Raw genomic sequence first — 130,000 nt, 5'->3', positions numbered from 1 at the left:
TTTGTTAATTGTCGCACTATTACCCCGGAAATCCCTGGTGCGTGTGTGCGAACTTTGAGTGTGTGTTTGTGTGTGTGTGTGTGTGTGTGTGTGTGTGTGTGTGTGTGTGTGTGTGTGTGTGTGTTTGCGAGCATGCGTGCGTTCGTGCGTGTCAGTGTGTGTGTGTGCATGTCAGTTTGTGCGTACGTGCGTTGTACGTGCGTGCGTGTCTGCGTGTGTGTGTGTGTATGTGTGTGAACGCGCGCGCGCGCGCGTGTGTGTGTGTGTGTGTGTAAACGTGCGTGCGTGTGCGCGCGTGCGTACGAGCATGCATACGTGCGGGTGTGTGTATGTATGTGTGTGTGTGTGTGTGCTGTGTGCTGTGTGTGTGTGTGTGTGTGTGTGTGTGTGTGTGTGTGTGTGTGTGTGTGTGTGTGTGCGCGCGCGCACACGTGCGTGCATGCGAGTGTGATTATACTAGGTTCATACCTTTTTCCCGACAGTGAATTAGACTGCAGAAAATACAGGTCACGTGCATGCAAATTAATAATTATGATACTGACCGCTCTAAGTATGATTTGTTTGATGTGGATATACAAAACCGACTCAAGAAAGTGTGTCAAGTAGGCTACTTACAAAACTTTCTTCTTTTTTTTCTTTTTTGTTTACCTCAAAAAAGCAAACTTTACCTTTCCCAATCCCTATCCTCTTTGGGGTTTTTCCCGTCTTCGGCCGCTCGTGTCCGTCATTTAGAATAAACCTAGGCCTACTTTAAGCACTAACCACACAGAGCAACGTGGGTTTTCGCGTCTACCTCCTTTTCATCCGGTTCATGGACACGTGTTCGACGCCAGAGTGGTATAGAAGAGTCAGGATACGTAAACACAGACTGATAGACAATCAGACAGAGAGAGACGGTTGGACGAACAGACGGAGAGAGAGAAATATATTTAGAGACATATAAACAGACAGACACGCACACAGACTGCAAGATACGCTGGCGCACGTACGGATAGACACATGGACGAACAAACAGACAAATGGCCAATCGGCCGCTAGACAGAGAGAAGGCAGACAGACAGAAACACACTCACACACACACACACACACACACACACACACGCGCGCGCACGTAAGCCTACGACCGCACGCACGCACGCACGCACGCTTGGATGCACACGTAACCGGCACACGGTACACCCTACCCCCCACACACACGGAATATCCCCACCATCCCCAATCCCCACCCCTTCCACACACAAGAACAAAAACCTCCTCATAGGCCTACACCTGCTTACCCCGGCCAGTACACAAGACCCACCAATGTGGAAGGTAAAAGCTCCAGAAATCATATCAAAGTTTATCTCCTCGATGTGTTACCTACAACTGTTTTGGGTGCATGCCTAGCCCTCATGTGCAGGTTGTTCAAAATAGTCGTCAGAAATGCAAACCGGCTGTTGTTGTTCCATGTCATTATGCCACATCCTTTACACCAACACACAATGGGCACACAAGTAGGCTAACACACACTCACTGGTGAACTGAACCTACCCACGGACACTCGCAGAGACGCGTGTATAGTACAATTAAACACACGCATGCCTGCGTTGCAACCACACACACACACACACACATACACACACACATACATAAATACATACACACACACACACACATACACACACACAAACAGACAGATCTCTCTCTCTCTCTCTCTCTCTCTCTCTCTCTCTCTCTCTCCCCCCCCCTCTCCGATTTTCAGCCTTCTTGCAAAGTCTACAAAAATGCAAAATATGGCCGCACGGCTTGTCTGCCGTATCAATGTTGTGCTCCAGTTAAAAACCACACACTAAACAACGATATAATTATACACAAAACAACAAACAAGCATAGCATTCATTTGTTCGTTCACATGGTAAACGCTGCTGCTGCTTTTGCTTTTGCTTTTGCTGCTGGTGCTGGTGGTGAACATGATAATGATCTTAATGATTTTTGTTTGTTTGTTTGTTTGTTTGCTTAACGCCCAGCCGACCACGAAGGGCCATATCAGGGCGGTGCTGCTTTGACATTTAACGTGCGCCACACACAAGACAGAAGTCGCAGCACAGGCTTCATGTCTCACCCAGTCACATTATTCTGACACCGGACCAACCAGTCCTAGCACTAACCCCAATTTTAAGCCACAAAGCTGAAATGCAATACCGAAGTCCGGCCTTCGTCGAAGATTGCTTTACAAAAATTTCAATCAATTTGATTGAAAAATGAGGGTGTGACAGTGCCGCCTCAACTTTTACAAAAAAAGCCGGATATGACGTCATCAAAAGTATTTATCGAAAAAAAGAAAAAAAACGTCCGGGGATATCATTCCCAGGAACTCTCATGTCAAATTTCATAAAGATCGGTCCAGTAGTTTGGTCTGAATCGCTCTACACACACACACACACACGCACAGACACACACACACACACACACACACACACACACACACACACACACACACACACACACACACACACACACACATATACACCACGACCCTCGTCTCGATTCCCCCTCTATGTTAAAACATTTAGTCAAAACTTGACTAAATGTAAAAAGGAGAACATCAGTTCAATCATACGAAAAGTTCTTCAAATACTTACCCTGGCTCGCTGATGAATTTTACAAAATCCGTATCTGATTTTTTCCTCTCGCGGAAGATGATACAAGTTCGTTGTGATATGTGCTTGAAGGCGCGGAGTACTACACGTCGCGCCTGCGCACCTGCAAAAAAACAGTGCGTTTCAGGTTTAGACGGAGCATTCGTTGTCCACGGAGGAGAGTGATATAAATGATGATGCTGTAACGTTTGTATTCTGCCTTGATTTGACAAGGGTAGATAATAAATACTTTTACGTTTGACGACTGTTATTCTTTTGCTTATACTGTTTGTAAAAGATATTGTGAACAATTATCATTTCATTCTTATGTTGGCAAAAGAACAAAGCACTGCTTATAATCATCTCAAAATGTCATCGAAAGTCTATTGTTCGTTCACAAATTCTCCTTTTCTCTCAACATTTACTATTCTCACCAACGAAGATGCCTCAGATTGGATTACTTAAGTGCTTTGACCTAACTTAACTTGTCTAGAGATAGCAAATTAAACATGATCCAAGCAGAAGAAATAAACGAGAACATAAAAATCCAAAAACAAATTGACTACCAACGTTCCAAGTTTCAGAATCAAAAAACAAGAAAGGTAAGTTGTTGGAACGTTTAATTTGACCCCAAAAAATAAAACGTTCACAAATATATCGACCCAACGGTCTTTTAAGTGCACAGACAAACAATAAGTAGAAAAAAACTTAGCTTGACGAAATGTGCGGCCGCTTGCTAGGAAGTCACAAGTGAATGAATCTTATAAATCTTATAAAATCGTATAAAATTTAATGAAACGAGCACATACTTAAACTTCCGCTGAGGACGTATGGGACTTCCCCATCCTTCCACAGCCGGTTGCGCAGGCGAACGGTGGCGCGTCTGTAACGTGTGTGGTTGACCTGGGGGAAGATGTAGCGGTCCAACTCTTTGTCCAGGACCACGTCCCCTTGGTAAAACACGCTGCCCCCTGTGCGATTGGAGACAAGGCATGTAATTATGCAGTTCGACGGAACGAAAAGTTTAAGCTGGCCATAAATGAACGACTCGCCTCGGGGAAGTTTTAACGATCCAATATTTTGTCTTGCTAAAATTCCCTGCCCCCTGTGTAAGCCTAATAGTAGATCCTAGTTATACATTAAGATTGATAAGTACAAGAAGGAGCATACTATTCACGGACATTTAAAAAAAGTTATGAAGATACGTAATACAGGTGGGTTTTTTTTCGATTGCTTTAAATATTTTCTCTTTTTTCTGCAGAACTGAAGAAAAGAAAGACATTACTGATCGTGCAACATATGCTTGATAAAGTTATTGAGAAACTTCAGAAATATTGTTTGTGTTGTTTTTCCTCGAATGCTTTAACTTTTTTTTCTCTTTTTCTGCAAAAAGGAAGAAAAGTAAGAAGACACATTAAAGATCGTTCATCTTCATGCTTGATTCACTCCTGATCAATTGAGTGTGACACCAGTTGAACTTGCCATCCACCATCAGTTACCACCAATGAGAAAGACGTACCTGTACCACGTGGTCTAGGCGCGGGCATGAGACTGTCCTCACTTGATGCTCCACACAATGATGGCGGACATACATCTGTAAAGAAAGACAAGAATCCATACAGGCTTTCAAACACAACTTTTGGGGCCTTTTTATTCAAGTGAAGGCAAAGTGAATTTAAATGTGGGCACATGCAGAGACGAAGGACGGGCAGATAGACATGTAAACACACACATGCACGCACTTTCCCAGTGTTTTCCTCTGTCGTTCCATCGAACACAGAAACAGACGAACAAACAGACTTATGGAGACATATATACTGTCAGACAGGCTCACACACGCACACGTGCCACACGCACACACACACACACACATACACACAGTGACACACACACACACACAGGACACACACACACACGGACACACACACACACACACACACACACACACACACACACACACACACGCGTATACACAAGACCTTACGTGTATTACCAAAAGTTTGCGACTGATTTGTTTGCAGCTGTTTTCTGTTTTAAATCCCATTGTGATGAGGCTTCAAAATGTTTTCTATAAACTGATTATATCTGTGAGGCTTCCTCCAAGCATTTGTGAAGCTCAAAGGTATTACATCACATGCTTATGTGTTCTCAATAAACTCAACCTGGAAGGGCAGCCAGAGAGAAAGATTTTCCAACGTCTTTGATATATGATACTGTATATATATAAATAACATAACATTTTGTTTTCACAGCACTTGAGCGAATCTGCGATTGAGTAAGACACACGCGCAGAGCTCAGTGATGTTGAAAATCAACGTCTGTTCTCCAAATAATAGAAAGAGAATAAGCTTCGTAAATGCATGTTACTTGTGTTTGTTGTTTGAATCCAACGCATGAACGTAGCGTTTTCATGTCCAAAAGAACACGTTTACACATTTTTCATTTGTTGTGTTCCTTTTTAAGAAAACAGTAATTCTTGGCATTGTTAAACCTGTATATACTTAGTGTACTCTACATAGACGGTCCTTTACGATCACTGACACTGTACTGAGTGAATATCGCGTGGTTGTCTGCCTGAAGGTTGTATCGCTCACTATCCTTCGTAATGTGGGTATAGTAGCGCCGTTTGCTTGATGATTTCTAAAGAAAAGAAGCTCAAATGAGTGTCTCGTTTGTTTGTCTGTCAGAAGGTTGTAACATTTCTTTGAAGTTTGAGGTAGCGCAGAGAATCCTTGAACTAAACTGAAGTGAGTGCCATGGCCTTGTGTATATTTCAGGCATATATTTGCCACTACTGACATTTTGACCTAAATAGTTAAAGAATGCGGTAATCAGAGATTTGTTGGAGTGGAATTTGACCATTAAAGTTATCGGACGGTACTTTCCATTGATACCAAGGAAGTATGATGTTATGAGAGTAAATAAAGGGACGGAAAGGTAATGTCAAGTACTCAGAGTGCAATGGTCGTTATGAAATAAATAGATCACACAGGAACTGGTATGATATCTTAATGTTGAAGTGTGTGTGTGAGTGTGTGTGTGTGTGTGTGTTTGTGTGTGTGTGTGTGTGTTTGTGTGTTTGTGTGTGTGTGTTGTGTGTGTGTGTGTGTGTGTGTTTGTGTGTGTGTGTGTGTGTGTGTGTGTCCGTCCGTCTGTCTGCTGATCTGTTTGTCAGTACAGAGTTTTGTGTATGTTTTAAAGGCTGCCATATTCGTAGCGTTCATTAATTAATTTATATTGTTTACATGTGCCAATAATGTTATAAAACTGTACCTAAGGGGATATAATAACGATTGGCTGTACCTTTCGAACACAGAAAAAATTATTTCAGTATTGCAAAGTGGTGTTGATAGTGTCGAATGTAAACAGAACAGTCTCAAACGCCATCTTTGGTTTACGAAACGTTACGAAGTGACGTCAACGGTCTAAAAATAGCCCAAGTCCTGGAGAACTGTTGCATGCAATAAAGAATTAATTATTTCTTGTAATTGGTAAGGACTTCAAACGTAAAACTTTGCAGGAAGCTTAATTTATACATCCCCGCAACGATGGGAAAAGCCCTGGAAGTAATTAAACTAATTAGATAGGACTATGTCAGCCTTTAAGGAAGTAGGAATGAGAGAACAAGCACAACGACGCAATCAAAGGACACAAGCAGACAAACACCCGCCCCCCCCCCCCCCCCCCCCCCGCCGCCGCCCCGACAGAAGCAAGATATTTGCAGACAGACTAGCACCACAAATAACTAACACAGACGGCAGAAGCAAGATATTTGCTGAAAGACAAGCACCACAAATAACTAACACAGACGGCAGAAGCAAGATATTTGCAGACAGACTAGCACCACAAATAACTAACACAGACGGCAGAAGCAAGATATTTGCAGAAAGACAAGCACCACAAATAACTAACACAGACGGCAGAAGCAAGATATTTGCAGAAAGACAAGCACCACAAATAACTAACACAGACGGCAGAAGCAAGATATTTGCTGAAAGACAAGCACCACAAATAACTAACACAGACGGCAGAAGCAAGATATTTGCAGACAGACTAGCACCACAAATAACTAACACCGACGGCAGAACTAGATATTTGCAGACAGACAAGCACCACAAATAACTAACACAGACGGCAGAAGCAAGATATTTGCAGACAGACTAGCACCACAAATAACTAACACAGACGGCAGAAGCAAGATATTTGCAGACAGACTAGCACCACAAATAACTAACACAGACGGCAGAAGCAATACAATTGCTCAAAGACCAGCCCAGGTAAAGTGTCACTCTTCAAACAAGTGGTAATGACTATTCCTCTGTGTGATCAACTCGTATACTTAAGTTCTGTGGCGCCAGAAGATACACAATTCAACACCCTGTATTCAACGCTATGTATGTCCAGGGGTTCACGACAGAATCGAGACTTCTTTCTACTTCTGATCGTTAGAGATACCTCCCTGCACGCATGGGATAGGAGTTTCCATCCACTTAACCGCATTCTAACAGTCAACAGTCTGACTGTTACCTTCTCTGCAGAGAATGTCTTTTTAAAACTGAAGTATTTTCGCAAATTGAAATATGCAGATTTTACTCAAAATATTACTTCAGAACTAACCCCCCCCCCTCCTCCCAAACACACACACCGCGGCACACACACACACACCGCGGCACAAACACACACACACACACACACGCACACGCACGCACACACATACACACACACACACACACACACGCACACACACACACACACACATGAATAGAAATCAGTGCAAAATCTTCATGAAGTAAGTACTAGACGTTCCAAAGTCGACTTTGCCTAATTGATACATGTATCAGGCTGTAATGGTACTGAACTCCTGCTGACCTTCAGATTGGCAATTGTCCAAGTGGAAGGATCCCGTGTGCTCATGCAGTGTATTATGTACACCTTCTAGTCTCTTTGATGTCCCGGCGGTCAAACTTTTGAAGGAGTTTGGGTACGCAGGTCATAAACGGTGTGTGTGTGTGTGTGTGTGTGTGTGTGTGTGTGCGTGTGTGTGTGTGCTTCCATGTTCCAAGGTGTGTGTAAGTTGGTGAGTGTGTTTGTGTGTGTGTATGTGTGTGTGTGTGTGCGTGTGTGTATGTGTGTGTGCGTGTGTATGTGTGTGTGTGTTTGTGTGTGTGTGTGTGTGTGTGCGTGTGTGTGCGTGTGTGTGGGAGCGAGCGTGTGTGCGTGCACGCGTCCGTGTGTGTGTGTGTGTGTGTATTGTGTGCGTGTGTGTTTGCAAGCGTGCGTGTGTGTAAATGTAATGTATTAAAAATACGAAGGACACATCTCTTCCCTAAAGTTTTGGCGTCTTTTTACATTTAGTCAAGTTTTGACTAAATGTTTTAACATAGAGGGGGAATCGAGACGAGGGTCGTGGTGTATGTGTGTGTGTGCATGTGTCTGTCTGTCTGTGTGTGTGTGTGTGTAGAGCGATTCAGAGTAAACTACTGGACCGATCTTTATGAAATTTGACATGAGAGTTCCTGAGAATGATATCCCCGGATGATTTTTTCTTTTTTTCGATAAATACCTTTGATGACGTCATATCCGGCTTTTTGTAAAAGTTGAGGCGGCACTGTCACACCCTCATTTTTCAATCAAATTGATTGAAATTTTGGCCAAGCAATCTTTGACAAAGGCCGGACTTCGGTATTGTAGTTCAGCTTGGTGGCTTAAAAATTAATTAATGACTTTGGTCATTAAAAATCTGAAAATTGTAAAAAAAAAATTTTTTATAAAACGATCCAAATTTACGTTCATCTTATTCTTCATCATTTTCTGATTCCAAAAACATATAAATATGTTATATTTGGATTAAAAACAAGCTCTGAAAATTAAAAATATAAAAATTATGATCCAAATTGAATTTTCGAAATCAATTTAAAAACACTTTCATCTTATTCCTTGTCGGTTCCTGATTCCAAAAACATATAGATATGATATGTTTGGATTAAAAACACGCTCAGAAAGTTAAAACGAAGAGAGGTACAGAAAAGCGTGCTATCCTTCTCAGCGCAACAACTACCCCGCTCTTCTTGTCAATTTCACCGCCTTTGCCACGAGCGATGGACTGACGATGCTACGAGTATACGGTCTTGCTGAAAAATTGCAGTGCGTTCAGTTTCATTCTGTGAGTTTGACAGCTTGACTAAATGTTGTATTTTCGCCTTACGCGACTTGTTCTTTACTTCTTAAGATTTCTCCCAAAGAGAAGACTGAATGCCATGGAATGTCTTTCTGATTTCTCCTGTGCCTGTTCGACACATGGCTTCTGTTTGCACTGCTAAATGGCTCTGACTAAACATTAGAAGCACGATTCACAATTTGCTGATCAGCATGTTGTACAAGGCCAAGGGTTCCTGTCAGGTGCGTCAATACCAATTACACATGAACACGTTTTCTTGCACACCTCTCTTGTGTAATTGCTAGTCTATGTTGTGTATTACTTTGCCACTCCCGAGTTTAGCTTGGAGAAGAGTGTACGAAGACACTGAGAAGGATCGTCAGGGCACAAACACTCAGACGCACACTCAAACACACAGACACACAGATAGACAGACAGATAGACAGACAGGCAGACTAGCAAACAGACAGACACACGCTTCCCCCTCTTTTTCTCTCAGACAGACAAACAGACAGACAGACAGTTAGACAAACAGACACACGAACACATTCTCTCTCTCTTTCTTTGTCTTTCAAGAATTCAGGAAGTTACGGCATGCCACGAATCTCTTCCAGTAGCAGGCTACAACAATTTCAAGTAACACCCAAAGCGCTATATTACCCACACAAAAAACTCAACAACACAACGCCCACAAACTTTTGCAAGAGTTTCGATTCCCCCACTCCCCCCTATTTTTCTCTCTGTCTCTCTCTGTCATTTCCACTCAAGAATGCACAGCCTGCACATGTATTGAGCAAGGCTCTTTCAGGCTATACAAATGACCAATCACACCCGCAGCGTTATAAAGCCAAAGAAAACCTCCACAAAAACTCCCACAGAAGTGTTGATCAATAAACACTTGAACACAACGGTTTCTGGTCCCAGTCGCTCTTAAGGTGCCATAATAGTACAGCTTTTAAAGCCCCCGTGCCTTTCACAAACTCGTGTGCTGACGTCATTGTTGCTGAGCTCAATTTCTCCGGTTAATTTTTGTGGTTGACGAGTCTCTTTGTTATGAATGGTAGCAAGGAACTAGTTTTTAATTGCTGGTATGCTGCTCACAAAAACACGGGATGTATAACTGTTCACGAGGTACAAAGTATTCAGTCTTTAGGCATGGCCGACCCTAATTTTCACGACCTTTGGTTATTTTTATCACGTTTATTTCCTGCTTGAATATTTCACCGAGGACACATATTTTCCTTTGAAAGTTTTGTTATTCAAAATTCAGTTTTTTTCTCCTTGCTTCAGATATTTGGTTCTTTGCCCAGTACAATTAGTAGTCCATTTCTCTCGATCCCTTTTTCCCTTTCTGTCTGTGTATAACCAATATATTTTTTACTATCGTTTCACTTTATTGTGTATGTGCTGCAGAATATTCAAATTAACTTAACTGAAATGTGACATTTACTTATTAAGTCGTATTCATTACCTCAGTTCTGTCCGTTCATCTGTTTGCCTATCTGTCTTTGGATTTGTGGTTTGTTTGCTTGTGTTAACTGATTTATTTTATTGATACATGTAACAGCCAATGGTACACTTTTGTTTCTGAGCTCTCGATCGCTATCCGTCTGTCTGTCTGCCTGCCTGTGTGTGTCTCACTCTCTCTCGACTTGCTCTCTCTCTCTCTCGAACATTCGCACACACAATTTTCTCTTTATGTGCTGATAGTCCTTCGTAACTTTTGATGCGTGCATTTCTTTTTCATGCAAACACGAAAGGAAATACAGAATACAGAACACACAGCGTTCCTCATCAGTGGTCAACCAGTGAATTGAAAAGCCACTGCCACTCAGCGGTTTCCATGATTTGCATTGATAGTTTGTGCCCAGCTAACTGAAGCGAGCGAGAGACTTTAAAAACGCGACTAAGAGCAATCCAGATAAAGACCTGTATTGTCAACGGGGGGAAATGCTAAATAAATAAATGTAGCCACAGCAAAATAAAAATCATAAGTGTCTAGGTGCTTCTCAAGACGGCTCCTAGATCGCAGATTTGAATGTCCCTGTTAAAGGAATTTTCAACAACAAGCCTAAACAAATCCAGATAATCTGAACAATAGAAGTAACAAACAAACGAGTGAGGAACAAACAAAAAATCAACATTTTGCTCCGTTTCTGACGTGTACATTAATTTTTGGGACTTTGGAAAAAGCAACGTAATGGTCAAAACTCTGTTGAAAATAATAAACGCTAAGCTGTTAATATTCTCCGATGAGGTTTTTTTTCACATGAGGCTGGGGGAAAAAAGAGAAAAGAACAAGAAAAGCTTTCTGTCTTTCAACTTGATCCCAGTCAATACATAGGCTACATATAATTTTGAGGTAATTAGCTCGTATAATTCATCGAGGAAAAAGCGACTGCACGCGTGTGATGGAGGCCAACACATGTTCAGTTCCCACAACAAGAGGCTTTCTCAATGTCACATTTTGTTGGCACAGAAAAACAAACATCGAATGTGATTTATACCCAGAAAAGGCAGTTATCATAAAATAAACGGTCATTGACGTAGCATGGAACAAACACAAGATTACGAAGGGCTAAAAATGACGACAGGAATCAATAATCCACACTAAATCAAAACTCCTTCGTCAGTTATCCAGAAGATTGTTCACATGATTCAACAAGCCAAAAAGTTGTGTTTTCGCCAAAGTTGAAGTACAAAATAGTGTTCTAATGAATCAAAGAATATACAGAAGTTACGTTTTCTTCTTCTTCTTCTGCGTTCGTGGGCTGAAACTCCCACGTACACTCGTGTTTTTGCACGAGTGGAATTTTACGTGTATGACCGTTTTTACCCCGCCATTTAGGCAGCCATACGCCGCTTTCGGAGGAAGCATGCTGGGTATTTTCGTGTTTCTATAACCCACCGAACTCTGACATGGATTACAGGATCTTTTTCGTGCGCACTTGGTCTTGTGCTTGCGGGCGCTGTGGCGTGGTGGTAAGACGTCGGCCTCCAAAGTGGAAGGTCGAGGGTTCGAATCCCGGCCGCGGCCGCCTGGTGGGTTAAGTGTGGAGATTTTTCCGATCTCCCAGGTCAACTCATGTGCAGACCTGCTAGTGGCTTAACCCCCTTCGTGTGTTACGTTTTCAACGTGCAACAAACTGCAACTACGAAAACTCATGATTGGAGCATGTTTAAAAACAATCCAGAAGATTGCATGAAATGGTTTAACGAACGGAAAGTTTCGTTTATTACAACGATTTAACTACAACTACGACACATCGTTCAAAGGATTAAACGAACATACAAGTTACGTTCACAACGAACAACAAACTACAGCTACGAAAACTATTGATTCAAGCTTCAGATTCTTGTCATATTCGTTTCCCTTGCTACATTGGATCCAAAGTTTCAGAGTGGCTGAAGTTTGTGCAGAATAATAATGTGCAGAAACGTTGACACAGTTTTTACATAGTTGTAGTTAACATAGACGGGGAATCGACACGAGGGTCATGGTGTATGTGTGTGTGTGTGTGTGTGTGTGTGTGTGTGTGTGTGTGTGTGTGTGTGTGTGTGTGTGTGTGTGTGTGTGTGTGTGTGTGTGTGTGTGTCTGTCTGTGCGTGTGTGTGTGTAGAGCGATTCAGACTAAACTACTGGACCGATCTTTATGAAATTTTACATGAGAGTTCCTGAGAATGATATCCCTGGACATTTTTTTCTTTTTTTCGATAAATACTTTTGATGACGTCATATCCGGCTTTTTGTAAAAGTTGAGGCGGCACTGTCACACCCTCATTTTTCAATCAAATTGATTGAAATTTTTGTAAAGCAATCTTCGACAAAGGCCGGACTTCGGTATTGCATTTCAGCTTGGTGGCTTAAAAATTAATTAATGACTTTGGTCATTAAAAATCTGAAAATTGTAATTAAAATGGTTTTTTTATAAAACGATCCAAATTTACGTTAATCTTATTCTTCATCATTTTCTGATTCCAAAAACAAATAAATATGTTATATTTGGATTAAAAACAAGCTCTGAAAATTAAAAATATAAACATTATGATCAAAATCAAATTTCCGAAACCGATTTAAAAACAATTTCAGCTTATTCCTTGTCGGTTCGTGGTTCCAAAAACATATAGATATGATATGTTTGGATTACAAACACGCTCAGAAAGTTAAAACGAAGAGAGGTACAAAAAAGCGTGCTATGCAGCACAGCGAAACCACTACCGCGCTGAACAGGCTCGTCAGTTTCACTCCGTTTTGCACAAGGGCGGACAACGGTCATTGTGAAAAAATGCAGTGCGTTCAGTTTCATTCTGTGAGTTCCACAGCTTGACTAAATGTAGTAATTTCGCCTCACGCGACTTGTTCTCTCTTCGATACATTTGTGGAAATGGCCACAAACGTTTCAACAAATTTGCAGAAATGGCCACAAATGTTTTTGCATATTTTGACAGTTTTCTTTAACGCAACCTTCCCCTTACCAAAACATCACACAAACGGTATATCATGCACAGATTTTTTTTAACTTATTTTTTTCAACGCTCCGCTTATCTCTAGGTTTACAGTGCAGGTGGAAATATTGATGTTAGTGCATCGGTACTCATTGAGATGCATCCGTGGTATTTCTGACTAGAAGGAAAACTGGTGACACTCTAAGATGAGTCAAGATAGCCTTTGTGTGAGAAAATCACTATTAATCATGCTGTCCAAAGAGTGTGACAGGGAGTGGGACACTGCAAGAAATCCCAGGACAGACAAGGCGCACGTGCTCGATTGCTCACCGTGTCCTTCACGGCAGTATTGATCTCGGTTGGTCATGGGAAAAACCGATTTCACACACACGCACACACGACTTTGCACTCAACAACAATAAACCGATTTTGAAAAACAGAAAACAGGGCCGATGATTAGAATGAAACCTTGAAAAGTAAAACCTAACAATGAATCACTCGATCGATCGCGCACTCAGTCAAACAGCCAAACGATCAGTAAACCTTGAACAAATGCTACATGAATTGAGAAATAAGAAATATGAAACAAAAAGAAGCAATGATACACAGCACACATACACACCTACGCATGAGTGTTATTACAATGCATGACTTGGAGATATCACATTATGATAATGTTTTCTTCCAGCTTTTATACCCTTGGACTATTTGAGGCAAATGCTTGACATTCCTTCCTCAGTAAATAAAAGTCACGGTGCTAAACACCGAGTGTATTTGAATACAGTGCGTGTGACGTGGCCTTGTAAACAGGAAAGGATTTCCAAGGATTAACTTTCCCCCATGCGTATTTGTGACAACAAGTGGCGGAGTCACACCTGATGGGTATCATTCTCGCACCCCCTGAAAAAAATACATGACACTGAAAGGTCTTCCCGCAAAGATTACCTTTCCCTCGTACTTGTGACTGAGTGGTACTTGTGACGAAATCTTATCTAGCAGTTATGTCATTGGCTAGCTCACTAAAAAAAAAACTAAAAATATATAAAACAAAAACAAATCAAAACAACAACAACACGAACCTCATATCAAAAGGGTTTCCAGGGATTGACTTCCACCATTACAATTGTGACTAATTTTTTTTCAATCTGTGACGGAATCTGATCTTAAAGGTGTATCATTCTCGCGCCTACGGTAACTTGACATACATGATTGTCTGACGCATGAAATAGGTCATAAAAGTCACTCCTGCTGCGTTTGCAAACAGGTAAAACATCACCGGAAGCATTTCACACCTCCTCAAAAGATAAACATGACGGATAGAGTGCTTCCCTATCAGATAAGCTATCTGTCGCAGGACACACGGGATTTGGTCACGGATTTACTATAAAGTACTGTCAGTGGAAAGAGAGAAACGAGAAACAAAAATTAAGACACACAATTACAGGTTCAGTCGAAAATGCTCCTTGGGTACAACAATTAATTAATCAAACCATTAATTACCTGACAAGTCAATTCAATTATAGGCAAGTATAATTGTCTTCGCAAATAACCCATTTTCATTGGTGGAAATGTTTGTACTTCAACATCATACAATGGCGTCCAAGACAGTGTCTGTATTTAAAACACTTTCTTGGTGGAAATGACCCAACGTTTTGGCAAAGAAAACATTCCCATGAGTCGAGCAAATCACTACAACGACAGTCGTCACATTCGCTGCGGTGACAGTGTGTAATTAATTAGCCCTAGCCTGTTAAAATGCATTCCTTAACGTCATATTACCCCCTGCGGGTGACACCAGGGTGAAACAAGAAGGGCAAAGCCCATACGACTCACATGCTTGACCTTGACCTTTCATGACATCATACACTAAGAACTGCTTTACACATTTTTCCTACCAAAATGCATGTGACCTTGACCCAAGGTCAAGGTCATCCAAGGTCATGCAACACAAAGCTGTTAATTCAAGACATAGGAAGTACAATGGTGCTTATTGGCTCTTTCTACCATGAGATATGGTCACTTTTAGTGGTTCACTACCTTATTTTGGTCACATTTCATAAGGGTCAAAGTGACCTTGACCTTGATCATATGTGACAAAATGTGTCTCATGATGAAAGCATAACATGTGCCCCACATAATTTTTAAGTTTGAAACAGTTATCTTCCATAGTTCAGGGTCAAGGTCACTTCAAAATATGTATACAATCCAACTTTGAAGAGCTCCTGTGACCTTGACCTTGAAGCAAGGTAAACCAAACTGGTATCAAAAGATGGGGCTTACTTTGCCCTATATATCATATATAGGTGAGGTATTCAATCTCAAAAACTTCAGAGAAAATGTGAAAAATGTGAAAAATAGTTGTTTTTTAGACAACATTTATGGCCCCTGCGACCTTGACCTTGAAGCAAGGTCAAGATGCTATGTATGTTAGTGGTTCACCCAGAACAAGCTCCTCGACCCCCATCAGTCCGCGTATAGGGCTGGCCACTCAACAGAAACCGCTCTCATCAAAGTTGCAAATGACCTTCTCTTAGCTCTCGATCAAAAGCATGTGTCTGTCCTTTCTCTATTAGATCTCTCGGCAGCATTTGACACTATTGACCACTCCGTTCTCCTGACAAGACTTCACAATTCTTTTGGTATTTGCCACACTGCCTTAGCTTGGTTTAAGTCCTACCTCACAGACCGCTCTCAGATAGTCTCCATTGACGGCTTCCAATCTGCTCCATCCCCGTTGACTTTCGGTGTCCCCCAAGGATCTGTACTTGGCCCGGTGCTATTCATCATGTACACGAAACCAATATCTAATGTCATCTCTCGCCACTCTGTTTCCTATGAAAGCTTTGCTGATGACACTCAGTTACAAAAATCTGGCCCTATTACTGACCTCCCCAACACAATCGAGACAACTAAGAACTGCATCTCTGACTTGAAATTGTGGATGACCGAAAATAAATTGAAACTTAATGACGACAAGACCGAGATCATGCTAGTTGTACCCCCTTCTCTTAAAAAAGAACCATCCCTTCCTGCCCAAATCTCTATAGCTGGAACTGATATTCAGTTGGCTTCTCAAGTACGAAACCTCGGTGTCATCTTCGACGAAACTCTCTGCTTCAAACAACAAGTCTCCACTGTCTGTAGAAATGCCTACTATGAACTGAGAAAAATTAGCTCCATACGCCACTGCCTTTCTTCCGATGCTACAAAAACCCTCATTTGCTCTCTCGTTCTTTCAAGGCTAGATTACGGAAATGCCCTTCTTTCTGGTTCATTTGACTATCTCATTGAAAAACTGCAGAAAGTACAGAACAACTCCGCTAGATTAATCACAAAGACCCCTAAAAGACACCACATCACACCTGTTTTGAGATCCCTTCACTGGCTGCCTGTAAGAAGTCGTATTCAATACAAAATTGCATGCATTTGTTTCTCTTTCTTTCATGGTACAGGACCTGCTTATCTCTCTGAGATGTTATCAAAATATTCAAACCTCTCCTCTCTTCGCTCTGCAACAGATACCAATGTACTTAGTAAACCAAAAAGAAACAGAAAATCAACTAACTATGGATTTGAGAGATCCTTCAAGTACCAGGGACCTCTTGTCTGGGAGAAAATCCCCCGGAGCATTAGGGATTCCCAGTCACCATCTGCCTTTAGAACAGCCCTCAAAACACACATGTTTAAGTTAGACCTCTGAAGGAGATCCCATGATCGGTGAGTCATCGGCGCTGCCACGTGTATTATATACTAAAGTGTGGCGTTCATGAGGATGTGTATGTGCCTGTGTGTGTTGTACTAGAATAACGTATGCGTACATGGAATGACATTGCGGGTTACCTGAACATTGACAATGACGAAAGAAAGATTGTGTGTGAGTGTGTGCGCGCGCGTGTGTGTGTGTGTGTGTGCATGTGTGTGTGCGTGCGTGTGTGGGTGTGTGTGACCATGTTTGAATTTATTCGGATTTAGTTCTCTTTCCTTGTTTGTATTATGATTGTGTAAGTGTAAAGCGCTCTGGGCTCGTCACCACGAGGTTTACGCGCTATATAAGTAATCGTTATTATTATTATTATTATTATGTTTTTTGGGGCCTTGTCATCATACACCATCTTGCCAAATTTGGTACTGATAGACTGAATAGTGTCCAAGAAATATCCAACGTTAAAGTTTTCCGGACGGCCGGACGGACGGACGTCCGGACGGACGTCCGGACGGACGGACGGACGGACGGACGGACGACTCGGGTGAGTACATAGACTCACTTTTGCTTCGCATGTGAGTCAAAAAGGTCACGTCACGTATATGTGTTTGGGGACATTGTTTTGACGACTGCAATGTCGTCGGAGATGGTAATTTTATTATGTGGGGGGAAAAGCGGAACGAGTGCATATAGCTACGCAATGTGAATCATGTTTGGGTTAACATGCACAGTTGCTGTCTGACTTTTCCCCCCAGAGAATGCAAAATCAGACAGACAGAGAGACAGACAGACAAAATGCTCGTCTTTATTTCTTTCTCTATCTCTCCTCTCTCTCTTAAAGGACAGACACACACGGTCCCCCGCCAGGAACATCATTGTACTCTGCTCCTGATTTATTCGAGCCCTGGAGCGAGCGTTTCTTTTGGTCTATGTTTGACATCTTCCGCTTATTTGGAACGGATGAACGGTCCTGAAATCACAGTTCATTTAACACTAGTACTCTATCCCCTTCTTGGGTCTTAGCCAAAGACGCGGCATTCAAAAACGCAACAAAGCAAAAGAAAATGAAAGAAAATAAGAGAAAAAAGAACAAGAAAAAAAACACACAATAGAAAACAAAGCAAAGTAAAGCAAAACAAATACGGTAAATATAGAAGAAGGCAGACGACTGCTTCAGGACGCCAAAAAGCACCGAACAAGAATACTTAGAATCCAATATCTGCACAATGTTTACTAAAGCTCAATGAAAGTAAAGTTAGACCGCTGAAAAGAAACCGAAGACTATAGAGTGCTCCTTGCTATGTCAGTGCAAAATGTACAAGTCGTCCTGAAGGAAAACATGAAAAAAGTTTTTACCAATGAAGCTCAAGTGTATGGCACTTTCCGTTTAAAGAAAAGCATCAAGTTGCACCACTTTTCAGCCTTGCTGATTTTCGTCGACAAGAAAGACAGACCAAATGTTTTTGTTCTCAGTTTTTTTTCACGTTGATCAGCACCCTTTGTGACCTTGAAATCTCATTTCGTGCAAAAAGTTGCAATATGACGGGTTTTTTCTTTCAGGCGGAACGTCAATCATGCCAGGGTTTACTACGGGGAGTGTTCACAGGTGGCCGGAAGGTGTTAATGCGCCAACATGTGTCTGGTGGAATGAAAGAGGGCATGTTCACACACCAAAAGTGACCATTACAACATAACACATGGCGTTTGACCTTCTGATATCAACAGCATGTGCGCCGAAAGTCTGATGCAAAATGCCAAGCCATTGGCAGAGAACGTCCTATATTATGTTGCACGCTTTGCTAACAGCATCCTGCTTTCCGGAACAGACGGAAGAACCCCCGAGTAGTGGCAGAAGGTTCCGTGACTGAAGACTTTGGCAGATTTTACCATACTTTTTGCTTCCTATACTGCGAAACGAAATGGCTCTACCAAAGCACTGGTGTCTATGTCAAGCCACTACCTAGGGTACTATAGTTAATTTCTAAAGAAGCTTCTGCGCGTTAAAGCAAATGTGCCTCCTGTTTGAGAGGTTTGCCCTATTTTCCAGATATATTTTAGGGACATGGGCAGAATGCCTTAAAGTATTTTCTTGTGATGACAGGATTTGTTCTGTTATTAGTTCTTCGCGCCCTCCCCCAACTCCCAACTTTTTATTTATTTTTTATATTGGCAAAGTTCCAGCTGCTTTACGCTTGAAACAATTAACCAGCATAATTATATCGGTTACTTACTTCGAATAGAGTTGTCCAGCCTATCCTATCATTATTCACGCCGTAGACGGTGGCACGCCTAGTTTTTTCCACCGCAGGAACAACACCCAATTCGTTCCCCCGCAAGACGAACAACATGGTAGGTGTCTCCAAATCAATGCCTTAAAATAGTAGATAACCAGACTTTCTAGTATTGAAGTTTATATCATACTGTTCTGTACTTTATTTTGCATTGGATCAGCTAGTTGTCTTACCATTTACACTCTCGTGTACTACATAAGAGAAGAAATGTCATCAAGACAAGTCAGAAATACTGTCTCCCACGTTAAAAATGTTGAAATAACACAAAGCACGGTCAACAGAAGGGCTTAAATCTTTTTGCTGGTCAAAGTCAAACTACTTGTGGATACTGCTCTTCATTTTTAAGTTTAAGCTTAACTTAGTTTAGACTCACGATCGGTTCAAAGATCAACAGTGAAATTTGACGGGGTAAGATCCCCCGCAGCTTGGTCGATTTGCCTACTACGCCCCACCGCAACACTAGGGTAAGATCCCCCGCCGTTATGTTTATCAGAAAAAATGACATACAGCTATAATTTTTGTGTAAATCCACTAAGTATGGATTTGATTGGACTCTGACATCTTCAGATGTACTCCAACATTTGGCACGAGCAATAAGTCACCGATTAACCATTGGTTTAGTGTGTGTGCGTGTGCGTGTGTGTGTGTGTGTGTGTGTGTGTGTGTGTGTGTGCGCGTGTGCGTGCGTGTATGTGTGTGTGCGTGCGTGCATATGTGTGTGTGTGTGTGTGTGTGTGTGTGAAAGAATTGCACATAAATATGTCCACTTCACACAGGAAGCTGTGAGGTTGTTACTTTTTGCTTTGAGTCCAGAGATATACTTTGACAGGCATGCAAGACTTCATATGATGAGGAGAATCGTTTGTACTTGAAGGATTGTGCTTTTTAACAAAGCAGAATTATAAAACTAAAACAAAAAGCACTCAACTCTCTGTCTCTTTATATTTAGTCAAGTTTTGACTAAATATTTTAACATCGAGGGGGAATCGAAACGAGGGTCGTGGTGTATGTGCGTGTGTCTGTGTGTGTGTCTGTGTGTCTGTGTGTGTGTGTAGAGCGATTCAGACTAAACTACTGGACCGATCTTTATGAAATTTGACATGAGAGTTCCTGGGTATGAAATCCCCGAACGTTTTTTTCATTTTTTTGATAAATGTCTTTGATGACGTCATATCCGGCTTTTCGTGAAAGTTGAGGCGGCACTGTCACGCCCTCATTTTTCAACCAAATTGGTTGAAATTTTGGTCAAGTAATCTTCGACGAAGCCCGGGGTTCGGTATTGCATTTCAGCTTGGTGGCTTAAAAATTAATTTATGACTTTAGTCATTAAAAATCGGAAAATTGTAAAAAAAATTAAAAATTTATAAAACGATCCAAATTTACGTTTATCTTATTCTCCATCATTTGCTGATTCCAAAAACATATAAATATGTTATATTCGGATTAAAAACAAGCTCTGAAAATTAAATATATAAAAATTATTATCAAAATTAAATTGTCCAAATCAATTTAAAAACACTTTCATCTTATTCCTTGTCGGTTCCTGATTCCAAAAACATATAGATATGATATGTTTGGATTAAAAACACGCTCAGAAAGTTAAAACAAAGAGAGGTACAGAAAAGCGTGCTATCCTTCTTAGCGCAACTACTACCCCGCTCTTCTTGTCAATTTCACTGCCTTTGCCATGAGCGGTGGACTGACGATGCTACGAGTATACGGTCTTGCTGACAAAGGGCAGCTACTTGACTAAATATTGTATTTTCGCCTTACGCGACTTGTTTCTTTTTTTGTGGTCATAAACAAAACAAACCTGATTAACTGCGTGTCATATAAAACTGTCGAGCACACTTATTCTTGAATGTTATGGAAATTAAAAGAAGTTGTTCCTCTGCAAGTGTGTGAATGTAGGCATTATAGTAGCCTATATGTGTTATATGCAGTTTCCATCTTGTTGAGCCCGACGCCTATGCCTGGCAAGACCAGAGCGATGCTTATACCGCTTCATGCACGCATTGCATAAATAAGCGTAGCCAGTAGAGTGGGTGATTTGGGGGGCCCGGGTAGCTCAGGTGGTAGAGCACTGGACTTGTGATCGAGAGGTCGCTGGTTCGAATCCGGGCCGGGACGGACACGGGTCAACTTTATGTGCAGACCCAGAGACGGTATCCATCTCCCACCCCCGTGTCACCACAATGGCACGTTAAAGATCTTGGTCATTCTACCATAAGTGCAGATGGCTGATACCACCTAAACCAGCAAACATCAAAAAGCCGTGAGGGCGTAAAACTCGAATCGTATAAACCAATTCATGTCCAATATAGGCAATTAAGACCTGACGGACAATAAGCCCCTTAAAATTTACCTACCTTTTTTTTTAGTGGGTGATTTGGTGGTCACGAAGATACTTTCTTCTCATGAACGACTTTTGACAGGTTTGGCACTAAAACCCCGGCTTTTCACCCAGACATATATGCTTGTCCAGACTGCGTTTGCCGTGTGCGTACGATTTTTTGCAAACACCACACTGGAAAGGTTTGGTGCCTGCATGCTTGTTCATATGAGACTGGTAATCTACCTGTCGACCAAACCTCTTGTCACAAACTATGCATACAAAACGAGATTCGTTGCCATGTTTCTCACGTTTGTGATTGTCCAATGTTCGCTTGTGTTTGTATGCTGATCCGCTTTCGTCACACAAATGGAGGAGACCAACCTTCTTCGGTGTAGAAGTCTGTAAAGGGACTGTCTCACCTATAGTCACCTCACTACTGATGTCTAGGTAGCTGTCGATTACTTCCCCAGACACCTCCCCGGCAGATAGCGTGTGGTCGCTGGTCTCCATCTGTCAAATAAAAACGCTTCAAACGGGTCAGTTTTGCTGTGCATGATGTGCTTTTTCAGCGCGCATGTGCGGGGGGGCGTAGTAGGCACTCAGGCAAAAATGCGGGGGACCTTATCTGGTGTCTGCGGGGGACCTTACCCACTGAGAATCGAGTACCACAAAATAACGCTAGATTAGAGCAGCTTATCCACGATGCTGGTGCCCAAAAACGCGCATACAAGGCTGCAAGGTATCGAAGATTAAACTGTGAGTATTAAAATAGTGTTTTAAATGGTAGTTCTAGGTTAATTTGTACGAAATTGAGACCTCTCTGTATAATTTTCACGGACTTCGGCAGAAAATCGAACGATACTGTTCACGAGTACACAACAAGACCAAAGTAACATATTATACATATAGCCTAGGCAATTCTGCTTCAGAATATCTATACTTGATAATGTGATTTGCCACAACGTACCTTCACAGGGCAATTCCTTTGCGAGATAACAATTTTGCTTCCGCGTGCGGGGGAACGAATTGGGTGTTGTTCCTGCGGTGGAAAAAACTAGGCGTGCCACCGTCTACGGCGTGTTATTGCAACCCGATGACCCGTCATCGCCCGCCTAAAAAACCCAGCAGTGCTCAGTTTTAATTGGCGGAGCGCAGGCCTATCTCTTAAAACATTTAAGTGCGTGCGTTCGTTCACAATACGTGCGGAAGTGCGTACTTCTGTGGTTGTGTTTAGTTGTGTGCACGCTCAGTAGAGCGAGAGTACTAACAGATCTAAACACACACACACACACACACACACACACACACACACACACACACATACACACACAGGAAGGTCAACAAACAACCGAATTCGCCATCAGGGCCGGACTACCGGGGGGGTTATGGGGGTTGCGCAACCCCCCCCCCCCCCCCCCCTAGCCTAAACATGTACCTTACTTATTTAATTTTTTTTGTATTATTGCTTATTTTATGCCGTTTCATGCAAGGAGCAACCATTTTCCTATCTCAGAATATGACCTACCCGTCAGCTTCAGGGGGCTTCGCCCCCTGACCCCCACAACGAGGGGGGGGGGGGGGGGGGTGGGTTCTAGGGTTTCCGGACCCCCCCTCCCCAGCCAAAAATAAAAATATTGAATGAGGTATGCATTTCTTTATTTTACATTGAGTTTCAATTTTTGGGGTATTAATCAGTGACAAAATCTGCTGCCTGAAACTGGTAATGATCATCCTCAGAATGCACCAGATTGCACCATTTTGCATCCTTTTTTTCAAAATTTTCCGGGGGGGCATGCCCCCGGACCCCCCTAGCAAGCTAGGCGCTTCGCGCCGTCGGCTCGGCGCTTCGCGCCTTCACACCCATATCTTCACAATATACTTTTGAAAAAAACCAGTCATAAAATGAACTGATCCGCCCCTGCCGCCAGGGGGGACATCCCCCTGGGCCACCACTGGCAACCCCCCCCCCCCCCTCCTCTTCGCCTAGTCCGGCCCTGGCCATGTAAGTATACGGCCTGCATGTGAGAATTCTTTCGAGTAGGAGGTCAACATTCTCGACCTATTTATGACTTTCCTACTTCATTCTGTCAGCACAGTGACACACTAATCTACAGATAACCCCATGACAAATAACGAAATGGTGAATTATGGATGTATAAGCCTACCACAATACTGTCTTAACCTGTGTGAAGAGGAAGCTCTCATACTAGATCTGCTCCGTAACACCACGTGGGATTAATCTAAGTCTGTTATATAATTTGTGTGTTATCTGCATATTTTATTTACTTTTAGTATTATGTGTTAGCCTTCATACATGTACTCGATTTTGATCGACGAGTCTGAAGCGGAAACATCTTTTCATTAATACTTTGCTAAAATGATCTATGTAGAACACCTTGTTCCCAATAAAGTCTTTACAACAACAACAACAACAACATGATGATGATAATTTAAAAAAAATTATATATATATATTTAAAAATAAAAAATAAATTTAAAATAATAATAATAATAATAATAATAATAATAATAATAATATATACTTACTGCTGTTGATCTGCCAGTAGTCCCAGTGAGGTGCGCGTCTTTTCCGCACGTGCACAACGATACGAGCTGTCGGGACTTCTGGGATGACGTAACACTTCACTGTGTCCAACACAACCACCACTAATAAACACCACACTTTCAAAACACTGCACAGTGAATTCGAAGGTTTATGTGTTCTGTTGAATTCCATGACTAAAGTTTGATAGTTATGTGACTACAACTGAATTGGCGATGACGATGTTCTGCTGGTTTGACAGTGGTGGTACGGATTGTTGAGTTTTAGTGTTGTTGTTGCCGTTTTATTGTTGGTTGTGGTATTAATGTTTAGATATTTGATGATGGTCACTGATCTACTTGGTTGAGATCACAATGTGAAGGCTATATGCATTTTTCAGTTGATGCACAAATTGAGGATCTTTTTAAAAATTATTATTCAGGATGTCTAGATGTCGATGCTAAACGATCAGCCCTGAAGAGAAAAGGTGAGATAAGTATGAATAGTCAACTATGGGAAAGAACATAAACACCAGCATTTTGATACAGAAAAAAGGCAACTTTCATTTGTTCATAAAATGTTGCTCTCGAAAGTTACAGAATAACGAGCGAAATTATAAATCAATGTCTATAACAACAGTTGAAACTTGGCCTTCAGTATAATGTACAAGGCAATGTCCATTCTTTTCAGTCGTAAAACGCACGTTCAGTGACTGATGGTTTTCAAATAAAGCCGAAACTATTACTGTTGCAATGCACATTTCCATCAAAATGCCATTGATGCTGGAGCAAGAGATAAAATTGCCCTAAAAATAAAAACAGCAAGTGAAGAAAATGTATAAGTACTCAGTTTGATAACATCTGTGTCAGGTAGTGACCTAACATTACTGGAATGTAGTGTGGTGACGATAATATCAACCTTTTATGTTCTCTCCCCCCCCCCCCCCCAACCGGCAAAACTGATAACACACAGAAAATCTTAATTTCGATGTTTCCAACAATTTCATCAGTAGTCCAAATACGTAAAACTCCTTAATCACTTCATCTAAATTCTGCATGGGTTAATTCACCTGGAATTTGTTATTCGTCGAAAAAAATAAAACTCATCAGTTCCCAGATATAAATCATGAATCCCTTCGACTGAATTGTGAATTTGTAAAAGAAAAAAAAGAGTTAATTTTGCTCCGTAAACAGACTTGCTTCGAAAAAGAAATTCTCGACTGAAATTGACTTGCACAACATTGCAATCACATAAGCTGAGAAGATAACCATAACACCGAGGCAACTTTAACATACTCCAGAATTAAAGTTGGACAATTCAGTCTTGCCTCTCACAGATTAACTCCTTCACACTCCACAATTCCGCTTACTCCTGAACATATGCGCCACACCAAACGAAACAAAACGTTTGTCGAACATGATGCCTGTTTGAACTTTTCCAGCAAAACACAAGCTCACATTCTGGAGGCAACGCACACCTTCGCGGTACGTTTAAAACTGCAGCCACCCAGAAGCTCGCGGGGTACAAAAGCAGCTGAGTAACCAAGACCGTGGAAATTCTACACACACTTCCACACTGTCTGCGGCAAAAACCTGGCACACAGGCTTGAGAAACGGCGACAAGTTGACTTGGCCAACTATCGGGGATCCAGAATATCTTGTGACACCTTCTTTATTTGGTGTTTAACGTCGTTTTCAACCACGAAGGTTATATCGCGACGGGTAAAGGGGGGAGAGGGGATAGAGCCACTTGTCAATTGTTTCTTGTTCACAAAAGCACTAATCAAAAATTTGCTCCAGGGGCATGCAACGTAGTACAATATATTACCTTACTGGGAGAATGCAAGTTTCCAGTACAAAGGACTTAACATTTCTTACATACTGCTTGACTAAAATCCTTACAAAAATTGACTATATTTTATACAAGAAACACTTAACAAGGGTAAAAGGAGAAACAGAATCCGTTAGTCGCCTCTTACGACATGCTGGGGAGCATCGGGTAAATTCTTCCCCCTAACCCGCGGGGGGTTTGTGACACCTCACTTAGTACGCACTATCGGGGATCCAAAATGTTCTGTAACTTGTGTCGAGCAGTATAATTTTACTGGTCTGCTATAACATACTCAGTTCTCATCAGACCCCATAAAATCTGTATTATTTTATGCTGTCGGCCTCCACTGAGTATATTTGACTGTCACATACTCCGCGTTCAGAAGACTCTATGGAACCTGTATGATTGTGTGCCGCTCTGCTGTTTATGTGAATGTTACTGTTAATAAGACTGTGAGGCCTGCATTATTGTATGTGACTTACATTTAATCAACGCTCATAAAATCTTGAAACCAGAGTGATCTTATGCTCCGCTGTAACAATTATCAGTACTCAAAAGAGCAAAATGATATGGCCCTAATGTGACAGGGGAGGCTACCGCTCCTTTCACAGCAGACTCTGCACCCGAGTTGTTGGCCTTTAAGTCAACACCGGTTGATTGTGGAATTCTGTTTGTGATGGGGTCTGGTGGTTTCCAATTGTCTGTATGTTCATGGAAACCTTCGGGTTTGCATAACTGTTTTTATAGGGCTAAGAAATTGGCCCTAACATTTTCAATCCTGTTTGATTGCACTTCGCCTCCCGAGGTGATCGTAGTGTTTCGGCACTCACGGTTACATCTGGCGCTTGCGAGCAGGGATGGGACTCTGCATGATATGTTCAGGTAATGGCATAATATGACCACTGAACATTTTCGTGCTGTTCCCATTCTGCGAACTTGGGATGTACAGTGGTCCCCCGGTTCGGAACTTCGGGACGAAGTTCATTCAAACGGGGGCGATTGTGACAGGGGAGGCTACCGCTCCTTTCACAGCAGACTCTGCACCCGAGTTGTTGGCCTTTAAGTCAACACCGGTTGATTGTGGAATTCTGTTTGTGATGGGGTCTGGTGGTTTCCGATTGTCTGTATGTTCATGGAAACCTTCGGGTTTGCATAACAGTTTTTATAGGGATTTTCAATCCTGTTTGATTGCACTTCGCCTCCCGAGGTGATCTTAGTGTTTCGGCACTCGGTTACATTAACAAAACACAAGAGTTATACTGCAGTCAGACATTTATGTTGCTAGTCTGCAGATCTTTACAACACAAGGTGTATGTAGTCTTAGTGTTGCGCAATTACGTAATTTGAAACTCTTTTTTATTTAACTCGTGCTCCCCTGTTCCCCTGTTTCAACAGAACACACACACAACAACAAACAAGTCGCGTAAGGCGAAAATACAATATTTAGTCAAGTAGCTGCCATTTTTCAGCAAGACCGTATACTCGTAGCATCGTCAGTCCACCGCTCATGGCAAAGGTAGTGAAATTGACAAGAAGAGCGGGGTAGTAGTTGCGCTAAGAAGGATAGCACGCTTTTCTGTACCTCTCTTTGTTTTAACTTTCTGAGCGTGTTTTTAATCCAAACATATCATATCTATATGTTTTTGGAATCAGGAACCGACAAGGAATAAGATGAAAGTGTTTTTAAATTGATTTGGACAATTTAATTTTGATAATAATTTTTATATATTTAATTTTCAGAGCTTGTTTTTAATCCGAATATAACATATTTATATTTTTTTGGAATCAGCAAATGATGGAGAATAAGATAAACGTAAATTTGGATCGTTTTATAAATTTTTATTTTTTTTACAATTTTCAGATTTTTAATGACCAAAGTCATTAATTAATTTTTAAGCCACCAAGCTGAAATGCAATACCGAAGTCCGGGCTTCGTCGAAGATTACTTGACCAAAATTTCAACCAATTTGGTTGAAAAATGAGGGCGTGACAGTGCCGCCTCAACTTTCACGAAAAGCCGGATATGACGTCATCAAAGACATTTATCAAAAAAATGAAAAAAACGTATGGGGATTTCATACCCAGGAACTCTCATGTCAAATTTCATAAAGATCGGTCCAGTAGTTTAGTCTGAATCGCTCTACACACACACACACACACACACACACACGCACACACGCACATACACCACGACCCTCGTTTCGATTCCCCCTCGATGTTAAAATATTTAGTCAAAACTTGACTAAATATAAAAACAACACGTTTTCCTCTTCTACGAGTAGTTTTGTTTTATTTTCTCTAGCTTTCAGTTTCTGTTTCTTTTACTTTATGAGCCAATAAAGTACTCTGTCTGTCTGTCTGTCTGTCTGTCTGTCTGGAGTCATACACGCTCACTCACAAAAGCACGCGCGCAACAATATACACTGCTGTTTTGTCGTATCTTCTAAGACTGACTATTTTTGTACCTCCGATAAACACCCCCCCCCCCCCCCACCCACGGCCCCCCAACACATACACACAGTTTTTATCTAATTTATTTACTTTACCAAAAGATCAGTCCAGGCATTGACAAAAACTTCCTTACTTCAAAGTAACCAACGAGAGCAATCCAGAGTGATTGCTGCCAAATCCAGCACAAGAAAACACCAGTGGGACCCTTGACACGTCAAGTTTACCTTTTATATTAAACATGACTCTTCACGCCTACCTGTGCGGGGAGTTCCTTTACCTGTACACTGAGGTGCTAACATAAATTTTAACGTTGATCAACACAGCCGCCATACATCAGTAGTGTTCTCGATCAGCCGCGCCCTCAGGCCCCTGTTGCAACAAGGCTGAGGCTAGGTGTCCGATCCACAGGCCTATGATGAAGAAATAAAAGAAAGCATACCACGTGAAACAATGTTTTGCTGTGTGAGAGGGATGGTGGATAGGTTGGGCAAACGAGTTGGGGATTTGTGGGTGGGGGAGAGATTGTTTTCTCTGGCTGGGTGTGTGCGTACGTGTGTACGCGGGGTGTGTGTGTGTGTGTGTGTGTGTGTGTGTGTGTGTGTGTGTGTGAGTGTGTGTGGGTGTGTGTGTGTTTGTGTGTGTGAGTGTGTGTGTGTGTATGTGTGTGTCCGTGTGTGTGTGTGGGGGGAGAGATTGTTATCTCTGGCTGGGTGTGTGCGTACGTGTGTACGCGGGGTGTGTGTGTGTGTGTGTGTGTGTGTGTTTGTGTGTGTGTGAGTGTGTGTGGGTGTGTGTGTGTGTGAGTGTGTGTGTGTGTGTGTGTGTGTATGTGTATGTCCGTGTGTGTGTGTCAGTGTCATGTGTTGGGGGGGGGGGGGGTGTCTGTGTATCTGTGTTCTTGTTTGTGCAGAGAGCTGTATGATTGCTAATCTCTCTTAGATTCTTCCACTGATCTGCATGTCTGTCTGTTTTTCTGCCTGTGTTTCTGCCTGCTTGTCTGTCTGTTTGTCTGTCTGTCTGTCTGTCTGTCGGGAAGATTAAAATAAGAACGAGCTCTGACCACTAACGGTGTCTTTTTCAACAAACCTCACAAACATAATACGAAGCTGTTTCAAGCATTTTGGTAAACTTTAAAATTTGACTGTACTTTTGTTTTGCTTCGTGTGCCTGTGGCAGTCCAAGAATGAAGCGTCCGCTCTTTCGTCTGAGGAAGGATGATAATCAGTGACCGGAAGAAATCCTCAACGCAAGTCACCCGCGCCTGGTACATATATTTGTACTACACTGCAGCTGATGTCACGTCACGTATTGACATCGCTAAAATGACTATCAGTTTTTTTCAAATACGAGAGCACTTGTAGGGGAAAGGCCCCTAATATGGACCACCTTTTGTTTATTGCTGATAACTAGCTTGTTTTCTTGCGAAGAAGTTTCATTTTGTGGCTGGTAGTCATTCTCTCTTAGTTTGACCGTTAGGCCTAATTAGAGTGAAATAGCTTTGATAGACCTTCAGCAAAAATTAACTTTGTACAGAAAAAATCACAAATGGTCCATATTAGGAGCCTGGGCGCCCAATATGGACCAGTGAAGCGGCCTTCACGAATCACTGTAAAAAGCCCCCTATACTTCAAAATAACATGATACAACTTAGTGTGCAAGTCAAACTAATTCAAATATGCTTTTGATTTAGCTGTTTCGGGTTGATGAGAGTAGTATTTGAAGCACACCAGGAAACTGAAGAAGCTTATCAAAAACAGAGGGAAAATAAGTGAAATTATCAACTTTCACCAAAAAAAGACTATTTGTTATATTTTTTTGAAATCTTGAGGGCTAGTTATTGATTATTTTCAGCAAGCTTCTTAATGAATTAATTAAAATTGCTTTATTTTTTTTATTTTTTTCGATTTGTTGAAGGTGGTCCATATTAGGGGACTCACACATACTTTGAGGTTTTGCTATTATATTTTGTTTGCAGTAGAAACTCGGGGTACACACTGTTAAAATGTGACTAATACTGTCTTAGCTGTCATTTATAGCCATTTTTGTGTTATGAAAGCTTTGGCTGTGGACAGAAACGAGTCCGTTTTAGGCGGCAAATTTAGAGTGAACGCTGCCAAAAGTCCGGGTCTGGGAACAAGTCGCGTAAGGCGAAATTACTACATTTAGTCAAGCTGTCCATAGATCTATACAGACTATAAGGGTGAGGGATGACAATGAGGGTGAGGGATGAGAATGAGGGATGAGAATGAGGGTGAGGGATGAGAATGAGGGTGAGGGATGAGAATGAGGGATGAGAATGAGGGTGAGGGATGAGAATGAGGGTGAGGGATGAGAATGAGGGATGAGAATGAGGGCGAGGGATGAGAATGAGGGTGAGGGATGAGAATGAGGGTGAGGGATGAGAATGAGGGATGATAATGAGGGGGAGGGATGAGAATGAGGGTGAGGGATGAGAATGAGGGATGAGAATGAGGGTGAGGGATGAGAATGAGGGTGAGGGATGACAATGAGGGTGAGGGATGACAATGAGGGTGAGGGATGAGAATGAGGGATGAGAATGAGGGTGAGGGATGAGAATGAGGGTGAGGGATGAGAATGAGGGTGAGGGATGAGAATGAGAGTGAGGGATGAGAATGAGGGATGAGAATGAGGGTGAGGGATGAGAATGAGGGTGAGGGATGGGAATGAGGGTGAGGGATGAGGGTGAGGGATAAGAATGAGGGTGAGGGATGAGAATGAGGGTGAGGGATGAGAATGAGGGTGAGGGATGAGAATGAGGGATGAGAATGAGGGTGAGGGATGAGAATGAGGGTGAGGGATGAGAATGAGGGTGAGGGATGAGGGTGAGGGATGAGAATGAGGGTGAGGGATGAGAATGAGGGTGAGGGATGAGAATGAGGGTGAGGGATGAGGGTGAGGGATGAGAATGAGGGATGAGAATGAGGGATGAGAATGAGGGTGAGGGATGAGAATGAGAGTGAGGGATGACAATGAGGGTGAGGGGTGAGAATGAGGGAGAGGGATGACAATGAGGGTGAGGGATGACAATGAGGGTGAGGGATAAGAATGAGGGTGATGGATGAGAATGAGGGTGAGGGATAAGAATGAGGGTGAGGGATGAGAATGAGGGTGAGGGATGACAATGAGGGTGAGGGATGAGAATGAGGGTGAGAATGAGGGTGAGGGATGAGAATGAGGGTGAGGGATGAGAATGAGGGTGAGGGATGAGAATGAGGGTGAGGGATGACAATGAGGGTGAGGGATGACAATGAGGGTGAGGGATGAGAATGAGGGTGAGGGATGAGAATGAAGGTGAGGGATGAGAATGAGGGTGAGGGATGAGAATGAGGGTGAGGGATGAGAATGAGGGAGAGGGATGAGAATGAGGGTGAGGGATTAGAATGAGGGTGAGGGATGAGAATGAGGGATGAGAATGAAGGTGAGGGATGAGAATGAGGGATGAGAATGAGGATGAGGGATGAGAATGAGGGTGAGGGATGAGAATGAGGGTGAGGGATTAGAATGAGGGTGATGGATAAGAATGAGGGTGAGGGATGAGAATGAGAGTGAGGGATGAGAATGAGGGTGAGGGATGAGAATGAGGGGTGAGAGATGAGAATGAGGGGTGAGGGATGAGAATGAGGGATGAGGGTGAGGGATAAGAATGAGGGTGAGGGATGAGAACGAGGGTGAGGGATTAGAATGAGGGTGAGGGATGAGAATGAGGGTGAGGGATGAGAATGAGGGTGAGGGATGAGAATGAGGGTGAGGGATGACAATGAGGGTGAGGGATGAGAATGAGGGTGAGAATGAGGGTGAGGGATGAGAATGAGGGTGAGGGATGAGAATGCGGGTGAGGGATGAGAATGAGGGTGAGGGATGAGAATGAGGGATGAGAATGAGGGATGAGAATGAGGGTGAGGGATGAGAATGAGGGTGAGGGATGAGAATGAGGGATGAGAATGAGGGTGAGGGATGAGAATGAGGGTGAGAATGAGGCATGAGAGTGATGGTGTGGGATGAGAATGAGGGTGAGGGATAAGAATGAGGGTGAGGGATAAGAATGAAGGATGAGAGTGAGGGTGAGGGATGAGGGTGAGGGATAAGAATGAGGGTGAGGGATGAGAATGAGGGTGAGGGATGAGAATGAGGGTGAGGGATAAGAATGAGGGTGAGGGATAAGAATGAGGGTGAGGGATGAGAATGACTGAGGGTGAGGGAGGAGAATGAGGGATGAGAATGAGGGTGAGGGATGAGAATGAGGGTGAGGGATGAGAATGAGGGTGAGGGATGAGAATGAGGGTGAGGGATGAGAATGAGGGTGAGGGATGAGAATGAGGGTGAGGGATGAGAATGAGGGTGAGGGATGACAATGAGGGTGAGGGATGAGAATGAAGGTGAGGGATGAGAATGAGGGTGAGGGATGAGAATGAGGGTGAGAGATGAGAATGAGGGTGAGGGATGAGAATGAAGGTGAGGGATGAGAATGAGGGTGAGGGGTGAGGGATGACAATGAGGGTGAGGGATGAGAATGAGGGTGAGGGATTAGAATGAGGGTGAGGGATGAGAATGATGGTGAGAATGAGGGTGAGGGATGAGAATGAGGGTGAGGGATGAGAATGAGGGGTGAGGGATGAGAATGAGGGATGAGGGTGAGGGATAAGAATGAGGGTGAGGGATGAGAATGAGGGATGAGAATGAGGGTGAGGGATGAGAGTGAGGGTGAGAGTGAGGGTGAGGGATGAGAATGAGGGCGAGGGATAAGAATGAGGGTGAGGGATGAGAATGAGGGTGATGGAAGAGAATGAGGGTGAGGGATGAGAATGAGGGTGAGGGATTAGAATGAGGGTGAGGGATGAGAATGAGGGTGAGGGATGAGAATGAGGGTGAGGGATGAGAATGAGGGTGAGGGATGAGAATGAAGGTGAGGGATGAGAATGAGGGTGAGGGAAGAGAATGAGGGTGAGGGATGAGAGTGAAGGTGAGGGATGAGAATGACTGAGGGTGAGGGATGAGAATGAGGGTGAGGGATGATAGCGCCGTTAGTTTGTCAGAACAGGAGACGGTCCATATTAGGAGCCGGTCCATATTAGGAGCCTTTCCCCTACTTTATGCCCACGACAAATCTATATAGATTTAATTTTTCACATTTTTACATTTTTTTTATTTTGAAGAAAATAAGAAGAAGAAGAAAAGGAAAGGGATGTTTCTTATAATACGAATTTTTACTGGTAATTAAATTCTACAATCAAGAACACAAAATATAGATAACCAAGCGGCAAGCGGAGGCAAATCTCAGACTATCAGGTGACTGATTTTTACGAAAATGACATCGCCTGCAGTGTAGCAGACGACGCGAGTGAAGTAAAGATGAATGATGTTGTAAATGGTGTTTTTGTTTGAGACATCACAGATCTTCCAGGGCTCAACATGCCTTTCACTTTGGCATATACTAAAAATATGCAGCTAAAGTGTTTTGTTGATGTTAAATTTTATATTTATTTATTTATCTTCTAGTATGATACGGCCCGAAAACTGAGATTAAGTCGAGAAAAAGATAGAAACATAAATAACGGTTGCAAAATGAATAAGAAAAAACGAGAAAGAAATGATTAGGTCAAAATAAAGATAAAACTCCAACACTATTCACAGCATAAAGTACAATTGGAAAATAAATAAAATTTGTCTTGCTGTTATTTATTTCACTCGCATCGTCTGCTACGCCGCAGGGAGTTATTCCCTCTTGGTTATCTAAATTTTGTCCTCGCTTTGATTTACATCACACATACAAATTATGTAGAGAAAGCATTCAACTGTTTTAAACATAAGAAAAAAAGATTCTTTCTATTTTTTGTCAAACTGTCACGAGCATTGATTTTGGTGCATGCAGTGAAAACCATATTTTCCGATCCATAGTATTACTTCCCGCCGCGACCAAAACGAAAAGTTTCAATGAAAAGCTGCCAACGAAACGGGGAAAGTTTGCATGATGAAAACTCCAACATGCCCTCGTTGTCATACTTTGTATTCAGTGAAGTTCAAAGGTCTGTAATCATTTACAAGAATGCAAACGCTCAGGCCTTGCATTTAGTGTAAGCAATGACAATAGATAGACGAATAAGGGAGACGCTTTCTTCCTCAAAACATTCAAACGTGTGTGATGGATGGCCGTGCCTGCATCAGTCGCAGCATCTCGTAGACTAGTCGTACGAAGTGCACTTTTGAACGTGGGAGTAAAAGCTGTTTCTGATATCAGTAAGCGAGCTTTTAATAGTTTCGGAAGGACGAATTGTGCAAAACAACTCCAGTGTTGTTGCCAGCCTAAGAAGACAATAGGTCATTTGGACCTCCCTAAAAAAAAACAATAGGTCCAAATGTCCTGGCTTTAAAAAAAACAATAGGTCCAAATTGTACCGCCATACCTTTGATACATGCAATGCAAAATAACTTACAGTCCGGAGTTAAATCTATCTTTTTACGCAAAAAGTTTGCTTTGATGTCGCTTCCTAGTTTTAATTGTTCATAAACTTTGCGAGGAGAAAGAGCCTGACATTCCTGGCCTACCCTTTCCAATACAGTGCCCGGTGTGCGAATGTAGGGATCCTGCCTGATCTTTGCATTACCATGCATGCCGTAGTATTATATTGATGAACTTTCCGCTGTTTGCGCCGTTTTCGTTAAATTCCCCCCGCGGGTTAGGGGGAAGAATTTACCCGATGCTCCCCAGCATGTCGTAAGAGGCGACTTTCGGATTCTGTTTTTCCTTTTACCCTTGTTAAGTGTTTCTTGTATAGAATATAGTCAATTTTTGTAAAGATTTTAGTCAAGCAGTATGTAAGAAATGTTAAGTTCTTTGTACTGGAAACTTGCATTCTCCCAGTAAGGTAATATATTGTACTACGTTGCAAGCCCCTGGAGCAAATTTTTGATTAGTGCTTTTGTGAACAAGAAACAATTGACAAGTGGCTCTATCACATCTCCCCCTTTCCCCGTCGCGATATAACCTTCGTGGTTGAAAACGACGTTAAACAACAAATAAAGAAAGAAAGAAAGTTTTCGGTAAATAGGTACACTGGCTGGATCGGGTATTTCCAAAAACGCAGCCTCGAGTGTCAATGACGACAAACACGGACTCGGCACCAAGTGCATTTTCACTCGTAGCGAACATGAGCATTTCGATCGGGGTTTGTTTTTCTACTTTGCAACTCCCATTCTATTCATTGCAGACCTTGTCCGTCTTGTACGAATATGTATCGGTCAGTTGACCACCAAAACGTAAAAACTATCGGTCCATCGACCGGACAAGACTAGGTCCAATGCGTCAAATCAGAAAGGAATGCGTCAGAGACCGAAGACCGAGGCCTGGCAACAACACTGCCACTCCTTGTGGCTGTCCTTCAGACGCAGTGAAACATAAACAAATCCAATAGAAGTACTGCACAGTCACTTATACTTGGAACTAGTAGTAGAAGTGTGCAGTCTGTTTAAATGCATGTGTCACATTCAAGAGGATTATTATTGGTACATGTGAAGGAGTAAAGTCCAGAATATATAGCAAAGATGTATTACTTACTTAGAATACACTTTGACGGGCGCAGTGGCGTGGTGGTAAGACGTCGGCCTCCTAATCGGGAGGTCATGAGTTCGAATCCCGGTCGCTGCCGCCTGGTGGGTTAAGGGTGGAGATCCTTCCGATCTCCCAGGTCAACTTGTGTACAGACCTGCTAGTGACATAACCCCCTTCGTGTGAACACGCAAGCACAAGACCAAGTGGGCACGGAAAAGATCCTGTAATCCATGTCAGAGTTCGGTGGGTTATAGAAACACGAAAATACCCAGCATGCCTCCCCCGAAATCGGCGTATGCTGCCTGAATGGCGGGGTAAAAACGGTCATACACGTAAAAATCCACTCGTGCTAAAAACATGAGTGAATGTGGGAGTCTAAGCCCATGAACGAAGAAGAAGAAGAAGAATACACTTTTTAGAGTGCTTTACAATGTATTCAATCGAATTTGATCAAAGAAAACATGTGATGCGTTCAGTACAATTCTCAAATTAAGTCATTTGTCAGTTTACTGGTTTTGATGACTGGGTGATATGTTTTTGAATTAGATCTGCAACAGTAAGTTACAACAGATTGATAAAAGAAATGTTTGGTGGCAATAGACGGGCACTGTGGCGGGTGGTAAGACGTCGGCCTCTTAATCGGAAGGTCGAGGGTTTGAATCGCGGCCGCCTGGTGGGTTAAGTGTGGAGATTTTTCCGATCTCCCAGGTCAACTTATGTGCAGACCTGCTAATGGCTTATCCCCCTTCGTGTGTACACGCAAGCACAAGACCAAGTGCGCACGGAAAAGATCCTGTAATCCATGTCAGAGTTCGGTGGGTTATAGAAACACGAAAATATCCAGCATGCTTCCTCCGAAAGCGGCGTATGGCTGCCTAAATGGCGGGGTAAAAACGGTCATACACGTAAAATTCCACTTGTGCAAAAACACGAGTGTACGTGGGAGTCTAAGCCCATGAACGAAGAAGAAGAGGAAGAAGAGGTGGCAATGGCATACTCTATAATGGAAGCTATAGTGACATCACATACTGAAAGAAGAGTGAAAACTTTGATATTTATTTAATGTGATGACGAAGCTCACATGGGGTTATATCTGGATATTGTCATGGCAATTAATGGTGTATGTTGTTAAGGCCTAAAAAAAATAGGTGTGGTTACGGTAACCCGACCTACCCTATTTTTTTGGGCCGACCCCATAACTTTATTACATTTGTCACAAAAATACCAAAAACAACAAGTAAACGAGTGCAGAAATCGCAATGAAAGCGAAAGCGCCCGAGTCGCACACTTATTTCCCTGTCAAGTAGGTTTAATTTGTACACATTAGGAAAAAAAAGTTTTAAAAAAAAAGTGATTGCCCACCTTCCTACCCTATTTTTTTTTTGGCTATGTTACCGTAACCACACCTATTTTTTGTTGGGCCTTATTAATTATTCCTCTATAACGACAAATAAAAATTGTTGAAAGCCTCGGCATGAAAATCTCTGAACTGGAGCTTTTTTGTTTCAGTAGAGCATGCTGGGAAACCTGGAAAGCATCCAATGCTACTGCGTTGTGGACACACTTTCTGCGAGGCCTGTATTCAGAAGTGCACACGCAAGGATCATGCCATTGATTGCCCAACATGTCAGGTAAAGAGAGTGCATAATTGCACAAATTCTTGCGTTAAAGTTTAACAGTTTGATTAAATAAAAAACATACGTATGTATTTCACAATTTAAAAAATTATTATTAATAATTTATAAACCTCATTTTTTTCCAAATACATGAATTTCCTGACTAGCTACAAGAAGAAAGTGTGACAAAAGGTGGACATGAATTCTTCTAGCTTATGATTGCACATGTATATATCATGTTCAATCTCACTTATTTCAGTTTAAAAAAAATGGTTTTATGGACAAATTTAACTGTTAATTTATACTGCATTTATGTGGATCCTGATATGGTGTTAAAGATAAACATTTATAAATAATTAGTATGAGGGTTGTAAGATTGACCTGAACATTCAATTTTATTTATAAATGCATTCTTTAGGTGGCCACCGTAGTTGGAGTTGATACAGACCTGCACAAAGTTCTGAACCCAGACCTTTTCACAGTGGGCATGATATGGACACGCAGAATGGACCTAGAGCTGTGAGTAGCACAAGATACATATCCAGAGGAAACTGCATTTGTGCACACAAACACAAATACTTATGTACACACACACACACGCATGCATGCTCACACAGTTCAAACTTACACAGTTTTAATCAGAAGATACACATCCAGAGGCATCTGCATAGGTATGCACACAAACACACATATGTGCACACACAGTTCAAACATACAAAAGATTTCGTTCAAAAGACTGCTCAATTGTCATTTGTAATCAGTTCAAACCCCAAAAAGCGGACGTGATAACCTTGTGGATAACATGCCAGCCTGAGCCTCCCATGTGGAAGATCAAGTGTTTGAATCCCGGCCGAAAAGTGGTTGGATAAGGTTACAGATATTTGTTATTCTCACGGGTCATCTTGTGCAGGCTTGTACACACAAGAACAAGACCAAGTATACATAGAAGAGATCCTGTTTTTTGACTCACATGCGAAGCAAAAGTGAGTCTATGTACTCACCCGAGTCGTCCGGACGTCCGTCCGGAAAACTTTAACGTTGGATATTTCTTGGACACTATTCAGTCTATCAGTACCAAATTTGGCAAGATGGTGTATGATGACAAGGCCCCAAAAAACATACATAGCATCTTGACCTTGCTTCAAGTTCAAGGTCGCAGGGGCCATAAATGTTGTCTAAAAAACAGCTATTTTTCACATTTTTCCCATTTTCTCTGAAGTTTTTGAGATTCAATACCTCACCTATATATGATATATAGGGCAAAGTAAGCCCCATCTTTTGATACCAGTTTGGTTTACCTTGCTTCAAGGTCAAGGTCACAGGAGCTCTTCAAAGTTGGATTGTATACATATTTTGAAGTGACCTTGACCCTGAACTATGGAAGATAACTGTTTCAAACTTAAAATTTATGTGGGGCACATGTTATGCTTTCATCATGAGACACATTTGGTCACATATGATCAAGGTCAAGGTCACTTTGACCCTTATGAAATGTGACCAAAATAAGGTAGTGAACCACTAAAAGTGACCATATCTCATGGTAGAAAGAGCCAGTCAATATAACACTTACCTCGACAGTACTATTCTTGCACATTATCTATTATAGGCCGAAAAAATTGGACAAAACGCTGAGTGGGTACAATTATCTCCCATAACCATGCGCCACCGTGGATCCCAAGCACTGTCCGAGTGCTTCCCCCTTACAGGATGTAGGTGGCGCGTCCTCTTTCTTTTTTCGCGCGTGTCAGACCGGCTGTGTTTCTGCTACGCTCCCGGATTATTTTGGACTAAGAGGCTCCTTTTCTGTGTGGACTATCACCTGTTGGATTATTGTGTGTTATTCCACTTCTGGCTTGAGGCTACGTTGTGTTTCCTTCAACTTGTGCCTCCGTTTTTGTGTGGCGGACTCGGCGTGCCTCCCGTCCTACTTCGTGGTGACCGGTCGTCTGCTTCTCGTTTCGCCGCATTCACTTGAGTATTGACCTAAATTTTCTTTGAATTTTGTTAATTCTCGGTCTTTAAGGGTACGTACAGGGCGAGGTAGGATGTCTCGTCCTGTTTTGGGCTCTGGTTCTACGGAACCAGAGTCTGCCGGGGGCAACCCTTCTCCGGGCGCCCAGCGTCATGTTTTACGCACGGAGAAGGGGATCTTTCGGCGCTCCGACTCTCCCTCCCCAAACGCTTTGCGTTTGCGGCGAGGGAGGGCGGAGAAAGCCTGTTTGAGCAAGCTCAATGCGAGCTTGCTCAAACAGGCTGGGCTTGAGCCTGGGACTTCGGGCGGGGCTGCGCCGTCGAAGGTTCGGGGAAGGTCGAGGGGAAAGAAAAAGCTTCTTTCTCCTTCTCCTTCAGTGGAACAGGCTTCCCCCCCTTCGACGCCGTTGTCCGGCCCTCAGTCTCAGGCTTCAGCTCCTCCCGGTTTCAAGCCTGGGGGGAAGGTTTCCTTCTCCCCCCTGGCTCGAATCCGGGGGCAGGTCGATTCCCAACCCTCTTTGGGGGTTGGTGAATCCGATCTAGGGGCTACTGGAGAGACTCAGGTTTTGACAGCCAACGGCCATACCACGTTGAAAACACCGGTTCTCGTCCGACCACCGAAGTTAAGCAACGTCGGGCCCGGTTAGTACTTGGATGGGTGACCGCCTGGGAACACCGGGTGCAGTTGGCATTAAAATCTTTCTTTTTCCGGTGCCTCTCCTGTGCCCTCCTCGGTTTCCACCGCTGTGGAAGCCAGGAGGGACACGGGTCCTCCTCTGAACTCCCTCGCTGGGTCGTCTGCTGCTGTTTTGACAGTAGTTTCGGCCTCCTGGGGGGGGAGATCGGAGGAGATGACGGGGTCTCTGAATTCCCTCCCCGCTGGGGTTGGGATGCGAATTGACCCCGTTCAGGGCGGTCCTGTGGGGGCAGGGGTTTCAGGCTTCGTGCCTACGACCACTGCTACTACGGTTCCCTCTGACGTCCGTGTGACTGGTGGCTGTCCCTCTTGAAACGCTCCGGCCGACTAGTTACTGGACGTGGAGGTGTTCGACAGAACGTGGTACTTCTGTCGAATGGTCAGGGCGACGGGAACATTGTTTCTGTTGCTCAGACCGACACCTCCGACCGGACCGTCTTGACCCCACGCCATTCCTTAGCGTCTGGTGTTCGGGTGACGGATGGTCCGGACCAAGGGTCCGGAACGTTCCAGGCTTACGGGTCGGGATCGAACCGGACCCACGGGTCCCGACTGGACTTGACCTCCGGGTTTGGTCCGGACGGGACCCATGGTACGGGACCGTACGTGCGGGACAGTACCTCTGGCCCTTGCCGGACCCCCCGGACCTACGGGTCCGGATGGTACGGTACGGGACCAGTGTTTCGGTCGGGACCGGACCACCCGACCACCTCTGTTGGTCTGGGTGGTCTGGCACCGAACCGGAACACACCGGACCTACGGGTCCGGAGGGTACGGTACCGGACCAGTGGTCCGGTCGGGACCGGACCACTCAACCAACTCTGTTGGTCCGGGTGGTCTGGCACCGAACCGGACCATGCCGGACCTACGGGTCCGGATGGTACGGTATGTCCACGTCCGGACCGAGCCACCCGAACACTTCTGTGGGTACGGATGGTTCGGTACCGAACGGGAACGGGACCTCCGGATGGTACGGGACCGGACCGAATCTACGGGTTCGGATGGTCCGGTACCGGACCACCCGACCACCTCTGTTGGTCCGGATGGTCTGTCACCGAACCGGACCATACCGGACCTACGGGTCCGGATGGTACGGTAGGTCCACGTCCGGACCGAACACTTCAGTGGGTACGGATGGTTCGGTGCCGTACGGGACCTCCGGATGGTATGGGACCGGACCACAGGACCGGAACACCGGACCACCCTACCGGATCGGTCCGGACCACCCGACCACCTCTGTTGGTCCGGATGGTCTGGCACCGAACCGGACCTACGGGTCCGGATGGTACGGTATGTCCACGTCCGGACCGAGCCACCCGAACACTTCTGTGGGTACGGGTGGTTCGGTGCCGAACGGGACCTCCGGATGGTGCGGGACCGGACCGGACCTACGGGTCCGGATGGTCCGGTGCTGGACCGGAACACCAGACCGGAACACCGGACCACCCTACCGGACCGGTCCGGACCACCCGACCACCTCTGTTGGTCCGGATGGTCTGGCACCGAACCGGACCTACGGGTCCGGATGGTGCGGTACGTCCACGCCCGGACCGAACCACCCGAACACTTCTGTGCGTAGGATGGTTCGGTGCCGAACAGGACCTCCGGATGGTACCGGACCTACGGGTCCGGACCTACGGGTCCGGATGGTCCGGTGCGGGACCACCCGACCACTTCTGTTGGTCTGGATGGTCTGGCACCGAACCGGACCATACCGGACCACCGGACCTACGGGTCCGGATGGTACGGTGTGTCCACGTCCGGACCTAACCACCCGAACACTTCTGTGGGTACGATGGTTCGGTGCTGAACGGGACCTCCGGATGGTACGGCACCGGACCGGACCACCCTACCGGACCGGATCGGCACCCCCGACCGGACCGGACCATTTCTTTTCTGATCAGACCCGATGGGTTCCTGTTCAGTCTATAAATGGCGGGGGTTCGTTGGCTGGGCTGACCCAACAGTCGCAGGGTTGTTGTTTTTCTCCCCCTTCGGCTGCTGGAGACGTTTCGTCTTTGGGGCAGGGGTCTTCGCGGCCTCTTGCTTCTGTGGGCGTTTCTTCACAGCCTGCTTCATCGCTTTCGGCTCTTCCCCCTCAAGCTCCCTACACTCCTGCTTTTGAGGAGTTGTCGGGAAGTGAAGAGGAGAGTGAGTCGGAGGACGATAGGGAGGAGGATCAGGGTCGCCCTGAGGTTAACACTGAACCTCTACCCTTGCCGGTTTCTGATGGAACTTCCGAAGCTATGCTTCGTACTTTCCAACAGTACATGACAGACATCACGCGGCGTCTTGACGTCACGGATGCCTCTCTTAAGCGTCTGTCGTCTAGTGTTGACACACAGGACGTGGACCCGGGGTCTGAGGACGAGAGGCAGGAGGCTCGTCCTCGCACAGCTAGAAGGACGTTTGAACAGTTTCAGGACGTCCTTCCCTGAGACGCCCTCTCGTCCTTTGAGTCCGCTTCGGCCCGGGCGCGGGAGGCTCACGCCGCGTCTGCCGGCGGCTCGTTTTATGAACGATCCGGCCGCCGGCAATTCGCGTTCCACCCTAGTCTAAGTGCCACGGTGGAAGCGGCAGCACATCGCCTGAGGAGTACAGATTCACGTGCAAACGCGACCTATGTTCCTCGGGAGGACGCGGGTTCAGTGCCATGCTTTCCTTCGGGAGGCGCACCTCCACTGTTTCCTCGTGTCCAATCTGTTTCGTCCCTCCCTTTTCCCTTTGACTCTCGAACTCTCCCTTTCCAGACTTCGAGTGTTTAGGGTGGGGCTGACGGTGATGTGTTCGTTGGGGAGGTGCCTTCGGTCAAGAAGGTGGAACTGAGCTCTGCTTCGTTCCACAATCTTGAGGCCACCGTTTCTTCCACAGTCGAGGCCCAATCACAGGCCTTGACATGGATGAGCACGCTGTCCACACTGTTGGACCCTCCCAATCGGGCAGAGTCCGATTCCACTCGGGTCCTTGACACGGTTCGAGTGGATCGGGCTTTGCATGCCGTGCGATCGTGCGTGACGTCTGCGGCAGAATTGGCCATTGGAACACGGGTCCACTTTATTGGCCCTGTTCCGTGATCATTTTCTGCCTACTTCTATAGTGCCTCCGGATATGAGGAAGAGTCTGAGGAACACGTTTCCTCAGCCTTCTTCCCTCTTTCATCCGGACACTGTTCGTTCTGTGGTGGAGTCCACACGCCAGAGGAACACTGATTCTCTGATGGTTGGCCTCGCTGCTTCGGCGACGGCGGCGGGGAGTAAGAGAAGTGCTACAGTCACCTCCAGCTCCCAGCCTCAGAAGAAGAAGAAGAAGCCAGTTTCACTGCCTCCTTCTTCCTCCTCTTAGACGCCTGTTGCGTTCCCAAGCAAGACGAAGGGTGCTCAGACAGGTAAGGGGAAGCAGCACCACCAGGGGGGGTGGTCGCAAGCCTGCGCCTGCCCGCCAGCAGAATTTTCAGTGAGTCCCGGCCCTACGTTGACGCCCCCTCAAGTTGCCCCTCTTTCGTCCGGCGGTTCCCTTTTTTCGGGCCCGCGGCATGTGGGGCAGACTGGTCTCCAACCAGTTTTTCTTGAGGGTGGTGTGGTCGGGGTTTTCTCTACCGCTGTCGTCACAACCTCCATTGTCCGCTCTACCTTGGACGTTCCCCCCTCCTCGAGAGCCTGCCAGATGGCAGGCTCTTCAGGACGAGGTGAACTCGTTGGTCGAGAAGAAGGCGGTCTACCCCCTTTCTCAGCCTTCTCTGGGGTTCTGCTCCCGCCTGTTCACCGTCCCAAAAAAGGACGGCCGGTTCAGGCCGGTGTTGGACCTCTCCACCTTGAACTTGTACCTTCACAGGTGCAAGTTCAAGATGGAAACCCCTTCGTCGGTCCGGTTGGCCATCCGGCCAAACGATTGGGCCATGTCTGGGACCTCCAGGATGCTTACTTCCACATCCTGGTGGCCCCGGGGTACCGACATCTGCTCCGGTTCGTTTGGGAGGGCACGGTGTTCGAGTTTCGGGCCCTCCCATTCGGCCTGTCCTTGGCCCCTCTGATTTTCAACGGGGACAACAACACCACATGCTTAGCTTACCTTCGCCACCAGGGGGGCACCAATTCTCGGTCCCTCTCCCTGTTGGCGGAGGAGATTCTGCTCTGGTGCCAGACCAATCAGGTCCGGATGTCAGTCCAGTTCGTTCCGGGGAAACTGAACGCCCTGGCCGACATTCTCAGTCGGGGCGATCAGGTTCTCTCCACAGAATGGACCATCGCTCACAACGTTCTACAGCGTCTGTGGGCAAGGTGGGACCGTCCTCTGATCGATCTGTTCGTAACTCGATTCAGCGCTCGGCTTCCCAGGTACGTCAGCCCCTTTCGAGACATGAATGCGTTCCACTTGGACGCATTCACTCTCTTGTGGAGGCTCCTCGATGCTTACGCCTATCCCCCGACATCTCTGATTCCGAGGGTGCTGGCAAAATATCTGCAGGAACGACCAAGACTGATTTTGGTCGCGCCTTACTGGCCAACAGCTCCGTGGTTTCCAGATCTTCGCGGTCTCACCCACGTAGACCCTCTACCTCTGGATCTGGACGGGGGAGGTCTGCTCCAGCCTCGATCATGCCTCCCTCATCCACGTCCAGAGAGTCTGTGCTTGACCGCATGGCTCTTGTGCGCTCCAAACTGCTTGCACTAGGATTGCACAAGAGTTCAGTAGAGTTTTCCTTGAACGCTAAGAGGCGATCAACTAATCAGCTCTACGACTTACGCTGGAGAGCTTGGGCCACCTTCGCCTTGTCCAAGGGGATAAAGCCGCTTTATCCCTCAACACAGGACTTGGCCAACTTCCTGGTGGAAGTGTATCAAAAGAAGAGTCTTTCTTCTAAGACTCTTCTTGGATACAGATCTGCCATCGCTTCCACGATTGCGGCCGCTACTGGTCGCAGAACTGAACACTTGATCAGGTCCTCCCTCATCGCTAATGTCCTTTCGGGTATTAGCAATGCAGCGGTGTCTAAACCTCGGGTTTCATTTCCCAAGGGGGATGTCTTTCTGGTCCTCAAACTCCTGCGTAGCAATGAGTTTGAACCCCTGGCAGGCATCAGTATCAAGTTGCTGATTTTTAAGACTAATTGTTCCTCATCGCTTTAGCCACTTGCCGTAGACTCAGTGGTATTCAAGCTTTGAGTGGCCTGGACTTTGACATTGAGTTCACCACACAGCAGTGGTTGCTAGCATGGTCACGTCAGTCTAAGGTATGTTTCTTGGGTATATTTTCTTTTACGGTAGTACTGTTCGAAAATTGCCTGGGTATCTTAATCCTTGGATTTAAGTGATTTTGATTAAGGAGTTTAATACTCTACATATCACCCTCACACCACTCTGGTATTCTGTGCAAGAATAGTACTGTCGAGGTAAGTGTTATATTGACTGTAAGGCTTCTTTTTAAGCCTACTGTCTATATGATACTTACCGAGACAGTACTATTAGAGTTTCCCTCCCGCCTCCCCTCTTGATATGTTATGGGCTTTTTGAGGGTCTGCAGCTCATAAAGAAAGAGGACGCGCCACCTACATCCTGTAAGGGGGAAGCACTCGGACAGTGCTTGGGATCCACGGTGGCGCATGGTTATGGGAGATAATTGTACCCACTCAGCGTTTTGTCCAATTTTTTCGGCCTATAATAGATAATGTGCAAGAATAGTACTGTCTCGGTAAGTATCATATAGACAGTAGGCTTAAAAAGAAGCCTTACAATAAGCACCATTGTACTTCCTATGTCTTGAATTAACAGCTTTGTGTTGCATGACCTTGGTAGGAAAAATGTGTAAAGCAGTTCTTAGTGTATGATGTCATTGCTAGGTTTAGTTATTTGACCTTGACCCTGAAGGTCAAGGTCATGTAAAGGTCAAGGTCAAGCATGTGAGTCGTATGGGCTTTGCCCTTCTTGTTTTCAAATGAACGCATCTGGTAAACAGTCACTGGCATGTACCAGATACTGCATGTGTGCAGGTGCTAAAGCTCTAGGGGTAAGGGCTTTATGATGAGGAAGTGGACATTCCACCTGTCTCTGTGTAATTTATCATGTTAAATCCACATATTTTTTTTCTTCTCCAGTCAAAGCCAGAAGATCATGGGTGGTGAAATGGCCCGACAAAAAAAGAGAGACAAAAGAGGAACCCCTGCTGCCAGATCAGGTTGGAATGCTTTTTATGTGTCTAAGTTAATGTTTATTCATACTGAAAATCACTGGTTGGTGGAACAATTTCTTTGAACCTTTTCTTTCACAAGCAATTTTAGATATCTGTGCATTTATCATATTACATGAGAACCCCTCCATTTAAATAATACAGGGCCTTTACTGTGTGTTTTGCCGTTCTCATCTACTGAATTGTGCGTTTCTGACAGTTCAGCTTATTTGTAGCATATTTCAGTCTTACATTTGACCAAAGTTCAGTTTAATTGTAGTATGTTTACTATAGTCATAGTAAACAACAACAAAAGCAGTAGACCTGTCCATTCATGTGGCTCGCAGTCTTATTTAGTTCCACCCTGCTAGGCAGTAAGCCATGAGTCTCTTCACATTTTGCTCAACTTTATATCTGGTGTGGGATATATTTACACACACAATGCAAATCCAGCAACAGATCAGTTATATATATGTGCTACAGCAGTCCCTGCAATGTACGGCCCCCGGCGTGAGCGGCCACCTGACATGTAAGGACACATTTGCTCGGCACGGAGTGTTTTCCTTCTATACCGAGAGGCATAAATTCCGCAAACTGAACTTTAAAAAATCAAAAAAAATCAACTCGGTGGTGAATGTTTTCAATGTTTGAATATTTTATTTATTGGCCATTTTAGTGTTTATAAACCTTCGCTTTATTGATTTTGAATAGAACATCATGAAATGACAATTTAAAAAAAAAAGTGACTGAGTCTAAGCGCAATGATTTCGGAAAACGTTCAGTGTTCATCACGTTCAATGCTTTGGCCAGCTCTAAGCATCCCAATCGCTTGCTGAGTCTCTCTCCTTCATCAAGTCGTGGCATGATTGCGATATCTGATACAGCCAAACAGCCAGTTGCATTTCATAGGGCCATACACTATCTTTTTTACGTTATTGTCTCCCGTTCAGCCCATGGTCTTTATTAGCACAGTGAGCTGTGGCTGGATCAGCAATACTGCAAAGCGCACGCTGACAGCATGAAACATTTGCTCCGACACTCAAGATGTCAACTACAAATTACAGGTTCAATCTGATTTTCGTTTGAGAGCAAAATCGTTCAATGCACTATTTGCAGAATTTATGCCTTTCAGTATATATTTGCCCCCCCTTAAACGGACACCTGCAAAACGTGGACACGGACACTAATTTTCGGTCCCAACAGCAGGTCATACCTGCAAAGTACGGACAGACCATCGTCAAATTTTCACCACACCAAAATCGATAACAGAGCAGTCCGGCTCTTGGTACAAAGGTCACAGCCGCAAAGGCGTGATGACAGTCTCTGTTAACTTGGGTGCACGTGTACCCATCAGGAGGGGGTTAATTTGGGTCAGGAGTGGAGTACACGCACTTTCTTGCTTTCAAATGCGAAGATGCCAACATGAAACTGCACTATGCTCTTTATTCTTGTCTGTTGGACGTAAGCAACAGAAGCCACAGTCGATGAAGGCCCTCCGAGAAAGAGAGTGAAAAATCGGCCACCGTTCTCAGCATCGCGTGTCTGTGTGTAACCTCTTTCATTGACAAGATACTCTTGTTTCCCCGCAGCCTTGACCAGTGAGTCGGTTACCTAATCTGTGAACCCTTGTGTTGCTTTGTCAAAAGTTAGACACAGGCAACTGGTTTTGCTCTGAGTGAACAGTGCAGCTGGCAGCTTATTAGCCGGTGACACCTCTTTGGCCACAGCACCAAACAGTACATGGCCGGGGGGGAGGGAGAGAGGGGGGGGGGGGTGGGTAGCTGGCTAAACTCAGTGGGGTGTCTGGTGTCACTGCATGTCAGCAGGAAGAGCATTGGAGAGAAATAGAGAGGTGTACTCTTCCAAACAATTTCCAAGGATCAGTTGTCAGGGCTTAGGGTAGTCAGTGAGGGAGAGGGAGAACGGTGTTGTGTACAGTGTATTTCCAACTGAAGAGTGAAAAGTCACTGCCACAAGATCGGCATGCAGTCAATAAAGCCAGACAAGAAGAATGATTATGACATGCGGCTCTATCTGCTGGTTTTTATTCAAACTGGTTTTCAACGCTTATTCTCACAAAGCATCTGCACACCTGCCTCTGTGCTGTGTTTGTGTGGCTGCTTTCGTATGATGTCAGTGCATGGTGAGTGCGTTCACTGCCTTGAGGATTTATTTTATCTCTTCTTTTCAACACCATTCATACAAATCATTTTTTGCAGAACGTTTAACAAAATATTAGGAGTTGGATGTTATCGTTTAGTAGCCACAAGAAGTGGTTAGCATAGACTCAAACATGTTGTGTGTGTGTCTCTGTGTGAGTGTATGGGGGAGGGGGTGGTGTGGTCACCCCTCCCGTGACCGGCCACCTGCAATGTACGGACAGGTTTGCTATGGCCCAAGGTTGTCCGTTCATGAGAGGGACTGCTGTTTTTCTACTCTTGTTAACTGTTTGTGGCAGGCATCTCTTGCAGCGAATGCCACATCAACACAGCCACCTGCCAGTGCATCAAGTGTGACTGCTTGATGTGCAGGCCATGCTTTGATAAGGTGAGGAGTGTTTCCTTTGTTTACTGTCTTCACCCATATTTCAGTTAGTGGCTGTACAGTGAGAAATTGTATATTTATCTTCACTGGATTTTCTCAGTTTTGATTTTGTGTATTCATAGAGTTGGCCATATACTATTGATTGACAAGTGTTGAAGTTTTTGGACATTTCAAGCCATAAGTATACACAATTGATCTGTGTGTGCAATCCTGTTCGTATACACACACTTAAGTACTTCTTGCATTCCTTAATGTGACTGAGAAAAAGACAAAGCCATCATGTGACCAAAAGATGGGTTTGGTATTTGCTAACATACTTTGGTGTGTCAAGGACTTTTATTTTCTTTGAACAGGTTTCAGTGTGTGGCTGGGTAATCTGTCACAAGTAAATAAGAGTAAGGAAATGCAAACTCTATTGTCATTGTCCAGTATAGTCTTTGTGTGTAAATTATGTGGCTGTATGATAGATTTGTGTTTTGTGTCACTTGTTTGTCTATTTTTTAAACTAAATCATGTGTGGACGCACCTGTGTCCATCCAAGAACATCTGTAGGTCATAAACGCAATTAGTAGTCTGTCTACTTTAGGTTAGTCTTTGATACTTTGTAAGTCAAGTCGCCATGCAACTTTCTAGCAGGGACGTGCAGCTGCCCACAGGTGGTCAGTTATGTAGCTTGATGGCCGAGTCAAGAGCCTTGCACCCTGAGGTGTAAATAATCATGTTCTTGTGGTTGTTTAATATGCTCATGTGAAAGCCTAATTTTGTATGTGTATTCCCAGGTTCATCAGATGTCCAACAGTCTCAGAAAACATATTCCAGTTGGAATTCCCAATATGGCAATACCGGATGAGCGGTAAGGAAAGATTTAGTTTTAGACCTGACTGAGAAAGTAGTTTGGAGGATGCTTTCAATCACCAGTGTATAAACTTTTGATCAGACCTGGATAGAAAAAGAATAAAATCATGATTTCTTTGTCAACATCTGCAGCTCCAAGAACACCTAAGGCCATAGGACAAACACATGTATTAACCGTAACATGCCTAACAAAAATTGATTCAAATAGTGTGAAGATACTGTTAACGATATTTGTATGTGGGCATATCTTCTTGCCCCAACCCCCAAGTTTATCAAAAGGTAGAAGTCATGGGTACTTGACCTCTTGATATATATTTGAAAGAACATGGTCAAAAGTTAAACACTGGGTATGTTTTTTGTAGTGCAAGAAAATATGCATGTGTACTCCTTCCACAATCTTCGCGATTGTTCTCTGACTTGCTTTTTTATTGAATTAAAAACTATTCCAGATTGACGCTCCTGAAAAAAACGAGGTCACGGAACTGCTCAGCGCACGAGCAGTGTCAGATTGAATACTTCTGCAAGGACGACAACCAGGCCATCTGCTCTCGCTGCGTCATCATGGGCGATCACAAGGGGCACGACGTCCAGACCTTGGAAGATAAGGTTTGCTTATGGAGGGGGCTTTATGATTTCTATCTAAGTCTCAAGCTTTTTGGCATAGTCATGAATTGACCCTGTGGAAGTGACGTCACATACTGAAAGAAAGAGTGACCGTTTGAGATTAACTCATTGGGACTGTGAACCTCATATTTGGCTAACTCAGGTTTTTGCCAGCTTTTTGGTTTCTATCCCAGTCCCCTAAGTATTTTTGGCATAACCCCGAATTGACCCTGTGGAAGTGACGTCACATACTGAAAGTAAGAACAACCGTTTGAGATTCACTCATTGGGACTGTGAACCTCACACTGACCCCGCGGGTTAGGGGGAAGAATTTACCCGATGCTCCCTAGCATGTCGTAAGAGGCGACTAATGGATTCTGTTTCTCTTTTTACCCTTGTTAAGTGTTTCTTGTATAGAATATAGTCAATTTTTGTAAAGATTTTAGTCAAGCAGTATGTAAGAAATGTTAAGTCCTTTGTACTGGAAACTTGCATTCTCCCAGTAAGGTAATACATTGTACTACGTTGCAAGCCCCTGGAGCAAATTTTTGATTAGTGCTTTTGTGAACAAGAAACAATTGACAAGTGGCTCTATCCCATCTCCCCCCTTTCCCTGTCGCGATATAACCTTCGTGGTTGAAAACGACGTTAAACACCAAATAAAGAACATACTGGGCTAAATTGGGTTATTCCCAGCTTTACGTGTTTCTCTTAAAGTCACATCCCAGGATACCATTTACCTGTTTTTAGTAGTCTTGAGTTGATCAACATTTATGTAAGTGGTTGGTCATGAGAAAAATTGCTAGCCCTTACTCCCTAGTGCCTGTGTCTGTCATTTTTAGCTTTGGATGTGTGTTCGATGAAGGGGTATAGATATGCATGGGTGCAAGCGTAGCCGGTTTTTGGTTTCATCGGCTGCCGATGTTTTTGTTCCAGGAGAGGTTTTTTTTGGCATTTTAAATACTAAAAAAGCTGGACCCCAACTTTTGCCGGTTTTTGGAATTTTCCAGGTTGCACCCATGGATATGGAATGGTAGTACATATAACAGGTTCTTTTTTTCAATTTGTGTCTGCATGTTTATCAAAATGTAATTGCAATGTGTTATGCAGTGCCAAAACTCATTGCCAGGTTCCCTGTGTATTATACTGTGAAACTTTACACATTTTTTTGCAATTTCAGAATAAAGAATGCTTAGCAGAAATGGAACCTTGCATTTTAACAGCCCAAGAAACCATCTGGAGACTTGACAAATCAGAAAAGGTATGGAGTTTTTTTTTCTTTCTCATGTATATCAGGGATGTCGTTAGGCGTCAGGCATCGGACATATAACGATGAAAATCCCCAAATGTCCGATTCACATTGCCGCATGTCGGTCAGATGTCCTATCATTTTAGCCTGAGCGTGGTCATTGTCCGATATATACTCCATTCCTTCGGACAGCGCGATATTCGTTAATTTTCATTTCAAGATACAAATCTTCTAAAAGACCGAACGCTCTCATGTTCAGCTGACACTGAAGTTGCCAGTGCCGCGTGCGGATCTTTTCTTTTATCGGGAATTCCCGAACCGTTTGCGGTATGCACCGTATGGGTATAACCGTCTCGGTGCAGCGCACTGATCTAAAAATAATGGATTATGTTTAGATCAGTGCATGCTACAGGAGTACGGGAGACAACTCCAACTGACTAAATTTGTCGTCTGCTTTTGTTTTCGATACGAGACGAAGCACTGAATTATGCCGCTGAAAAAAAACTAAAGCCTGCAAAAGATCAGCATTAGATCAAACCGATCATTTTGTTTTTCAACTTTTATCCAAATCATGCAGTTTGTAATCAAAGTAAGAGCTCTGAAGTTGTTCATGTTGGTTTCTTTTTTGTGGTTTCTTTGAAACTAAACAAATACAACATTATATGCACACTGTGTTGACGTATTTACTATATTATGTGTGTGTTCTATAGCGCGCGCGTGTGGGTGTGTGTGCGTGTGTGTGGGCGTATGACTTTAGAACAATTCCATGGAATGTGTTATAAGCTGTTTGGCACAAATTCATAATGTCCTATTACACTTTCTGAAAGCGGTCAAATGTCCTATTGATGCTGAAGAACTCAGGACATTTGTCCTATAGGTATGAATTTGTAGCAACATCCCTGGTATATGCTTGTATATATGTGTGTCTGTGTGTGAAGTATCACAAAATGCAACTAAAACTATCCATGCATGACTTATTTGATTCTTTGAATGTGTTTGAAGTGTACATTGACACTCCATTTTAAAGACCAAAGAAAATAAACCTGATAAATCAGAAACCATTTTCAATTTACAGATGCACAATCAAAGAAAAACTAGGGTAAGAGTTATGGGGGAATGGTCTGTAAAAGGTTCCATTGCAGTAAGAATTGCAGCTGCCAAAAAGCTTGTTTGTATACATGTAGAACAACCTCTGAAATACGCTGGGTATACGTATTGCAAGATGTATGTGAGGATTCTAACTTTTTGTCTGGAGAGAGGCGCTTGAAAAAATAATGTTTTCCCCAGTTGATGGCAGAAACAATGCCAAAGGCCCAGATTGACAGCAAAGAAGTGGAGGAGGAGATAAGGCTTCATTTCCGAGAACTCCATTCATTTCTGCAGGCCAGGTATGTGTGTTGCTGGTTTTCATTTTATCTATGACTCCCCTAAAGCGCATAGTGCTTTTAGTTATGCGCTATAGAAATCTCCTTAATAAATAAAAAAAACCCTACTATTCCACGTCATGCATCTGTTTTGATTCTTTTCTCCTTGCCAAACAAATGAAATAAAAAATAGTGTGATCGAGATAACCAGACCGACACTATTTTCTTCTGCTGGCCCTAAAACATTTTCACCACTCTGGAAGGAAAAGTTTGGAACAACTGGCGCTCCATACCTGCAATGAATAAAGCAAGTACAATCCGTTCGAAAGAAAATAATCTAAAACCAAACTGCAGATGTTTAGCTTTTTGCAAAAGAGAGAACAAATAAGAAGAAAAATTTGCTGTCAATTTAAATTATTTATGATGTTATCCTTATCTAACATTTTCCCTGTGGAGCCTTCTATAGTTATTCATAGAGTGTCTGGGATTCTTTTGCCCTGTGCTTCCCACTCCTTCTTTTTTGTCCCATACTTGGTAGTTGGTCCTATTTGTCTATCTTAAAGGAAACAAAGTCACTTAAGACAGGGAAGCTGTTTTTGTTAGTTATTATTTTTGACGGTTAATCTTAATGCGTCAATATTTCTCTTATTTCTAATTTGTATGTTTCAGAGAAGAACAACTGCTTGATGAGGTCAAAGAGGCTTCCCAGAATGCAACCAAACCCATTGAGGACATGGTGAGACAACAGCAATGGTGTTGGTGCTTGTGTGTATGTGTATGGGTGTGTGTGTGCTGTTCGTGATGAGAATAAAACAAAATAGCTTGATAGTTTGTGTCACAGTAGCATGTTGGCCTCAAGCCTGTTTAATAGATGGGTTAGACTGGGCTTGACTGGTTGACCTTGTCTACGAATGACAAGCAGTTCAGTTCAGTAGGTAAGGATTGTTATCACCAACATATATGTCTGCTATCAATAAATGAAACAGGTGCTTTAAAAGCCACAGAAAATATTGTCAGGTTTTTGCATCTTTCCTTTACACACCTATTAAATTTAAAAGTACACTGCACACTTTTCATTATAACTTTCATGGTAACGGCTTCTGTTTGAGAAAGGGTGAGACCAGTGTTTGACCATTAATTACCAGAGTAATTTGAAAATCTGTTGTGAAGTGTAGGGATGTTATATACTCCAGCTCATCCTAGTTAACACTTACAATGAAGTCAAGAGTCATCTCACAGTTGTTGTTTTTGATACAGTCCAAAGCAAGATTTATGGTGATGTTTGTTATTGACAGAGATCTTACTTGCAAGAAGAAAAGATGAATCTGGAGAGTGCATTAGTGGGTAAGTGTTTGCCTTTCTTCACAGATGAGTATCAATTTTTTGTTTAATACTGTATCAGAGTCACAAAAAATGTAATGCATGTATTTTGTATTTTAAGGTATTCAGTCTTCAACCTCTTCACAATCACGATTATATAAGTGACTTCTGACAATAATTTGGTTCTATATTTAGTGGTTAGGTGCAGTGAAGATGAATGAACAAAAGGAAAAAAATCAAGTGATCTTGGAAATGTTTTCAGAATTCTGTGAAATTCAGAGGCAAGTTTTTTTAACATTTTTGAAAGAAAGTCCTCGAGCCAAACAGGGAAGACAATATTGATGATAAATTTCACTGCTGACATGATCAATCCTGCTGCTTTTCAAGACTAGCATTGAAATTGTGTGATGCTGACTTGCCAACTGTTTTTACAGATGCAGCTCGCGCTATGCAGGGCAGCATTCACCGCTTGATAGACGCAGATCTTGTGCTGGAGAGGCTTAAAAAGGCCAAGGATGTTGCCAGTGTCGTGTCTGTGAAGAAAGAAACAATGGCCACACCTATTCAGTGGGTGTTTTCAAATTAATCAGCTTTATCTTATATGTATTTTAATTTGACATGGAATGAGAGTATCTTGTACACGGCAAAAGTCAACACCCTCGCTGCTTCTTTGTTGTATTAATGTTGCAAATTGACATAAGTGACATTCTTCTTCTTCTTTCCAATGATGCCCACGATCATGATAATGATCATTATGGCATGAAAAGGGTGGTGCTTTGTTACAGTCCATTTGCGTACTCGTTATCATTATCATAGTCCGTAAATCATAGCAAAGAGTCAGTGTCCGTGGAAGCCTAGTTTTTGTTGTGAGTACTGTGACTTAGTTTGCGGAGGCCCGCGACACAGAGGCATCAACCGTTGCCGCCTCCACCGTCTCATTGGGAACGCGGTTCCAGTCCTTCACAGTTCTCGGTAGAAATGAGCCCTCTCTGTATTGGGTTCTGGTATTTATGAGGCAGAACTGCTGATCATGGGTACGGCGCTGTCGTGATGGGGGTGGGACTAGCTTGCTGCTGATGACTGGGAACCGAATTAGTCCATGATGGATCTTGTAGAGGACCCCCAGGCGCGTGGTTCTTCTACGCCGCTCGAGAGACGGGCCAGCCAGTTGGTCGATCATCCGGCTCACACTTGACGTGTTGTGGTAGCGGTTGAGTACGAAGTGGGCGGCACGTCTCTGGACCGCTTCCAGCTTCTCGATGCTCTTCTGGTTGTATGGGTCCCATACTGATAAGGCATACTCGAGAAGGGGTCTCACAAGTGCCTTGTACGCTTTCTCCTTGATGGAACTGCAGCTGAGCTTGAGGTTGCGTCTGAGAAAGCCCAGCGTTCGATTAGCCTTATTGAGTGCCCCGGTAATGTGGGAGTCCCATGCTACTTCACGTTGCAATGTGACGCCGAGGTACTTGGCTGACTGGACTGTGTCTAGGTTGTGGTCGTGCAGGGCGTATGAATAGTCAAGTGGGCTCCTGCTTCTGGTGACTGGCATGGATACGCATTTTTCAGGGTGGAACAGCATGTCCGAGCTCTTCTCCCAGTCCGATAGGCGATGGAGGTCTTGCTGTAGCTGGTCTTGTTCTCTGCTGGCTACAACCCTGTACACTGCTGTATCGTCCGCAAACAATCGTGCCATTGCTGTCAGTTTGTCTGGAAGGTCGTTGATGTAGGCCAAAAATAGACAGGGGCCCAATACAGAGCCCTGAGGTACTCCTGACCTGACGTTGACGTGGGAGGAGTGGTGACCATCAACTACAACTGCTTGGTGCCGGTCATTCAGGAAGTTCTTGATCCATGCGAGGGTTGAGCCTTGTATCCCATAGCATTGGAGTTTGTGGGTCAGCAGACTGTGGTTGACGCGGTCGAATGCCTTTGCGAAGTCTATTATTAGGATGTCGGTCTGCTTCCCACTCTCCATGTTGGTGGTCAGTTCCTCAACAAACTCCAGGAGTTGGCTCTCACATGAACGCCCCCGTCGAAACCCATGTTGGTTGTCGTTGAGAATGGCGTGCGACTGGAAGTGCTGCATGACAGAGCTGACGACTATATGCTCCATGAGCTTGCATGCGATACATGTCAGGGAGACAGGCCTGTAGTTGGCAGGGTTATACTGCTCGCCTTTCTTGTAGATTGGTGTAACGTATGCATTTCTCCAGTCACTTAGAACCACGCCTGAGGAGAATGATGTCTGGAAGATAGTGGTCAGCCCTGGTGCTAGCTCCACTGCGAGCTCGTGCAGCACTCTCGGGCTTAAGCCATCAGGTCCTCCCGCTTTGTGTGGGTTTAAGTTTTTCAACAGCTTCTTAACTTCTTCACAGTTAATGGCGATGTTGTCCATGGCCGGTATGGTTGTGTCTGTCATTCCTGTCTTGCGCGTAAACTCCTCCGGGTGTATTCTTGGCCGTCGCCGAAGACTGACTGGAACTGCTCATATAATAACTCGGCTTGTTCCTAACATTTACCTAATTGATTCAGTAAAACATTCTCACGCTCCACAGGAAGCAGCTAGGTTGTTGATTTTTGGTAGGTGTCCAAGTGAAAGGATGGTCTTACCCTGCATACAATCATGTGCAGGTGTATGTGATAGCTTACACAACAAGGACTCAACCTTTAAAAGGCTTATAAAGTGTACAACTAGTGTTTGTCGTTCCTGTGTCAAGGAGATGCACACTCAAGAGTAATTTTTCTGTTGACACTCCTGCTACTTATTTTGTTCACATTCTTGTAATGATGATGATGCGTCTTTTGAAGGGGGTGCTTTGATGTTTTTAGTGAGGCATGTCTGTCATTTGTGACCCCTGATTTGCTTGCATACAGTTATGACAAAGCAAGTTTTATTTTTTGTTGAGTTTCAAGCTCAATTTTGTTCTCTCTATTGATGCATAAAGGCATGTTAATGAAGTTCAGTGTTAGTGTCATGTTAATTTTGTAATAATACTCTGAAATGTTGTAATTGTGTTGCAGATTTTCATTTGATCCAGAATTCAAGGAGACCATGATGTCCTATGGCACAGTGTCTGCGACAGATCTCAAGCAGTGAGGATAGACATTGTTTCAATATAATCTATTGTTCTTTATCGTGACTTTCTTTTGGAAATGAAACAAATTTGGGAGAGGGATGCAGGATAGTGATTCAATAAACAAACTTCGTCTGTAAAAAACGGTCTTTCTCTTGTAACAGAATATTCTTGCTAAGAATAAGGAAGAGAGAACATATGAACGCCTGACAGCCTGTGTAACTGTAACTGCGTCGGACTAAAACGTCCGAGTTAGGCACTCGCTTGACAGAGGAAACAACCATTCCCCTGTTGTGTGCCCACATTGGTCAACTGTGTGTCCACATTGGTCATCTGTGTGATCATGTAACATGGAATAGAAAAGGAATACCCACAGTTTGAAGTCGCGTGAATAAAATAATCCACGGTAGTTCGTCAGTAAAGAGTATACGTCTGTACTCGAAGTAGCGAGAATTTGAACTGAAGGAGTATGGTGTGCGTGCGTGGAGGGTCTCTACCGGTAGGGGAGACTACTCCCACAAATGGCGCACTGGCCAAATAGCCAAGAGTTAGCGACCTTGACCATTTATTGGTTACGAGGTGCTACTCAGTCTGATACTCATAAGTAGGGTAGGGGGGGGATGTAGCTCAGTCGGTAGCGCGCTGGATTTGTATCCAGTTGGCCGCTGTCAGCGTGAGTTCGTCCCCACGTTCGGCGAGAGATTTATTTCTCAGAGTCAACTTTGTGTGCAGACTCTCCTCGGTGTCCGAACACCCCCCGTGTGTACACGCAAGCACAAGACCAAGTGCGCACGAAAAAGATCCTGTAATCCATGTCAGAGTTCGGTGGGTTATAGAAACACGAAAATACCCAGCATGCTTCCTCCGAAAACGGCGTATAGCTGCCTAAATGGCGGGGTAAAAAACGGTCATACACGTAAAATTCCACTCGTGTAAAAAACACGAGTGTACGTGGGAGTTTCAGCCCACGAACGCAGAAGAAGATAAGTAGGGTAACTCCTTATAGTTAAATTGAGGTGAGTATTCTTAGAAATAGTCATTTTACTTGTAAAAAATACATTTTTCAGTGTTGTTCCCAGCCGCAAAAGGTCAGTCTGACCTGGATTGAAAATATATATAGGTCCAAATGTCCGCTTGGTAGGAAAATTGATGGTCAGAAAACCTGCATGTCAAAATTATCAGACAGTCGATTGACCAGGGTTCAGACCAATACGTCAGGTTAGAAAAGAATGCTTGCGTGACTGAAGACTGGGAACAACACTGGTTTTGCAGAAAAAGTTTAAAATGAAGGAGGCTTTATGAAAAGTGGTATAGTCGCTTGGAGAGGGTGAGGGTGGAGGATAATCTTGTCCTGTGCAATAGCCTGGACAAATCTGTGGTGGCTCTCATAATGGGTTATGCAGGAAGGAATGTATCTCTATACTGTTTTCTTCTGACAGCATGGTTACCCTGAACCTGCCAGGTCCAGATGCGGAGAGACCTCCAGCCGATGAACTCCGGCACTTTTCTTTGCCTGACCTTGACACACTTTCCAACACAGACACTGAATCCATTGCTGACTCTGCGTCAGTCGTTGTGGAAGGTACCGTACTTTCTCTATTGTTAGTTATCATCATTTTGAATGGTGTTTGTCTTTTGTACGTGTTACAATTGATGGTGTGTACACATTTTTGGTGCATTAGTGTGTAGTGTGAACACTTTGAAATTCTTTGCGCTGATTGTAAGGCTGTTTGTTGAAGTTGCTGTGTGTGCTTTTTGTTTGTAACAGGATTTGAAACTTTTTGATCTATACAAGTATATTTGGTTGGTTTGTATGGAAATTACAGCATTCTTTTATGCTATTGGGGTCAGTGCAGTCAAATCAACTGCTGCATTAGCTACTTTTGATGGAGGTGTTCTGCGTTCAGGGAAGAGATTTGTACGTGGATCTGTGCTAAATACAGGGTGACCCAAAAAAAAGAGTACCCAAACAAAACGTCATAAATTGAACAAAAATAAAGCAATCTTCATAAAATTTATTTACACACACAAGTAGCCTCTGCATGATTTGCACAGAAAATGTTAGCGTTCTAGCTTGTCTTTCAGGAAAGTTATGCTCATTCTACAGAACATGCTCCAAATGGCCTCCGCGCCGATTCAGGCAAACTTGAACTCGCCGCGCAAAGTTATCAATCACCCGCACACACTCCTGTTGCGAGATTCCGCGAATGGTTGTTGTGATGGCTCGCTTGAGTTCTGCGATTGTCTGTGGATTGTTCCTGTAGACGTTGTCTTTCCGGAACCCCCAAAAATAGAAATCTGGGGGATTTAAATCCGGGGGAGGCCATTTGGAGCATGTTCTGTAGAATGAGCATAACTTTCCTGAAAGACAAGCTAGAACGCTAACATTTTCTGTTGAAATCATGCAGAGGCTACTTGTGTGTGTGTGAATAAATTTTATGAAGATTGCTTTATTTTTGTTCAATTTATGACGTTTTGTTTGGGTACTCTTTTTTTTGGGTCACCCTGTAGGTGTTTTCTTTTTCTTTCTTTTTCCTGTCACATGACATAACTCACTATTTATGTCCAAAATATAGAAATGTCTTAGTTTCAGGGGGCTTGTCTCCCACACTGCCCCCCGCGGGTTAGGGGGAGTCCCATATCGGTTGGGACGAGAAAGAATTTACCCGATGCCCCCCAGCATATCGTAAGAGGCGACTAACGGATTCTGTTTCTCCTTTTACCCTTGTTAAGTGTTTCTTGTATAGAATATAGTCAATGTTTGTAAAGATTTTAGTCAAGCAGTATGTAAGAAATGTTAAGTCCTTTGTACTGGAAACTTGCATTCTCCCAGTAAGGTAATAATTATATTGTACTACGTTGCAAGCCCCTGGAGCAAATTTTTGATTAGTGCTTTTGTGAACAAGAAACAATTGACAAGTGGCTCTATTCCATCACCCCCCTTCCCTCCGTCGCGATATAACCTTGAACGGTTGAAAACGACGTTAAACACCAAATAAAGAAAAAGAAAGAAAGAAAGTCTCTCACACTTCCCCCCGCTAAGCTTTCTAAATTCTCATTTCTAACCCCGTCTGATCGCTGTACATTGCTATCTTATTTCTTGGCTGATGATTGTTTTTTTGATGGAGCCATTTCTGTCCTTTGTTTTGTATGTGTGTGTACTCATGTTAAGCTCTGTTGTCTGTCTCAGAGGATAAAGACGATGGAGACAGTACAGATGATGTGATGGCAGAAGTGGTGAAAACGGAACCAGTGAAGGAGGTACCTAGCAAACGCCTTATAGTTGGTGAGTCCCCTAGAACATAGTAAGAACTAACATTTAGTAAGAAGTTCCCTACTACAAATACGGCAAAACATGTTTGCAGTTTGTAGGCTAGAAAAGGCGATCTCTCGGTCGTGGATGAAAGGAGTTTGGTTTCCCAGAGTGACAGATAAAACTCATTATCATTTTCATGATGGGATGGGATTGCGAATCTAATAATGATAAGCGTGTATTTTCATTGATTATGAATTGAAAAGCGTTTTATTTCTTTTTTATTTTGCCCAGGCCACTGTGAGAAAGTCCAGGTGACACACATTGCCACACCATCACGTTTCTACGTCCAGCTGGCCAGTCGCCGGGGGGAACTTGAGACCATGCAGCGTCAGATCAACCAGCACTGTCGAGGTCCACAGGGCAAGAAGGGCATACCTGAATTTGTCGAGCCAGGTGAGACAACTATTCATGTAACCCCAGGGGTGGGAGTAGTTCTGTATAATTACGGAATTCCGTATAGCAAAAATTTCAACAACAAAAAAGTGAGGGAAAAAAACTGAATCCTAATTGCGTCTATATCGGTTTCCGTGTTTCGGTTCGCGCAATTTCCGATCCATAAAACTGAAGATACTTCCGGAAATGACATGCCGTCCGCCATTTTTGTCTTGAATGAAACCTAGACATCGCGAGCTCGGTTTACTTATTAAGATGGAGCTAATTACCGATGAGTCGAAGACACGAAAGATCGACCAGAGCTTACATAAAAACAAGTGGAGGAACGACTGGATGAACTTGGTGGACGATTTAAATCGCCCATTTAGAAAATGGCTTCGCAAAACGTCAGCAGTGGGCTCAGCCTGGTGATAAGTTTGCAGCAAAAAATTTTTTTTTCAGTATAGCTCAGATTCTTTGCTCCCACCCCTGTAACCCTAGGTTTTTTTAAAAATAAATATTGACTTGACTTGACTTGTTTATGACAAGTTAGTTATTAAAACTGGCTAAGGTTAGGTATGGTTGGCTTAAAGGGTCAAAAATAACTACTGCTAATCATAAAAACATACATAGGCATGCAACCACACATGTCCAGGCAGAAAAGGACAAACTAAAACAGACAAAATTTCCAAAAGATAAACATTAATACATACTACATTTGCTTGTCATGCTAGTAGTCTCTCTCTCTCTCTCTCTCTCTCTCTCTCTCTCTCTCTCTCTCTCTCTCTCTCTCTCTCGCTCTCTCTCTCGCTCTCTCTCTCGCTCTCTCTCTTCTTTCTTCCCTCTGGACTTTATCTGTCACAATTTAGTAGTCTTGTCTGTTTTGGTTCACCTCAGTATCTTCCTTCTCCTGTTCAGGTTGCATGGTGTTGGCTCAATACTCAGCGGACAAGGCATGGTACCGTGTACGAGTCACAACAGTCATAGAACCAAAGGAAGACGAAGAGGATGGGAAACTAATGTACGAGGTCTTCTTCATCGACTACGGCAATTCTGATGTCGTCCCATTAGAGAAGTGAGCATTAGGAAGTTAAGAGTATAGACTTTGATGTTATAAAGTTTAGAGTGTATTCTTTGGTATGTTCTGATCATGAAGTGGAGGGCTTAAAGTTTGTGACTCACCTATGCAATTAGGAGAGTAATGAGCAATGTTGGGCCATCCAGACAGCTGGCTCTTTGAAGACAAAAATCTTAACGTTAAGGTTTTGTCAGAGTTTTCACCACACACATTCATGCTGTAATTGTCTTCCCCTTTCTCTGAAGAGAGGGAGGATATTTTGGGTTGCCATGCTTGCTTCAAGTTTGTTTTTTGGCCTATCCTTTGCCACCCATTGCATTGATGTTTGGATTCAGTTTGGTACCATTTGGGTTCAGTATCATTTGGGTTCATTTGGCTATCATTTGGGTTCATTTGGCTATCATTTGGGTTCATTTGGCCATCATTTGGGTTCATTTGGCTATCATTTGGATTCTTTTAGGTATCATTTGGATTCTTTTAGGTATCATTTGGATGCCTTATGGCTTTATTCAGTTTTCATTTGGATAAAAGCAGGTGTCATACTGTAATAGTGTCAGTTACGGCGTAAAGGAAATGGGTGGAAACAATAAGGTAAAGAGACAGGGAGGGAGGGAAAAAGGAGCAGAAGAAAAGAGATTTTGAAGATACAATGACAAATACTGTTAACAGTGAACACTTTCGTCGTTTCTTTAAAAGTGAGTTTGATTTTGCAGGCTTCGTAAGATGAAGAAGAAATTTGAGCACCAACCACCCTTTGGATATGAGTGTTCGCTGTACGATATTCTCCCAGCCAATGAAGTAAGTTGACAGAGGAACAGTTTTGCCTTTTTAGCATCCCCTCTGTGAATGTTGAACTTTGGGGCTTTTTTCACACATAGCTACCACTGTATCAGTAAAAAAAACTGACATGATACATTGTAAACAGTTGGACCATAACCGAAAAGCATAGTTGGAGCAGTTTTGGGTTATTTCTGGGGATGGGGAAAATTGGAATGGTATCATGGAGGAGCTCAAAACTACCCCTATGTGCAAGGTGATAGCTGACATTGAGATGGTGATATTCTCTGCTGATGCAATGTGTTGAGTTGTGTAGTGTTTACCAAGTGCTAGGTGTTTTGAACATAATGGACTGATGATACATGTTGCTCATTACTTTAATGATTAAGCAATAAGTTGATCTTAGCAGTGTATTTATGTTCGATTAAGCTTTTTTTAATCGTGTCTTTGTGTTATTGGAAATGTGATGTGGTGCCAAAAGAAAAATGTCCACGTTTGTGTTAAATGAAAATGGACAAAAAGTTGTATCTTATGTTTGTGGTGTGTGCAGGAGCAAGGCTGGACTTCTGAGGCTGTCAACACCATGCTTCAGATGACCAGGTCTGGCTTTATGATCATGATGGTAAGTCTGGCGTAAACATGTGCAAACAAAGCAATCTGCTAGCTGGACACGTGCGCAGAGATGGACAGACACAGATACACATGCTGACAGACACAGAAACAGACACACAGACAGACACACAGAGACAGACTTGCACAAACCAAAGAATGTGACTTACAAGTTTTGCTTCTGACAGTTTTGAGAGACAAGCTGTTCATGTATCAGTGCACCTGATGTTCTTTTTGGTGCAACACATTGAACAAGAAAATCTGAAGTGATTAAAATCCTTTAAAAAAACTGAATTATTTTTTATAACAAATGCACACTTTATGTAATTTAGTTTCAAGGCGAACTGTCCCTGCCATTGACAGGTGTTTGCGCTGTCTACATGCATGCATGTGCATAGCCCATGTTAATATGTTCACCTGACATTCCTCTGTTCCTCATGGTATGCCTCAGGTGGTGAACACGGTCGGGGGTGTGCTGGAAGTGGACCTGAGCAAACCTGTGAGCGAGTCCATGTGTGCGGACGATCGGCCTGTGTCCGTGCGAGACAGTCTGGTCTTCTTGGAGATGGCCATCTTTAACACTCGCTCCCTGAACAGTCCTACAGGTATCTTGCTTTGCTCTGCTGACTTGCTGCTTTCAATGAAAAAGGTTGTCTCTCAAAATTGTAATGAACTTGTATTTCTCAAAATATGAAAGAATTGATAAGTTGGTTTACTGGTAATGAACTTGTTTTTGGTGTACTGGTAATGAACTTGTTTTTGGTGTACTGGTAATGAACTTGTGTTTCTCACCTGTCATGTGTCAGTCTTTGTCCCGCCTGTAGCCTCCCGCATGACGCGCGATTTCATCACCATGCCCAAGGTCCGGGAAGGCACGGTGTGCGAGATTGCCGTCAACTGTGTTCACAGCCCTTCGCTCTTCTACGTCTCTGTGAGTTGTTACTGGATGATATGAGGAACAATCTTGCAGAGGAGCTTTTGATTGTACTGAAAGGGTTAATGAGAAACATGTATTGTACTGAAAGGGTTAATGCAGGGGTGGGATTTCTTCCGTCCTAGACGGATTTCCGTCCCAGGAAGAATTTGGCAACTTTTATTCCTTTCTTTGTTAATCCCTGGTAGCTGGGTTTGTGTGAGATGTAGATGTGCCACCTTTCACCATGTCCCAGATCATTCTCAGTAAGGTTTGAGGGACAAATAGGGGGCAGCAATGTCATGTCATCCTGGGGAATGTGGCAGCATAGTTGCTATCTATTTGAAAACATGGCTCACCCACATATTTATATACCCCTATTGCAGGGATTCACAAACCTTCAGTGTTGTGGAAGAAAACACTTGCATTCCTGATCTATGAACCAGTGGTATTTAGCTTCTCAATCAATGAGTCTTATATCGCGCATATTCCGTGGGTACAGTTCTAGGCGCTCTGCAGTGATGCCGTGTGAGATGAAATTTTATACGGCCAGTAGATTGCAGCCATTTCGGCGCATATTTACCTTTCACGGCCTATTATTCCAAGTCACACGGGTATAGGTAGACAATTATTAACTGTGCCTTAGCAATTTTGCCAGGAAAGACCCTTTTGTCAATCGTGGGATCTTTAACGTGCACACCCAATGTAGTGTACACTTGAAGGTATTTGATACATTGAGTCCTTTAGAAAGTTAGCAAGTGAAACAAACTTAATTGAAACATATTTCTCTTTTAATTGAAGCTATGATTCAACAATCATTTTGGAATACAACTCCTGAAATGAATTGAAAAGCAGCATCAGAAGACTGTATGGCATTAGCAACCTTCTTTGTTAACCTGAGCAGTTAGCCCTTTTGAAGTGTTCAATTGAAACAAACTGACTTGAAACTTGTTTCTCATTTGGTTCAAGCTATGGTTCTCCCCCGAAAGCGGCGTATGGCTGCCTAAATGGCGGGGTAAAAACGGTCATACACGTAAAAGCCGTGGGAGTTTCAGCCCATGAACGAAAAAAAAAAAAAAAAAAAAAGCTATGGTTCAACAATTATTTGAGAATATACCACCTGCAATGATAAAATTAAAAGCTACAAGTAAAAATTTGTAATACAAGGGAGGTGACTGTTATTTCCTGTGTTTGCCTACATTTTTGTTAGCATGGCGATTTTTTTTTAATGCGGTAAACATTTTTTAAATCAAAGACAAAACTAGATGATGAAATCAAATACCTTCAAGTTTACAAGAATTTTAAATTTTGTGCATTTCTAATTTTAAGTTTTTTGCGAGGAGATGCTTCTAAAACCCTTCTTGAAATGTATATATACCACTTGTTTTTGTAGACCCCCTAGCAAGAGTGGGGCAACCAAACACCTTCAAGCATAGAGGTTTTTGATTTTGTGCATTCATATACCCCCCCCCCCCCCCCACACACACACATTTTTTTTGTTTTACAAAAAATGGTGTGCTGTTTTCAGTTGTAAAGCCAGGAGAGGCTCAAATAGCACCTTGAATTGCTAAAATTCATTTTCAGCTGGTTAGTTCCAAATATCTTAAGTGTACAAGATTTTTTAATTTTGTGCATTTCCAATTTTAGTATTAATTTAGATTTACCAAGCACAATGTTATTTTGCATATAGCCCCTTAACTACCGAAAGAAAACGAAAGTGAAACTAGAGTTATACCCCAGAGTGACCGCCCTTTGCAGGTGGCGCCAGCAGTGCTTGGCGCCAAGCACTGTCAGCTGGAATGCGGCACAGGCAACGCGGGCGCGCCACTTATCACTTCACCTCTTTTCGCCGACGTGTACACATCGTCAGTGCCTACGGTCTAGTTTCCTGGATCTCTACCGGTTGTTTTTTCGTCAGTGATTCTATGGCTTATTCTTCTTGGAAGAAAATACATAAAGAAGATTAAGCCTCCTCGTGTCTGTGTCACGGTGTTTTTCCCTACGCTTCTGGTGTGAATACCGTTGGTTTCTTGTGATCTTCACACGCGACCGGTGTCCTCTTCGTTCAGGGAAGTGAAAATTTTTTTCTATTTTTGATTCAGCTATCGTCTGCTTGCTAGCTTTATCTTCTTTCCTAGTTCATTCACATTATAATTATGTCTGGTTCTGATCAGAGCCGGGATAGCACGGGACGTTGGGCCCCCAGCCCGTCCCCTACTCCTAACGCTCTGCGTAAGCGTCGTTCCAAACAAAGAAAGTTGGATCTCCTCCAACAAAGGTTGTTGAGTGCGCCGATTTCTGGCCGCTCGACCCCGGAGCCCCCTTCCCCTTTGAGTGGGGGCTCCGAGGTTCAACCTTCCCTCTCTCACCCGCCTTTACGGAGTGAGACCCCCTCTGGTCTACTAGTTGGTTCCGGGGGGCAGGCGGGTGGTCCGGTTTTGACTGACTACCCCCCTCCCCCCGGTCTTCAGGGTCAAGGTCCGGACCAACTGCGGGGTCAAGTCACGGAGGCTTTGGAGGCGGTCTCAGCGCTCCCCTCCACTGCCTCCCAGCTACCTGCAGCGTCCTCCGCAGCTCTCTCTGCGGCCTGTCAAGTCTTACGGGACGCTGGTTTCCTGGGGATTTCATCTGTCCAGTCACTCGCAGCCCCTTGCGTGATATCGGACTTAGATGGCCTGGTCATGTCGGTTGACCGTTCCTCTCCCAATCACGGGGACGCCGACCGGACCACGAGCCTGGACAAGGCCCGGTCAATAGGCCTGGGCGAGTCCGCGGCCCGGGCCCCGTGTTCTCGCGGGGCCGGGGCCGGGGCCCGGGCCGCTGGCCTGGCCGGGGCCCGGGCCGCTGGCCTGGACGGGGCCCGGGCCCCGTGCTTTGACGGGGCCTGGGCCCGGTGCTCCGACGGGGCCGGGGCCCGGGCCGCTGGCCTGGACGGGGCCCGGGCCGCTGGCCTGGACGGGGCCCGGGCCGCTGGCCTGGACGGGGCCCGGGCCGCTGGCCTGGTCGGGGCCCGGGCCCCGGGCCCGGTGTGGGCCCCGGCCCGGGCTCCGTGCCCCGACGGGGCCGGGGCCCGGGCCGCTGCCCTGAACGGGGCCACGTTTTGGGACAGCTCCCGTGCCGCTCCTCCTAACGGGCCCGCGGCCCGGGACGGTTCTGATGTGGCCCCCCCTCATGGGGGACATACCTCACAGGCAGTGACCTCCTCGGTTCTGGCGGGCTCTGGTTTCGACCACCCCCAGGACTTTGATTTAGGCCTGCCTTCCGCCTTTCGGGAGTTCGACGACATCTCGTCCGAGGACGATCTGTATCCCGATCTTCAGCTTCCTAAGGTTGCTGACACATCTTCAAACAGTCTTCTTTCAATGATGTCCTCATTCAAGGAGGAACTCTTTTCTCTGAGGCGCTCCGTCCAGGGTCAGCTTGACTCTCTCTCCTGTGCAGTCCGGGGAGGAGGTTCCGGTTCTATACCGTCAACCACACACTCTGAGAACCCCTCGGCTCCCCAGGCTCCACACCCTGGGGGTCCTCCTTCTCCTCCGCTGGCTCTTTTTGAGTCAGAGGAAATTTCCCCTGAGGACCCGTCTGCCGACAGGTCCACGGTGACAACCACATTCCTCAACCTGTTGGCGGACAAGTTGGGAGACGGGGCGTTTTCCGAAGGCCAGTCCTCTAAGGCTAACGCTCGGGCGGCCTTCGACTCCATGCAGGGGGGTCCCCTGAGTGACAGGCGTTCGCGCCTACGACTGACCTGTCACCCTAACCTTCGGTTGGCGTGGGACCTCGTGCTCCAGTCTTTCCGGTCTAATGATTCGGACAAGACTGGCAGCACTGTCCCCCCAGAGGCCCAGGACACTGCTCCCTCTTTCCCCAATCCTAGGGATCCTTTTTCTTTCCCTAGGATGACTTGTAAAAGCGGGGGTCAGTTCGCGTTCGACTCTAGCACCCTCCCCTTTCAACACACCAGTAAGGCGGTGGGTGCCGATAACGAACCTTTTCGGGGCTCTGCCCCTGCAGTGTCCTCCTTCGCTTTGACCCCGTTGGCTTTTTCGCATTTGGAGGGGGTCGTCAGCGACTCTCTTCAATGTCTCTCCAATGCATGGCATTGGTCAGACGCTGCCATCAACTCGACGGGTACGGTGGCCTCCGGTTCCAACCTCCGGTCTGGTTTCACGCCCCTAGCCCAGGTGGACGGTAACCAGGCCGGACACGCCTTTTCTGCCCTTAGGGCCGCTATGACCTCTCAGACGGAACTTCTCCTCCGTCTCAGAGCACAGCTGCTCGCGCTGTTCCGGGACGCACACCTTAAGTCGTCCTATCTCTCACCTGAGGAACGGCGTTCTTTGCGGAACACCCTGACCACGCCGTCTGCACTGTTTAATCCCGGTACTGTCAAGGCCGTGGTTGAACAGTCGCACAAGCGGCGTCAGTCAGATTTCTTGGTAGGGTCGCGGACGTGTTCTGCCCCCCCTCCCAAGCGTCACAAGGGCAACCCACCCAAGGATTTCCGCCCCCCTGCCACTCAAACTTCTTCTTTTCAACCGGTGCGGCCCACTCGGCAACCGGAATCTCAGAATTTTCGCCGCCCTCAGCCCGTCGGGCAGAAGCGGCAGAAGGCCCGGAAACCAGGGCAGAAGGGCCCCCAGAAGCGGCAGCCTTCTTCGGGTCCCTTTTGACTCGCCCCGCCCGCCCTCCCAACACCCCGCCCCTCTCCTGTCCTCCGTGGGCTCTCTTCGACGTGCTCTCCCGGCTTGGGAAAAACACGTTCGAAATCAGTATGTGTTGAGAGTGGTACGGACGGGGTACTCCTTCCCTCTGGTTTCCCCCCCTCCTCTCACGGGCGTCCCGATTGCGTTCCCAGAACCAAGCGATCCCTCTCGGGCTCGTGCTCTGGAGGCAGAGGTCCGGGACCTGTTGACAAAAGGCGCCATCTTCCCGGTGTCCAACCCCGGCCCGGGATTTTACGCCCCCTCATTTTCACCAAGGTCACCAGAGAACTGGCTGCCTTGGTCCGGGCGGAGGGAGTACGCCTGAAGCTCTACCTGGACGATTGGCTGACCCTGGCGGCAACCCAGTCCCTCTGTCGGACTCACTCGCGCCTGGTCATGGACTGGACTTCAGAGTTGGGCTTTCTGATCAACCACTCCAAGTCCGACCTCCACCCGTCCCAATCTTTTGTCTATTTGGGCATGTCTTTCGACACGGTGGCCTACACGGTGGCTCCCACCTCAGCCCGTCTCGACGCCCTGACGTCACGGATTGCGCGACTCAGTGCTCGCCGCACCGTGACCCTTCGTCACCTTTGCCAACTCCTGGGTACGATGGAATCTCTTTCCCCCCTCCTTCCCCTGGGGAGGGTGTTCAAGCGTCCCCTCCAACGAGAAGTCGCTCTCCGGTCCTCGAAACCACCTGTCTACTCGCAAGTGATCACTCTGGGCCCGTGGTTTCTGGCCGCTGTCTCTCAGTGGTTAGACCCGGTGTGGCTGAGGACCCCGGTACCCATCCAGCCCCCAGCCCCTCAGGTGTTTCTTTTCACGGACGCCTCCAAGACCGGCTGGGGCGCTCACCTCGATCTTCTCGAGACCTCCGGCCTCTGGAGCCCTCAGGAGTCTCTACTCCACATCAATCTCCTCGAGATGGAGGCAGTTCGCCTCTCTCTCCTTCAGTTTGCTCCTACCCTTCGGGGAAAGTCTGTTCTCCTTCACGGGGACAACACAGTCTGCCTAGCTTACCTGAAAAACCAGGGGGGCACACACTCAACGTCCCTCTCGTTGAAGGCCGAGCAGATCTTGCTTTGGTGTTTCCAGCAGAACATCCTCCTCTCAGTGCAGTTCATCCCGGGGAAACTGAACTCCCTCGCGGATCTCCTCAGTCGCCGAGATCAGATCTTGCCGACCGAGTGGACCATTTCCCACAAGGCCCTTCTTCCTCTGTGGTCCCACTGGTTCACTCCGTTAGTGGATCTCTTTGCCACTCGGTACAGCAAGCGACTCCCTCTGTACGTGAGTCCGTTTCACGACCCCATGGCCTTCGGAAAGGACGCATTCGCTCTGCCATGGTCGGGTCTCCAAGCCTACGCCTATCCCCCGACGGCTCTGGTAACCCGAGTCCTAGCCAAGTACGCTCAGGAGAGACCCACACTGCTTTTGGTCGCGCCCTTTTGGCCCACGGCAGCTTGGTTCCCCGAACTGGTCGCGCTCTCCCACGTTCCCCCGTTCGACCTCAATCTCGACTCGCTCAATCTCCTGCAACCTCGATCGGGCATACCACACCCCGCGCCCGACTCCCTCCGCCTGACCGCCTGGCTTTTGTGCGGTCAAAACTGCGAACATTAGGACTTTCGTCACACGCTGTTTCCTTGTCTCTTGACGCTCGGCGTCCCTCTACTAACAACCTTTACTCCCTACGCTGGTCCACTTGGGTTTCCTTCGCTGCCGGAAAGAAATTTGACCCATTACAGCCTTCTCCAACCCAGCTGGCTAATTTCCTTTCCTCCCTTCATCTACAGAAAGGTTTCAAAGCTTGTACCCTCTTAGGGTACAAATCGTCGGTCACCAGTACCATCGCGGCTGCCACGGGGGTTAGGCCTCTCCATCTCATTCATTCTTCCCTCATCACCAATCTGATCGACGGAATTAAGAACCGTTCTGTGCGCAAAACAGTCACCTTTCCCAAATGGGACGTTTTCCTCGTGCTTAACGCCTTGAGGTCTCCTCCGTTCGAACCTCTGAGCTCTGCCTCCCTTCGGGACCTCACTCTCAAGACCGTTTTTCTTGTTTCGCTCGCAACTGCTCGCAGAGTCAGTGGTATCCACGCCATCAGTGGTCTCCCACACGATGTCGAGTTTGCCCCTGACCTTTCGTCCATGACTCTTTCCTTTTTGCCTGAGTTCAGAGCAAAAAACCAACTGGCTGATGTGTTTTCAGCCCCCATCGTCATTCCCTCTCTCACTCGGGACCTTGACCCTGATGATCCGGATAGGTTTTTATGTCCCGTTCGGGCCATAAAGGCCTATCTTGACCGTACTGCTTCTCATAGGGCCACTAAACGAGCCTTGTTTATCTCCCTTCTGCCTAACATGGAACGAGATATCTCCAAGCAGACGATTGCTCGCTGGTTAGTTTTTCTGATCAAACAAATTTACAAAAACGCTAACCTGACACGAACGACTCCGGTTCGTGCACATGAGATCCGGGCCATCAGTTCCTCACTCAGTTTCGTTCGGGGGGTGCCGTTGACTCAAGTCATGCACGCAGCCTACTGGAGGTCTGTGTCTACCTTCACAGACTTCTACCTCCGCACGTTCTCGGCTAGACGGGGAGACGAGACCTACGGCATCAAGAAAGCTGTTCTCGCACAATCTCTGGTCTCTCTCTAGGTGAGTGTTGTCTCTTACCATAGATATGTGGATATTTTCAAATCCTTGGTTCATTCAGACAGGGGCCAGGTCCTTAGGTGTTCACTGTGCGTGCACCTCTGCCTTCCCCCTGCTCTGACAACCTTCTTTTGGGAGTGATAAGGCATGGGATCCCAACCTCCTCGGTGGTATTCTATGCAAAATAACATTGTGCTTGGTAAATCTAAATTAATCATGAAAATTTATATTAATTTTCTTATTTATTTATACTTACCAACACAATGTTATTCTTATTGCTCCCTCCCTCCTCCCCTCTTCACATGCCTATTCGGTTTTATAGGTGAAGTGATAAGTGGCGCGCCCGCGTTGCCTGTGCCGCATTCCAGCTGACAGTGCTTGGCGCCAAGCACTGCTGGCGCCACCTGCAAAGGGCGGTCACTCTGGGGTATAACTCTAGTTTCACTTTCGTTTTCTTTCGGTAGTTAAGGGGCTATATGCAAAATAACATTGTGTTGGTAAGTATAAATAAATAAGAAAATTAATATAAATTTTCATGTTTTGTTTAAGCGAGGAGATGCTTCTAAAATCTTTTTGAAATGTGTATACCACTTGTTTTTGTAGACCCCCTAGCAAGAGTAATACAACCAAACATCTTCAAATATAGAGGTTTTTGATTTTGTGCATTCATAACCCCCCACCCCATTTAAAAAAAAAATTGGTTGCTGTTTTGAGTTTTAAAGCCGGGAGAGGCTCAAATAGCCCCTCTTGAATTGCTAAAATTTATTTTCAGCTGGTCAGTTAGAAATACCTTCAAGTTTACAAGATTTATATATTATGCATCTCTAAAAAGCTTGTTTGTTCTAAGATTTAGAGTCAGGAGAGGCCACCTAAACCCTCCCTATAATGCTAAAATTCATTTTGAAATTTAGATGTTCAGGGTTAAATGATGGGTGCTGATTAAATGAACTTGACTGTGACTCACATAGTTTAAGACGTGATGGTTAAATGTTAGTGCATGCAGAAGTGCACACGGCGTTGGAATCTTCTTAAGTCGAAGACCCTATTTTACAGTTGACATTTTTCTTTTCCTTTTTGACTCACATGCGAAGCAAAAGTGAGTCTATGTACTCACCCGAGTCGTCCGTCCGTCCGTCCGTCCGTCCGTCCGGACGTCCGTCCGGCCGTCCGGAAAACTTTAACGTTGGATATTTCTTGGACACTATTCAGTCTATCAGTACCAAATTTGGCAAGATGGTGTATGATGACAAGGCCCCAAAAAACATACATAGCATCTTGACCTTGCTTCAAGGTCAAGGTCGCAGGGGCCATAAATGTTGTCTAAAAAACAGCTATTTTTCACATTTTTCCCATTTTCTCTGAAGGTTTTGAGATTGAATACCTCACCTATATATGATATATAGGGCAAAGTAAGCCCCATCTTTTGATACCAGTTTGGTTTACCTTGCTTCAAGGTCAAGGTCACAGGAGCTCTTCAAAGTTGGATTGTATACATATTTTGAAGTGACCTTGACCCTGAACTATGGAAGATAACTGTTTCAAACTTAAAAATTATGTGGGGCACATGTTATGCTTTCATCATGAGACACATTTGGTCACGTATGATCAAGGTCAAGGTCACTTTGACCCTTATGAAATGTGACCAAAATAAGGTAGTGAACCACTAAAAGTGACCATATCTCATGGTAGAAAGAGCCAATAAGCACCATTGTACTTCCTATGTCTTGAATTAACAGCTTTGTGTTGCATGACCTTGGATGACCTTGACCTTGGGTCAAGGTCACATGTATTTTGGTAGGAAAAATGTGTAAAGCAGTTCTTAGTGTATGATGTCATTGCTAGGTTTAGTTATTTGACCTTGACCCTGAAGGTCAAGGTCATGTAAAGGTCAAGGTCAAGCATGTGAGTCGTATGGGCTTTGCCCTTCTTGTTTAAATTTGTAAAATTTAATTATATTTGTTTTAAAGAGATAGCTTCTTGAAACAACAAAACAACAACAACAAGGGAACACACTAGCAAACAAACAAACTAACACAAAAATACACAAGAAAATAGAGGCCTGTGAGATGAAAATGTAGTGAGTGTACATGGAAACACCAACAGCAGTGAACTGGTTCAAGGGAGGTAATACTGAAGTTTGATGCCCCATGCATAAAGCTGGTGTTATTTTGCTGAATATGGTTCTGATCTTCATGTTTGAATCATTTATTGATTTTTGTTGTGATCATTATTGTTGCTTTTAGATTCTGTTGAAAACTTAAAAGATAAAAAATTTGACATGACAAAAATGAAACACTTATTCACCAATAAAAGCATTCTTAAGATTCCTTGAATTATGTATTTACACATGTACAATTTGTGACAGTTCATACAAGATACAAATCAAATCAAAATCCAGCAAAAGTTTAAGAGACCCTGACCAGAAATTATAAGGCATTTGTTTGGTGTTCATAACAAGACAGCAACTGACTCCAAATGTTGATATATTTAATTGGATAAGACAGTGTGTGTGTGTGTGTGTGTGTGTGTGTGTGTGTGTGTGTGTGTGTGTGTGTGTGTGTGTGTGTGTGTGTGTGTGCTCACGTTTGAGGCATGGTGCATCTCAGCTATTTCGCAGAAATTGGTGAAAGTTACAAACATTTAAACCTCTGATTTTGAATTAGGAGAAGGCAAGCTATAGTGTTCAACGGTAAAAAAAAAAAAAAAATGATTGGAGGGAAAACTTGTTATTGTATGTTAGTTTGGGATTGGACAGGTGATAAAGCTGCAAAGTGTTCCACAGATGTGTAGTCATAAGTCAGTTGCCAATACATTCTCAGGTGTTCAACAACCACGCCAACGAGTACCTACACCGCATGCTGGTCTCCATGCAAGAGATGTACACGGCAGAGACCAGACACCTCTACACCATCTTCTGTCCAAGGAAGGGTGAGTCCATTGATGCCTTTTGGGTGGGGTAGGTGGGGATACAGTGGAAGCTCTGGACCTCCAAAAGTTTCAGAAAATCAGGTACATATGTATAAAAAAAAAAAAAAAAAAAAAAGGGGGGGGAGGGGGGTCTCAAAAATGGAGGTTAATTTAAACAGGAGAAAAGAGGGGGACTTGGATTGGGGGTCTAAAAAAAGGCAGTTCCATTGTAATGAGTAAAAACAAGTAGCTGGACAGGAGTAAACATTTCAAAATTAAAACCTTTCCAATTTCCTAATCTGAAAAATCTTAGTTCATGAAAGAATCTGAAACAGATGGATAGCAAGTGTTCCCAAAGTTAAAAGTTAGGCATGTGTGCATTTTTTCATGCACACACATTTGCATGCATGCACACACACACACACATGCACACACACACACACACACACACACACACACACACACGTAGACACACACACACACACACACACACGCAGACACACACACACACACGCATGCTTTAACAGAAAATGGAAGCTTACAAAGGAAAGGGATAGGGGGAGGGGAAGGGGGGGGGGGTGGTGCTGCTAGATTATGTACCAGAACCAGAAATAAGAGAAGTCAGGAGTGGGACAATCCACGGTTTTCCGTGGACACAACTTACGTATTCCGCTGGAGTAATCTATTTTTCCGCGTCCCATTTCATCACAGTATCTATAACTTGTTGACGTGACTGAATGATATGGAGAGAAGTGAAGATGGAACAGAACACTGGAGGCATGAGAGTTAAATTGTGCTGACTGAAAACTCCTGATAACTAATAGTCATTTTGAGCTTCAATGCATTGGGGCGTCACTTGCAGGGATGTCGTTAGGCGTCGGACATCGGACATAGACCAATTAAAAGGCTCAAATGTCCGATGCCACATGGCGGTCAGATGTCCTTTCGTTTTCCACTGGGCGCGGTCATTGTCCGATAAGAACTCCATTCCTTCGGACAGTGCGTTATTTGATAATTTTTCCTTTCATGATAGAAATCTTCAAAAAGCGACCGAGTGCTCTCGCGTACAGGTGCACTAAAGTTGTGCAGATCTTGCATTTTCCGAACCGTTTGCGGTATGAGCCGTTTGCGTACACCCGTCTACAGCACACTAAAATAAGGAGTACGGGAGACAACTCCAACTGACTAAGTCTCGCGTCTGCTTTAATTTGCTTTCGGTTAGAGATAAAGCGCATGTCATTGAATTATGCCACCGAAAAAAACTAAAGCCTGCCAAAGAACAGCAAAAGCTGAACATGTTTGGCGTTTCAACGGCATCGTGTGTTGCTCAACTAGTAGCATCATTCTGAAAAATGAGTGTCGCCACTGAAACCTCCACAATCACGGAAAGTAAAGTTTCGTCACTTGTAGATGGTGTCGGTACAGCAGGAAATTCACACAAACGGTCTTTAGATAAGGTTAACTATTTATGGCTGACCCTGACAAAATGTCGAATCTGTCAAGAAAAAGCTCTGTCAGGAAATAATGCAGTTTGGGTGCCAATCAAAGTAAGAGTGCTGACGTTTTTTGTTGCTTTTAGTTTGTTTCTTTTATGTGTGTGTCCTGTTTGAAACAAAAGTAATAAAACAATATACGCTCACAATGTTGGTGCATATTCTGATATGTGTGTGTGCACATGATTTTGTGTTTTGCACAACATTATAATGTCCTATTAAAATGACTGAAAGCAGTCAAATGTCCTATTGATGCCGAAGAGCTCAGGACATTTGTCCTGTAGGTATTAATTTGTGGCAACATCCCTGCACTTGGATCATGCTATTGCCAGTATTGGAGTAAGTATCTACCATTACAATGTTACCATTGTTGTGTGAAAGTGTGTTTTTTGTTTGGTTGGGTGTGTGGTTTTTTTTGTTTGTTTTTTGGGGGGGGGGGGGGGGGGGGAGTGAGGAGAATGTCTTTTTTACCTGATCCAAACGAGTTGAATTTTAGTCTCAGAATGCACCAGATTGCACAGATTTTAATGTACCATTTAAACAAATTTTGGGGGAGCATGCCCCCGAAACCCCCCTAGAGAAAAGGGATTTCCTCTTTTTACATCACAAGAGAGTCCCACCCCTGAGAAGTGGAAAAGGGAATGAAGGGGGGAAGAAGGACACTCAAATTAGTTTTGATATACAGTGATCAACACATAGATAAACTAATAGGTTGAAGAAATCCCTATTTTGAAAAGAAGACAACATTAAAGTTAGGAGAAATGAAAAAGAGAAGCAAAAGATAACATTAAGGAGCAAAGACAAAAAAAAGTGTAGCCTTTATATAGGTATGGACTCAGAGTGAGGTACAAGTAAAGTCACAACTTAATGAACAATACAAAGAGAACTGATTATAGAAAAGAGGCAGCAGAATTGAAAGAGGATAAGAAAATTAATGTATAAAGTAGAACAACCAGCTAATATGGAGGTACACCGACAAACCCATACAACTGCAACACTCTGTGACACAAGCAATGTTCTCAGTTCTATAGTGGGGCAGGCAGGATTTCAGCCCTTTGTGCCACTTAACTTATCCCTGGGGCTTTGCAAAAGCTAGCCCATTTGTCAGTGAATGTAACTGCCCATTAGTCACTGGACCATGACCCCTTTCTCCCCTTTCTTTCACCCTTCCCCTCACCAGATGGTAATCTCTCCCTCTCAGCTTCTCACAGCATGTTAGGCTGTTTGCCTTCCCTCTGTCGAGGAGAAGTTGCTGAGAGTTACTGCCCCTCACACAGGAAGAAGTGGGTCAGCCTCCTTTTCGCTTGTTGAAAGCTATTTTTGGCATTAGTGGTCTTGGCTTGCTTGGAAGCTAAAAATCCAATATATGACATGTTTCACCCTAATTTGGGCTATTTTGAAGAGACAAGATTGTGGACCAAGTAGGTTCTAACAATATTTTTAGAAAATTGAATTTTTATTTGTGAGGCAACTTTGTATTTGAGACTGCTTTCGTGCATGCAGTATGCAAATTTGACCACCAGTGGAATTCAAACATTATTCTTCGGTCGGGCATTGTTCCTGAAATCGTTGACTTTATCGCTTCTCGGCCTTTTGGCTAAGATCAAAGTGTAGTATCTGTTCTTATCAGCTTAATATCTGATACGCCTCCTATATGGAGGCTTCGATATTAAACTGATTTTTGAACCTCGGCGAAGTGTCAGGGGCTTGCTCCACCTTCGCCACGGGTTGGCCTGGTATTGCAGTACCTCCAGGATCGGCCCACTCCCCTCTGGGGAGAATAATCTAACTAAAATCATGAACTCTCTTCTCTCCTCAGAACTGTGCATGGTAAACTTTTAAATAATCAAACAAAATTCATATGTGTTCACCCGCTCGTTTTAAAGTGTACATTTTACAGTTGGAGCATTAGAGAAATTACCATTTTTAAAGTAAGGATTCAATCACATATTCTTACTCAACTCACATAAATGGCATTAACTTCAGTTCATTGCTAAGATATTGAAGTAGTACTCGACCCTGGTAAGGGGGGAAGTAACTCCCTAAGAAAAACAATCCGTAGTCAAGGACGGGAGTCACCTCCCCTACCGGTAACCCGCACATGCGCGGTCCTGCTACCGGCCGTCATTCCACCCACTTCAACACTACTGCACAGACGTGTTGTTGTACTCCGGCATATTTTTGCCTTGGCCTTTTTGTGGAAGGCCATTTGACCCTGGTCTTTGCGTTGCTATCTTTAGGTAAGATCGTTTCACTATCTCTTCGCGTTCGTTCGAGTATTTTCGTTCGTTTGAGTATTTTCGCTGTTGTAATTCATCTCCACGTGCGCGTGTTCGATATTGCAAATGGCGGACAAAAACTCAAAAAGCAAGGGCAAACTTGTTTCCCTACTCTCTTCACCGGGAAAAGAGAAGGATAAAGACAAGTCTAAGTCTAAATCAAAGACGCGTGCCTCTGTGTCTTCTTCACAGCCTACTTCTTTAATTCTGGTTACTGACCCGGCGACTAAGAAGACAGAACGGGTGTCGCTCGACTCTACGTCACCGTCACCGGTTTTCCCTACGCGGGAACGTTCTACTCCTCCTCTCTCGCGCTCGCAGACGCCACGGTCTAGCGAGTCCGTGTCGCGGGAAGAAATTCTGGCTATGTTTGCAACTCTGAAACATGACCTAGTTGCCTTACATTCGGCGGAAAGGCCTGTCGCTCCCCTCCCGCCTGGCGTGGGGGGGGTGGCTTCTCTTTCTAGGCTGCGGCCGTCCGCGACGATCACGTCGGCTGATCTCGGGCCGGATTTTTCTGGTTCGGTTGCGGATTCCCCTGCCTTTTCAGGGGGGTTCGCGGCCTTAGCGCCGCCCGGTTCCAGCGCTTCGGCGTTGGGCGGCGTTTGTGGGAGTCCCCATCTTTTTGGGGGCTCACACTTGCCTGCGGGCCCGGGTTACGCTCTTGCGTCACCGGGTTCGCAGACGGCTCCTCCCCGGCAGTACACCGTCCATCACGTGGCGGGTGCGCTAGGGAGCGGCGTAGCGCGCCAGCCTGCCCCCCTGGGATCAGTTTCGGCTGTCCCGGCCTCTGGGGGGCAGGCAGCAGCGTCTTGTTTGCCCAGCTCTGGCCTACAAGATTCTGTCGGCGGTCATCGACCTGTAGCTCTTGGTTCGGCTGCCGCCGTTCCTGGTTGGAGTTCGCAGGGGGTAGGCTCCTCTGGTTGCCCCTCGGGGCTTCCGGTCGGGCCTGCCCGCGGATTGTCGTCCTCGACTTCCGGTTGTGCTGTGGCAGGCACTTCCGGTGGAGGACAGCGGGCTAGTGGTTCCGGTGGCAGTGTCCCTGCTATCCCGTCCCTGGTTACGCATCGACTTCCGGCCCCGACTTCCGGTTCCGCCGCGGCGGTTCCGGTTGTCGGCGGTGCTGTTGGTGGACAGTTTGCGGCGCTTCCGTCTATTGTTCAACCGACTTTAGCCACTTCCGCTTCCGTGGACGGGTGGGTTTCCGGTTTGCCGGACCCTCCTTCTGATGGAGATCAGGAAGGTTTTGGAGAGGAACAGGAAGGGGATGAAGATTGCTCTGAATCTGTTACCCCCTTACGGATTCCCAATAAATTGGGCCCTACTCTGGAGTTGGCTGCGGAGATAACCTCACGGTACTTCCCTGAGGGTGTCTCCGCCGATTCTACTGTGGTCGCACCCCCTCCTTCTGCTTTGGCAGATTTTGCGGGCGCGGGGGACACGAGGGCGAAGTTCCGGTTCATTGAATCTCCTTCCGTCCCTTTTGTGATGGCTCAGGTGTTGGCGGACGCTAACACACCCTACCCTCTCTTGGCTGCTCATGGAGAAGCCCCCCCGTCTGCTCAGCCTTGGTTAGCCTCGGCTCAGGCAGGCGGCGGCCTCCCAGCTAATTCAAGAAGATCGCGGCTGCCTAGCAGGCCACATTCTCTTCTCTCCTCGTTTTCGCTGCCCACAGCTCCACTTCCGGTGACTCCGGAACTGGCTCGCTTACGGCAGGACGGTTATAGCCGAGATAGGACTGCCGTGTGTACGGAACAGAGTCTACTCGGGCTGGAGGAGAGCGGGCGTTCTTCCCTCGAACTGACCTCCTTAGCGGAAACGCTCATCCGGTCTCTCACGAGAGCCATCGCTTCGTCCATCGAACCTTTTAGGTTCCGTGACGATGCCATTGAGGCTGATGCTGCCATGCTCTTGGCGGCCCTCGCGAAGGTCACTGACAGTCAGATGACTCTTGCTGCTCGGCTCTACTCTCAGGTTGTGTTTTGGAGGCGCGAGGCTTTTCTTAACGGCTCACGCCTGACGGATAAGGCCACCATAGACTCTTTGAGAGTCTCTCCCTTCTCAGAGGGTGCGTGGCTGGGATCACGCTCTTTGGATGCCCTCCGGCAGCAAACGGAGGAGGCTCGTGACCATCATGTGGTGCAACTGACGGAACTCGCTCTTAAGCAGCACGGTAACAAACCACGGAGTTCTGCACCAGCTGCGGGCAAGCCCTCGGGGCAGAAGTCGTCTCAGGCAGGTAGGGGTGGTTCACGTTCCCGCCCTTACCAGCGTAAACCTTCCTTCGGGAAGCGGGGGTCTGGGCGCAAGCCCAACCCCCAATGAGACCCCCCCGATCCAGTCACCCCCCCAGCCTCTACCCTTTTGGTAGCAGGCGGCCTCTCCCGGGCCCTTCCAGCTTGGCTGTCTCGGACAAGCAGCCTATGGATCATGGGGGTGATTCGATCGGGGTTCCGCCTTCCTTGGCAGGAAGGCAAGGCCCCTTTGTCCAGAGCGCCGGCCAACTTCCGGTTTCCGGCCAGCCCCGACGCTCGGGGGGCAATTCAGGCAGAAATCCTTCTCTTGCTGCAGAAGCAGGCTATAGAGGAGGTTCTCGACCACTCCTCCTTGGGTTTTTACGGAAGAATCTTCGTTGTCCCCAAGGCTTCCGGGGGGTGGCGGCCAGTCTTGGACCTCTCTCCACTGAACCGCTTTTTGCGCAAAATTCGGTTCACCATGGAAACGCCGGCGACCGTCAGGGAGGCGCTTCGCCCGGGCGACTGGGTGACGTCCGTCGACCTGACGGACGCCTACTTCCACATCCTCATGCACGAGGCGGACCGGAAGTGGTTGCGTTTTCTGTGGGGGGACCGAATCTTCCAGTTTCGGGCCCTACCCTTCGGGCTGTCACTTGCTCCCTGGGTGTTCACCATGGTGGTGCGCCAGCTTTGTGCCCTTGTTCGGCAGCACGGGGTTCGGCTCAGGGCATACTTGGACGACTGGCTGATCCTTCATCAGCGGGAAGCGCTCTGCCTTCAGCATACCCAGTTTGTCCTTGCCCAGGCTCAGGATCTCGGCTTCCAAGTCAACCACACCAAGTCCGAGTTGACTCCGTCGCAGACCTTTACTTACCTTGGCATGGTTTTCGATTCACGGGAGTGGACAGTCCGTCCCACTCAACGCCGGGTGGACAAACTGCAAGCTCTCCTGTCTTCCCTTTTAGGGCTTCAGTCAGCTCCAGCCCGGACGCTTGCGTCTGTACAGGGCCAGATGGAGTCCATGTCGTCCCTTATTCCGCTAGGCAGATCCCACAAGCGCCCGTTTCAGGCGGCTCTCAGTTCAGTCTGGAATCCGACTTCACAAGGCTGGGACGTTTTAGTTCCTCTCGGGGTCTGGTTTCAGCAGACCACGCTTCAGTGGATGAACACCCCTTGGCTTCTGCAGGGAGTGCCCATAGCGCTTCCTCCTCCCTCCACGCATCTCTTTTCGGACGCGTCTCAGAAGGGTTGGGGGGCTCACGTAGACACACACACGACGTCCGGTCGGTGGTCACAAGAGCAGCGGCTTTGGCACATCAATCGCCTCGAGCTCGAGGCGGTCTTTCTGGGGCTTCAGCATTTTCTCTCCGCCCTCCAGGGCACCCATGTGTTGATTCATACCGACAACACGACAGTCGCCGCCTACCTCAACAAACAAGGCGGTTCCCGATCTCAACTGTTGTGCAGCCGAGCATGCGAGATCCTTTCTTGGTGCGCTCGCCATCAGATTCTGGTCTCGGCTCGCTACCTGCCCGGCTGCCTGAACGTCCTGGCCGATGCCTTCAGCCGGTCCTCTCAGATCCTCCACACAGAGTGGACCATCACACATCAGGCGCTCCTCCGCCTTTGGGCGCAGGTAGAGCGACCGATGGTCGACCTCTTCGCCACGAGGTTTTCGCGTCGCCTTCCGATCTTTGTTTCCCCGTTTCCGGACCCGGAAGCGTGGAAGATCGACGCGATGACGATAAGCTGGACAGGGCTAGTGGCTTACGCCTTCCCTCCCACTCCACTCATCGGAAGGGTCCTGCGAAAAGCCGACTTAGAGCGGCCTCGTCTTCTTCTCGTGGCACCGCGCTGGCCCAGTCAGCATTGGTTCCCGGACCTCCTGCGGCTCGCCAGCGGCCCGCCAATTCCGCTCAGCCTTCGGCGAGGGGAGCTTCTACAGCCCAGGACGGGCATTCTTCACGATCGCCCCGAGTTCCTGGATCTTCACGCCTGGCGACTGTTCGGCGATCACTGAAGCGCTCAGGCGCCTCAGATCTTACTTTGGACTTAGTCCAGAAGGCTCACAGGCGTTCCACCTCCTCTGTTTATTCGTCGCACTGGCTGGCTTGGACTCGATGGTGTGCGGCCAACAATGTTGTCCCGGTTGCCCCGCGATCAATGCAGGTCGCAAACCACTTGGCATGGCTCTCCGCTCAGGGACGCGCCGCGTCCACTTTGCGCGTTCGCCGCTCAGCCATCTCAGTTACTCTGAAGCAACTTGGTCGCTCCATCTCCCTTGGGGGAGTCATCGCGAGTGTGCTAAAGGGCGCGGCCCTCAGTTCTGCAACGGGGAGAACTTCTGTTCCGGCTTGGGACGTTCTGCTAGTACTCGAATTTCTCCGTTCTAGTGCTTTTGAACCTTTACAAGACGCTAGTCTTTCTGACCTTACGCGCAAAACTCTCATGCTCATACTGCTCGCTTCCGCGCGGAGGGGCAGCGAGATCCACGGCCTCTCAGGTCTAGACCGTGATATCACTTTCGAAGGAGACGGCTCGGTTTCACTGCGTTTCCGTCCCGATTTTCTCGCCAAAAATCAAAAACCTGACCAACTTTCACCGATCATTTCCATTCGGCCTCTCCGGGACATTTTAGCCCCCGGCGATCCGGATCTTTCTAACTGTCCGGTACGCGCGCTTAAGGCTTACTTGTTGCGTACCGCTCCGATTCGAGCATCAGCTCAGAAGTTGTTGTTTATTTCGATTAATACAGCCCGAAATAAAGACATTGCAAAAACCACGCTTACCAGATGGTCTTCCACACTTATAAGGCATGCCTATCAGTGGTGGCAGACACAAGGGGGGGGGCAGTCAGTCCTTCCTCTTCGATCACCTCGGACGCACGAGGCTCGAGCGTGGGCAACTTCCTTAGCTGTCCTCAAGTCTGGGAGGATGTCAGACGTCCTCAAAGCTGCATACTGGACGTCTCAGGATGTCTTCCTCAGCTACTACCTCCGGGACATTGCCAGCACTCACCCGGACGGTACCAACTGCCTCCCAGCCATGGTTGCCGCAGGCCAGATACTTCCAAGAGTTTAATGTGAGTATCCCACCGCCTTTATGTGCAATCTGCCATTTATGTGAGTTGAGGTAAGAATATGTGATTGAATCGAAAATTTCAAAACTAAATTTTCATTTAATTAATATACTTACTCAACTCACATCGTTTATACCCTCCCATCCATCCCCGCTAACATTATATGTGTTACAGGTGTGTGTTTCCGTGGGGGAATGACGGCCGGTAGCAGGACCGCGCATGTGCGGGTTACCGGTAGGGGAGGTGACTCCCGTCCTTGACTACGGATTGTTTTTCTTAGGGAGTTACTTCCCCCCTTACCAGGGTCGAGTACTACTTCAATATCTTAGCAATGAACTGAAGTTAATGCCATTTATGTGAGTTGAGTAAGTATATTAATTAAATGAAAATTTAGTTTTGAAATTTTCGATTAATATTTCTTATCATTGTGGATTCACAGGTTTTTGTTATCAGTAAGCATAATTATTCAAATCTAATCAGTATAGTAATTATCAGTGTTGAATTTTAAACATTTATTTTTGTTATAGATTTACAAAGGTACACCCCGCGGGTTAAGGGGAAGAATTTACCCGATGCTCCCCAGCATGTCGTAAGAGGCGACTGACGGATTCTGTTTCTCTTTTATAACCCTTGTTAAATGTTTCTTGTATAGAATATAGTCAATTTTTGTACAGATTTTAGTCAAGCAGTATGTAAGAAATGTTAAGTCCTTTGTACTGGAAACTTGCATTCTCCCAGTAAGGTAATATATTGTACTATGTTGCAAGCCCCTGGAGCAAATTTTTGATTAGTGCTTTTGTGAACAAGAAACAATTGACAAGTGGCTCTATCCCATCTTCCCCCTTTCCCCGTCGCGATATAACCCTTCGTGGTTGAAAACGACGTTAAACACCAAATAAAGAAAGAAAGAATTTACAAAGGTTTTTTTTTTTCCGTCAGGAATATAATGTCTGAGATGTGGGGGTTATGTCTTGTAAAGTTAGTCGATAGGACTCCTAAATACCCTTGTTTCTGTGTAGGTGAGTAGGGTTCTCACAATCTGGGAAAAATGAGGAAAATTGATGGTCGTTTTCTGGATTGGGAAAATTTGATGGGTCGTTTTCCAGGTTGAACATTTTGGAAGTTTGAAAGGTTTGGAAAATTTGTTGATCAGAAAATGTGACTTGAGTCAAGGAAACAGTGGTAGAAGAAGCAGTTCAAAGTGATGACAGTGCCTTTACTGCAGCTGTCTGCTGCTAGTGTTGAGAGAGGTAACACACACAGTCTGGATTACTGTTTTAGACTTGTGATAAACAGAAAAAGAAGCTTGTGCAAATGGGAGGGAAAAAAGATGCATTGGTCAGTTTAATTTGGTTTAGGAACATGGGTAGAACAGTATCAGTCCGTGAATGCAATGGCCCATAAGTCACTGAACCATGACCCCTTTCTCTCCTTTCTTTCACCCTTCCCCTTACCCCATGGTAATCTCTCCCTCTCAGCTGCAGGCTATTAGCTTCTCACAGCATGTTAGGCTGGGCTGAGTTATTTGCCTTCCCTCAGGCAAGGAGAAGTTGCTGAGAGTTACTGCCCCTCACACAGGAAGAAGTGGGTCAGCCTCCTTTTTGCTTGTTGAAAGCTATTTTTGGCATTAGTGGTCTTGGCTTGCTTGGAAGCTAAAAATCCAATATATGACATGTTTCACCCTAATTTGGGCTATTTTGAAGAGACAAGATTGTGGACCAAGTAGGTTCTAACAATATTTTTAGAAAATTGAATTTTTATTTGTGAGGCAACTTTGTATTTGAGACTGCTTTCGTGCATGCAGTATGCAAATTTGACCACCAGTGGAATTCAAACATTATTCTTCGGTCGGGCATTGTTCCTGAAATCGTTGACTTTATCGCTTCTCGGCCTTTTGGCTAAGATCAAAGTGTAGTATCTGTTCTTATCAGCTTAATATCTGATACGCCTCCTATATGGAGGCTTCGATATTAAACTGATTTTTGAACCTCGGCGAAGTGTCAGGGGCTTGCTCCACCTTCGCCACGGGTTGGCCTGGTATTGCAGTACCTCCAGGATCGGCCCACTCCCCTCTGGGGAGAATAATCTAACTAAAATCATGAACTCTCTTCTCTCCTCAGATCTGTGTATGGTAAACTCATAAAAGGCTGAAATGTGTAGAAATTACCAGTTTTGCAATTTCAAGTGTGGGAAATTTTTTTATTTGTTTTTATTTGAAAGAACAGGGATTATTTTTCAGTGGGCAGGATTCCTGAAGTCTTGGAAAGTTTAAGAAAACTTGGAAAATTAATGTCATATTCCAGCTTCGGAAAAATCCATGTTTCTTTGTAGTTGAGCAGGGTTCTAACAGTCTGGGAAAGATGGGGAAAGTTTGGAAAAATTGATGGGTTGTTTTCTGCTTTGACAAATTTTGATAGGTCATTTTCCAGGTGGACATTTTAAGAAATTTGAAAGGGTGGGAAAATTTGTTGAGCAGAAAATTTGACTGGCGAGTTAACGAATTTGTGGCAGAAGAAGCTATTCAAAGTGAAGACAAAGAACAGTGCTTGCAAGCAGGGTCTACAGTCATTAGATAGTTAGCAGCTGCCTGCCGCAACTGTTTAGAGAGTAACACAGTCTGAATGACTATTTTTGACAAATATTAAACAGAAAAAAGAAGTTTTGTGCGAATGGGTGGAAAAAAGATGCATTGGATACTTGGTTTTATTTGGTTTGGGGAAATTGATAGAACAATATCAAAAGGAAATACTTGGGCAAATCTTGACACGCCTTCTAAACAGTAGCCTGTAATTTTACGCATAACAAATGTCTTCACACTGATAGTGTTGTTTTTGTTTGTAAATACATAGTTTAAACTGATACACACTGGTAGTTTTTTGTTTGTTTTTGTAAAAAGTTTAAACACGTCACGGCCAATCCGGCCTCTCCCATAATGCAACAGAAAAAGGGGCGGGGCTTAGCAAAAATAGCACAACGCGTGGCACGCGATGTAAACACGAACAGGCCAAAGTGCACTGGGGACGCGGGGGCATCAGGGCGCTCTAATAAATCAGCTTCAATGTTTTTGTCAATAAAAAAAGCACAAGATAGTGTCCACAAGCTCTTTGTTTGGATTTCCTTCTCCTAAAAATGTTTTAACCTTTTGAACTTGGGCGTAAATAAGATCAATTTCCTCTCTCTCACCGCTAAACTGAATTTTACCATCTGGCTTTCTGTCTGTGCGAGAAGCATTTCTTCTTTTAACAGCTTCTTCAGAGTTTTTCACATATTTTCGTTTCTGAACGTGACATTTGTGATATCTTGCATATTGATTGCGTATTTTGTTTATATTTACAATACAATTGAACTTTCACACAGAGAACCTTTGTGTCAAAGAAATCAGTCACACACAGAGAAACAGAATAACAATGTCAAGGCTGTAGATGTCAGGCTAGTCAAACGGACAAAATGAAACTTAGTCTTGGTTGCTGTAACTCAGTCACCGCTATGATGGTACTTTCGCTGATATTGCAGAAAAACAACACAGAATCAGCCAAAACCGCGAACAATAAACAAGTTTAGTACGTCACAACGTCAATGAACAGAATTCTCGAGTCAATTTTTGCATCAGACTCTGACTAAGTGAGTGGGGCAAGCGTCAAACACCACTAAAATGAGGAGGGAAATCTTGGCGCATTTTTTTGGCGGAATACTTGAACAAACCAATCATTTTCAAACTGACCAAGGACAAAAACAGGCTTGTGAACCGAATGGTGAGGGGGGAGGGTACCTCGAAATGTGTGGGTGATGATTTCACATCACCATTGCTGCAGTCTTAGTATAGTAGCTCCACCGAACACTGTCCCCTCCCCCCTCCCGTTCGTTCCCCCTTTCAACCCCCTACCACCTTGGAATAAACTGCAGAAGATCATTTGCATATCCTGGATTCTTCCATTTGTGTTGCCAGGGGCGACCCAAGATCCGAGACCCTTTGTTTCCCATGTCCATTTAGAACAAACCGAGTTTAGATTACCCCTTTCTGTTTTGAAAGTAAACTTGCCCATCCTGTGAGGCACTTTCAGGGACAGTAATTATAGTTAGCGGGACCATGTAGACGAAGTCAACGGTGATAATCTGCGTAGTGTATACGCATACTTTGGAACACGGTCTGTTATTCCACCCAGCGAGAGCCTCTAACACAATCAGTGTTGTCGACAGATGAAGGCGGGAATTCGAAGCCCTGAGTGTTTCACATTCCAACATCCGATGGTGATAGTAACTTAGTAAGGGCTAGGCTGCGGTCTGTAAGCTGTATTGCACTGACATCTCTTTCTGTCTGTGGAAATAAATGGCGAAATTTGATTTAACACTTCTCAACATTAACAGTGACCAGGAGAACGCAATAAGGAGACTATTTACTGAGAATCCGTGGCCATTTGAAACTCGAAGGTGTGTAATAAAAGATTCGACTTGTGTACCAAGAGGTGCTGGGCCATCATCGTGTGACCTCGAGAGGCTGTCTCTAGTACCGTTAGGGTGCAGACGTGGTTATCTGATCCTGATGAAAGCGGAGACACGGGTCCTAGTACAGGGCTCTCCTCTGGGGTAGGCCAGTGTGCCTTTTGTTTTTGCAGCCCTTGTGTGACAAATCATCGCCAGAGGTGGCTAGGTACAGGCCAATTGCCACACCGCAGGAATTCCGGCGTTAGAAAAGTACTCTACAAGAAGTATTGGTCCATGCTAGACCGATGCGGTGCTTGGAATTGTGCATTGTACTTGGCGAAAAAGACGTCTTCCTTACATCAAGACAAGTCCAACACGGGTAAACATTAGCCGAGAAATGATGCCCGACTGTGTGCTCAAATTAGTGAGAGAGCTTTATCCCAACCCCACAGGAATACCCTATCAAGGCCACAACTGGTGGTAAAGGTTAGTTGCATTTCTTTCTTCATATCCGATGTAACAAATACACATGCACCTGAGACAGCATGTTCTGGAACCAAATTGCCGCATGCCACGTGTTTTGCTATTTTTGGAACGCATGGTGTAAATCTGTGACGTCGGAGAGTGTTGACTCCGCCCTTTTCTTTGAACAAGATCCCCATTGAAATGTTTGTTTACAAATATCTTCTTTATTATGGAGAATTAACCTTATCTAAGCGCATAGGGCGGTAAATGTGTGAAAACCAGCTGTGTGAACAAAAAATCTGACACCGTAACTCATGCTTAACCGAGATATTAAAGAAAATGTAGGAGCAGTATTTGTCCGTTGCCTGCAAGAGGTTTGAAATGATTTGCCAACGCAGAAGGTCAGGCTCCTTATATACTCCTGCCGGGCCTTTAAACTGATACATACTGGTAGCTTAGTCCATATATCACTTGACTTGTGATCTGGGGTCACAGGTTTGAATCCAGGCCATGACGAACACGGATCAGTTTTATGTGATGACTGAGAAACAGTATCCTTGTGCCACTCCCGTATCACCTGGCAGCATTGCTGATAGCTTCCTTCACCTAAACACACAGAATCCTCGGTAGTGCTACTCTTGTTGCTGCTAGCTTTTCACTGACAGGAAGCTATACTGTTCAAAAAAAGAAATGCATAGTTGCTACTTGCCAAATTTGTTTTATTTTTCGAAAAAATTAACAGAAAATCCAATATTTAGATTATTTGTTTGAAATTTGGTATGGACACAGTTGAATGCACACACAGTTCATTTGCATCTTCAAATCAATCAGTCAATCAATACGATTGGGTGTCGAGGCTGTCAAGTCAGTAGGGGGTGTGACTGCCTTGAGCAGCAACAACTGCCCGGCACCTTCTGGGCATGGACTGGATCAGATGCCGGATATCTTGCTGTGGGATGGTGTCCCACTCCTCCTGAAGTGCCTGCAATAGATCGCGGTGATTTGCCGGCGCTTCTTCTCGCCTGCGCACACGTCTGTCCAATTCATCCCAGAGGTGTTCTATCGGGTTCATGTCTGGCGACATGGATGGCCAGGGAAGCACCTGGACATGGTGGTCGGTGAGGAACTGGGTGGTGAGTCGTGCTGTGTGCGGGCGAGCGTTGTCCTGCTGGAATATGGCATCCTGGTCAGCCAGAAGAGGAAGGGCGTGTGGGCGCAGAATTTCCTCCACATATCGCTGGGCAGTTATGCGCCCTTGGACGTGCACCAGGGTGCTCCTTCCAGCGGTATTGATCGCCCCCCACACCATGACGCCTCCACCACCATGAACGGGTGCCTCATCCACACAGTTGGGCGCGTAACGTTCGTTTACTCTCCGGTAGACCCTCCTCCGACCATCATGTCGCTGGAGCAGGAAGTAGGACTCGTCGCTGAACCACACGTGTCTCCAGTGATTCCGGACGGTCCAGCGAAGGTGCTGGTTGCCCCACTGCACTCGGTTCTGGCGATGGCGGCGGGTGAGGACAGCTCCTCTGTGAGGTCTGCGAGCTCTCAAACCAGCTTCATGCAGGCGGTTCCGCACGGTCTGGTCCGATAATCGGTGTGGCCCGGGGAGAGCCTGGACAGAAGATGAGGCCGACAGGAAACGATTCCGGAGGTGGCGGAGCCGTATGAAGCGGTCGTGAGCAGCAGTTGTCGCCCTTGGTCTTCCCGCTCGTGGCAAGTCAGCAACGGAGCCAGTGGCTTGAAACCTGACCCACAGTCTACTGATGGTGCTCTGGGACACGTGGAAGTGCCTGGCGATTGCACTTTGACTTTGGCCTGCTTGTAAACGACCCAATGCAATTTGGCGGTCTTCTCTGCTCAATCGGGCCATCTTTCGTCGCTGAATTGTCGTCTGATTTCTTTGTGGCGAACAATCCGCTTTTATGGGTTTTGGAAGACATGGTGAGAGCTCAATATTCCCCGAGTTTCACGAGATTACACTGAAGCATGACGAGTGGTCATGCCAAATGAGCAATTTTGACATTGTAGCCACTGATAACGCATGCGTCACGTGCAGAGCTCACTTGTGGCAATGGACGAAAGGTCGACGACCAGATAAACATTTTCTGCAGTTTGGTGGATATCCTTGTAGCCATATAACTAAATTAACCAAATATTACAAGCTATGCGTTTCTTTTTTTGAACAGTATAGAATTACAAGCAAAAGGAGGATAAAGTATGACATAAAAGTAAATGAATGTTTTTATTTGAAATAATTCAAACTGATACACTTACCCCAGTGCATGCTATTATCCAGGTATGATCTGCGCTGCCAGATACCAGAAGGACAACAACTGGTACAGGGCAAGGGTCACAGGGTTACCAGGTCACCGCAAGGTGGAGGTGCAGTTTGTCGACTACGGAAACACAGAGATCGTCGACCACTCGGACCTCTGCAAGATCCTGGATGACTTCATCAAGTACCCTGTACAGGTCAGGTCTTTGTGACTTTGTGCCACCAATTTTAAGGCCGTTTATGAAACTCAATTTTGAAACAAGAAAAGATTTTGTTCTAACACAAGGTGCTACAAAGTATGAGGCTGATAACATGGCATTCATTTTGATGGCCCACTGCTCACCTGACCCCCCGCGGGTTAGGGGGAAGAATTTACCCGATGCTCCCCAGCATGTCGTAAGAGGCGACTAACGGATTCTGTTTCTCCTTTTACCCTTGTTAAATGTTTCTTGTATAGAATATGGTCAATTTTTGTAAAGATTTTAGTCAAGCAGTATGTAAGAAATGTTAAGTCCTTTGTACTGGAAACTTGCATTCTCCCAGTAAGGTAATATATTGTACTATGTTGCAAGCCCCTGGAGCAAATTTTTGATTGGTGCTTTTGTGAACAAGAAACAATTGACAAGTGGCTCTATCCCATCTTCCCCCCTTTCCCCGTCGCGATATAACCCTTCGTGGTTGAAAACGACGTTAAACACCAAATAAAGAAAGACTGCTCACCTGAGAAAGGAAGGGTGGGAATGGTAAGGATGGTTTGTGGTGCACAGGGCAAGGGAAACCAATTCTATCACAGGTCAGACACAACCAACTTAAAAGTGGTCCAAAAATGACAGTATAAGTCTAGTTGGTGCAAAAAACACCAGTGTACATGGGAGTTTCGGCCCATGAACACAAAAGAAGAAGAAGGTATGTTGTAACAGGCAGAAGAAGAGTTAGTGATAGTGTGTGCATGACTATTGTGTGTGTTGTGATGCTGCCTGTAGCTAGTGATCTTATTTGATTACTTACATGTTAAGAGAAGTTGGAATATTGTTGATGCAGCACACATCTGTAAGCCTACAGTGTATGTCTTGCAGGCCATAGAATGCTCCTTGGCTGATGTAGAACCCTTGGAAAATGGACAATGGTCAAAAGAGGTGAGTTTTAATCAATGTTTTTTTGTAGTTCTGTAGAAGTTTGAATCCATGTTTGACGTATACCGAGGATCTTTGAAAAAAATCTTTGCTTCCATTAAAAAAAAAGAGGACGAAAAGTTGACTTGAGTTTCAATGCCATTTGACAGGTATGTCTGTGATGGTTATTTCGCTAGAAGGCACGTACAGTACTATTACTGAAGCTTGTGAGATTGATTATCGTCACAAGTAATAAAATGTATGGTAACATATGAAGCATTTGGTCTTTCTCAATCAGCAAAAATTAATGATTAAGGCTGTTTCTCTTTTATTTTCTTCTTCTGGCATCTTTTTCAGGCAAAAGCATGGTTCCGGTCGCTTGCAGAGCTTCAACTGTGCCAGATAAGAGTGACAGAAGAGAGTGAGTAAACTGTGATGATAAGAGACATATCAGCTGTTAGCATGTCAGTTTTGAAAAATGGACATGTGTGGGTGTGTGTGTGTTTAGTATGAGAATGCAAATAGGAATGCAGGCACACATACACACATGCACATGCGCACCCACGAACGCACGCACACCCACACACCACACACACACACACCACACACACACACACACACACACACACACACACACACACACACACACACACACACACACACACACACACACACACACACACACACACACACACACACACACATGTACATTTGTTCTGCCTAGTTCTAGTTTACATGTACATTTTAAAAGTGATGTAAAGTGATGTAGCAATATAACTTTTGCCAGGCAGCAAAGCCAACTCGATGGTGGGGGTGCTGTACGCCATCAACAATCAGAACAAACTATGCTGCGTCAACTACGAGATGGTCAGCCATGGCTTCGCCAGGAGCACTGGACAATGGTTTGCTTTGCTGCTCTTCAGTGTTATTTATTTTTCTGTAATCATAATTTATTAGAACTGTGAGTGTGCGTGTGTGTTAGTGTGTGTGTGTCTTTTTTTCTCTCGTTTGTATTACATGCGAGCAGAGTTTACTGCCTTTGGTTTCTACATTTTGTTACTATTTAGCATGTACATTGTGGGTGGGTTTTAGTTTTCATTTTCTCTGATTTGTTTCTTTCAATCATGTGGGTGTTTTTTTCAGGTCCCAAGATGAATCCTACTTGGGTATCACACTTAGGCCTGAGGTACATATTATTTCATACTGAACGGATGAATGGAATGATTTGTGGCATTGGCACCCATGTCTTAACATGACACAGTTCTACATTAGCAGATGAAATTGAATGTTAAAAACTTTCTGTGACATAATTTGACGGATAAAGTAAGTGTGCAGTTCTTCACAATCTGCCCAGGTTCTGCATTTTGTCAAAAAGTCAGCTTTGCATCAGATGGTTTCTGTTTGTAAATTCTTGGGAAGGTCTTGGCATTTTGTTTTTTAAAGGTAGCTTTTTGCTTAGGCACAAGAACCCATACACTTTCCTGGTTTGGGCTCCTTAATTGATCAGAGTTGTTAGTTTGACAGAGATTCTGGTAGGTTTTGTAGTTTGAGCACCCCAATTTATAAGTCATACCACATGCATGCTCATCTGAAGTGTCACATGATACCTACAAAGTTCCAAAGAGCTCAGGATATTAGTCGTTGTTAAAACATGGGCTGTGTATGGAAGTGCTTTAGAGAATGGTTGAAGGCTCTTGGTCTAATGATAGAATTATATCCCCACCATTTTGTTTTAAAAACAGAATTCACTTCTTAAAACTCATTTTATGTATATTCTTTTTTCTTAAAAAGCTGCTGCAGGACCTCTCGAGCGCATCTTCAGTCTCGAACATGTCTGTCTCCATGTCTACCGCCTCCCCTTCATCCAGTGCCCACTCCCCAGTCTCCCCCTCCCTCTCCTATGAAAATCACAGCAAAGCCGGCGTGTCCCCAAGCAAGCCCCGCCAAGGCCCCTCCCCTCGCAAACCCCAACACTCCCCTGCCAAACCTGAGTCCAAGAAGCCATCCCAGAAGAGTTCTGGAGTGCGGAACGGTTCTGTGGAGAAAAGAAAGGAGGGGGAGAAAAAGGGGGAGGCATCGTGTCAGCCGGACAGCGGGATGTTGGCGGTGGTGATCAGCGGGTACAAGTCACCCGCCCACTTCTATATATATCTGGAGGACAATCAGGAGAAGCTGTTGAAGTGAGTGAGATCTAAGTGTGTGTGTCATTGAAATTCGACACCCTGGCTGCTTTCTGTGCAGACAAGGACTTCTTGCTGAATTAATTTTGCAACTCCTGTCCATCTCAAACTGCAAAATTAATTTGTCAAAATATTCCTGCACTGCCCAGGTAGCTGCCAGATTGTTCATTGGTATGTGTCCAAGTGAAAAATGCTCTTATCCCGTGTAAAAGCCTTGACAAACCTGGGGAGGATCTCATGATCATGCACACGAGTGGGAAGGTATCTTTAATGTCATGCCGAGAACGACTGTTTGGAGCAGTAGAAGGCGATCCTGACGTGTTGTAATATGGTGGGCTTCTTGTGTTGCAGTCTGATGGTTGAGCTGGCCGACTATGAAACTGTACCAGTGACTGACCGAGAGTGGAAGGAGGGAGAGTTTTGCGTGGCAAAGTACTCTAACGATGACCGCTGGTACAGGGCCAGAATTGTCCAAAAAGTGGCAGATGACCTGTTTGAGGTATGTGGTATGATGTAGTGGTGGCATGTCATGTGAGTATGTGCGTGTGTGCTTGGGATGCGTGTGTGTGTGTGTAACAGGCTTATTACACCCCCGGTATAGGGGTGTGTATAGGATTCGGTCGATGTGTTTGTTTGTGTGTTTGTGTGTTTGTGTTCGCATATAGATCTCAAGAATGAACGGACCGATCGTCACCAAACTTGGTGAACAGGTTCTATACATTCCTGAGACGGTCCTTACAAAAATTGGGACCAGTCAAACACACGGTTAGGGAGTTATTGGTGGATTAAGATTCTACAAGGACTTATAGAGGGACATATTAATGGTCAAAGGGAAATAACCTTCTCAGTTGGTGGCAGTGAGAATGGTTATTTCCCTTTGACCAACGGGGGTGTTTTTCCTACCTCGGAGGAATTTCTTGTTTTGTTCATGATTTGGTTTCATTGTTTTAAGGCTATTTCATGTTATTGTTGTCAAAGTAGAGTGGTAAAGAAAAGCAAACAATTAGTGGTGGCACTAGATGTTCTGCAAACCACTATGACCTAAGATTCAGAATTAAGTGGTCTCATAAACAATAGTCACTCACAGGATAAGCAGTCTTGATTCTGCATCACTCAAAGACTTCAATTATCAGCACATGGAAAGATTGAGCAGCCAGAAGAGAGGCGCTGTACGCACTGATTCTCTTTTTTCTGTGTTTCTTAGCATTGTATTTTCAAGTTCACCGTATGCTGAGAGTTTTGATTCTGCACTGGCTTTCTTTTTAACCCTGCCACATAGGCAACATGGCGCCATCTTCAAGAGTAATGTACACCGAAAATGTTACTTTTCTTGCCAGGTGCAACTCATGGACTATGGCTATGATGACAAGGTTCCGGGTAGTTGTCTGCGGAATATGAAGAAGACTCATGCCAAAATAGAATGCTTTTCGGAACGCTGCCACCTGGCCAACATCTTGCCTGCAGGGTCCACGGACCGGACCAAGTGGTCCAACACCGCCAAAGAGTTTGTTCTCAAACAAGTGACCGGGAAGCGCCTCTTTATCAAGTTGGAGGTAAGGGTGCTGCTCAGGTTTTTTTCTGAGCTCAGCGATTTGCAGATTTCTGAAAAATGTTAAATTGAGAAACCTATAAATATGCTTAAATTGATGTCAGATTGTACCATTTTCAAATTTCAAAGGTTTTTCAGAACCCAACATTTTCAGGTATTTTTGCTTGTCTTCATTGGGAACTCCTGTTCCCCCCACGGGTTAGGGGGAAGAATTTACCTGATGCTCCCCAGCATGTCGTAAGAGGCGACTAACGGATTCTGTTTCTCCTTTTACCCTTGTTAAGTGTTTCTTGTATAGAATATAGTCAATGTTTGTAAAGATTTTAGTCAAGCAGTATGTAAGAAATGTTAAGTCCTTTGTACTGGAAACTTGCATTCTCCCAGTAAGGTAATATATTGTACTATGTTGCAAGCCCCTGGAGCAATTTTTTGATTAGTGCTTTTGTGAACAAGAAACAATTAACAAGTGGCTCTATCCCATCCCCCCCCCCCCCCCCCCCCCCCCCCCTTTCCCCGTCGTGATATAACCTTCGTGGTTGAAAACGACGTTAAACACCAAAGAAAGAAAGAAAGAAAGAACTCCTGTTGTTTTTTGACAAAGAATATTGAGCCTTGAAAATATTCTGATGTTTATCACTGAGATAGGCTTGGATTCTTTCAGGAAGACTATGCAGGTTAGGTTTAAAATGAATCAATATAAAGCATTTTTTAAAACGACACCTTGGGTACTTTCAGGGAGATTTTATGCTGGTTTATGGTTAGAAGAAAAAAAACTATGTTGTAGGACGCCCTACCCAGAGCAATAGCTTGTGCTTTATTATTGTTCACTTTTAAACTTTTTTCGCCCAGGGAGATCGTATTCCAGAGTACGGTCTGCCAGTAGACATCCTGATAGAGGAGACCATTCCGGAGACGGCCTTTGATCCTCAGAGTCACGTGTATAACTCCCTCCTCACCCTCATTCAGGAAAAGGGCCTGGCTCTACCCATGAGAAGGTCAGTGCTTTGGTATTAGTATTACTTTTTGTTTTGCAAGTGCAGTTCTGGAAAGTTCACCCTGCAAATCACCAGTCAGTGATTGTCGAGTTATGCCTAAAATGGTGGATCACAAGGTTTTACTAATACAGTTAGTCAACAAAACGTTTGAGGTTTTGAATGTAATTTTTTTTAAATAGGCAATGTATGTGTGAAAGATACGGAGAGAGAAAATCACAAAAACTCCAATAATCTGTTTGTTTTGTGGCCTTTATAGTCCGGCTTGCTTACAGGTTTTTCTATCTCCAGTAGCAAATGTTCAGCGTATCTTAAGCCAACTGCATAGCTGCCAACCTTCCCTAGAAAACCGGGAAATTCCCAATGTTATGTCCAGTCCCCGATTTTCTCGAATAGTGCAAAAGTTTCCCGATTAAAATTTTTTCGAGTATAGTTATATAATGACTGAAGTGTATTTTCAAGCGCCCGTACTCGGCGTAGTTTCACTTCTGAAATCTCGTTCAGCGCGAGGCTTCGTCACACAAACGCTGTGATCAAAATCGAAACTAAACGAGAATAGGCGAGATTTGTGGCTAGCGCATGCGCTTCAGTCGAATGTGGATGAGAAGCAGAAGAAGAAGCAGCAGCAGACGACCACAAAATGAAGAAAACAACGGTCCAGCGGCCGAAAGTCGGCCCGAAAGTTCTTGTAAAATTTCAAAAGAGTTACAAACAAGAGTATGACTTCATCTCCGAATCGACAAGACGCGGCATACATTTCGCGTTTTGCACCAAGTGCCGCGAAGATATCAGCATCGGACATGGAGGCCGGGGGGGGATATTGAAGCTCATTCAAGAACAGAAAAACATGAACGGAACCGGGGGACAGTCGTCAAGAAGACGAGAAAGATTACCACACACCATTGGAAGATGTGACTGTCAAGAAGTATGAAATACTGTAGAAGGAAGCTTGACGTGCATTGGTAAGTCACTACATCGACTCTATCTCCAGCTCATTCATCTTTTTTGTGACAAAATTTGCTGCCAGAAACTGGCAATTATAATCCTCAGAATGCACCAGATTGCACCATTTTTTTCAAACATTTTCCGGGGGGGGCATGCCCCCGGACCTAGGCGCGCCATCGGCTCAGCGCTTTGCGCCGAGACGCTCATTCCTCCCTATTTTTATCTGGGAAAAGTTGGCAGCTATGCAACTGAGTTGCTTATAGAACTTTTTTGTATAACATCCATGGACATTCTTTGAATTTCAGGGGAAAGAGCACAGAGCCACTGTCATCGCCAAACTCGACTCCCGCCCCCACCCCAGCATCTGACACATTCCACACCAAGCTCTTCGTGTCGTCAGACTCTCTTTCCGTGGACAGTTCTGATAGCAGAGACGACGTGACTGTCAGCGAGAGCGTCCAAGAAGTGAAGGGTCATCAGGAGCCTGTGGTCATCGTTCAGCCTGACCTGGACGTAGCCCGCCACCCTCCCCCAGCCGCTACCTCTCTGACTGTTCTGCCTGTCTACGTGGACTATGAGGGGATTGTTTATGCCCATGACTTTGAAGAAGGTGAGAAGGGTGCAGTGGCTTTATTGTGTTGTGAGGATAGATGTGTTGACCTGAGTAATCAGCTGGCCGGCTGTCTATGGAAATTTTCTTAAAATTAATATTATAAGTCCTACGGTTTTGAGCCATTAAGGACTTGAGTGTTTGTCCGCTTTCAAGTTTTCTCAGGTGTTTTTGAACCTAGATTTTGAAAGTTCACACAATTCCAGGGTTTGATGACCTACAAACATGAATCAAGTCTGGTTGATCCATGTCAACTTTCAAGATTACAGCAGGGCCAAGTTTTGGCTAAAACAATGATTAATTTCAGGACGTTTTTAAAGCTAAAGCTTTGAAACTTCACACACTGCCAAGGTTTATGAACTCCGCATATGAGGCAAATCTGGATGACACTCATCAAATTTCAAGGTTACATTGCCATCAAGTTTGGGTAAAAAAATACACACGAACTAAACACAAAAATGTTTCTGAACTTTTTTGAAGCTGTTAAACTGTTCCTGGCAGTTAACTGTTTGAGGATGAAAGTTGTTGGTTCATTTCAATGCTAAATCTTATTATCTCACGTGCCAGGAGACTGGTTCTGCATGGTTCACTACTGCTGTTGTGTATATTTATAGCGCTTACTTCCCTTTGTTTCTTATGTATTTTTTAAAATAATAGCTTGTATGCTCCATAGTGTTTGAAAGAGAAATAACAGAGCTGTCTTTTTCTCTCTCTCTAACTCTCTCTCTCTCAATTTGCAGAAGAGAAGGCTACAGCTTTGTCTGTGCGATTGGATGAGTACGCCAGAAAGGAAGCCCCTGACGGGGACTTGGAGGTCCATGTCGGTCAGGTCTGCTTGGCTCATTTTGACACAGACAACGCCTGGTATCGTGCTCGAGTATTGGAAACCACCAAGACAAATGTCAAGGTCAGTTGTCTGACACTGCATGATTTATTGAATGAAAGGGAAGGAAGAAATTGGTTGAAGATGATTTTTCTGACATGTTCCAACCTCATATAAAATTGGGTATGTAGCACCTCCAGATGTCATAAATCATTTAAGGAGGTTGGGTAAAGATATGTTAATGCTTTGGGTATTCATTTTAGGAGTAAAGAATCACGTACACAGCCTTTGTGTTCAAGAGGTAAGAAACAGGAATGCTAGTGTTGGTAATTCATACATATTGCAAAACATTTCTACAAAGATGTATATTCTAAAAGATTGAAGGGAGAAATATCAGTACTTAAACAGTGAATATTTAATACAGAAATGGCAAATACTAACATTAAAATGGCAGATGCAGAAGAATCTCAGACAGAGATTTGCAGCTTCTCTTAGTGTGCTGTAGAAATGTACTCGGGTGGCTGTGTGATGACCTGAATTTTCTCTCTTGAGATAATAAAATATTACTGTGTTGTATGGTATTGTATTTTGCCAGGTGAAGTACATTGACTACGGCAACACAGGGCGAGTGGACAGGACCAAGCTGAAGCTGATTACACCAGAGTTGTGCATCAAGCCTCAGCTTGCCTACGAGTTCAGACTGCACAACATTAAACCAGTGAGTTGTGCTGCACACTTGCTGATAGCTTCGTTTTGAGTCTTCTCTCTGAAATCTCAAAAGAATAATATTTTAGGTATCGATTGCATGGACATTGGATTTCCCTTCTTTGAGCCGTGTGACGTCAGAGTCTGACAAAAACTCATATTTAGGCGGCCAGCCTTGTCTTTCCTCTGCTAAAGCAGTATTGAAAATCCACTTGACCTTTTTTTCTGCTTGGCGCACTTTCAGGACACTGTCGATGGAACATGGCCAGTCAGCTTTCTGGATTACATGCACAAGCAACTAGTCAACAAGCAGTGTACAGCAGAAGTGAAGGTATGTTGGCCAAAACTTTGACTTGTTGGCAAGATTTTTTTGTTTGTTTAATCTTCAGAGGTGCTAGTCCTTTCAGTTTGAACATGTTCTTTTCTGCTCAGTTCTATGCTGTAAGGGTTTTATGTTCAAATGATTTTTTTTTAGATGCAGCTTGTACCTGAATGAATGAGTTGCACTTCACAGGCAGTAGTGCATTATGCCAAACATGACATGGGACTATAGTTATTACACCCCCGGTATAGGGGTGTGTATAGGATTCGGTCCATGTGTTTGTTTGTGTGTTTGTGTTCGCATATAGATCTCAAGAATGAACGGACCGATCGTCACCAAACTTGGTGAACAGGTTCTATACATTCCTGAGACGGTCCTTACAAAAATTGGGACCAGTCAAACACGGTTAGGGAGTTATTGGTGGATTAAGATTCTACAAGGACTTATAGAGGGACATATTAATGGTCAAAGGGAAATAACCTTCTCAGTTGGTGGCAGTGAGAATGGTAAGGACGGGGGTGTTTTTCCTACCTCGGAGGAATTTCTTGTTTGTCTTGCTTTGAACCATTTTATAAAGGGGGAGGTCTTAGACTGGGAGGGGGTGTCTTAAAAGGGGGGTTCCACTGTATTCAGTGGATACATCTTTTGTGAGGTGGTACGCATCATTATCGTCAGGTGCACTGTATGCATGGTCATTTTTGAACGTTTTTAAGGCTTCATGCTGCCCAGGTGTCAGGGTAAACACCATTGTGGCTTGCAAAACTCTCACCATTTGGTGGCCCTGAGAGTAAAAAGCTCTTGAATACGAAATAAGAAGCAGATAATCAAAAGTTGTGTTCCCTACAGGGCAACCTAAGCCATCACCCCCTGGAAGTGGAGCTGACCCTGCAGGACGGGTCCAACATCAGCACCGTGTTGCTGGAGATAGGGGTGGTGGTCAGGGACAACGACATGCAGGAGTTCTACCATCGCAGCCAGGACATCACAGATATTCTCAGGGTAAGTGTCAAGATAAACGGATGTTGCTAGCGTTTATTTTTTCCAGCACACATTTTCTGAAATGGCCACAAAAGTTTGACAATATTCTGAACTTAAAGGCTGTTTTTGGGATCCCCTTTCCCTAACGAAGAAAAAAAGATTGGCAGGACTGCTGACATGATAGCACAATTTGGGACCATGTGGAAACATTTTGTTATTGTGTTATCCCTGATGAAAAGATATTACAGTGTATGTGGTTTCAAAAATCCGTATTTTACTTTGTATGCGTTAGTTATATATTCATGGGACCAGCATAATTTGGAACAATTTCATGCCTTTTAACTTCTCATTACATCTCTTAGTCCACTGACTGTATCCCTGGTTTGATGTTTACCATGAACTCACAAAACAATGCAGTCACCACACCCTGATGTTGCCCCATTGCTTGTCCCAGACTTTTGCCACTCAGAATGTGTTGCCCTTGATTTTGGAAGCTCTCAGTGTTTGTTGCAGCATTCCAACCCGTTCTTCCCTCTGAGGCTGGGGGAGAAGGGGGACTTTGTCCACGGCATTGTCACACACATTGAGCTGCCCAACCTGGTGAGTGCACATAGACTGAGAGCCGGATAGACCCATGAACAGACAGACTGATGTATGAAATGAGAGAAAGTCAGACAAACTGATCGACAGACTGATGAACACACACACTGATGGACAGACTCACAAGCAAGCTGGTATACAATAACATACTGATGCACAGACTGATGAACAGGCAAACTGATGTTCTAACTGACAAATTGATGGACAGACTGATATTAAATAGCTCTATATTTTTGTTTCCTTTGGGAAAATAAAACTAAGTTCACCTGTATACCTGTACTCTAGCTACCTGCCAAATTGGCTACCTTTCACTCTCTCTCTGCACCCACATCACCAGGTGTACATTCAGCGCTGCGCAGCCTATCCAGGCAACGAGCTGCCGCCAGACGTTGAGGAATTCGTGCAGATGATGGAGGACTTCAACAACCTTCCCCCACAGACGCCGGCGCTGGAAGAGATCCCGTGTGCAGGAGAGATGTGTAGCGCCATGTTCTCCCAGGACAACCGCTGGTACCGAGCCCTCGTGGCAAAAGCATACCCCGCTGACAAAACGGTGCTGTTATTTTACGTGGACTACGGCAACTCTGAGGTGGTGCCTTTGGACAGGTGGGTTGGTTGGAAGTGTTTGGTGTCATTGTTGCGGTTGGATGCGGTTTGTGGATTCGTGTGTGTCGTTTATTTTTCAAGTAAGTTGCTGTGGATGCAGAGTTATGACCCCTGCCATCCCATTGGGAATAAACACTGTACAACTCCTTTATAATTCTATCAAGGTTGTACACCACCCACATCATCCGCAGCGTGTCGTTCAAATGACATCCTCTTTAATTTGTTTGTTAACTAATGTTACCTTTAGAGATATACTCAGTAGAAAGATCCTAAGTCACATAAGGATTACACAAAGCAAAAACCCCAAAGAGTTTTAGAGACATAAACACTGTTGTGATGCAGTAGGTCCTCCGTGAACAAGGAACGATGGTGGAGGTTAGATTGTGTTTTACTTTTAGTTTGAGATGTGAGTGTATCTTGCTTGAGTGGATTGGTGGGTCCTAAAAATACAATAATAATAAGCCTGCATAACTCCAACAAAAAATGGAATATGACTGTTTCGGTGGCAGGGTAGGAAAAAGTTGTATATGTGAAAGTGAACTCATACAAAAATTGAGTGTGCATGGGAGATGTCGCCCAGAAGAATAATGAGCGCTTGATAGAGGGTTGAATTCAGGATGTCGGGGTTGTCGTTCGACGCCAGCAGTTGGCAATAAAACAACAAAATTGATTTCAATTTGTGACAAACTTTGCCGACATTTAGCAAGAATTGTCACATTGTTCAATGCAAGGGAAAGGTGATGCCTAGGATTGCTTTAAATTTCTGAAAATTGCAGAAACTGCTACGTCCATTTCTTTAAATTTAAAAAAAATCCTTGTAACACTGCAGAATGTGCATGTGTGCATATGTGGGTCATGAAATTGTTTAGCATTGTTCCTTTTTGACAATTTATTTCTAATCTTTGTTATTATCCAACAGACTGAGAGTGTTACCAGCGAGGTTCCAAGACACCCCAGCCCAAGCGTTGCGCGCCTACTTGCACCTGGACTTGCCTGACAATGCCGAGCGGTGGACAATGGCCACCTACAAGGCCATGGCAGAGGCTGTCTTCCTCAGACGACATCTTATTCTCATCAAGGTCTCTTTGGCTTGTCCTTAGTTTGAATATATATATATTCAGGGGTACCTTCCTTGTCAGGACACCAGTATTAAGGACACCTGCTATGTTTTTGTTTATTTTGACCAGATCATATCGGTCATGACAAAGCGACCTGCAATGTGGGGACGCGTTTTGCTGTTCCTTAGGGTGTCCCTTTCTTCTTCTGCGTTCGTGGGCTGAAACTCCCACGTACACACATGTTTTTGCACGAGTGGAATTTTACGTGTATGACCGTTTTTACCCCACCATTAAGGCAGCCATACGCCGCTTTCGGAGGAATAGGGTGTCCCTTCATCGCAGGTACAACTGTAGTGTTGTTTTGTGTTGTAGTGAGTATTTTCAGTATTTCGTTTTGCATGATGATGCTGCCAAAATGTCAATGCTAATTGGTTGGTTGGTTGGTGAGAAAACAGTGTCTGTTTAGCGAATGAGCCCAAAGAACAAGGAACATTGGCAGAACAAAAGCTCTGCACATAAACAACTAGTCAGGATGTAGACTTAAGTTATGTGTCGCAAGTGGTAGGATGGTTTTATTGCAAGTAAAACCCAAACAGATCTTCCGTGGTACACAATGTTTGGACTTGCACATTATAGGGAATTTATCCGGCTTTGCCCCGGCTGATGATTTGCAGGAGTAATGCAGGCAATGTCAGTTATCCATTTCACATTAGCTAAGTCCAGAGAACACGGGTACACTCAATAACAACAACAACACTAACGTGTGCTTGTACATGAAAAAGGCCAGAGAGAATTGTTGTTAATGTTATGTGTTGGTGACTCTGTGTGTGCAGCACACCGACCCCCTGACGGTGGAGCTGTTCTGTGAGGAAGGGGAGGCCAGTGGAGCGACCATTCTGTCCTACCAGCAGCTCATCAACACCGGCCTTGTCCAGTTGCCAGAACCGTCAGTGTTTTTTGTGTGCTACGTGTGTTTTTGAGGAAGAGAATGTGTGTGTGTGTGTAGGAGCAAATTGGGTGTATGAGAGAGGGGGAGGGGGGGGGGGGGGGGTATGTGCCTAAGAGAGTTGTGATTAAGACCGAGAGAGTGTGTATGTGTGTTGTGAGAGAGAAAAAAAGTGAATATGAAGTCATGAATATGGGAGGGGGAGGGTAAAGCAAGGTATGTGCAATATTAGTCCTGCAAATAAAAGAAGACAAGCAAGAACAACATTTTTGTGAGGCTCCATCTGCTGTTCGATCACACATGGTCATCTTTAGTTTGGCAGCAGATTCCAAAATGGATTGATGTCAACATTCATTCACGCCGAATTTGCGATAATTCATCAGCGCATGCTCAAGCGAGCACAATGAATATCAGTTCTTAAAGATATTGTGGTGAAGTACTGGTAGCCATTTTGGAGATATTTCCTTGAGATTTAACCTTAAGAAGTTGTCCAAACTTCCACTCATCAACTTAATTTTGTCAGTGCTCGCAATTGTCCAAAACGCTAGCAAACCAAACCCTTCCGAGTTTGAGTTCTCAAATCTATAATCTAGCATGTTTATGTTAAACAGAAACAAAAACAATGACAGCGTATGGAGAAATTACAGTCTGTAAAGTTTGTCAAAACACAGTGTTTAAAATATGAATAACTTAACATTCAAACACTACTTTAAAGGTATTCCAGGTGTGTGTTGACAGTTGATACAGTAGTTACAAACCTGAAGCCAAATTTTGTGGCTTATGCAGTGATTTCAGAACGTATTTTTCCCCTAAATATTCTCTTTAATATCGTTTGATTTTCTTTCAGGTTGACTGTTACCGAGGTCGAGGATGACAACGTTATAGTGGAATCGGAGACAGAAGAGGATTGCCCAGCACCGGACCAAAATGAAGAGGATTGTTGAGCTTGTGTAGGATGTGGACTCTTCTCCATGGTTATACTGTTGAAAGGTCTTGTGTACAATGAGAGAGAGGAAAATATAAAGTTTGTTGGAGTGAATGAGAAACCTAGAAAACGGACACGTGTGTGCGTGTGATTTTCTTTCATTCTTCCGGGTATTGTTTCCTTTGAATTTTTAGTTAAATTGTTGGTTGCCTTATAGTTTTGAAGAGTAATGCCAAGAAGGTATTTTTTGCTTTATTGTATTGCTGGGGGCACAAGTTATTTTCATTTATGTCCTTTTTTCTGTGGTCATTCTTGGCAATGTTTTTGTTTAAAAAAAAATACTTACATGAGTATTCTAGATTGTTTCGTTTAACTTAAAAAAAAAAGTTAAAATAATTTTTTTTTTAAATCTGCATGGCAAGCCAATTGAGATGAAACTTAAAAACTAAAGGAATTTCTTGACTTGCCCTTTATCAGTACTTGGTGAAAGCCTTGCTAATTAAGTTTGATACTTATCTGTAAAATTTGGAATTTTTATATATTTCTTGATTCAGATGAAAGTAATTGTTCAAGGTCAAGTTTGTGAACAGTTTGTGTAATGCCTGTCAGAAAGGGATTAACAAAGAAAAGGAGAAAAAAAGGAAGAGGCAAAGAAAGTGGACAAAAACGACACGCATGCTGACTCGGTATTAATGTGAAAGGGGGTGCCGTTTTGAGCATGTAGTCTTTGGAGTTGTGATTGGACATTATCTTTGCATTCAGTATTGTTTGAAGATAAAGAAAATCATTAGACAATTTCTATTATCTCATTCCTGGTTGATAATCTGTGTTTTTGCATTATGTAGTTCATATTGCCTTCCTCTTTTCCATTTTCAATCAAAGTTATTTTGTTGCATTTAAATCTTGGGTTATTTGCACAATTTGCCATTATGACGGTACAACATTTTTGCTGTTTTCTTTTTGCAATGGAAATTGACACCAATAAAGTGTTTCTTTATCAGTTGCGAAAATCAACTTTTGACTTGCTCACTGAGAGTGCACGTATAGTGTGTTCAAGAATGGAGCGAGAGAAAGACAGTGTGTGCGGTGAGTGTACCCGAGAGCCGGAGGCAACTGTTTAAATGTTTACTTTATTGTTCGATTTATTTCAGTTCAGTTTTGTTCCCGTTAGTATTCTTGTGATCATTTTTTAAAAGTAGTGTCCTATGCTTTGTGTGCGAGTGTGTGTGTGTGTCTATGTCATTCTCCTACCGCTTCTCCCCCTTGGAGGAGTGTTTAAAAGATAGGGATGAGAATTCCCCCCCGCGGGTTAGGGGGAAGAATTTACCCGATGCTCCCCAGCATGTCGTAAGAGGCGGCTAACGGATTCTGTTTCTCCTTTTACCCTTAAGTGTTTCTTGTATAGAATATAGTCAATGTTTGTAAAGATTTTAGTCAAGCAGTATGTAAGAAATGTTAAGTCCTTTGTACTGGAAACTTGTATTCTCCCAGTAAGGTCATATATTGTACTACGTTGCAAGCCCCTGGAGCAATTTTTTGATTAGTGCTTTTGTGAACAAGAACCAATTAACAAGTGGCTCTATTCCATCTCCCCCCTTTTCCCGTCGCGATATAACCTTGAATGGTTGAAAACGACGTTAAACACCAAATAAAGAAAGAAAGAAAGGGATGAGAATTCTATACAGTGAAGGCGTCCTGAAAACCTGACCTACCCTGAATTTAGCGTAAGTAACTTTCTGTTGTTCCTTTTTTTGGGGGGGTTTGAGCTGAGCTAACTCTTTTTCCCGATGGGAAAAACAACACCAGGACCGCCCCCCGCGGGTTAGGGGGAGTCCCATAATTATTGGTTGGGACGAGAAAGAATTTAACCGATGCTCCCCAGCATGTCGTAAGAGGCGACTAACGGATTCTGTTTCTCCTTTTACCCTTGTTAAGTGTTTCTTGTATAGAATATAGTCAATGTTTGTAAAGATTTTAGTCAAGCAGTATGTAAGAAATGTTAAGTCCTTTGTACTGGAAACTTGCATTCTCCCAGTAAGGTAATAAAATTATATTGTACTACGTTGCAAGCCCCTGGAGCAAATTTTTGATTAGTGCTTTTGTGAACAAGAAACAATTGACAAGAGGCTCTATCCCATCTCCCCCCTTCCCTCCGTCGCGATATAACCTTGAATGGTTGAAAACGACGTTAAACACCAAAGAAAGAAAGAAAGAACACCAGGACCGGGGTACGAAGCCAAAACCTACAGATTTGAGGGCGCAACATCGTTTCCACTGAGCTATTGTACCAGTTGTGAAATATATGAAAAATTCACGATTTTAATTTTATGCTATTCCTGGAGCAGCTCCTTTAATTCAATGTCGAGGAGCATGGTGGCAGGAAAACGTGCTGCAAAGTCCGTGAAACATGCTTTTGAAACAACAGGGAATTGCAAAGGTAATTTTGACGTTTTTGAAGTGCATGAATTGAAATTCCACCGGGAGGATAAGCTGTCATGTTACTAGGCAATTCAGTACATCTGTAAATCTGCTGGAGATTGTTTTGCATTGAGTGCTGGGATGCGTTTTTTGTGTGCCTCTTTGAAAAAGAGTTTGCTATGTTAGCTACTGCTGGGAGAAAGCCGACAGGGAGTTTTATCAACACAAAAGTCAAGCATGGAATTACAGGGCTGGTGCAGGCTGCAGCCCTTTCTGTACAGTACTGGCACTCCCCACCCCCCTACACAAGGCTGTCATAAATACACATCCTTAAATAAATACCGGTTAGCTCAGTTGGTGACTTGTGGTCCTAAGGTCGCAGGTTTGACTCCGGGCCGGTACGGACATGGGTCAACTTTATGAGCAGACCCAGAGACGGTTGCCATGTCCCACCCCCATGTCACCACAGTGGCACATAAAAGACCTTGGTCATTCTGCCATAACTGCAGATGGCTGATACCACCTACCACCTAAACACGCATACACTTGTGTATCATCAAAAGCCGTGAGGGCGTAAAACTCGAATTATATGCTGTTCAAAAAAAGAAACGCATAGTTGCTACTTGCCAAATTTGTTTTATTTTTCGAAAAAATTAACAGAAAATCCAATATTTAGATTATTTGTTTGAAATTTGGTATGGACACAGTTGAATGCACACACAGTTCATTTGCATCTTCAAATCAATCAGTCAATCAATACGATTGGGTGCCGAGGCTGTCAAGTCAGTAGGGGGTGTGACTGCCTTGAGCAGCAACAACTGCCCGGCACCTTCTGGGCATGGACTGGATCAGATGCCGGATATCTTGCTGTGGGATGGTGTCCCACTCCTCCTGAAGTGCCTGCAATAGATCGCGGTGATTTGCCGGCGCTTCTTCTCGCCTGCGCACACGTCTGTCCAATTCATCCCAGAGGTGTTCTATCGGGTTCATGTCTGGCGACATGGATGGCCAGGGAAGCACCTGGACATGGTGGTCGGTGAGGAACTGGGTGGTGAGTCGTGCTGTGTGCGGGCGAGCGTTGTCCTGCTGGAATATGGCATCCTGGTCAGCCAGAAGAGGAAGGGCGTGTAGGCGCAGAATTTCCTCCACGTATCGCTGGGCAGTTATGCGCCCTTGGACGTGCACCAGGGTGCTCCTTCCAGCGGTATTGATCGCCCCCCACACCATGACGCCTCCACCACCATGAACGGGTGCCTCATCCACACAGTTGGGCGCGTAACGTTCGTTTACTCTCCGGTAGACCCTCCTCCGACCATCATGTCGCTGGAGCAGGAAGTAGGACTCGTCGCTGAACCACACGTCTCCAGTGATTCCGGACGGTCCAGCGAAGGTGCTGGTTGCCCCACTGCACTCGGTTCTGGCGATGGCGGCGGGTGAGGACAGCTCCTCTGTGAGGTCTGCGAGCTCTCAAACCAGCTTCATGCAGGCGGTTCCGCACGGTCTGGTCCGATAATCGGTGTGGCCCGGGGAGAGCCTGGACAGAAGATGAGGCCGACAGGAAACGATTCCGGAGGTGGCGGAGCCGTATGAAGCGGTCGTGAGCAGCAGTTGTCGCCCTTGGTCTTCCCGCTCGTGGCAAGTCAGCAACGGAGCCAGTGGCTTGAAACCTGACCCACAGTCTACTGATGGTGCTCTGGGACACGTGGAAGTGCCTGGCGATTGCACTTTGACTTTGGCCTGCTTGTAAACGACCCAATGCAATTTGGCGGTCTTCTCTGCTCAATCGGGCCATCTTTCGTCGCTGAATTGTCGTCTGATTTCTTTGTGGCGAACAATCCGCTTTTATGGGTTTTGGAAGACATGGTGAGAGCTCAATATTCCCCGAGTTTCACGAGATTACACTGAAGCATGACGAGTGGTCATGCCAAATGAGCAATTTTGACATTGTAGCCACTGATAACGCATGCGTCACGTGCAGAGCTCACTTGTGGCAATGGACGAAAGGTCGACGACCAGATAAACATTTTCTGCAGTTTGGTGGATATCCTTGTAGCCATATAACTAAATTAACCAAATATTACAAGCTATGCGTTTCTTTTTTTGAACAGTATACAACCCATATCTAGTCCTTAAGAGGCGAAATATTTATTTCAAGTACATGAAGCATTCTCTATTTAATACCGCATGTATACTTGTACGTCTAGCATCAATAAAAAAACAAGTCGCGTGAGGCGAAAATACAACATTTAGTCGAACTCACAGAATGAAACTGAACGCATTGCATTTTTTCCGCAAGACCTGTCCACCGCTCGTGGCAAAGGCAGTGACATGAACAATCCAGAAAAGCGCGGTAGCGGTTGCGCTGAGGAGGATAGCACGCTTTTCTATATCTCTATTCTTTTAAACTTTCTGAACGTGTTTTTAATCCAAATATATCGTATCTATATGTTTTTGGAATCAGGAACCGACAAGGAATAAGATGAAATTGTTTTTAAATCTTTCCTTTCTTTCTTTCTTTATTTGGTGTTTAATGTCGTTTTCAACCACGAAAGTTATATCGCAACGGGTTTTTAAATCGATTTCGGAAATTAAATTTTAATCATAATTTTTATATTTTTAAATTTGAGAGCTTGTTTTTAATCCAAATATAACATACTTATATGTTTTTGGAATCAGAAAATGATGAAGAATACGATAAATGTAATTTTGGATCGTTTTATAAAAAAATAATTTTAATTACAATTTTCAGATTTTTAATGACCAAAGTCATCAATTAATTTTTAAGCCTCCAAGCTGAAATGCAATCCCAAAGTCCGGCCTTCGTCGAAGATTGCTTGGCCAAACTTTCGATCAATTTGATGGAAAAACAAGAGGCGAAACCTTCAAGGCTCACGTAAGAACTAGACAAACAGTAACACAAACTCAATCACTCCGTCACACATACACACCCACACACACAGTAAGCTTAGGTGACACTGTGCAAGAAAGAGAGACACTAGATCTAGATCTGTCTGTCTGCATGTAGCCAAAGAAACTACAATGGGAAGAAGGATAACTTCCTCATTGGGCATGCTTAGAAATGAGAATGGCTAAATACGAGTTATTCCCCTTTTCTACATGCTGACCAGGCTGTCTCCTGCTTTGTCATGACTAGTACAGTCGATCTTTCTCATGCTGTGACTTGCTTTATTTTCACATTTTCGGTATTTAAAACAGCAAACACACACACACACACACACACACATACACTGAAGAAGTTTCCATTCTGATTCGGTTATTTTATTTGGTGCTATATGTTTGCTTCACATTGTTTCTTTTACATTGCTTTAGGTATCCCAATTCGCTAAACACATCCATAATGCATGCATGGCTCAATCGAAAGAGGGCAACTGAATAACTGATGCCCAATAGCAATAAATACTGAACAACTGAACAATAAATAGCAATAAATGATGACAGCGCCAAGTTTTTAAGTACAAAGTGAAATCATGTGACTGGACAAAGGCACAATTACAAAATACAAATAAAAAAATCGAGGCTCATTTTAAATTAAGTTCTCAGCTCATGGGGAAGCATAAGGTGACCCTAGAAACCGAAATTAGGAGACCTCCCGCCCCCAGGGCAGACTAAAAAAAAAAAAAAGGGGGGGGGGGGGGGGGGCTAATTTGTGAAAAAGTATAAAAGGAATCGAAAACTGTATGCATGTATTTAGTTAATACCCCAAAAATTGTATAGTATATACAATGTCAGACCCTAAAGAAAGTTTGTTAGTCTTTGCTTAGGCAAAACAAAGCAAAATAGCCTGTTTACGGTATCCCGACCAACCCTATTTTTCTAGACCAACCCTAGACTTTTTTTTTGGCATTTGGAAAAAAAGAAAAAGAAAAAAAAATCAATTTTGTTCCTGTTTTTTTGCAAAATAATTTAAAAAGATGGTTATAAAATTTTTTTAAGAAAAGCCGACCTACCGACCCTCTTTTTGTGTGCCTATGTTACTGTAAACAGACTAAAAGGTACATCAGAAACAACACACCAGGGAGGGTCCAAAATTGTATCAAAATATAGATGGTAGGGAATTCAAAATAAAAAAAGACAATAGACAAAACATGTACTTCGGCTCATAGAGCCTTCTTTAATTTTTGACTCATTAAGTCCATGCTCCGAGAGTCCTTTTTTTAATTTTGAATTGCCTACCATCTATTTTTTTTATACAATTTTGGACCCTCTTTGTACGGAGAGAGTTGGCAATTGTTAATCACATTCTCTCATCTCATTGACTCTCCTTCAGCTCCTTGGTAACATGCGTTCCCGTCTCTGCCAGGATTGGACACAGCAGCAGATAACCGGTAAATATGTAACAGGCATAAATGGCAAAATAGCTCGCCTCGCCTGATAATATAAGAGACAACTGTTCTACTACAAAGTCTTTCTTGGGAGGCTTGGCTAATTTACTCGCTCGTTTTACACGGGGTTCCATCGTTTTCTTTTCTAATCGGAAAACCTTGCTCCTCAGTTTGTTGACCTTCTGCCAAAGTTCTGCTTCACGAGGGGATGGGAAGATGACGACTTTGATGCTTTACATCCTATGTCCTCCAGGATCGCCTGAATGTCATCTAAAAAAGAAAACACACATAAAATAACATAACCATAACAAGTTACAACCTGGAAGAAATTAAAACACGTGTAATTAAATCACAAAATGAAAATAAACAATAGCGTAGGAAGGCAGGCCAGAAATGAAGTGTATTAGCAACTATGGATACGATGTGGAACAATGATGGAATTGACCTTGTTTGGTACTGAATGGGTGAGGTCATTAGAACTGTACCAAAGGAATACGAGCTATATAAGCTTCATATTGATTGATTGATTGATTGATTGATTAGGACAACAGTACCAGGTAAACTCCTCACACACCATGCCTCTTTCTTTCTTTCTTTCTTTGGTGTTTAACGTCGTTTTCAACCACGAAGCTTATATCGCGACGGGGAAAGGGGGGGGGGGGGGGGAGATGGGAATAGAGCCACTTAATTGTTTCTTGTTACACCATGCCTCTAACAGGATATGTTTCCCATCTTTACGTGTTGGAACTACAGGTACAATTTCATCCATCCATGCATCCGCCCTATACAGCTTCTTCTTCTTCTTCTTCTTCTTCTGCGCTCGTGGGCTGAAACTCCCACGTGCACTCATTTTTTTTGCACAAGTGGAATTTTACGTGTATGATCGTTTTTACCCCGCCATTTAGGCAGCCATACGCCGCTTTCGGAGGAAGCGTGCGGGGTATTTTTGTGTTTCTAAAACCCACCGAACTCTGACATAGATTACAGGATCTTTTTCGTGCGTACTTGGTCTTGTGCTTGCGTGTACACATGAAGGGGGATAAGTCACTAGCAGGTCTTCACATAAGTTGACCTGGGAGATCGGAAACATCTCCACACTTAACCCACCAGGCGGCCGCGACCGGGATTCGAACCCTCGACCTTCCGAGTTGATAGACCGACGTCTTACCACCCCGCCACAGCGCCCGTCACCCTATACAGCAATTATCAACTATGTAATGGATGGGTTTAAACATTTTTTGATGTCAGGGTGTTCTTCATGGTTAAAAATCTCTTACCTGGTTGAACAATTTGTGCATCAGGCGACAGGTCGGTGCTGGCTTCATTTGTAGCTACCCTTTGCGATGGTGGCTTCCTCCCACTAGCAACCTGCAAATGCACAGCTCTTTAACTGACAAACTCACAACCAACACCCAGTCACAATGAAACAATTCTCCCAATTTCATGGCATTGGTCTTAGGCCACACAAAAAAGTGTATGTTTCTCGTAAGGCAAAACAAAAAATAATCTGTTTACAGTATCCGGACCGACCCTATTTTTTTCCCACCGGCCCTAGACTTTTTTGGGGCATTAAAAAATGAAATTAAAATATTCAGATGGCTAAAATACAAAAATAAAAAGCCGACCTACCGACGCTATTTTTGGAGGGCCTATGTTACCTTAAACAGACTTTTTTTGTGGCCTAACATGACTTCTTCTTCTTCTTCTTGGCGTTCGCAGAGGTTACACAATCAGTCCAGCACTGGTGATAAATGTTGTCGTTTTCTCCAACTCCTGTCGACTGCCGTATAGTTTGGTCTGCAAGGGAGTTGGTGACGGCCACACTTCTTTTCGTTCCTCATCTAGTAAGGGACATCGCTGTAAGATGTGTTCCGCTGTTTGGTCCTCTTGACCGCAGGCACAGGTTGGTGATGGCGCCAGCTTGAATTTTCGGTTCATGTGAGCATTGAGCCTGTTGTGGCCAGTACGCAGCCTGATGAGGTTGACTTGCTGCTCTCTGGACATTGTGTGGTAGTCATCTCTGTTTGTCCTTGGCCTCATCAATGCCTTGATGATTGTCTTCTGCTCACTAAAGCTGACACTGTTTTCAGGTTGGTCTTCCACGGCTCCTTCTTTTGCCAGCTCATCTGCCCTTTCATTTCCTGGTATCCCACAGTGTGCTGGTATCCACTGGAGGACAACTCTTCTGGTTTGTCTGACCATCTGTAATGCTTTGGCCAGCTGTGGGAGTTTGTCGTTCTCTAGGGCCTGAAGGACTGAAAGGGCGTCCGAGAGGAAGACAACTTGGTAGCAAGGGTCTGCGGAGTCCTGAACGAAGGAGGCGGCCTGCATGAGAGCTTCTGCTTCTGCTTTATAGTTTGTGCAGTGTTTGCCAGTGGCAACGCTGGATGTAGCTGTATGTCCCCCAGGGAACTGGATGAGAATGCCTGCACCTCCATTGAGCACGGCGTTAGTTGCTGATCCATCGGTGTATACATGGATCCACGCCTCTTTTGGGTACTGTTCGTCGATCAGGGCTAAGGTGAGTGCCTGTCGAGCTGTGTCATTCTGATCTTCTCCTGAGGTAACATGTGGAACACTGGTGCAGATCTGGATGCCTGGTTTCTCTGTTGCCTTGGGGGTTTCCTCTTCTTCTTGAGTCAGAGGTAGAGTGTTCTGTGGAAGGACTTCCCTGTACTGTCGAGAAAGTCTCTTGCTCTCGTGTACAAAACTGCTCCGTTTAAGCCGGTTCTTGGTGAGGTTGCTCAGTCTGTGCTTCATGGGGTGGTCGGGTAGGCACTTGAGCTTCTCGGCCTGTACCATAGTCTTGGCTTCTCTTCTCTGAGAGAGGGGTTGGATGGTGGTAAGCTTCTCCATTTCCTTGATGGGCGTGGATTTCATTGCACCGGTGATGAGTCGGAGGGCCTGGTTTTGCACACGGTCAAGGGTCTGCAGGTTTGTCTTGGCTGAGGTTAACCACGCTGTGGAGCCGTACTCGAGGTGGGGTCTGATTGTTCCCTGGTATACTGTCTTCAGTATCTTCTCGTTCGCTCCCCAGGTGGTACCTGCCAGCTTCCTGAGTATGGCTAGCTTGCGCCGGGCCTTCGTTTCTGCCTGTACAATGTGTGGTTTCCAGGTCTGCCGTCTATCAAAGGTGACACCAAGGTACGTTGCTTCTTCATCCTCTCTCAGAGGAGTTCCACCAAGCCTAATGGTTCCGGCTTTCTGCTTTGGCGACAGTGTGAATAGGGTGGTGGAGGATTTCTCCTTGTTGATGGAGACGCACCAATCTTCTGCCCATGCGTTCAGCCTATCTGCCGCTTGCTGCATTCTGTAGGTGGCAGTACTTGCATGCTCCTCCTTGCACCAGATCACAAGGTCGTCTGCGTAGAGAGCAGCTTTGATCCCCTTGGGCATCTCAGACACCAGATCGTCGATGAAGAGAAGGAAGAGTGTGGGGGAGAGGACTCCGCCCTGAGGGACGCCATGACGAAGGAGGAACTTCTTGCTTTTGGTCTGGTCGACGTTAACTCTTGCCCTGCGATTATAGAGGTAAGAGCGAATCCACTGGTACATGTTGCTGGACACGCCTTTCCTCAGCAGTTTTACAAGGAGTCCATCTTTCCAAACCTTGTCAAAGGCCTTCTGAAGATCTATCCAGGTGACGAAGACCAGCTTCTGTTCCTGAAAGGCATCTTCAACTTCTTGCGCCAGGTAAGTGACCTGATCTTCAGTGCTGCGGAACTGTCGGAATCCAGCTTGTTCAGGGGCGAGGAGGTTCCTGGATTCCAGGTACCACCTGAGGCGCTCGTTCACAATTCTCTCCAGGGTCTTCACAACACAGCTGGTGAGGCTGATTGGGCGATAGCTGGTGGCCTTCTTTGGATCCTTCCCTTTTTTTAAGATGGGGATCATGATCGCTTCTCGCCAGAGTTGTGGTAGCGATCCTTCTTGCCAGCTGCTGTTGAAGACCTCGAGTAGCTTGTTCTCTGCTGCACTACCAAGGTGGGTTAGCATCTCGTTGGTGATGCCGTCTGGGCCAGGGGACTTCTTCGCCTTTGACTTTTTCAGAGCTGAGTGCAGCTCGTGGAGTGTGAGTGGTTGACTCATGGCGTCCACTGTCGACTGTCTGGCAGGTCTCTCTCTTTTCTCTCTTCTTGCTTCTCTCTGTTTCTCGGGGCTAACATGGAGGTTGCTCTCAGCTGCATAGCTTTCAGCAAATTGGTTGGCAGCATGCTTTCCAGTTAGCACCTTCCCGTTCTCTTCTAATGTGATCTTTCCTCTGCTGGTGTTCTCATCATTCAACTGCTTGGTGAGCCTCCAGAGCTTTCTGCCATCCTTCTCAAGGTTCTGAGAGCTTGTTTTCTCTTGCCAGCTTCTCCGTCTTGCCTGTAGCTTCTTTTTGAGAAATTTGGCTTTGGCTTCCTGGAGGCGGATGTTGTTGTTTTGTGACGGGTTGACTTCTGCTTCCCTTCTGGCGTCTGCCAGATCATCATCCAGTTCCTGCAATTCATTGCTCCAGTAGGGCTTATAGTCTCTCCTGGCACCCCTGGGAATGGACTCACGCGCTGCTCTGAGGATGCTCATATTGAAGTCCTTCGCCACCATATTGATGTCTCGACACTCGACTCTGATGTCTTTGGTGAGTTCGCTGGTGCGGTGTCTAAAGAGGAACCAGTTCGCTCTTTTGTAGTTCCACCGTGGGAAGGAAGCTTCAGTGCAGGACTCCATGCCCAGGGTCAAAAAGACTGGCCGATGGTCACTTCCACCTAGCTGTTCTCCGACCTCTCTGCTGGTTAGCTGGTGCATGTCTTCCGTGCAGAAGGCTAGGTCAGGAGTTGATGTAGTGTGCCATCTTCTGGAGTAGAATGTAGGGCAGTCAAAGGGACTGTTCAAAAGGATGAGACCTTTGTCGTCCTGCCAGTTCTCCACCTCTTCTCCTCTCCGATCCAGGTGGTCATATCCCCAACTCTGTGAATGACTGTTGAAGTCACCCACCACAATGAAGTTGGAGGCCTTTGCGGGGATCGTGTCAAGGGCGAGGTGTCTATCATTGGGGCAGTAGAAGTTGACAAGATGGAATTCTGATGTCTTCGTCTGGATTCGAATCACCTGATATTCGGAGTCCTCCATGTGCGTTTCTATCAAACAGGCATTGATGTTGTTCCTGATGAGGGTCAGGATTCCTCCTTTGCTTCGGTCTGTTCTGTCGGACCTAAGGCATTGGTAGCCTCTCACTTTGAAGGACTTTTGGGGTGTCAGGTGCGTCTCCTGAATACAGCAGATGTTGATGTTCTTCTCATGCAGGATATGCTCCAACTCTGTCTTCTTGTTCAGGATACTTTCTGCGTTCCAGTGCATGACCTGAAAAGGTCGCTGCTGACTGGGTTTCTTCCTGGTTGTGGTGGTGCCAGTCACTTTCCTCCCGCGTCCCCTGGCGTGACAAGACGAACGGGAGGGACCTCCAGTAGTTGGGGCTGGGTCCCTTTGAGGCATGGGACCCGACGCTGCTCCACCCTGGGGGGTCCTCAATGGGCGAGCGCCATTTCCATCTGTGCTGGTTGATTGTGTCATCATTTGCGTAAGTGCGTGTACCCGTGGTTTGTTAGAATGCGCCGTGCGGCCCGGGTCCTCCGTCTTCAGCATTCGGGGTTTTCTGTCGGGGTTACCTCACCCTTAGCTCATGGCCCGTACGTCCTACCCTGAGAGCACAGGGGGGAGGATTTTCCGGGATCCCACCCGGAGCCAGTTTGGTCCGCGGCCGCAAGCGGCTGATCTCCATATCTGAAGACCGTTCCCCTATCCGCCACCCGGGGACGCGCTGGGTTGGGGGTGGTCGCCCCACTGAAAATCCCACACTGGGTTAAGAAAGATCAGCCTGTCCCAGCCTAACATGACTAAAGGTGGAGATTTTTTTTTCTAAACTTTTTTTTTTAAACCATCTTTTTAACTTATTTTGTTGAAAAACAGGAAAACAATTGATTTTTGAATACCCCTTTTATTTTTGAAAATGCAAAATAAAAGTCTAGGGTCGTCGGGAAAACATAGGTAGGGTCAGGTGACCAGAAACATACAACTTTTTTGTTGTTGACGCCGACCCTATACTTTTTTTGCCATTTGGGGCTGTTTTTTGGCAAAATAAGTTCATCATATCATCATAATCAAGACGTCGATCCAAAATAAGTAACTTTTTTTGGTTGGCCTTATCATTTTTTTGCGCTAAATGCAAACAGGCATTATTTGATGGGAACAATGCTGTTTTTTTTTCAATTCTTACATCAGCCTCAAACTTGTCATTACTCAACCTGCATTTAATAGTGTGCTTCATTGGTTTGCAAAAACCTAAAACCAATAAATAAATAACCTTCGGTGGTGGATTGGGCACTGCAAACAATGTCGGGACAGCATTCCACACAAGTGATCCTCTCTGCAGGATTGTTTTACTGGTTGGCCTCAAAGTGATCAGTACAAAGCTTGAGACCTTGAACATCAGCTGGCTGCAGCTTTTCAAAGTCCTCTCGCCTTGTGAATTGCATCCATATTCTGCACCTAGTTTGACAATAAAAACAACAATGTTATTGTTAAACTAAGCAAAAAGGAAAGACAAAAAATAAATCAGATCTTCAGTCTAAATCTAACGCTCTGCCTGAACGCAAAACGGATGAGTGATGTACCTTTGTACTGTAGTTTTCCCGTAAGCAAGGTTTGATAAAGATTTCGGCAAATATGCCCACGGGTAGTTTGTCATCAAGTGTAAACTGTTGTTTTGTACTGACTGCTGACTCACACTCACAGTCGTAAGTACAGTGTACACATGCACACACAGGTACACACGCAGACACACGCGTACATAGTACAGCTAGTACAGAAATCTCAGGATGAACCGATCCATGCTATGTTTGTAATATTTCATTTGCATATTAGTTCTATAAATACTGTAGTATCATAGCAGACAAAAATGCCCAGAGACAGTTGGCTTATCTGAGTGAGTTGACTCGAGCCATTGCATTCTCATTCTGAAGAAGGTAAACCTGATGAAATAATCACTGCACAACCCACCTTTTTTCTTCTTTAGGGAACTTGTGGAAAGTTTTCCCGAAGCACCTCTGTTTGTAACGGGCGTTCTTGCAACAAAAAGCCGAGCACAATTTACCACCACCTCGCACGCGATCGGTACCTACGCGATCCGCCATTTTGTTTTCGCCGTCAGCATGTGACTAGGGACGATAACCCACAAACACTTTTTCGCATTTTCTTCGCAAGTTCCACGTCTTCTTTATGTACAGTGTTTGGCCTACTTACAGGACACGACTGCCAACTAGTCTCGGCGCGCTCAAAATAATAATGACCGAGACCACACACACCACGCGAGAGAGAGACTACAGGGAGGCATGCCGTCATGATGCATTAATTGACGTCAAACACTTTTGACCGTGACGTAATCTTATGCGAGCTTTATCCATAGTCTTGGATAACCACTCACACATAGACTCGGAAATGTTAAAGTTTCTACCACAGACATACACACACACGCACGCACACACACACACACACACACACGCACAAACGCACAGACAGACAAAGTTACGATCGCATAGGCTACACTTCGTGAGCCAATGAGGGTGTGACAGTGCTGCCTCAACTTTTACAAAATGCCGGATATGACGTCATCAAAGACGTTTATCCAAAAAATTCAAAATTTAACCGGGGATCGCTCTACACACACGCACGCACAGACACACAGACACACACAGACACACATACACCACAACCCTCATCTCGATTCCCCCTTCTATGTTAAAACATTTAGTCAAAACTTGACTAAATGTAACAAAGCAAAACGCATACAATAGATAGGGAGCAGAGCGGGGTACGTGTTGGGGTGGGCTTGACACACAACCCAGGCATTAATCAGGTCAAGAGACGACCTCAAAAGACAGTGCCATTGCGGTAGTGCACGTGCTGGACCAGAGTGCACAACCACTCCCAGCCAAAGGAGCTGGGGTTTTAACCCATCCCTTTCCTTGAGAGGCATATAAGTGGTACATGTACAACCACCTACTTTCGAAGAACCGTACGTGAAGTTCCGTGCCTAGTACAGGCATGGGAATTGTCCGCCGAACGGCGGATTTCCGCCGAATTTTTGTTTTGTTCCGCCGAAAATGCAAAAGTGTCCGCCGAAAAAATAAAGGGGGGAGGCACACAAAAAAAGCACCGGTTACTTTGGCCTTTGCGGAAAAGCCCGCGAAAACTTTCCGTACTTTGTTCACGCACTGCTACCGCCCGCCTCAGTTATTGAACTTTTATGTTTGAAAGTAAACCAGATTGCACAGATTGTGTTACAAGCTACATTTTCCTGTTTGTCTCAACAGATCAATTTTTTTACAAATTTAAACCATATAATACATGTATATATTTTTTTCTTAAAAAAAGCAAAAATTGGTACATTTTTGTACTAAAAGCTCTGATTCTAAAAACAGAATTTAATGGCAAACTTGGAGCTCAGATGACACCAGATTGCACCATCTTGGTTCTTTGGAGAAAATTTTTTCCCGGGGGGGGGCATGCCCCCGGACCCCCTAGTAAGGCTAAGCGCTTCGCGCCGTCGACTTGACGCTTCGCGTCTTCAATTATAAGTTTTCCGCCTTTTTTACAATTTTTAATTCCCGTGCCCTAGTACGGTGATTCAAGCTAAAGTCACACTCCCCGGCTCACCATACAGATCTGGCCAGGGAAATGATCATCCCTACAATTGGTTACATACCAAAGTGCGTGCCTGGGTGCTCTCAGTGCACAGTTTTTTTTACTAATTAATTTCTTTAAAGGCCACAATAGTAGCTTTTTCAAAATGAATTCATAAAACATTAATCACAAAAATTTTAAATCACTATAGCAAGCAGTCCGGGTATTGATTTTCGGTGTGTCACAAAGTGGAGGGATAGTTGTATTTCATGTTACAGTCCGGCCAAATAATTATGAGGCGGTGAACCGAAGGAGTGTGCCTTTAAAAGAGAAAACGACATCGACAGGCAGCCGCTGTTTCTTTACACAGCAGGGAGGGAAAGAGAAGTCCAGAACAGATCGACAAGCATACCGATACCACCACATATGCGGGAAGAGATTCAGTGAGCTAGGAATTGAGCTTTTATTTGCGAGCGAAAATCTTTTTTAGACATGAAACATCCATGTGTCTTCGCTGTCTGGGCAGTTTTCTTGGAGCTTTTCTGCCTCGGAGTTTTGAGTAACAGGTAAGAATGGTTCTGCGTTGAATTATATATCTTGGTTTTATGTTTCTTATACATGTACTGATTGGATAAACTTTTTTTTATCGTTTTGTTCATGCTGTCATCAGCATTTCTTAATGGTAAATTAGTTGAGACGAGGAAAAAAGATAACAGAACACACAAGCACAATCCGTTTAATTGTTTGTTTGCCCCCGCTGGATCACTTTTATCACTCTTCGTTATGACCAAATTATATATTTTTGTTTTGTTTGCAAGTTGTGTATTCCATCCTCATCCCTCCCATAGTTATATCATATATAACTTAAGCACAAACTTCTTTTTTAAATGATTGCCCCCCCCCCCACACACACACACACGCACATGATTGATCCTCGTCATTTTTACATTTAGTCAAGTTTTGACTAAATGTTTTAACATAGAGGGGGGAATCGAGACGAGGGTCGTGGTGTATGTGTGTGTGTCTGTCTGTGTGTGTGTGTGTGTGTGTAGAGCGATTCAGACTAAACTACTGGACCGATCTTTATGAAATTTGACATGAGAGTTTCTGGGTATGATATCCTCAGACGTTTTTTTCACTTTTTTGATAAATGTCTTTGATGGCGTCATATCCGGCTTTTCGTGAAAGTTGAGGCGGCACTGTCACGCTCTCATTTTTCAACCAAATTGGTTGAAAGTTTGGTCAAATAATCTCCGACGAAGCCCGGACTTCGGTATTGCATTTCAGCTTGGTGGCTTAAAAATTGATTAATGACTTTGGTCATTAAAAATCTGAAAATTGTAAAAAAAAAATTGTTTTTATAAAACGATCCAAATTTACGTTCATCTTATTCTCCATCATTTTCTGATTCCAAAAACATATAAATATGTTATATTTGGATTAAAAACAAGCTCTGAAAATTAAAAATATAAAAATTATGATCAAAATTAAATTTTCGAAATCAATTTAAAAACACTTTCATCTTATTCCTTGTCGGTTCCTGATTCCAAAAACATATAGATATGATATGTTTGGATTGAAAACACGCTCAGAAAGTTAAAACGAAGAGAGGTACAGAAAAGCGTGCTATCCTTCTCAGCGCAACTACTACCCCGCTCTTCTTGTCAATTTCACTGCCTTTGCCATGAGCGGTGGACTGACGATGCTACGAGTATACGGTCTTGCTGCGTTGCATTGCGTTCAGTTTCATTCTGTGAGTTCGACAGCTACTTGACTAAATGTTGTATTTTCGCCTTACGCGACTTGTTATATTTAGTCAAGTTTTGACTAAATGTTTTAACATAGAGGGGGAATCGAGACGAGGGTCGTGGTGTATGTGTGTCTGTCTGTGTGTATGTGTGTGTAGAGCGATTCAGAGTAAACTACTGGACCGATCTTCGTGAAACTTTACATTCTTTCTTTCTTTCTCGAAGGTTATATCGCGACGGGGAAAGGGGGGGGGGGGGGGGGGGGGGGGAGATGGGATAGAGCCACTTGTTTCTTGTTCACAAAAGCACTAATCAAAAAATTGCTCCTGGGGCTTGCAACGTAGTACAATATATTACCTTACTGGGAGAATGCAAGTTTCCAGTACAAAGGACTTAGCATTTCTTACATACTGCTTGACTAAAATCTTTACAAACATTGACTATATTCTATACAAGAAACACTTAACAAGGGTAAAAGGAGAAACAGAATCCGTTAGTCGCCTCTTACAACATGCTGGGGAGCATCGGGTAAATTCTTCCCCCTAACCCGCGGGGGGTGAAACTTTACATGAGAGTTTCTGGCAATTATATTACCAGACGTTTTTTTCATTTCTTAAAAAAAAAGTCTGATTACGTCATATCCGGCTTTTTGTAAAAGTTGAGGCGGCACTGTCACAGCCTTATTTTTCAATGAAATTGATTGAAATTTTGGCCAAGCAATCTTCGACGAAGACCGGACTTTGGTATTGCATTTCAGCTTTGAGGCTTAGAAATTAATTCAATAGTTTGGTCATTAAAAAATTTGAAAATTGTAATTAAAATCATTTTTGTATAAAACGATCCAAAAACAATTTCATCTTATTCTTCATTATGTTCTGATTCCAAAAACATATAAATATGTTATATTCGAATTAAAAGCAAGTTCTCAAAAATAAAAATATGAATATTATGATTAAAATTCAATTTTCGAAATCGGTTTAAAAACAATTTCATCTTATTCCTTGTCGGTTCCTGATTCAAAAAACATATAGATATGATATGTTTGGATTAAAAACAAGCTCAGAAAGTTAAAAAGAATAGAGATACAGAAAAGCGTGCTAACCTGTTCAGCGAAACCACTACCGCGCTATTCTGGCTTGTCAATTTCACTGCCTTTCCCACGAGCCGGTGGACTGACGATGCTACGAGTATACGGTCTTGGTGATAAAATGCAGTGCGTTCAGTTTCATTCTGTGAGTTCGACGTCGACAGCTTGACTAAATGTTGTATTTTTGCCTTACGCGACTTGTGTTAAGTTTATGGCGGGGTCGAGTTCGGTTTAAAAAAAGGAAAGTTATTATTTTCTCGGATGTTATTGAATTCAGAGCTTTTAATTTTTGATTTGAAACTTTCCATACTTGTAGGCTTTGGTGATCTAATGACATGACCTTATTAAATCGGGTTGACTTTTCATAAATGTCAAGGTCATGGCAGGCCGGGTCAAGTTAATGCCAACAAAAAAAGCTTAGAGGGACATATGCTACAGCTTCGACACACTTCCAAATTAAGATCACCTCCAGACAGGAGAATGGCGTTAACCCTAGCAGACGGTCAAGGTTACAGTGGGTTCTTGTTTTGGTTAAAACTATTTTCAAGGTTTGATGAACTCCAGATATCATGCACGTATGGTTGACCATTGTCCAATTTCAATGTCTCTGTAGATTTAAGTTCAGGTAAAAAAACAACAAAAAAAACGAAGTAAATCGTTTTCTGTGACGTTTTGGATGTAAAAGCTTTTAAACTTCACATACTTCCGGGATTTGATTACCTCTATGGGCGGGGATGTAGCTCAGTCGGCGGTAGCGCGCTGGATTTGTATCCAGTTGGCCGCTGTCAGCGTGAGTTCGTCCCCACGTTCGGCGAGAGATTTATTTCTCAGTCAACTTTGTGTGCAGACTCTCCTCGGTGTCCGAACACCCCCGTGTGTACACGCAAGCACAAGACCAAGTGCGCACGAAAAAGATCCTGTAATCCATGTCAGAGTTCGATGGGTTATAGAAACACGAAAATACCCAGCATGCTTCCTCCGAAAACGGCGTATGGCTGCCTAAATGGCGGGGTAAAAAACGGTCATACACGTAAAATTCCACTCATGCAAAAAACACGAGTGTACGTGGGAGTTTCAGCCCACGAACGCAGAAGAAGAAGAAGAAGATTACCTCTATACCCAAGTCTGGTTGATCCTATTCAAATTTCTAGTCAAAGTGTTGAAAAACATCATTTTCTAGAACTTTTATGGAGCTAGAGTAGCAGTTAATTTGCTTCTGATTGATTCGTAGTGTGTATGGCAAAGGTGTTTGATTTCATGTTTCTATTTTTTTTCCTTTCAGTGCTACAAACGTGCAGTGGTTTAAAAAACATGGAATACCGCTTTCACCGAAAAGTAATGAGACGTCAGCGTTCCTTGTGCGTTCTAGACTTGAGTGTGCACTTAGTTGTCGGGCTGAAGATAGGTGCATTTTCTTTTTCTACAATAACGTCAGCAAAAGCTGCCTTCTTTTCCCGTCTGCTGTACCTATTGATGCAAATATGGCCTCTGGTTGGGCATATTTCGAGTTAACCTCAGGTAAGAACTTTAACATTCTTTTCTTTTCACGTAGACAGTATTAGCATGCAAGAACAGTTGACCAAAATGAAAGGCATTCCTTCCCGTGAAAACAGTTCGGCTGACTATCTCCTATCCGGCTTTTACGTGGGATAAGACCATCCTTCCACTTAGTGGGTCACATTCAGATCTGAGATGTTGACCACAACTGTTTACACGGGACGGAGTACGTGTGCCTTTGATGAAACAAGGCAGTAATAATGTTTACTGACAAGCAGAACCGAGGTAGTGTGTTGAAGAAAAAATAGTTTGTACTTGAAACTCCATTATTTTAAATAATATATATATTTTTTTTTTATAAATTGTTATTTTTATAAATAGTTCTTTGCATGTTCAAGAGGCAGAACCAAAATGGTAAACTGCGGACGAGTTGATTTGGGACACTTCTGAAATGTTACCCCTTTCCATGAAGACCAGCGGGTATATCGCTGGCATAACAGATCTGTGCAGGCTTTTGAATTGGATAAGAGTGTCAGTTAAGAGACATACCAACAATCTACAGCCTCACTCGGCGCAGTCCACATTGGTTTTACAAAATCGATTGCAATCGTACCTGACACCTATGTCAACCCGCGAAATAAATTCAGCCAAAGAAACAACAGCAGCAGCAGCAGCAGCAGCAACAACAACAACAACCACAACGACAACCACCACCTCAACCACCACCACAACCACCACCACAACCACAACAACAACCACAACAACAATCACAACAACACTGACACACTGACACCGTAGCACAACAAATAATATAGACAACACCAGTAAGTTAGAGTTGTGTCGAACCAGTTTCCAAAAACTTGAGGAAACTGGTCTTTATAGGAATCTGATAAATTATAGAGTACTTTTATGGCACTTGGGGTATCCTGAACTGAAGCTTTCCCACATCTTTTTAAAGGTTTATTTGATATTTCTAATCGTGCTTAATATTACAATCGTTTACAGATACTCATCCACATTTTTGTTTATTTCCCTTTTCTTGTCAGTGCACTTGCATACACTGATAATTTGCATTTTGATTATCTCTGTCTTTAGCTGATCGTCCCTCAGCGAACGGTACCAGACAGGAACGCTACGCTGTCGATCACGAGAGTATGACGTCATATCGAGTGGTGACGTCACCACCGCTGTCCTGGCTCGCAGCACGTGATGCCTGCAACGACAGCAATGAGATGCTGGCAGTGTTGGAGCCTGTTGAAAGGGCAACGTTCGTGACACGTTTTCTCAGAGAGAATAAAAAAGGTAAAAGACACCCATTTCAAGTTCTGATGAAACAAGAGATATTTATGGAAGATGTTTTGTTGTTGTAGTTAACGAATATTGTTTGGCAAGATAATGCCAAATGTCGTGAATTAGGCTTTAAAGATAAACGTCACCAACTTAATAAACCAAAACGTCTTTTCTTGACGCTCGTATTCAAAGTGAAATCACTGACGTCGAAAGCAAAACTTACTTCGAGGAGACGTCAGAATGCGAATAAATGCGTCATGTAGAAAAACTATTGGTCATTTCTTGTGCACGTCTCCAATGGAACTGACCTAGACATTTTGAGAACAACATGTGTCTCGGTGACTTCTTCATATCAGCAGTAGAAAATTATTCGTGTGGTCACCAACAGGCTGTGTATGGATCGGTATCGCATATCATTAAGGCTTATACGGCAAGTAAGGTGAAGTTCAGATCTGATGAAGATTACATTTTCGGCGGTGGTGTGTGGATGGATGGATAGATGGATCGTTGCAGGGCTGGATCAAGTATGATAGAGGGGGAACGAGATTTCAAAAATCAGGTAGGGGCCACACCCTGATGGGGGGGGGGGGGGGGGGGGCAGTTGAGAAGCTGAGAAAATTTTAATTTCGAGGTACATCAGCCGGCCGGGGGGGGGGGGGGGGGTGTTCCGGAACCCAGGACCACCCCCCCCCCCCCCCACCCCCACCCCCACCCTCAGGTCCGGCCCCGGTTGGCTAATTGATTGGATGGATGGATGGATGGAGGGGTGTGGAGGAGCGGATGCGGCAAACACTGACTTTGATTCTATATTACCCTGCAGCTATAATGGGAGAAAACGACGAACTATTTTGCTTCGTCGGTGCCAGTCGTCCAGCAAATGCCTGGAATTCCATCTGGCCTGCTTCGGGACCGGACTTCATGTGGCTTGATGGTCAGCCGGTCAACCTCACGACCACTGCATCCTTCTGGGCCGATGGCCGTCCCAACAACCTGGATGAAAACGACAATGTGCTGAGTATCAAGGCAACTACAACTGAGAATTTCCGCTGGGATGACTACGACGACTTTGAAAAGAACTGTTACATCTGCCAACGTCAGTAGTAGTAGCTGAACTGAGAGAAGATGAATTCATTTTTTGTTTGTTTATTGTTTTTGTGTTTGTTTGTTTATTCTTTGTTTATCTGTCAGCGTCCGCACCGACCATATTCGCTGAACTGAGAAAATTCGAATCTTATGATTGGCAACTCCTCCGCCTGTCATGAATATTTTCCCGTTTTACTATAGTGTGTATTAATTAATGTTAGTCTGAACGTTGGAGTTATCCGACTGTTTATTGACGCAGTCACATTTTAATGTTATATCAAATTATTCTATATACATTTTGTTGGCAGCACTTGCTTTACCCCCAGAATACTTCAGACTCATTTTTGTTGAAACAATGTGGAATGCACGTTCATCTTCGATCAGAAAAAATATTCTTTGCCTCTTGAGAATAAAATTCGATTGTTCATGGGACATCCAGTGCTTTCTGTTGTCTTTAGAGCCACTCCAAAGACCCTTGTTAAACAATATTCTGTCTCTCGCGTCCAGAGCTCCTTTGTAGCTTATTTATTTGATCAGAAATAAGACCGAAGAATTTATCATTTAAGCCATGTACACACACACTCGGGAGATGGTGTAGCTTTGAGTGATCATGCATCGATTACGTCTGGGCAAAGGAAAACGGAAAAGTAAAAACCAAAATAAAGTAAATGAATTAAGATCTTTGTGTATTGTTTACATATAGCATCGCTGCTTCCAATACACTTTGTATTGCAGCCATATTGTCGAGAAAAAACCCACCACTATAATAATATAGTCGAAATACGTTGGCAGCTGAGTTGATTCTTTAACAAAAAAAGAAGACGAATTAAACAGTTAATGCACAAATCAATAGCAGCAGTAAATTTTCACACGTTGCTTTGATGACGCTAAGCTTAGGCTACATCTGTTTCAAGCTCGCACCATTTATCTTTTCTAACAAATAAAATTCGACCAGTGAGGGAAACAAAGACTGTAAGAAGAAATTATACAGTAACTATACGTTTTGCGAATCAGTTGAAGGATTTATTAATTTAAAGGTACAATCCTCGTGAAAATCCTCGTCTCATGCTCACCATCTCACCATCTCATATCTGGTCAGGCTTTCCACATAGGATAAGACCATCCGGCCTCCGCTTGGTCACATACTAAACATCAACAGCCTGAGTGCTCTCTGTGCGTAGTTGGTGTTTGTTTTTGAATTGATGAATTAATTTTGCAAAAGCCAATAGAGTCGGGTTAGGGGGAAGAATTTACCCGATGCTCCCCAGCATGTCGTAAGAGGCGACTAACGGATTCTGTTTCTCCTTTTACCCTTGTTAAGTGTTTCTTGTATAGAATATAGTCAATGTTTGTAAAGATTTTAGTCAAGCAGTATGTAAGAAATGTTCAGTCCTTTGTACTGGAAACTTGCATTCTCCCAGTAAGGTCATATATTGTACTACGTTGCAAGCCCCTGGAGCAATTTTTTTATTAGTGCTTTTGTGAACAAGAAACAATTAACAAGTGGCTCTATCCCATCTCCCCCCCTTTCCCGTCGCGATATAACCTTCGTGGTTGAAAACGACGTTAAACACCAAATAAAGAAAGAAAGCCAATAGAGGCAATTTTAAGAAATTATACAAAAATGTAAGTCATGACAGCAAGCAGTCATTGCGTTCATTTTTTTTTTCTTCACACATTTTTTTTTCTTCAGAAAAGGTTACATGCATGTATTGGTTCACAGTATGGGAAAGGCAATTCAGAACATTATGACATTAACAAAAGCACATTATGTATACAATGGCAGAAAATAAAGTGTTTGTATGTATACAAAAGCAGGAAAGTGTGTGCAGTTATTCTTGTATCAGATCCAGGCTGTGTACGCAGCACACTTATGAATGTATTTGTCATAACTCATTGTAATCTGATGTACATGTTTGTCTATTTTGTGTACATATGCAAGTTCTCTGAAGTACATGTTGAGAGTTGGTTGGACTTTAGCAAGTCTACACTTATAGACGTCATTGCGTTGATCGTTGGTATATTGACGAAGAGCAGGAATGGTCTTATCCCATGTGAAAGCCTGGCCACATCTCATATGCTGAGCCCAACTGTTTAACGAGAAAGGGTATGCCTTTAAATATCCATTTTGATATGATGTCATTGCCTCTTAAAGACTGAAACGAACACTTCAATTAAGAAACAGTGCATATAAAGCAGAGCAGAAGATTCACGGGGTGACTTAGCGCTGTCTGTGGTCAGTTGTTAAGGTGATAATGACGCTCCATAACTCTTTCACAAATGGTTAAAACAAATGTTGTGCAAAGTGAATATGCGGCCTTATCGTCAAATCGTATCCGTGCGACTGCTAAAGGTTTTGAATAGGGCGGAGAAATAGAATTCAAAATTTACCTCGATGTGTAATTATACGGACAGAAACTGTTTTTTTCTAATTCCGAAGTAGGACTCATTGCTCTCGTAGTATCTTACAAAAATGAAGTGATATGCAAGATCATACCTGCACAAGATTAGTTTTTGAGGGGATGAAA

At 44.5% G+C, this 130,000-nt stretch overlaps 2 protein-coding genes, 1 long non-coding RNA gene and 3 other non-coding genes across 9 annotated transcripts in view; 4 read left to right on the top strand and 2 right to left on the bottom strand.

Annotated features, from left to right (window-relative positions):
• LOC138960917 (uncharacterized) overlaps window positions 1-24,554 on the bottom strand; it is a 34,858-nt gene extending 10,304 nt beyond the window's left edge. Inside the window, exons 1-4 of the mRNA XM_070332551.1 lie at window positions 24,097-24,554; window positions 4,138-4,212; window positions 3,428-3,589; window positions 2,622-2,742 (exon numbers count right to left, since the gene is read on the bottom strand). Of these exons, the coding sequence (XP_070188652.1) occupies window positions 2,622-2,742; window positions 3,428-3,589; window positions 4,138-4,212; window positions 24,097-24,286 (548 nt within the window). The 5' untranslated portion in view covers window positions 24,287-24,554. The remainder of the gene's footprint in view (window positions 1-2,621; window positions 2,743-3,427; window positions 3,590-4,137; window positions 4,213-24,096) is intronic.
• A 9,751-nt stretch (window positions 24,555-34,305) lies between these two features.
• LOC138962177 (RING finger protein 17-like) lies at window positions 34,306-106,359 on the top strand. Of its 3 annotated transcripts, none has more exons than XM_070333902.1 (41): window positions 34,306-34,416; window positions 37,452-37,570; window positions 37,974-38,074; window positions 46,315-46,394; window positions 48,844-48,932; window positions 49,709-49,782; window positions 50,234-50,390; window positions 51,568-51,648; window positions 52,924-53,024; window positions 53,670-53,736; window positions 54,296-54,344; window positions 54,755-54,887; window positions 57,342-57,413; window positions 58,834-58,976; window positions 60,585-60,680; window positions 60,942-61,103; window positions 62,001-62,157; window positions 62,874-62,958; window positions 63,488-63,559; window positions 63,998-64,151; window positions 64,353-64,477; window positions 74,651-74,759; window positions 91,016-91,191; window positions 92,071-92,130; window positions 92,464-92,527; window positions 92,894-93,008; window positions 93,250-93,292; window positions 93,898-94,286; window positions 94,638-94,785; window positions 95,624-95,839; window positions 96,685-96,830; window positions 98,078-98,382; window positions 99,123-99,289; window positions 99,801-99,923; window positions 100,155-100,241; window positions 101,079-101,231; window positions 101,724-101,810; window positions 102,148-102,416; window positions 103,336-103,495; window positions 104,308-104,420; window positions 105,268-106,359. In XM_070333902.1, the coding sequence occupies exons 1-41, from the start codon at window positions 34,359-34,361 to the stop codon at window positions 105,362-105,364; spliced, it is 5,202 nt and encodes a 1,733-aa protein (XP_070190003.1). In that variant the 5' UTR covers window positions 34,306-34,358; the 3' UTR covers window positions 105,365-106,359. The 3 variants fall into 3 exon arrangements, with proteins under 3 accessions (XP_070190003.1, XP_070190004.1, XP_070190002.1); XM_070333903.1 differs by having other exon boundaries at window positions 37,449-37,570; window positions 64,371-64,477; XM_070333901.1 differs by having other exon boundaries at window positions 37,449-37,570.
• Window positions 40,099-40,217, top strand: LOC138963320 (5S ribosomal RNA). Its single transcript, XR_011454785.1, has one exon. It is a non-coding gene; the product is annotated as a 5S ribosomal RNA (ribosomal RNA).
• LOC138963354 (U2 spliceosomal RNA) lies at window positions 77,809-78,001 on the top strand. Its single transcript, XR_011454816.1, has one exon. It is a non-coding gene; the product is annotated as a U2 spliceosomal RNA (small nuclear RNA).
• On the top strand, window positions 85,705-85,897 carry LOC138963353 (U2 spliceosomal RNA). The gene has a single exon (XR_011454815.1). It is a non-coding gene; the product is annotated as a U2 spliceosomal RNA (small nuclear RNA).
• Window positions 106,360-111,026: 4,667 nt separating the features above from the next.
• On the bottom strand, window positions 111,027-118,616 carry LOC138962176 (uncharacterized). Of its 2 annotated transcripts, XR_011454427.1 has the most exons (3): window positions 118,450-118,616; window positions 113,384-113,474; window positions 111,027-112,376 (listed from the first exon to the last, which is right to left on the bottom strand). It is a non-coding gene; the product is annotated as an uncharacterized lncRNA (long non-coding RNA). The 2 variants fall into 2 exon arrangements; XR_011454426.1 differs by lacking the exon at window positions 118,450-118,616 and having other exon boundaries at window positions 113,384-113,792.
• Window positions 118,617-130,000: the final 11,384 nt, after the last annotated feature.

Source organism: Littorina saxatilis, linkage group LG3 (genome assembly GCF_037325665.1).
Source record: "Littorina saxatilis isolate snail1 linkage group LG3, US_GU_Lsax_2.0, whole genome shotgun sequence".
Classification (NCBI taxonomy): Eukaryota; Metazoa; Mollusca; class Gastropoda; order Littorinimorpha; family Littorinidae; genus Littorina; species Littorina saxatilis.
This window is presented reverse-complemented; position numbering and strand designations above follow the sequence as displayed.

Bases quoted from the DNA above. Each gene is read 5' to 3' on its own strand.
- LOC138962177 (XM_070333901.1), top strand. From the start codon at position 34,359: ATGATGAAAACTCCAACATGCCCTCGTTGTCATACTTTGTATTCAGTG. The intron at 54,345-54,754 runs GTAAGTGTTTGC...CTGTTTTTACAG, and splicing joins TCTGGAGAGTGCATTAGTGG to ATGCAGCTCGCGCTATGCAG. The intron at 94,786-95,623 runs GTATGTGGTATG...TTTTCTTGCCAG, and splicing joins TGGCAGATGACCTGTTTGAG to GTGCAACTCATGGACTATGG.